This window comes from Pipistrellus hanaki (assembly GCF_964339955.1).
Source record: "Pipistrellus hanaki genome assembly, chromosome: 2".
Taxonomy (NCBI): domain Eukaryota; kingdom Metazoa; phylum Chordata; class Mammalia; order Chiroptera; family Vespertilionidae; genus Pipistrellus; species Pipistrellus hanaki.
In genome coordinates this window covers 94,020,113-94,157,219 of record NC_140504.1, presented here as the reverse complement: position 1 = coordinate 94,157,219, position 137,107 = coordinate 94,020,113, and the positions used below count along the sequence as shown (strand labels likewise).

At 40.9% G+C, this 137,107-nt stretch overlaps 2 protein-coding genes and 2 pseudogenes across 4 annotated transcripts; 2 read left to right on the top strand and 2 right to left on the bottom strand.

Annotated features, from left to right (window-relative positions):
- The first annotated feature begins 2,277 nt into the window (after positions 1-2,277).
- LOC311618291 (ADP/ATP translocase 2-like) lies at positions 2,278-3,315 on the top strand (annotated as a pseudogene). The gene has a single exon. The product of its transcript is annotated as an ADP/ATP translocase 2-like (transcript).
- Positions 3,316-18,075: 14,760 nt separating this feature from the next.
- Positions 18,076-38,897, top strand: SELENOT (selenoprotein T). The gene is made up of 6 exons (XM_084876009.1): positions 18,076-18,366; positions 27,122-27,232; positions 27,780-27,906; positions 33,364-33,451; positions 36,158-36,311; positions 37,156-38,897. The coding sequence occupies exons 1-5, from the start codon at positions 18,230-18,232 to the stop codon at positions 36,280-36,282; spliced, it is 588 nt and encodes a 195-aa protein (XP_084732135.1). The 5' UTR covers positions 18,076-18,229; the 3' UTR covers positions 36,283-36,311; positions 37,156-38,897.
- Positions 38,898-42,805: 3,908 nt separating this feature from the next.
- On the bottom strand, positions 42,806-50,507 carry LOC311617406 (transmembrane protein 192-like; annotated as a pseudogene). The gene is made up of 2 exons: positions 50,480-50,507; positions 42,806-44,907 (listed from the first exon to the last, which is right to left on the bottom strand). The product of its transcript is annotated as a transmembrane protein 192-like (transcript).
- On the bottom strand, positions 49,288-115,042 carry ERICH6 (glutamate rich 6). The gene is made up of 12 exons (XM_084875951.1): positions 114,955-115,042; positions 98,322-98,384; positions 97,920-97,975; positions 97,708-97,824; positions 95,024-95,137; positions 89,197-89,354; positions 88,681-88,754; positions 84,007-84,152; positions 77,091-77,176; positions 75,975-76,130; positions 73,173-73,401; positions 49,288-51,341 (listed from the first exon to the last, which is right to left on the bottom strand). The coding sequence occupies exons 1-12, from the start codon at positions 114,974-114,976 to the stop codon at positions 51,303-51,305; spliced, it is 1,260 nt and encodes a 419-aa protein (XP_084732077.1). The 5' UTR covers positions 114,977-115,042; the 3' UTR covers positions 49,288-51,302.
- Positions 115,043-137,107: the final 22,065 nt, after the last annotated feature.

Sequence of the window (137,107 nt, the reverse complement as noted above, 5' to 3'; positions counted from 1 at the left end):
CACAAAGTGTGCGCCACCGAGACCTCCTTTCTCCGCTCCCCTGGGGTTCCGCCTCAAGGCCCAGCTCCCTCTGGATGAGCCTGGGTCCCTGGGGTCTGGCCTAGAACTGGGGTTCAGAGCAGTCGGAACTGAGGTTCAGCACAGTCAGAGCTTTTATGTCCTTCCTGCTAGGGAATGCCAGCCAGGCATACAGCCGCCCCTCCTCTCCAGCTTCGTCCTCTCCATGTGTGCTGCGTGTCTCCGTACCTTAGGCTTTTACAGCTCCTCCGCTCCTCCTTCTGGTTTTCTCCTTGCTTCTCGTTGTAGAATTTCCAGTCGGTCGACTTTCCTGTAGTTCTGGGGAATGTCCATTTTATATTTCAGTTGTATTTTATTGAAATTGTTGTGTGCGGCTGCAGCTAGGTGTTTACCTGTCCAGCCATCTTGGATTCTCCCCCCATACTCTCTCTTTGTCTTTTGCTCTTGGAATTTTAATTATGATGTGTCTTGGTGTGGTCCTCTTTGGATTTCTTCTGTTTGGGGTTCTGTGCGCTTCCTGGACTTGTAAGTCTAATTCTTTCACCAGGTGGGGGAAGTTTTCTGTCACTATTTCTTCCAGTATGTTTTCGGTATCTTGCTCTCTCTCTTCTTCTGGGACCCCCCATAATTCTGATGTTGGTTCGCTTGAAGTTGTCCCAGAGGTTTCTTACATTATCTTCAACTTTCTGGATTCTCTTGTCTTCTTGCTTCTGCGGAGGAGTATCCTCTGGCTCTTTGTGTTCCAAATCTTTGACTAGATTCTTGTGATCTTCCATTCTGTTTTTAGGACTCTGTATAATATTTTTTATTTCATACAATGTATTCTTTATTTCTTATTAATCCCTTATTATTTCTTGTTGATCCCTTATTATTTCTAGTTGATCCCTTTTCATAACCTCATAGGTCTCATTTATTTTATTGGCCTTTTCTAGGAAATTCTTGAAAAACCTTATAAGCGTGGTTTTGAACTCTATATCCAGTTGCTTTTTGTCCTGATCTGTTTCCTTGTTTCGGCATTTTCACAGCTTCCCTAAGTTGGTAGCCTTAAAAGTCTCTGTGTTCAGCTTGGATGGGGCGGAGTTTCAGGGTGGAGCCTACAGCCTTGGCTTCCATCAGCCACGCCCTATGAGGCTCCTGAGTTTCAATATTCCTCAGGGCCCTTCAGTACTCGTTGCAAGCACCTCTGAGAGAAAGGTGACCTCGAGTTTCACCTGCTACCAAACAGTCTAGGCTCTCCCCCAATGAGCCCAGAACTGGGGTTCAGTTCAGTTGGAAGTGGGGTTGGAAGTGGGGTTCAGTGCAGTCTGGATCTTTTGTCTCCTTCCTGCTAGGGCAATCCAGTGGCACAGTCAACTGCCTGTCCTCTGTGCATAATGTGCGTGCCTCTGGGGGCTCTTCCTTTCGCCGCTCCCCTGAGATTCCGCCTAACAGCCCAGGCTCCCACTGTATGAGCCTGGGTCCCCAGGGTCTGGACTAGAACTGAGGTTCAGCACCATCGGATCTGGCGTTCAGCACAGTTCGGAGCTTTTATCTCCTTCCCGCTAGGGAACGCCAGCCAGGCACTCAGCCTCCCCCTCCTCTCCAGCTCTGTCCTCTCCACGCGCGCAGCGTGTCTCTATACCTTAGGCTTTTACAGCTCCTCTGATTTTCCTTCTGGTTTTCTCTTTCCTTCTCGTTGTAGAATTTCCTGTCAGTCGACTTTCCTGTAGTTCTGGGTAATGTCCATTTTGTATTTTAGTTGTATTTTATTGAAATTCTTGTGTGAGGCTGCAGTTAGTTGTTACCTATGCCGCCATCTTGGATTCTCCTCCCTGTGGCTTCTTCTTTAATTCCCTAGTTGTAAGACTTCCCGTGAGGCAGATTTCAGGCAGTTCTGAATGATGGTTGTTCTTAGTTTAGTTGTAGTTTTGATGTGGTTGTGGGGGGAGGTGAGTACTGCATTTACCTGTACCTTTAACTATGCTCAAAATGGTGGCTTGGTTCTTCCCATTCCCTTGCCATCATCTCAGTACATTTAAGTTGAAATGAAATGAAACAACTTATGAGCTGATTTATTAAAAGGAGACGTCTTACAGTATTGACAAGGTTTGATAAAGTCACTTAAAGAAAATACCAAATAGGTAACTGCTTCCTTTCAGATTGATCTCCCAGGAGACAAAGACTTTAAAGATCATTTACTGATATCAGTCATTTGTTTCATTTTGCCCTAGAGCCCCCCCGGAGTTCAGCCAGTTAAGTTCCCGGGCCTGTAGTCGCCCGCTTCTTATTTTCAACATGATAGATGCCACCGTGTCCTTTGCCAAGGACTTCCTAGCAGGTGGAGTGGCTGCAGGCATCTCCAAGACCGCAATAGCACCCATCGAGCGGGTCAAGCTGCTGCTGCAGGTGCAGCATGCCAGCAAGCAAATCACTGCAGATAAGCAATACATGGGCATTATAGACTGTGTGGTCCATATCCCCAAGGAGCAAGGAGCCCTGTCCTAATGGCGTGGTAACCTGGCCAATGTCATCAGATACTTTCCCACCCAGGCTCTCAACTTGGCCTTCAAAGATAAACACAAGCAAATCTTCCTGGGTGGTGTGGATAAGAGAGCCCAGTTTGGCGATACTTTGCAGGGAATCTGGCATTGGGTGGTGCTGCTGGGGCTACCTCCTTGTGTTTTGTGTATTCTCTTGATTTTGCCCATTCCCGACTAGCAGCTGATGTGGGCAAAGCCGGAGCTGAAAGGGAATTCAAAGGCCTCGGTGACTGCTTGGTTAAGATCAACAAATCTGATGGGCTTAGCGGCCTATACCAAGGCTTTAATGTGTCCTTACAGGGTATTATCATCTATCGAGCTACCTACTTCAGTGTCTATGATACTGCAAAGGGAATGCTTCCAGATTCCAAGAATACTCACATCTTCATCAGCTGGATGATGGCACAGTTCGTCACAGCTGTGGTTGGGTTGACTTCCTATCCATTTGACACTGGTTGTCACCACATGATGATGCAATCAGGGCACAAAGGAACTGATATCATGTACACAGGCACACTTGACTGCTGGAGAAAGATTGCTCATGATGAAGGAGGCAAAGCTTTTTTTCAAGTGTGCATGGTGCATTGTTCTCAGAGGCATGGGTGGTGCTTTTGTGCTTGTCTTGTATGATGAAATCAAAAAGTTCACATAAATTATTTCCTAGTCTTCCCTCCCCCAGACCCTGTGAACAGGCATGTTATATTATGCAACATATCTTGAGCATTCTTGACAGGCTTTTGGTTGTCTGTTTATCAGCGGCAACTATTTTACTGGTTGAAAATGGGAAACAGAAGCTGGGAGACAGCGAACACCAGAAGAAACTGCTGGGGGGCTGCTGACGGAGGTGCCCCTCACAGGGAAGCACCCACGCGGGCTGTCTCCCTGCCCGGAGCTACCTACCGGCTTGCACGGGGAAACCTCACCATCTTGAGAGGAAGATAGGATCGGGTCAGAGGCCTGAATATCCACAGCCGCAGCGACCACCAAGCAGCTGTGCCCCTCAGAACGCGGATCTCAGGCGGTGCGAACACCTGACTGCATTGGAATACCCCACTGCTCGATTTCGCGGGGAGAGGGTGGAGAGTGCTCGCGGCGAAGATAAAAAGCCTGCGCGCCCGCGATCGCAGAAGCTGGAGGACAAAGGCAGTGATTACAAGTAGAAGCCCCAGCTGTTGGGCGGGTGTCACCCGTGAGAGTGGACGGGGCTCCTAACAGGGGAGATATCTAAAGAGCAACACATTTGGATCTGGCTCGGAGGGATATCGGAGAGTTGCGGAGATTGCAGTTGCTCGGGCCTGCCCCCTCCCCCCTCCATAGTTCCTGCTGCAGAGAGGGCAGAGAAAAAAAAAAAAAAAGCTGGAGAGGCTCTAGACTAGAGTCTGGAAACTCAACCTAGAAACACTGCCCCCAGAGGCTAATTCACAAATTGACTCTAGTGTAATAAAAACAGCAAAACCTGCCTAAAAATCAGGACTGGATCATAACAATAGAGGAAGCGAATGACCTTCATTACTGCAAACTTTACTTAAATTTTTTAAATTTTATTATTTTTTTAAATTTTTAAATTTTTGTTTTTTATTTTTGTTTTCATTATTTGCAACGTTTACTCAAGAAACTATTTTTTTTCTTTTTCCTCACTTGATTTTATCTTTATAATTATTACATTGTATATGTAATCAACATTATTACTACTATTAATTTACCTTTCTCATCTTATTTTCTTTTGTTTCTTATTATTTTTATTTCATTTGATTATATAGATATTTTTTTTTATCTCAGGATTACTGTTCTACAGTCTTTATCTATCTTTCCTTCTCCAACGCTTTATTCTATCTCAACCCTACCTTTATGCCTTCACCCTCTTTCCGATCTTTTCCTTTGGTACCCCGTTTATCTTAACCCTTTCCTGCTCTAGATTTTCTCCATTCCTTCTGTCTACCCCCTCCTAAAATTTCACCCTACTTGTATATATCTAATTTCCAACTACCTGCTCCAAGCCCATTCACACCTCCCTCACAGTTGTCCTAACAACAAAACAAAACAAAGCAAAACAAAAAAACAGTCTATCTCTCTAACTCTTTGAGGTTGTATGTTGAATGTTAACTATACTGAAGTTGTATGCTTTTTTTTTTATAAGATTGATTTGCCTATGCTTTTTGTTTGATTGTATGTTTTTGTTAGCTGGGTTCTAGTCACCATTATTGGTGGTTATTAATATTGCAAACACATTTCTATTCAGTGCCTGTGTGTTGTACCTGGTTGTGTTGTATTTTGTGCCCTTAAATCAAAGCAGGAGAGAGAGAGAACTACACAACCAGACATCCTAGATAATGGGAAGACCAAAAAACAGTCCGCAAATGAAAGAAAAGCAGGCTTCACCAGAAAAGGAAGTAAACGAGATAGACTCAAGCAACCTACCAGAGCAAGAATTCAGAGTAATGATCATAAGATGGCTAAAAAGAATGGAAGACAAATTTGACAATATGAGTAAGACCCAAGAGGAAATGAAGAAGAACCAAGAAGAAATGAAAAATGACATTGCTACTGTAAAGAACTCAATAGAAAGCATCAAGAGTAGATTAGAAGAAGCAGAGGACCGCATCAGTGAGCTAGAAGACAAGATGGAAAAAAATACCCAATTAGAACAGCATCTGGAAAAAAAAAATTAAAAAACAGGAGGAAAGTCTAAGGGAACTTTGGGACAATACAAAACAAAACAATATTAGAATAATAGGGGTTCCAGAAGGAAAGGGAATTGAGGAAGACATGGAAAACGTATTTCAAGAAATAATGACAGAAAACTTTCCTGAGATAGAGAAGAAAAAACCCACACAAATCCAAGATGCTCGCAGAGTCCCAAGCAAAATGAACCCCAGAAAACCCACCCCTAGGCACATTATAATTAAGCTGGCAAATACCAATGACAAAAAAAGAATTTTAAAAGCAGCCAGAGAGAGACAGAAAGTTACATATAAAGGAGCCCCCATCAGACTAGCAACTGATTTCTCCACAAAAACTTATCAGGCCAGAAGGGAATGGGATGAAATATACAACATCATGCAAAGGAAGGGTCTGAATCCAAGAATACTGTACCCAGCAAGGCTATCAATCAAAAGTGAAGGTGAAATCAGGAGCTTCACAGACAAAAACAGACTAAGGGAATTTATCTCCACCAAACCAGCAATGCAAGAAATGCTAAAGGGTCTACTGTAAAATTAAAGAAATTGAAAGCAAAGAAGGAACACAGGGGTATAGAATAAAAATGGCGTCAAATCAGTATCTATCAATAATAACTTTAAATGTAAATGGACTAAATGCTCCAATCAAAAGACATAGGGTAATGGATTGGATAAGAAAACAAGACCCATATATCTGTTGTCTACAAGAAACCCACCCCTTCAAAAAGGATGCACACAGACTGAGGGTGAAGGGATGGAAAAAGGTTTTCCAGGCGAATGGAAATGAAAAAAAAGCTGGGGTACCAATACTTATATCTGACAAATTAGATCTCAGAGTGAAGGACATAACAAGAGATAATGAAGGCCACTTCATAATGCTAAAGGGAACAATCCAACAAGAAGAAATAACCCTGGTAAATATATATGCACCCAATACGGGAGCACCCCAATATATAAAAAAACTGCTGGAGGACATTAAGGGAGAGATTAATAGCAATACAATCATAGTAGGAGATTTTAATACCCCACTGTCACCCTTTGACAAATCATCTAAACAAAAAATCAGCAAAGAAATATCAATCCTAAATGACTCGCTAGACCAGATGGAATTAATCGACATTTTCAGAACATTCCACCCCAAAGCCACAGAATATACATTCTTCTCAAGCGCACATGGGACATTCTCAAAGATAGACCACATTTTGGGACATAAGCAAAGTCTCTTCAAATTCAAAAAGATAGAAATCATATCAAGCATCTTCTCAGATCATAGTGCCATAAAACTGGAAATTAACTACAATGAAAAAAATCCAAAGAAATCAAACACATGGAGACTAAACAGCATGCTATTAAACAAGGACTGGGTTACCAAAGAAATCAAGGAAGAAATTAAAAACATCCTAGAAACAAATGACAATGAAAACACAACTATCCAAAATCTATGGGACACAGCAAAGGCAGTTTTGAGAGGGAAGTTCATATCCCTACAAGCCTATTGCAAAAAACTGGAAAAAAGGGTAACAAATGCTCTAACTCTACAACTCAAAGAGTTAGAAAAAGAGCAACAAGAAAAGCCCAGTGTAAGCAGAAGAAAGGAAATAACAAAAATCAGAGAGGAGATAAACGACATAGAGACCAAAGAAACAATACATAAGATCAACAAAACCAAGAGCTGGTTCTTTGAAAGAATAAACAAGATAGATGGACCTCTAGCCAGACTAACCAAGAAACAAAGAGAGAGGACTCAAATAAACAAAATCAGAAACGAAAGAGGTGAAATAACAACAGACACCACCGAAATACAAAGGATTGTTACAAAATACAGTGGTGCCTCACACAACGAGCTTAATTCGTTCCAGGAGCAAGCTTGTTATGCGAAAAGTTCGTTATGTGAAACGCGTTTTCTCATAACAATACATGTTAAAAAAAATAATTCGTTCTGTAGCATAAAATATGCTAAGATGACATAAAAAAAATATGCTAAGATGACATATTTTTATTTAGATACATCTAAAAACATAATTTTTTAAAAAAAACACACACATTTTTTTAATTTTAAGACAGACCAAGTAGAGTCTACCGAATCTTGCACATCTTCATCCATTTTCTGCTTTTTGGCCGATGGTTTCATGAAAAACCTGTCCAAAGTTCGCTGTGCGAGGCGTTTGTTATGCGAGGCACCACTGTACTACGAACAACTCTATTCCAACAAACTGAACAACCTGGAGGAAATGGACATATTCCTAGAAAAATACAACCTTCCAAAACTCAATCAGGAAGAATCTAAAAATCTCAATAGAGCAGTGACTTGGGAAGAAATTGAAACAGTCATCAAAAAGCTTCCAGCAAACAAAAGCCCAGGGCCAGATGGCTTCACAGGAGAGTTTTACCAAACATTCAAGGAAGAACTAAAACCTATTCTCCTCAGACTATTCCAAAAAATTCAAGAGGAAGGAACACTTCCAAACTCCTTCTATGAAGCCAGCATCACCCTAATACCAAAACCAGATAAAGACAACTCAATGAAAGAGAATTACAGGCCAATATCCCTCATGAACATAGATGCCAAAATCCTCAACAAAATTCTAGCAAATCGGCTCCAGCAGAGCATCACAAAGATCATACACCATGACCAAGTAGGATTTATTCCAGGAATGCAAGGTTGGTACAATATCCGCAAATCAATAAACGTGATTCATCACATAAACAAGTTGAAAGATAAAAATCATATAGTCATATCAATTGATGCAGAAAAAGCATTTGATAAAATCCAACACCCTTTCCTGATAAAAACTCTCAACAAGGTGGGAGTACAAGGATCATACCTCAACATAATAAAAGCTATATATGATAAACCCACAGCCAACATCATACTCAATGGGCAAAAACTAAAACCATTCACTCTAAGATCAGGAACAAGACAGGGATGCCCACTATCGCCACTCCTCTTTGACATAGTACTGGAAGTACTAGCCATTGCAATTAGACAAGAAGAAGAAATAGAAGGCATCCAAATTGGAAAAGAAGAAGTAAAGTTATCCTTATTTGCAGACGACATGATATTGTATATAAAAAACCCAAAAGACTCCATTAAAAAACTAATTGGCTTAATAAATGAATTTGGCAATGTAGCAGGATACAAAATTAACACCAAGAAATCTATGGCATTTCTATACACCAACAGCGAATTTATAGAAACAGAGACTAAAAAAGCAATTCCATTTACCATCGCACCAAAAAAATTAAGATACCTAGGAATAAATTTAACTAAGGAAGTAAAGGACCTATATGCGGAAAACTACACGACACTGAAAAAAGAGATAGAGGAAGATGTAAACAGATGGAAGAACATACCATGTTCATGGATTGGTAGAATCAACATCATCAAAATGTCCATACTTCCTAAAGCAATCTATAGGTTCAATGCACTCCCCATTAAAATACCAACGGCATATTTCACTGACCTAGAAAGAACTCTCCAAAAGTTCATTTGGAACAATAAAAGACCCCAAATAGCCACAGCAATCCTGAGAAAGAAGAGTAAAGTAGGAGGGATCTCAATACCAGACTTCAAACTGTATTACAAAGCCACTGTTCTCAAAACAGCCTGGTACTGGCACAAGAACAGACGTATAGATCAATGGAATCGAATCGAGAACCCAGATATCAACCCAAATCACTATGCTCAATTAATATTTGACAAAGGAGGCACAAATATACAATGGAGTCAAGACAGTCTCTTCAATAAATGGTGTTGGGAAAATTGGACAGATACATGCAAAAGAATGAAACTAGATCACCAACTTACACAATACACAAAAATAAACTCAAAATGGATACAACTTACACCATACACAAAAATAAACTCAAAATGGATACAGGACTTAAACATCAGACGGGAAACCATAAAAATACTAGAAGCATCCACAGGCAACAAAATCTCAGACATATGCCTAAAGAACTTCTTCACTGATACTGCCCCTAGGGCAATGGAAGCTAAAGAGAAAATAAACAAATGGGACTACATCAAAATAAAAAGCTTTTTTACAGCAAAAGAAACCATCAAGAAAACAACAAGAAAGCCCACTGTGTGGGAGAACATATTTGCAAATGTTACCACTGATAAAGGTTTAATCTCCAACATCTACAAACAGCTTATACAACTAAATAAAAGGAAGATGAATGATCCAATTAAAAAATGGGCAATGGACCTAAATAGAATATTTTCAAAAGAAGACAGAAGGAAGGCCAAAAGGCACATGAAAACATGCTCAAAGTCACTAATTATCCGAGAGATGCAAATCAAAACAACAATCTCGCCGAAACCGGTTTGGCTCAATGGATAGAGCGTCGGCTTGGGGACTGAAAGGTCCCGGGTTCGATTCCGGTCAAGGGCATGTACCTTGGTTGCGGGCACATCCCCGGTAGGGGGTGTGCAAGAGGCAGCTGGTCGATGATTCTCTCTCATCGATGTTTCTGACTCTCTATCTCTCTCCCTTCCTCTCTGTAAAAAATCAATAAAATATATTTAAAAAAAAAAAAAAAAAAAAAAAAAACAACAACAATCTCACACCTGTCAGAATGGCCAACATCAACAAATCAACAAACGACAAGTGTTGGCGAGGTTGTGGAGAAAAAGGAACTCTCGTGCACTGCTGGTGGGAATGTAGCCTGGTGCACCCACTGTGGAGAACAGTATGGAGTTTTCTCAAAAAACTGAAAATGGAAGTCCCATTTGACCCAGTAATCCCACTCCTAGGAATATATCCCAAGAAACTAGAAACACCAATCAGAAAGGATATATGCACCCCTATGTTCATAGCAGCACAGTCTACAATAGCTAGAATCTGGAAACAGCCTAGGTGCCCGTCAGCAGATGATTGGATCAAAAAACTTTGGTACATCTACACAATGGAATACTATGCTGCCATAAAAAAGAAGGAATTCTCATCATTTGCAGCAACCTGGATAGAACTAGAGAACATCATGCTGAGTGAAATAAGCCTGTCAATGAAAGAGAAATACCACATGGCCTCACTCATTTATGGATATTAAAAAACATTATAAACTGACAAACCAAAAGATAGATATAGAGACAGTAAAGCAACAAGTAGACTGTAAAATTACAGCAGGGAGAGTAGGGAGATCTGGGGGAGATAAGAGATCAACCAAAGGACTTGTATACATGCATATAAGTACAACCAATGGACACAAAACTCTGGGGAGGGAGGGTATGTATGGGGGGGCAATGTTAAAATATGTACCCAGATAATAATTTAATAAAAAAAAATTTAAAATCAAAAAAAAAAAAAGAAAAAAGAAAAAAAAGAAAATGGGAAACAGTAATATTCACCTGACCAGTTTTCTCTTAAAGCTATTTCCTTAATGATGATGGGACTTAATTATATTTTTTATTTAAGTCACTCCTGATAACAAATTTGAAGAAATAAAAAATATGTGAAATATAAAGATAAGAAAGAAAGGTCATTGACTGACACCTGGAGATTTGGGACATTTTGAAAGACATCAAATAAAAGACACTCTCCAACCTTGTGGAAAAGACCATGTCAAGAACCTAACCATGAATAGACATATACCCCTGTCTCTGATATACCTTCAAGCTTGCAATGGCCATCAAAGTCTTGTAGCATAAGAAGCTGTTGACATTAGATACACAGCTATCCAAGACATCAACAATGCCTGTTTACCTATGGGTTGATATTGAACTCAGAATCCATTTTGCTTAATGGTCTGCTAATGATACTGTTGCAGAATTTACCAGGCAACCAGAAAACACACAACAGGTACTCAGAAGATTCAGGAAAAAAAGAAACCTTTATTTAAAGCAGCGCTGCTGGCTCAGGAGATTTGAAGATCCAAAGCCTGAACACCTTATACAATGTGATTATTCCTTATATATATTCATAAAATTCTTTGTTTCATAACTTCCAGACTTCTGCGGCAGGCTTTTGCAAGCCCTTCCTAAATTAGTTAGAATGAGGAAGTAAGATCACAAGTAAAGGCCTGGCCTGGGTAAATGCCAGTGACCTCCCCTCTGGCTAAATTATTGGATTGTGGCCTTTGCAAACTGGGACTATTTAGGAAAAGAGATTATTACCTAAGGAAGGGGCAGTGACTTAATTATAGGCTAACAAGAATATGCAATAGGATACTGGTTAACTAGGTACAGATTCAGATTGCTAGAGCCTCCCAGCCCGCCCACTGATGTTGCCTGCCGTTTCACCCCTCATCATTAGTCATAGCCATAATTATATGTGTCCTTTGGGTTTTTCTGTATAGTTCAACTATTTATAATTACTGAACATCTATTAAAGAACTGCTAATATTCTCAGTTTTTTTAAATTAAGGTATTATATGTGTACATATCTTACCATTGCTCCCCCCCCCCCAACTCCCATAAATGTCCTCTCCCCCCGCTCTCCCCTCCCCTAGAGTTTTTTGTCTATTGATTTTGCTTATATGCATGTATGCAAGTCCTTCGGTTGATCTCTTATCTCCCCCATATCTCACTATCCTCCCGCTGTAATTTGACAGTCTGCTTGTTGCTTTACTGCCTCTATATCTATCTTTTTGTTCATCAGTTTATAATGTTCTTTATTATCCATAAATGAGTGAGGTCATGTGGTGTTTCTCTTTCATTGACTGGCTTATTTCACTCAGCATGATGTTCTCCAATTCCATCCAGGTTGCTGCAAATGATAAGAATTCCTTCTTTTTTATGGCAGCATAGTATTCCATTGTGTATATGTACCATTGTTTTTTGATCCACTCATCTGCTGATGGGCATTTATGCTGTTTCCAAATCATATCTATTGTAAATTGTGCTGCTATGAACATAGGGGTGCATATTTCCTTTCTGATCAGTGTTTCTGGTTTCTTAGGATATATTCCTAGGAGTGGGATTACTGAGTTCCATTTTCAGTTTTTTGAGGAAACTCCATACTGTTCTCCAAAATGGTTGCACCAGTCTGCATTCCCACCAGCAGTGCACATGGGTTCCTTTTTCTCTGCAATCTCACCAACACTTGTCGTTTGTTGATTTGTTGATAATAGCCATTCTGACAGGTGAGAGATGGTACCTCATTGTTGTTTTGATTTGCATCTCTGCTAATATTCTCTTAATGGTGTATGCAAAATGAGACTGATGACAAAACTTGGATTGTAATAGTTCCAAGGATAAAAATAATCTTGTTAGGATTACTGAAGGAGGGACACACAGGCTAAAATGGTAAGAGATTATAAATTTACTAGAGGCCTGGTGCACAAAATTCATGCATGGGGGTGGGGGTCCCTCGGCCCCACCTGCACCTTCTCCAATCTGAGACATCCCTCTTGCAATCTGAGACTGCTGGCTCTGAACCGCTCACCTGCCTACCTGCTTGATTAACCCTAACCCCTCTGTCTGCCAGCCTGATTGCCACTAACTACATCTGCCTGCCAGCCTGATCACCCCTAACTGCACTCCCTTGCCAGCCTGATCTCCCTGCCACTGTGGCTTTGTCTGGAAGGAGGACTGGATGACCCGAAGATGTTCAGTTGACCCAACCTAATTTGCATACCTTTTTATTAGTATAGATTAGGTCATTTGGATATCAGATGAGCCCCAAAATGTCACCAGCACCCAAAGATGTGCTTAAAACAAACTGCAAAACTGTTATTCTCCAGAGCATTTGAGATTTTGCTCCCTAGTATGTCCTGAGTTTAGCGAAAATAAACTCATAAAAATTTCCTACCAGTTTGAACATTTCTTACATTGATACCTTCGATATATAATTTTGTTCAGGAAGGGAGAGAGAAACAAATATTCAACCCATATCATTCACTTTCCAGATCATTCATCAGCAACCACCAAATTAGCCAATATTTCTTCCAGAAAAGTCTCTTAGCTGTGTCTCTTCCTTTTTTTACATTTATCAACTCTCTTTCTTATATTAATTGTATTAATTGTTTCTCCTGGGAAACTGCTTCAGGCCAGTTTTGCTGATCCTTTTATGGACATGGGCTACTTTACTGTAATCTGAATTTGGACCAAGTTACCTGCCTCTGAGTAGTAACATTAATAATGCAACCTCATTATCACTGACTCATTGGTCCCACATGCAATCCATTTAATGCCCCCCACCCGAAGTATGTCTGATAGACTCTTGGGGATGTCTCATTTATATTCAGTAAATCAATTAATTCTGTTGCCAGTGCCCCCTCTGGGGCAGGAAGAAACTTTCCTCTACCCTTCTAAGTTCTTCCCACTAAGCTAATAATTAAATCTACATGAGACAGATTTAACAAAACAACCAAATTTAATTAAGTTTATATGTGTGAAAACCCTACATATCTGAGAGAGTCAGAGGCCCCACATACTTAAGAGGTTCAGAAGCAGAAATGAAAAAAGAGGTAGACATGACATTGGGGCTTCAGAGGGGAGGGAGGTCATTCACAGGACGATAAGAAGAGCAGATATTCAATAATTAGAAGCTGTCCTTGGCATGTAGGTAGAACATAAGAAAAGTTATCTCTTGTTATGTGCAAATACTTTAAGGGAGAGATAAGAATTTCGTTTGAACCTGCACAGTCTGAACTGCCTTTAACTCAAAATAATCCACATGCCAAAACCTTGGGAGGCCTTCTCTGAATCCTTTCAGCCTATGGGTCCCATAGATCTTCCATGAATGCTACCTCTGCTCTGCTGGACACCCCACCTGCTACTGGCACTGAGGACTGCTCCACTGAGCACTGGGGTCTCTTTCACTATCTTGGCACAGTTTGTGTATCACAACCCTGAACTGCTAGAGCCTTCTTTGTGCCACAGTTTGTATCTCTGAATAAAATGGAGAATCTCTCCCCTTTGCATTATATTCTTTTGTTGGGGGGAGAGTTGTTGAAAATTGTGCTTTTGGGTTCCAATCTTGTGCCACATTTTTAGACTTTTAGACTTGTCACTTTTTTGAATTTAGTTAGGTTGGGATGGGGATGCAGTCTAAATGCCAGTTGCTGTGCTGGGATTTTGAAATCATCTTTCCACCAGAGACCTGTGCTTTGTTGCTGCCTAGGTTCTTGATGTTTGGTCCATTTTTCTATTAACATACATTATTTCCCAGAAGCATTCATTCACCCCATCCCCAGATAAACATATCTAACTGCCATCCATACCCCATATGTCTGAGCCCTAGCAGTAGAAACCTTCTAGGCTTACTAAGATTCTCCATTTGCTTACTTTTGCACATTTCATTGGCCCCACATAGCATATTTTCTTATTTTATATTCATTTTTCAGAAGTCTTTCTTCAATAATGCACCAAATCTAATTATTCCTTGTGTCTTGGTTTTGCACTATGCCAGGTGGTTTACAATGTCTGTTCTTTGGTAATTTCTCCCTGTTATGTATGACGCCCTACTTGTAGATGCTTTCTACTTCAATTTTTATGAACATAGTTTCTGCCTCAGTGTTACTAAGACAGTCATTTGATAATGTGAACAATCTTAATTTGCTCCCATTTTTTATAGAAAAAAAATTACAACTGCTTAGCCTGGAGTTCAAGGCCTTCCACAATCTGTCCCACCTACATTTCCAATCTGATTTCCCATTCTCCTGCTAGAGGGACCACACCTCCAGGACAGCAGTTATGGACTTTGCTTATGTTCTCTCCTTTCTTCTTCACTGTTTAAAATCTTAATCATCATGACACGATTACATTCAAACATTTGCTGTGTCACTTTTACTTAGTAAATTAATAAAAACAATATATGTAAAGGACTTACCAGCACATTGTATAGAGTTGGCATTTGATAAATAGTAGCCGATATTGTTATTTTATTAGTAGAGTCCTGATGCATGAAATTCGTGCAAGAGTAGGCCTTCCTTCCCCTGGCTGCTGGCTCTGGCTTCCCGCTGGCACCTGAGACCTGGGCTTCTCTCGGGCCACCAGTAGACTGTGGACCCAGGCTTCCCTTGCAGCCCGCATTCGTCCAGAACGTTGTCTGGAAGGACGTCCAGTATAATAATTAGCATATTATGCTTTTATTTTTATAGATTATTGTATTATCACTGTTATTATTGCAAGAACTCCATGGTCACTTGGGCTACAAGGATGAATGACAGTTTCTGTCCTTACAAGGTCAGCTAAGAGCAGAAGAGGCTAAGGTAGTTGAACTATAAGTGATTTCAATGAAATATGATGACTAAATAGGGTGTTCAGTGCAAAGTGCTGCAAGGGCACAGTGCAGGGAGGACAGAGTTCACCAAAGAAACTGTATTTGCCTTGAAGAGAATAGAAATGCACACATGTATAAAGGTTTTGCATGTTTCAGTTTTTTTTAATTTTTTTTCATTTTTTATTAAGGTATTATATGTATACATATCTTATCATTGCCCCCTACCCTCTCCCCCAGCATGCTTCAGTTTAGATTTATTCTAGGAAATATAGTTAAAGGATATTTTTAAATTATATTTTCTAATGATTCATGAGAGATAACTACTGACTTTTATAAATTGAGTTTGTATCTAGCAACCTTGCTGTACTTAAGGTGTATAGGTTTTTTTGGTTTTCTCTATGTATTGCAGAGAAACAATGGCAATATTTTTCTTTGCAGTCCCCATATGTTTTCCTTCCTTTTCTTGTTATAAGTATAGGTAAAGTTTCTAGGTATAGTTCACAATTACAATTACAATGTTGAATAGGAACAGTGAGAGTGGGTATACTTAACCTGTTTCCAACTGAAATGAAATTTCCTGGTATTCAAATGTTTCAAATTAAGCATGATGTTTGCACTTTAAAAAAAAAATTATTGATTTTTCCACAGAGAGGAAGGGGGAGGGATAGAGAGCTAGAAACGTCGATGGAAGAGAAACATCGACCAGCTGCCTCCTGCACACCCCCTATAGGGGATGTACCCACAACCAATGTACATGCCCTTGACCAGAATCGAACCTGGGACTTTTCAGTCCGCAGACCGATGCTCTATCCACTGAGCCAAACCGGTTTCGGCAATGTTTGCACTTTTGTTACATACCTTTTAGTAGATTAAAAACATTTCCTTCAAGGTACTGAGCAATTTTGTAATTAATGAGTTGAATTTTATCAAATTCCATTGAAATATATTTTTTTCTCTAATTCATTATTACAAATAATTTCTAAGAAGTTTTTTTAAATTAAAAAGTTATTGTACCATTGCCTACTTGGTGTGGCTCAGTGGATAGTGTCTTCCCATACACCAAGATGTCTCTGGTTCAATTCCTAGTCAGGGCACATGCCCAGGTTTTGGGCTCAAGCCCCACTGAAAGCCAATAGATCTTTCTCTCTCATTGATGTTTCTATCTCTCTTTCCCTTCCTCTCTTCCTCAAGTCAATAAGAAAACATATTAATAATTAAAAAAATACTGTACCCTTAAATTATCTGAACTTTCTCATGATGTTTTTTTTTTCTTTTTTTTTTTTTTTACTACATTAACTTAAATCTATTTCTTATTCCAAAAGTTCAATTCCCATTGATACTGATGAAGATACGGTTTTATAGTTCCTATTATCCTAAGACATCTAAGGTCTGTATTAGTCACTTAATGTTTAAGTGAGCTCAAATTAACTGCTGTGCAATGTTGTTCAGACTTGCATTGCATCCTTAAATTAGGAAAAACATTTCGATCATGTACTACATTTAGGCTATTGAATATAAGGAACGATGTACATACATTTATTGAGAACTTCTTATTCAACTGTTCCCCCAACTCATATCTGATGTATTTCATGATTGCAATACCGGGGCTAAATGAACCAGAACTACCAATGCTTATTAATACTGAGACTTCTTTTTAAAGGTATGACCAAATTTTCCATTGCTATGCCCTGACACTGTTCCCAAATCATCCAATCAAAGCCCAAATAGGACCATCTTTCTAACACCCTGTTACTGAGACTGCCCTTGGGTCCCAGGGGTGTGTGTTCCCCTTTGCTGCAATGAATAATATAGGAAACTTTTTCAATTTCTGGTGTATTCTTGGACTTCAAGGTTTTGACAGGACCAAAAGACTTATTAACTAATGACAATAGATTAATTTTGTTTTGGTCCTGATCTGAGTAAATGAACAACAGAAAAGTAAATATTTACTAAAACAGGAGATATCTGAATAGTGACTGGATATTTGATATTAACAATAACTTTTTAAAGGTGGGATAATAGTATTGTGGTCAGGTTATTTTTAAAGAATAGTCTTCTTCTTCTTCTTCTTCTTCCTCTTCTTCTTCTTCTTCCTCTTCTTCTTCTTCTTCTTCTTCTTCTTCTTCTTCTTCTTCTTCTTCCTCTTCCTCTTCCTCTTCCTCTTCCTCTTCCTCTTCCTCTTCCTCTTCTTCTTCTTCTTCTTCTTCTTCTTCTTCTTCTCTTTAAATAAGTAAATGCTTAAATATCTATGCTTGAAATGATATGATGATATTTGCTTCCCTTGGGGGAGAAGTTAGAGCTATAGACAATCAAATAGTACAAATACCAGTAAGTCTTAAAAGTCATTACGGTCATTTTGTTCTTGTATACAATTGAAAATTTCCAAAGTTCTTTAAAAAAATTATTTTACGAGAGAGCAATATTATAAGATCAAATAAAACTCCATAGCAAGGCACTGAACTGTTATGCATTCCGGTTATGAGGGCCTGGGCTTTCTTTTTTCTCTCCCACACTTGAATCAAGTCTGTCCAGTAAGAAACTGTGTGCCAGGAGCTACAATTAATAGGCTACTCGAACATCCCACCAGCTGATACTATCCCTCTCTGCTTCTCTCCTTTCACCCCTGCGTCTACGCACACAACCAAGATGGTGGCGCCGCACAGTGAAACAAGTCATTCTCCCTCCCGGCGCATGCGCAGGCATCGAGCCGCGCAGGCGCATTCCTGCCTTCCTTCCGGAATTTGGCGGACCGCGCCTGCGCCGTGGGAGCTGCTCCCGGCTTCTGCTGGGTCTTGGCTGGCTGCAGTCTCAGGCTGAGTGTGGCAGAAGTGGCTGCTCGAGTAAGATGAGGCTTTTGCTATTATTCCTGGTGGCGGCGTCCGCGCTGGTCCGGAGCGATGCTTCGGCCAACCTGGGCGCCGTGCCCAGCAAGAGATTAAAGATGCAGTACGCCACTGGCCCGCTGCTCAAGTTCCAGATTTGGTGAGTACGTGCGTCGCCCCGCCGCGCCTCTGCTCGGTGTCGCTCGCTACGCGAGTCCCCGGCTTCGCGGCCTAGCGGGCTGGCCCTCCCCTGGATGGAAGATCAGCGCCAGCAGCCTTCCTCAGCCTGCCTTCCCGGGGCCCTTCCCGGCCCGGCCAAGCCCCCTCCTTCCCTCCAGGCACAACTGCTCACTTCCATTTTGGTTCCTAGAATGGTGAGAATGCGGAAGGGAGGGCACGAGAAGGTTAGATCCTGAAAGGCGAGGGCGTGGGGACCCTTGTCAGTACTGAGGACCAGTCGGCGGGGTCCCGCCCGTGGCGGCCCCGGCTGCCTGCGGAGCCGGGCGGGAGTGGGCGCGGCGTTGGCCGAGGCGCTCCTAGCGCTCGCCGCCAGGTCTCTTCCTGCCTCTCTCCAGGGCTGTGCCCGGCAGCCTCATTGCCCCGCTGGGTGGAGGTTAATTCGGGTCGTTGGGGGGACCCGCGAGTGATATATGCCTTTTACCCGCCGGAGCTCGAGTGAGGGAGCAGAGCTGACAGCCGGAGGGCGTGGAGCGGGCGGTTTGCAATTTCCAAAGTGTGAGAGAGCAGCAGCACATTGCTCTTCTGACAACCGTCCTCTCCGGGACAACTGGGTCTTCACCCTTTTTCCCTACACCCGCCTCCAAAGAGTTACCTTTGTACCTTTCAGTTTTCTCTTCAGAGAAATAGAAAGAAAAAAAAAATCCCAGCAGTTTTCGACATTGTACTTAAAGTGATTTTGTTTTTACCAATGTATGTATTAGAAGCAGAGCAGTAATGCAGTATAATAAGGTAAATGGGGTCGGAGGTTTGAAAGACTCATTAAATAAACAATTGTAAAAACACAGAAATTAGAATCCTGTATTGTAAAAAGGTGACTTTTAAAAAATATATACTTTATTGATTTTTTTACAGAGAGGAAGGGAGAGGGAGAGTTAGAAATATCGATGAGATAGAAACACCGATCAGCTGCCTCCTGCACACCCCCTACTGGGAATGTGCCAGCAACCAAAGTACATGTCCTTGATCGGAATCGAACCTGGGACCCTTGAGTCCACAAGCCAACGCTCTATCCACTGAGCCAAACCGCTCTATCCACTGAGTCAAACCGGTCAGGGCTCATTTGAACTTTTGATACTTAATTTTTGTTTCTTTTTTTGCTGTAAGAACAAACTTGTCCCAAAAGTCTAATAAGAGTTTTCATTTGCAGTCACCCTAAGCATATTAAAAGTGCTTTAGGTTTGTTTTTTGTTTTTCATGGCTAACTAAGGACTTTATTTTAATAAACAAAAATTTAAAAATTGAGAGTTATTTCTCTGGGTGTGGGAAGGTATCAGGGCAAGGAATTCCCTGTGGCTAGGCCAATACCTTCATGTAGGGGAGGGGCTGTGATAATCCTTCCTGGCCCCTGTGATGGGGAATGCTAGTAAGTGAAGAACCCTATGCGAGAGCCAGTCTAGGCCTCAGGCTAGGAGTCAGTCCCTCGGAGGGGAGGGAATAGTCAGGCAGCGAGCAGCACCGCCTAAGGTGAACCACAGGATCAAGTCTTCAGTACCAAAAGAACCCACTCTTTCCCCGATTCCTGGGATCTAGAATAGATTAGAATAGATTAAGGGTCTCTCAGACCCTGGGAAGAAAGGTCCAGTGCCCTCACATTTGCCACCTTTCTTCTCTGGGGGCAGTGAGTCCTGGAGTTTGTCAGGTGGTAATACTGGACCCCTGGCAAGCTCTACAGTCAGCACATGATCGTGTGTGTGTGTGTGTGTGTGTGTGTGTGTGTTTAAATATGTAGATGAGAAATAACTTTATTAATTATCCTATCAAATATAAGTATAGCTTGGTATAGCTTGTTTGTTACTCTCTCTCCTCCCCCCCCCCAAGAGATTAATCTGTATATAATAAGGTGAATATTGGTTTTGGTGGAATGTTTTGGACATTCATTTGCAATATTGGGAAAGGAGAGGAAGCTAAGACAATTGAGGTTAAATATGTGAAAATTCTTTTAATTTTATTTGAAATCTAAGTGCTGTAAAATGCAGTTGTTCACTAATCACCACTGTTAGCAAAAGATAACTAATTTTTACCTTCCTTTCAGTTTTTTTTCCTTATTTTATATTTCTTGAGTACTCTAACTTTAGTTCAATAGATCATCTGTTAATTGTACACATTTGTAATAGCTAATAGAACAAAAGAGCAATACAACACACAAATGGAATTAAAGGGACAAAGATCATTGTGCAAAATAGCTTAAAACAAACTTTCCTATTCTACCATCAATATTATTTCAATAAATAATTGTTCAATACTGCCAAAGCCAGTTTGGCTCAGTGGATGGAGCGTCGGCCTGCAGACTGAAGGGTCCCGGGTTCGATTCCGGTCAAGGGCATGTACCTTGGTTGTGGGCACATCCCTAGTAGGGGGTGTGCAGGAGGCAGCTGATCAATGTCTATTTCTCATGGATGTTTCTAACTGTCTATCCCTCTCCCTTCCTCTCTGTACAAAATCAATAAAAATATATTTTAAAAAAATAATTGTTCAATACTTGCTTGTGCCCCGAACAAACAATTGATATAACTCACATGATGTTTACTTTAGTCTCTCCCTTCTTTCCCCTTCCTTCCCACTCTCTCTGAGTACCAATGGGAAAAATATCCTGGGGTAAGGATTAAAAACAACAACAACAAAAAGAATAAGAAGAAGAAAAGGGAAAAGTGGGTTGGTTGGCACCATGAATTAGGAGACTGAAAAACATGACAGACTTTAAAAAGCCCAGAATCTATTCGAAATAGCATGGACAAAGGATTTTTCTGTATTTCCTAAATTTCCTTGCTATTCATTATACACAAATCACCTAATTTATATGCAAATTCTTTTAAAAAAGTATTGTGAAAAATATTTTAGATTGAGCAGTTGCAAAAGTTGACTCCATAAGTAAGATATTTCATGTACTAGATTTGCAAAGTGATTAGGACTTAACTTTAAGATTTTTTCCAAAGTTTAAATTTACTTTTTAAGGGGCAGAAGGAATGGGCAGCTATTGCAACATTTTTAGCTTGTTTAGATACTTATTTGTTGGTTGTATACTGGAAGTCATAGTTTTATTCACTGACCCAGAAAGAATGGAATAACTTGAAAGTTATGGATATGATAGTTGTTATGGAATGACTTCTGCTCCTTACCAATGTGTGTTTGCCTGTAATTTAACATTTTGCCCACCTCGATAAACACTATATATGTTTTATATCCCATCAGCAGTCTTAATTGCTATTTCAAAACAGAAAAATTGTTTTGTGCCCAGCCAGCATGGCTCAGTGGTGTAATGTCGACCTAGGAACCAGGAGTTCAGGGAATATGCCTGGGTGATCTCCAGTGATGGGTGTGCAGGAGGCAGCCAATCAGTGATTCTCATTATTGATGTTCCCATCTATCCCTCTCCCTTCCTCTCTGCAATCAATAGAAAAATATTTTTTAAAAGAAATAAATTATTTTGAGGAAAACAATTATGTAGAGAAAAAGTTCCTTGGTTTTTCTTTATGAGTCTGAAGGCAAATATAGTGGGCATTCAATAAATATTTGAGTGAATTAATAAATGATACATGGATGTATAACCATGGAAAAGTCACTTGATCTCTCTGGGCTTCATGTTTTTCCATTCATCTATAAAAAAAGAAGTTTCAACTCAATTAGGTCTTAGTTCTGAAAATACTGCATTAAAAGTTAGATACTGTTATATATATATATTTATTTATTTATTTAAAATATATTTTATTGATTTTGTACAGAGAGGAAGGGAGAGAGATAGAGAGTTAGAAACATCGATGAGAGAGAGTCATCGATCAGTTGCCTCTTGCACACACCCCCTACTGGGGATATGCCCGCAACCAAGGTACATGCCCTTGACCGGAATCGAACCCGGGTCCCTTCAGTCCCCAAGCCGACGCTCTATCCATTGAGCTAAACCGGTCCCGGCTAGATACTGTTATTTTAAATAATCAACTTCATTGTAAACACCAATGCAAACTTGGGCATTGAACTCAGGTGGCATTTCTTGGTTTAAAGGTAGATAGGTTCCTGGGTAATCTAGGTTATTTGTATAATAGAAGCATTATTAAAATTTCATACAGAAAACACAGTTGTGGCAAAATAAAATATTTGGTGAATCTAAGAACAGTAATAAGAAAATATTAGGTAAGGTGAATGCATAGTTAAGAAAAGGTATCTAGAGATTTATAAGTTATTTCGAGAACTTAGCTGTGGAGATTTATCTCCCTTTGAAAAAAATTCTTACTTTTTAGTGACATATTTCATGGAATTTTTATTCTAAATATAGAGGAAGTATTAATTGTTAAGAAAGACTGAACTTCTCACTTTTTTTAAAAGTGAGTTTTTTTAAGTTGAGATCTATTGATAGTTGGACTGTCTCACCCTGTCAGATATAAACTTGATGCCCTTTTCTGGGGTTGATGATGATAGTTGGCATTTTTCATTGATGACAGTGTAATTAAAAACTGTCATCTGAGGTTTTATTCTACTATAACTTAATTGCTAATCCTGTTTCCTCTGTACCAAGTGGTATCTTCATTGCCTTATATTTATGTGTTCTTTAACTTAGACCTTAATATATTTAACTACTTAATCTTACCTGGATTTGTAAGCTCTCCTGTTGATATGATGGTACCATCTATCTTCCCCTTCCCAGTTTTACTGAAGTGTAATTGACAGATAGAAATTTTGTATACTGAAGGCGATAATTTGATATACATATACAAGATATGTTGTGAAACACTACGAAAGGTTAGTTAACACTTCATCTCATATAATTATCTTCATTGTGGTGAGAACATTTAACATCTATTCTTAGCAACTTTCAAGTGTACAGTACAGTATTGCTCATAATAGTCATCACGCTATACATTTGATTCCCAGAATTTATTCATTTTAAAACTGGAAATTTTCGTCCTTTCACCAGCATCTCCCCATTTTCCCAATCCCCACTACCTTGCCACCACCAATCTACTCTCTGTCTATGAGTTCAACTTTTTATCTTTTTTATTTTTAGAAATATTTTTATTGATTTCAGGAAGGAAGAGGGAGAGAGAGAGAAACATCAGGGATGAGAAGGAATTCATGGATTGGCTGCCTCTTGCACACACACGACTGGGGACCAAGCTGGCTATCCAGGTGTGTGCCCTGACAAGGACTCAAACTGTGAACTGGTTCATAGGTTGATGCTCAACCACTGAGCCACACTGATTGGGCGGGTTCCATTTTTTTAGATCTTATATGTGGAATCTATAATAATCGTATTTCTCTAACTTATTTCACTTAGCATAATGTGGTCAAGGTCCATCTGTGTTATTCCAAATGGCAGTGTTTCCTTTTTCTTTGGCTGAATAATATTTCATTGTATCATATGTACCATGTTTTTTAAAAAATATTTTTTTTATTTCATAGAGGAAGGGAGAGGGAGAGAGAGATAGAAACATCAGAGATGAGAGAGAACCATCAACTGGCTGTCTTCTTTGTGCCCCCTCCTGGGGATCAAGCTCACAATCGGACGTGTACCCTGCCCAGGAATCAAACAGTGACCGGTTCCTAGATTGACGTTCAACCACTGAGCCAATGGACTGGGCCTGTGCCATGTTTTCATTCATTCATTCATTGGGCATAGTTGTTTCCATGTCTTGGCTATTGTAAATAATGGTGCAGTGAACATGGGGGTGCAAATATTTCTTAGAGATAGTGATTTATTTCAAATATATACCCAGAAGTGAGGTGACTTGATCAAATGGTAGTTCTATTTTTAATATTTTAAGGAACCTATGTACTGTTTTGTAGTGGCTGCACCAGTTTACATTTCCACTAATAGTGTACAGGGTTTCCTTTTCTCCATGTCCTTTCCAAAATTATCTTCTTGTTATTGATGCTAGACATCCTTGCAGGTGTGATGTGCTATCTCATTGTGGTTTTGATTTGCATTTCCCTCGTATTTAGTAATATTAAGCACCTTTTCATGTATGTTGGCCGTTTATTCAAGTCCTTTGTCCATTAACAAAAAAATCCTTAGTTTGAGGTTATGTTTTATTTTTTTTTTTATTTTTTTTTAAAAATATATTTTATTGATTTTTTACAGAGAAGAGGAGAGAGGGATAGAGAGCTAGAAACGTCAATGAGAGAGAAACATTGACCAGCTGCCTCTTGCACACCCCCCACTGGGGATGTGCCCGCAACCAATGTACATGCCCTTGACCGGAATCAAACCCGGGACCTTTCAGTCCACAGACCGACGCTCTACCACTGAGCCAAACCGGTTTCGGCGAGGTTATGTTTTATTGATTTGAGAGATAGAGAGAGAAAGAGAACGAGAAAGAGAACCTTAGATGTAAGAGAGAAACATTGATCAGTTGCTGCCTCTTGTATGAACCTGATCAGTATTGAACCTGAAACTTAGGTATGTGCCCTGATTGGGAATCAAACCCACAACCTTTTGGTGTACAGGACGACACTCCAACCAACTGAGCCACCCGACCAGGGCCTTTTTCTTAACTTTTTGGTTATTGAGTTGTATGATCCTTATATATTTTAGATATTTACCTCTTACCAGTTAATTTGAAAATATTTTCTCCTGTAGGTTGCCGTTTTATTTTGTTGATGGATTCCTTTGCTGTGCAGAAGCTTTTTATGATAGTTTGAAGTAGTCCCACTTGTTTATTTTTGCTTTTGATGCCTTTGCTTTGGTGTAAAATCCAAATAATTGCCAGGAGTGTTGTTGTCAAGGAGCTTTCCCTCCTATGTTTTCTTTTTAGAATTTTATGATTTCAGGTCTTTAGTTCATTTTGAGTTGATTTTTGTGTATGTTGTAAGGTAGTGATCCAGTTTCATTCTTTGCATGTGGCTGTCTAGTTTTCTCAACACCATTATTTAAAGACACTGTCCTTTCTCCATTGAATGTTCTTAGCTTATTTGTTTTAAATTAATTGACCAAATATGGGTTTATTTGTTGGCTCTCTATTCTGTCCCCATTGATCTGTGTGTCTGTTTTTGTTTTTTTTTAAATCCTCACCCAGGAAGGGAGAAGGAGAGAGACAGAGAAACATCGGTGTGAGAGAGACACATCTATTGGTTGCCTCCCACATGCACCCTGACCAGGGCCAGAGGTCCAGCCTGAAACTGAGATATATGCCCTGGATCAGAATAGAACCTAGGACCCTTCAGTTCGTGGGCAATGCTCTATCCATCGACCCAAACTGGCTAGAATGTGTGTTTTTATGCAAATGCCACACGTGTTTGTGTGTGTGTGTGTGTGTAATTTTTTAATTTTGAGAGTACATTTATTTATTAAAGTTGGGGACAGTGAAACAAGGAAGGGGGGCTTAGTGAAACAAGGAAGGGGGGCTTAGTGAAAGAAGCAAGAGGAGACAGCCTGGATGGGGCTGCTTTGGCTCACTGAGAAATAAAAGTCATAGTGAAAAGAAGTGAGCCAAGGCAGGACTGCTGTCATCTCATTGAAAAATCAGAGAAAAGGCAGCCTTGGATCAGGTTCAGGGAGTTAGCTTGGAAGGAGCTGCTGCTTTCCATTGCTCTTGGTTGCAAGTCTCTTGGGGACCCTTAGAATTTAGGAGATGCACACCTGTGAGGGAAGAAGTGGGGAAAGAGCAAGGTGCTAGGGTGCATCTGGGAGGGAGAGAAAACGTACCAATATCATACTGTTTTGATTACTCTGGCTTTGTAAAATAATTTGAAATCAGGAAGTATGATGCCTCCAGCTTTATTCTTCTTTTTGAAGATTATTTGGGCCATTTGGGGTCTTTTGTGGTTTCATAAAAATTTTAGGTTTGTTTGATTTCTGTGAAAAATGCCATTGGAATTTTGATAGGGCTCTGTAGATTGCTTTGAGTAGTGCGGACATTTTAACCATATTAATTCTTCTGACTCATGAACATGAGATATCTTTTTGTGTCTTCAGTTGCTTTGATCAGTATACTTTTTTCCTCTCTTACAAATGCATTGGTGGCATTCTTCCCCTTTTCTTGTTGGGGAAGCAGATATCATATCCATAATGTAGTAGTGCAGATTTTAATGAAGATTTTAATGAAGTTGATTGGGTGCTGTTGACTTAATTTTCTGGAGTAATGGTATGGATCACTATCATATTGTTGAAAATTATATTCCCAATCTTTGTTTTCCTTCACAAAGTGGAATTAAATTTTAAAGTCAGAAGGGATCTAAAAGTTATTTAAGCTCCTCTTATTGTGATTAAACAAGTATGTTTGCCTAGTTAGTGGCAGAAGAGGAATAAGAACCAGAGTTTCATGTCTCCTGCCTTGGTATTTTTTTAAGTTTCTTGTCCGCATTTTTGAAAGTCCCTATTTCTGATGAATAAGAGTTGTTTTTATTTTAGTGTTTATGTAGTCATTGATTTTGTTAAAAAGCCAAATTGATTAGAGAGCTCAAAGTACACTGACATGTGTGAGTATTTGCTGTTGATCAACAGTAACCCAAATCTATAAAGTCTAATATATTAATGGAAGGGTTTACTTGAGGGTGAGGTAACTTAAATATGTGAAGTTTGTGGGGGAAAACTTCTCCATACCCATTACCCAGCATCAATCATTATTTATTTGTGACTGTTCTTGAGAAAACTGTTAATCTTGGTAATTTTAGGCTTTGTCTAACTGCAAAAACAATCTACGCATATTTTAAACCACTTAACAGGAAGCACTTTTGTTTTTCTGCAGTGTTTCCTGAGGTTATAGGCGGGTGTTTGAGGAGTACATGCGGGTTATTAGCCAGCGGTACCCAGACATCCGCATTGAAGGAGAGAATTACCTCCCTCAACCAATATATAGGTAAGTAAATTTTAGTGACTTAGGAGGAAAAGAATTTGACTTCATAAACTTTTGTGAAGTGGTTCAATTAACTTTCTTGGTTATTATCATTTCTTAGTTGGTTGTAACAATACATACAGAATATGGTCATAAAAAGCAAATTTAGAAGAAATTTTCTGTGGAAAAGAGAAGAGGAGAATCACTTTCTAGATGACAATTCTTCAAAAGATGTGTTTTCTGTAATTGTTATTGTGGAGATAGACCATGAACTCCCACATTTTTATAATTAGTCAGTGGCATAAAATTCTATACTGTTAAAATAATAGTATTTTTTAAAGGCCAGTGCTATATAAGTAATCTTATAAGTGAATTTTTGATTGATTTAAAATATGTAACATTTTTATTTAAAAACTATTCAATAAACTAGTCACTATCTTTTTCACTAGTTATAATTAATAACTTTAAATTTGGTGTTTAGAAAATATCTGTACAAATACATTGGAGTTAATGAAATTTTGAAATAATGAGAATTTGCAGCTTCTGATGAATTTTTCTTTTCTCTTGATAGACACATAGCATCTTTCCTGTCAATCTTCAAACTAGTTTTAATAGGCTTAATAATTGTTGGCAAGGATCCTTTTGCTTTCTTTGGCATGCAAGCTCCGAGCATCTGGCAATGGGGCCAAGAAAATAAGGTATGTAACTTAATAACTTTGACAACTGTAAGTTTTTAGGTTGTCACTGAATATGTTTTAATGAGTTTTCCTTTTTTTTTTAAAAAGTACTTATTGCTGATTAACCTGTTTACATATATTTTTTCAATTTAAACCACTTTTTGTCTCTGGGCAAGGCACTTCTTTTGGCTTTAGTTTTTCTATTTATGTAAAAATGATTAAGTTTTTTTATTATTTGAAGGATAGGGAAGTATTACTTCAGTACAACCTGGACACAGTAATTTAAAACCTGATTTTGATTGTATAATTAGGCTAATCATATCCAGCAAAACATAATATATATATATATATATAATATATACATAATCTATATATATAACAAGCCAGCAACAGGAACACTGGAATGAGCTATCACTATGACGCCCACTGTGGCCAGTGAACTGGCCCAATTGGGGGTGGGGCCAGCCGGCCAACCTCCCGTGGCCCCTCCCTCCCTCCATCCCCCTCCCCCATTGGCCTACCCACCCCGATTGTCCAACAGCCCCTCCCCGGGCAGGCCCCACCCACATTGGGGGTGGGGCTGGCCAGCTAACTTCCTGCAGCTCCTTGCCCCAGCAAGCCCTGTCCCCAGTAGGCCCACCCACCCCGATTGTCCAACAGCCCCTCCCCAGGTAGGCCCCACCCACATTGGGGGCGGGGCTGGCTGGCCAATCTCCCACAGCCCCTCACCCAGTCGCTGACTCCCTCCTTGGTTTTCCCACCCCAATTGGGGATGGGGCATGTTGGCCAATAGCTCTCGGCCCCTTTCCCCAGACAGCCTGGCCCTGATTGGGCCTTAATTGAGGTGGCCAGCCATCCAATCTCTCACTGTCTCCTCCTCAGATAGGCCCGAATCCCACCCGTGCACAAATCTGTGCATTGGGCCTCTGGTCCTATATAATAAAAGCCTAATATGTTAAGTGTCCAGTCAACTGGTTGGCCGTTCAACCAATCAAAGCATAATATGCTAGTGATATGCTTATGCTGCTCAACCGCTTGCTATGATGTGCACTGACCACTCGGGGGCAGATGCTGCGACCAGTAGGTTAACATGGTGCTGGGGTCCAGTTGATCGGGACTGAGCGAGATTGGCCAGACACGCCCTGGAGCACTCCCATGGTCCTTTCCCAGCTGGCCAACCTCCTACGTCTCTTCCCAACCCTGATTGTGCATCAGTGGGGTCCCTTGGCCTGGCCTGCACCCTCTTGGAATCTGAGACTCCTCAGGGTATGCTGGAGAGCCAGTTTTGGCCCAATCCCACAGGCCAGGCCGAGGGACCCCACTGGTGCATGAATTTATGCACTGGGCCTCTAGTATATATATAATGCATGCCTTTTATACCTACTGATATGATTTTAATCATGTTAAAAAAGGGATTTTATTAAATTGTTCTTATCAAAACATACACACATACTCTGTTATTATTTGTCCTTTGAGTCTTCTGTTAATAGGGAATCTGTTTAGCAAATTACCTGAAACAGTCAATATATGCATAAGACTTTGTGCTATTTCTTTTTTTCTTTGTAGGGTCCTGCCACAGCATACAGAAATTCTAAGTCTCTTTCCATCTGTTTTATTTAAACTTTTATTTTCTGGAGGGTCCTCCTTTCCGCTGTAAGAAATGGGACTAAGTTTTATTTCTCTCTTGATGAGATTGCACAAGTTTCCTTCTAAGAAGCATTATCCTTTGGAGTCAGATGTGGTTTTGTTCTTTATTTCTAGACTGAGTCTATCTTTAGCTGACTCCTGCGGTACATTTTTTTCCTTAGGGAACCTCAGGTGCTACCTCTGCCTTATTACTAACAAAACATTGCTTCTCGTAGGATTAAGAATTAGAAGTTAAGTACTTATTGATAATATTTTGTTACATTTATTCTGTTGATTTTAAAATATCTTCAGTGCATTTTACTTCTATAGATATCTACTGTGGAAGATGAATGTACTTGACAGCTATGGCTTACATGACACTTCCTTGTGTGTTTGTCCCCTGGACTTCTATTTTTAAATGCTCGGGTAATGTTTATGAAATCAAAACCCACCTAGCTCAAGGGGAAGGAGGGCAAGGAAAATGCTTTCTCATCTGCTATGGACATTTTGAATTATTATTCTGAAACACCTTTCTGTGAATTGACATCCTATTCATCTTTCTTTTAATCAGGTGATTTCATTAAATTATTATTATTTTTTTAAAAAATATATTTTATTGATTTTTCACAGAGAGGAAGAGAGAGGGATAGAGAGTTAGAAACATCGATAAGAGAGAATCATCGATCAGCTGCCTCTTGCACACCCCCTACTGGGGATGCGCCCGCAACCAAGGTACATGCCCTTGACCGGAATCGAACCCGGGACCTTTCAGTCCCCAGGCCGACGCTCTATCTACTTGAGCCAAACCGGTCCCAGCTGATTTCATTAAATTAAAACCTCTCTGTCCATCAGGGAGCTTCTTGTATCTTTTAGAAGGGTAAAGATTTGCATTCCAAGGCAAATGAACGTTATTTAATATTAGAGGCCTGGTGCACGAATTTGTGCTTGGGTGGGGTCCCTGGGCCTGGCTGGGGATTGGGGAGTCTTGCCCAGTCCCAATAGGGGCCTATTGGGTGTGAGGAGGGATTGCAGGAAGTTGGCCAGCAGTGGGGAGTGGCCATGGGAGGTTGGCTATGGGAGTACACTCACCACCAGGGGGCAACTCCTGTGTTGAGCGTCTTACCCCTGGTGGTCAGTGCACATTATAGCGACCAGTCGGCCGGTCGTTCAGTTATTCAGTTGTAGCGGTCACTTAGGAATATTATATATAATATAATATATATATATATGCCTGTGCTATCTTATCTACTTTTTTCTTAGCTTGTCTCTTGGGTTCATGGACCCAATTTAAATGTGTATGTGTGTTTGTGTGTACGTATGTACGTGTGTTCTTCCATCACAATAATTATCCAACATCAGTAGGGTGTCTGAGAATTGAACTCAATTCTTACACTTAACTACCTGGAGATAACATCAGATTCCACGTTAAAAATTCAGTCCAACAAGACACATCTCCTCTGCCCTCCTCTCCCCCATACACACATACACACTATGGTATTCAGATGCTAGTTGCAAGCCCAGGTTGATACCTGTGTTTCTGATCAACTGGCTACAGAGTGGAGGTTCCCACAGCCACTTCCATGGGTTTGTTTAATTTGCTTGAGTGGCTCACAGAGCTCAAGAGACACATTTTACTTACTAGATTACTAGCTTATTGTAAAAAGATATCTCAGAAACAACCAGGGTGGAAGAAATGCATATATGGGAAGGGAGCATCCATGTACTCTCCAGACGTACCATTCTTCTTTCATCTTTTTTCTTTTTCCTTTTGCATCCTATATAATAAAAGCCTAATATGGTAAGTGTTGGGTCATCCAGTTGGCTGTTCAACCAATCAAAGCATAATATGATAATGATATGCTAGAGTCACTCAACTGCTCACTATAATGTGCACTGACCACCAGGGGGCAGATGCTCAATGCAGGAGCTGCCCCCTGGTGGTTAGTGTGCTCCCACAGGGGGAATGCTGCTCCACCAGAAGCCCTGAGCCGGGCTCAGCTGGTGAGCACAGTGGTGGTGGCAGGAGCCTCTCTTGCCTCCATGGCAGCACTAGGGATATCTGACTGATGGCTTAGGCCCGCTCCCTCCAAGGGCTCCCAAACTGCAAGAGGGCACAGGCCAGGCACTGGGCCTCTGGTATTTACATAAAGGTTCACCAACCTGGAAACTTCAATCCAGGTCCTTTTGGGTTTTTGTGGAGACTTCATTACATAAGCATGATTAATTAAATCATTGGCAATTGGCAACTAATTTGGCCTCCTGTCCCTCTTCTTTTCCCTGAAATGGAATGTCCAATGCTCTAATCACCTGGCTGGCTTTCCTCTTTCCTGGCAATCAGTTCCATCCTTAGGTACTGTTCAAAAATCACTTCATTAACATAAGAAAAGACACCTTTCCCATTCCCATCACTGTGAAAATTTCAAGGTTTTTAGATTCTCTGTGCTATAACTTGAGAGGAAGACCAAATACATATTTCACAGTTTGACTTAAAACGATTTGTTTGGAACATGGGCAGGTTGTATTGAAAACATGGAGTTGCCGAAACCGGTTTGGTTCAGTGGTAGAGTGTTGGTCTGCGGACTGAAAGGTCCCAGGTTCGATTCCAGTGAAGGGCATGTACATTGGTTGCGGGCACATCCCCAGAAGGGGGTGTGCAAGAGGCAGCTGGTCGATGTTTCTCTCTCATCGACGTTTCTAGCTCTCTATCTCTCTCCCTTCCTCTCTGTAAAAAATCAATAAAATATATATTAAAAAAAAAGAAAAGAAAACATGGAGTTGCTGATTGTTGCATCAGTTGTCTCTTGTGAATTCACTCATTATATTATAAAAATGGTCAAATGAACCCTTCTTACACTGGTATTCTTTTGTTAAACTTTACTATTAAGGGACCTCTAGAAATTCTGCCTCTACATTATGAACATCCTATATAATAAAGAGCTAATATACTAATAGTAATGATACCCTCACGCCTTAACAACCCATCAGCAAGAGGCTGTGTGTGCAGCAAGTATGAGTGGGCAGGGCTGTATGCGCGGTGAAGTGCACACAGGTGGGCAGGAACATGACACTGTGTCCCCCGCTGGTGGGGCTTGACGGGGGTGGGGCTAGCTGGGTCTAGGTCTCTCCCCCCTCCCCTTTTTTTAAAATATATTTTTACTGATTTTCCACAAAGAGGAAGGAAGGGATAGAGAGCTAGAAATGTTGATTAAATAAATGTCGATTAGGAATTAGATAATTGTGGCTCAGACTAGAATGGTGCCAATGAAGATAAAAAGATGGAAGACCTAAGGATGGGGACTGATTTTTGAGAAATATAAAAAATGGAATTGAGAAGATTTGGTAATCCTTGGTAATCCATTAGGGTATGGAGAGTAAGGGCAAAAGTGATTTTACCCTAGGTTTCTGACATGGGCAATTGGGCAGAATGATAATTGTGCCATTAAATAAATAAGAAATGCCGGGGATATGCCTGCAACCAATGTACATGCCCCTGACCGGAATCGAACCCTGGACCCTTCAGTCCGCAGACCAACGCTGTATCCACTGAGCCAAACCGGTTTCGGCTCTTCCCTTTTAATGTTCATGAATTTCATGCACCAGGCCACTTGTCATATATAAGTTCTTTAGCATGTGTGGAGCTGTGAATTAATATTGAATTTTTCTTTTTCTGTGTATGTTATTGAACATATATATGGGATAGCAGTAATAGTTTGTATAGAAACTTTAAAAATAGAATTAAAAATAGCAAGTACCAAAAAAAAAAAAAAATGAGACTACTTAAAGTTACTGTGTCTTAAGTTGCTATGCTGTTTTAATTTCATGCCTATTGTACTTAATTATATTTTCTTTTAGGTCTATGCATGTATGATGGTTTTTTTCTTGAGCAACATGATTGAGAACCAGTGTATGTCAACAGGTGCATTTGAAATAACCTTGAATGGTGAGTTCTGAATAGTTTGCATTCTGTGATAAATTTTAGGTGATTTATAGTGAGCATCAGGCTTTTCTGGTTTTCATAATATGCTAAATCATCTCTTTATATGGGCCTCATCTACTTTAATGGCATTAAAATTATATCTGGCCTGGCCAGCATGACTCAGTGGATTGATTGTCGTCTCATGCAGCAAGAGTCTCTGGTCCAATTCCCAGTCAAGGCACATGCTCGGGTTGTGGGCTTGATCCCCAGAAGGGGGTGTGCAGGAGGCAGCCAATTGATGTGTCTCTATCATCGATATTTCTGTCTTCTCTACCTCTCCCTTCCTCTCTCTCTAAAAAACCAATAAAAAACATATGTAAAAAAAATAACATCTGCATAATGACACCTGAATGTATAGCTCTTCTAGATCTCTCTTGTAGATGCTACCCCCAGAATCTTAAACTTCTAATCACAAACTTTTGATTACTTCTGCTTCCTGTAATTCCTGTATATTCCAGTTTGTTCTTTCCTTGGCATTTCTTATTTATTTAATGGCACAATTATCATTCTGCCCAACTGCCCATGTCAGAAACCCAGGGTAAAATCACTTTTGCCCTTACTCTCCATACCCTAATCAGCACATGTGTCAAACACAAGGCCCGAGGGCCAAATCCAGCCCGCCAGGCCTTGCAATGTGGCCCGCACCGCGCTATCATCACTGCACTCCGCTGTCAGTTTATGACATTGTCAGTTTATGACTGTTCAGTAAACCATTCGGCCCACGATTTAGGCTGGATTTTAGATTTTGGCCCCTTCTCTGATTGAGTTCGACACCCCTACGGCCTAATGGATTACCAAGGATTACCAAATCTTCTCAATTCCACTTTTTATATTTCTCAAAAATCAGTCCCCATCCTTAGGTCTTCCATCTTTTTATCTTCATTGGCACCACTCTAGTCTGAGCCACAATTATCTAATTCCCCTCTAATACATTCTCTAACCAGAGGTTAGCAAATATGGCTTATATTTCAAGATAATAGTTTTTATACATTCTAATTGTTTAAAAATATCACAGGAATATTTGAAATTATATGAAATTCAAATTAGTGTTTATTCCTAAAGTTTTGAGCTTCATCAAAGAAAAACATTTAGAAATTTAATTTTATCTCTCCAGTTATAAAAGTACATATAATATCCTTGATTTTGCATCTTGATCCATAAAGCTGGAAATATTTATTTTCTGGCTTCTTATAGAAAAATTGGCTGATACCTGCTCCAAATAGAGTGATTTTTAAAAAATGCTTATTTCATCTTCTTGCTTCACTGCCTCAATTCATTATCTGTCTTGTCTTTGTTCTCAAGATAAAGACCAGAATATGGATGGCAAAAAGGCCCTGTATGATGTAGCCTAGGGATCAGCAAACCAAGACTTTGTGGACCATATCTTATGCTGCATGTTTTGTAAACAAAGTCTTATTGGAACACAGCCATGACTATTCATATCTGTATGCCTTCAGGCCACCAGAGTAGCTGTGACAGACTGTACACCTTTTTGAGCTGAAAATGCTTACTATCTGTCCTTTTGCAGTTTGTTAATCTCTGACTTAGTTCCTGCCTACCTCTCCAGCCTCCCTTATACCACACCACTTCTATATTTCACCTGTCACTTCTTTTTTTATTTTTCATCCTCACCTGAGGATATTTTTTTTTTGTATTGATTTCCAGGGAGAATGGAAGGGAGGGAGGAGTGGGAGAGAGAGAAACATTGATGTGAGAGACACACATCAATTGGCTGCCTCCCATATGTTCTCCCATGGGGCCAGACAACCTTCAACTGAGATACACATTCTTGACCTGAATTGAATCCATGACACTTTGTTCCTCAGGCTGATGCTCTAGCCACTGGATACAACTGGCCAGGGCTCAGCTCTCATTTTTAATTATAATCTCTCCTTTTAATAATAGTAGGTGCTGCCGAAACCGATTTGGCTCAGTGGATAGAGCGTCGGTCTGTGGACTGAAAGGTCCCGGGTTTGATTCCGGTCAAGGGCATGTACATTGGTTGTGGGCAATCCCTAGTGAGGGGTGTGCAGGAGGCAGCTGGTCGATGTTTCTCTCTCATTGATGTTTCTAGCTCTCTATTCCTCTCCCTTCCTCTCTGTGGAAAATCAATAAAATACATTTAAAATAATAATAATAATAATAGTAGGTGCTCCGTAGCCAGATTGGCTCAGTGGATAGAACGTCAGCCTATCCAAACTAAAGGGTCTTGGGTTTGATTCCAGTCAAGGGCATGTATCTTGGTGCAGGTTCCTCCCTGGCCCAGGCCCAGGTTGTAGCTCATGCAGGAGGCAACCAATCGATGTGTTTTTTTCATATCATTGTTTCTCTCTTCCTCTCTCTTCCACTCTCCCTAAAAATCAATGAAAAAATATCCTCAGGTGAGGATTAATCAAAGTAAGTGCAATGGCTCCTTTCCAGCTTCTCAGGTCTCCCTCTCATAGCATCTTCTAGTTTTAATTCTTAGTACACAATTGTGATTTTGTAGCTCTTTGTATATTTTTTTTCAATTCTCCTACTAGAATATAAATTCTTTAAGAGCAAGAAGCCTAATTCTTTTGCTCACATTTTTATTCTTAGTTGTGTACATAGACAGTAAATATTTGTAGAATGAATGTTTATTACAGAATCATGTTTAATTTTGAAGGCTGGTACAATTTATTTTTATAGATGTACCTGTATGGTCTAAGCTGGAATCTGGTCACCTTCCATCCATGCAACAGCTTGTTCAAATTCTTGACAATGAAATGAAGCTCAATGTCCATATGGATTCAATCCCACATCATCGATCATAGCCCCACCTATCAGCACTGAAAACTCTTTTGTAAGTACTTCAAAATATAAGAACTGTGTATATGTATTAATTTTTTTGCATCAGGAATCAGCAAGCTACTAGATATTACATATATTATCACTTAGGTTTCCATCTTGGGATTTAACAGATGGATGTTTTCTTCATTAAAATTTAGAAGAGATCAAATAAGATTGTATTAAGTTATCTTCAAGGCTTAATAATTGGGCTTATGATATTATTATTTTTGACTATTACCTTCTAATGGCCAGAATTGATATATTATACTATTTGTTTATATTTATACTAGAGGTCTGGTATACGAAATGCATGCACAGATGGGGTCTGTAGGCCTGGCTGGCAATTAGGGTCTTTCAGGGCTGTCTTGCCTGGTCCTTATTGGGGACAGGCCTGCTGGGGCTTGCTGGCTGCTGGTCTGGGGGGAGGGAGGAACCACAGGATGTTTGCTGACCCAGGGGGAGGGACCAGGGGAGGTTGGCTGGCTGTGGGAGGTTGGCTGTGGGAATGCACTGACCACCAGGGGGCAACTCTTGCATTGAACACTGCCCTCTGGTGGTCAATGCACATCATAGCAAATGGTCCACTGGTTGTTCTGGTTGTTTAGTCGTAATGGTCGCAATGGTCGCTTAGGCTTTTATATATATAGATTCTCTCCTTACCTTCAAGTAATTAGTTCCTAAGAATATAAAAATTCTTTTACCATGCTCAAGATAGAGAATTTATAAGCAAATATGTGTGAACGTGGAAAGGTATAACTTTTGCTTAGCAGAGATGTTCTCAGTTCTTTTCTGATCAAGAAGTTAATTTTACAAGTGATGTTTGAAATAAAATATTCTTTTTCTTATATGTCTTTCAGACATTTCAGGATTTTTGCAAGAGCAGCGTGACTGACATTATGAAGGCCTGTACTGAAGACAGAAAACTGTTAGTACAGACCGGATGTTTCTTAGCAGGCTCGTTGTACCTCTTGGAAAACCTCAATGCAAGACAGTTTTTAGTGCTGGCGCATTTTGGAATTCTGCACATTCGTGGAGTGCAATAATACTGTATAGTAATTTTTCTCCCCAATCCACTGAGTTAATAGTTTTCTAAAAATGTCAGCATTACTACTTGTACCATTCTTCCTTAGTCATATTTGAAAAAATTGCAAAATGAGTTAGAATTTAATTTTTTCTCTCAAGGATGTCTGTTCAATCTGTTGTGATTTTATATGTATTTTCCTTTTATATTGTTTAGAATTGATCTTTTTGCAAATAAGCTGAAGTTCTCACTTTATAAGACTATATCAGACATCTCTAATTTGGTCATATCCTACTTATATAGGTTTCAAAATACTGCAGATTTTGAACAGTACATTATACAGAATTATGGGGGGGAGATTGTATATGCAAAGTTCTCTAATAGTTTGTGTGTGTGTATGTGCGCACATGCGTGTGAATACCAGATAAATGACTAAAAGACAACTGCTTTTAAAATCCTGTTATAGTTCAAGTGTCTTGCCTTGACCAATCTAATGAATTGATTAACTGGGCCTTTATAGTAAACTCAATAAAAAGTAAGCAGATATAAGTTAAATAAAAACTTTGAATTTATTGCCCAGCGTATCTGTTAACATTATATTTAACCGTCGTCTGTTTAAATTTTTGTTTTTGAGTTACAAATAATTTTATTAGGGATTTAGATTTACAACAAATAATAGATCACTTACCATTTTTTAGGGTAATTGAAACTCATCTAAAGAAAGTTTAGTTGAACTTCTTTACAACATTAATATTAGATGAATGGAGGTCACTTGTCTAATTTAACTTGCCTAATATACCAGAATTTTATTTGAGGGACAAAACTGAAAATTTTTTATTAAGTGAGTTTAATATCTTTTCAGAGTTTAAAGAGATTCTAAGAGTAATTTAGCAAAAGTAGGATCATGATGTAGAAAAAAAGTCATTCAGCAACAGTCATAACATACTGCAACCTCCATATAGGAATAAAAGTGCTAGTGGAAGTAAAGGGATTTATGGAAAAGTTTGGAGATGATTCAACAGTGGGTCCCCCAAACAAACACTTAGCACAACTGTATATTTTGTCGTTGAATATTTGCTGAATGTATGTCTGGTAATGATCATGATGTGACAGCCTCCAGGTGGAACATGGTGACAGGAAGTTAGCCTGCAGAAAATTGATTAAAATGGCTTATCCTTTTCATTAAGACTGCAGACTGTTAACCTAATTTCGTACAATTTAACCTGGGGATTTACAGATTTTTATTTTTCGGGTGTAATAACATGTTGCTATCTTCAACTAGGGCTAAAACCTTGTTAACTTGATTTGTACCAGCTCAAACTTCCTATCTTTTGCAAGTTGAACACGCTGCTGAGTGTGTCCAGGGTCTTTCTTCAGCTGATGGACATTCCACTAATGACAGTTAATCTTTTGGTATTTAGACCTTTCAACTTGGAGCCTTGGAAGGTCAAGTCAATCGTGAAGAAACTGAAGATTTGATTAAATTTTTCCATGTTTGCCCTTGGTGAATAAATTGTCTTTTAGAGAATAACTTTAGGTCGCTTACACTCTGATAAAACTCAGCTATTTTGTTGATAATTCATCTCAATATTGTTTTTCTTTGACCATATTTAAATATAGGACTTAATGGAGTTTTAGTGAAAATGGAAAGAATGACTATGAAAAGACTAATTTAAGGGAAAAAGGAAAGTTTAAATGAAGCTATTTCTAATATAGTTTTATTCCTAACATTTCAGAATTTTAATTGCAAATTTGTGTGGCTCTATAGTTTATAAATGTCTATGTACTTATTAATTAGAAGACCATAGAACATGACAGCAGGTTTGCTAATGTTATTGGGGTTTTTACCACAGCTACTATTGTCAGAGAAATTATTTGTTAGATTAATTTAAAAAAAAAGTTGGCAAAACATGGCTTTATACCTCAATATCAAGATGTGCAAGACAAATATGTTTTCAAAACATATATGTGGTATTTACTTATGGCACTAACATCAACATCAGCAGTTGATGAGCCTTTATAAATATTAAAACAAAACAGGATCCTAATGGTAATTCTTATTTTGAATGTTTTTAGTTGGGACTTTGTTGGCATTTTATCATTGTCATAATTTTAAATTTAGATTTAAAAATAGCCTACAGAATTTTAAAGCATGATTTGATACTTAATTTTAAAGCTTTTAAAAAATCTTATGAGAGAAATCTGAGGGATTGTAAAGTTTGGGGCTTCTCAAACATTGTGAAAATAAACTTTTATTAAGCTCATGTGAAAGGAACCCCTCCGTTTTATAATTAAATCTATGCTAGAGCACTTTATATGTTAACGTATGTGGAAAACTTTATGTTGTAAAAATTTGTGTCCTCAAATAATGTTTACTTTATAATGACTTCTTTTTTTGTTTGTTTTGTTTTTGTTAATCCTCACCTGAGGGTATTTTTTCCATTGATTTTTTTTAGGAAGAGTGGAAGAGAGGGGGGAAGAGAGAGAGAAACATCAACCCTAACCCTAACCCTAACCCTAACCCTAACCCTAACCCTAACCCTAACTGATGTGAGAGAAATGCCTTGATTGGTTGCCTCCTGCATGAGCCCAATCAGGGCTCAGGCTGGGGAGGGGCCTGCAACCAAGGTACGAGCCCTTGATCTGAATCAAACCCAGGACCCATTGGTCCGCAGGCTGACTATCCACTGTGCAAAACTGGCTAGGGCAGTGGTCGGCAAACTGTGGCTCGCCAGCCACATGTGGCTCATGAGCCGTGGTTTGCGGCTCTTTTGACTAATGAGTTTGCCGACCACTGGACTAGACTAAATGTTACCGTGTAGAGCCACGGTTTGCTGACCACTGGAGCTAGGACTGTAATGTCTTCTTAAACCAACCCATGCTAACCCAAAGTCTGGCACTCAACTCCTACTACTCTTGGATCTTAAAACTACTTCCTCTGCAGTCCACTGTGCTTCAGTGTTGCTGAGCTGTCATCAGCTCTGTTGGCTTCTGTGCTGGCGGTGGAACAAAATTGAGCCATTTCTCATCTTTACCTCCAACATCCACAATTCCTGAGAAAGTCATACTATCATCTCTAAATCTGGAGAGAAATAAAATAAGGGTGTTTTCCTCTTAACTGGTATAGACAATTTAATAGTTCTAGAAGAGAGAACAATGTTCAGATATTTTTAAAAATTTCAGCCAAGGTTTTTTTTTCTTTACAGTCCCTGGGTCCTTTTCTCTTGGCTGCAGAGAAGCAAATAGAAATAGATCTAGCTCTGAACAGGACCCCGAAGAAAAATATTAACTGGTCTCACCTACTGTGGGATGAATCTTATGTCATCCACTCTCAATCAAGACTCAATAGAATCTCTTCTGTTGCCTAAGTTAAGCAGGAACAAGATAAAAGAAAACAATGTGGTAACTGTAAGCATACTCCAGCAAGCAGTGGTTTTAAAAATTGAGTGTGCCTAAAAATCATTGGTACAAATCCCTGGATCCCATCCTTAGAGATGTTGATTCAGTTGGTTTGAACTGGGACCTGATAATTTGCATTTCAGCCAAGCTTCCTGATAGTGTGGATGCTCTCAGTCTGTGGTCCACACCGAGGAGCACTATGCCACAGAGAACACCAGACTTAGGACTCACTTGAAAGAAAATGTAGTTAGTTCATGGGACAGAAGGAAATTTTTTTCTTTTATCTCTATAGAAAAACAAGAATTCAATAAAATTGGAACTCAAAAGAAAAAGTGAGATGAGAGGAAGAGTGTTTCTTTTTTAATGTATTTTAAAATTTTTCAATTACAATTGACATTTTATATTATTTGATTTCAGGTAAGATGTTTTTATTTTTTATTGAATTTATTGGAGTGATACTGGTTAATACAACCACATAGGTTTCAGGTGTATAATTCTATAATACATCATCTCTATATTGAATTGTGTGTGCACCACCCCAAGCCAAGTCTTCTTTCATCACAGATTATGTTTCTAAGGAAACAAGTTGAGGACTTCATTGTTCCAATTAATTTATGTGATATGTTTTTTTACCTTTGGTTAGTATTTGGTATATATTTTTGGATGGATGTTTTAATTGAAATATATTTTATTGATTTTTTACAGAGAGGAAGGGAGAGAGATAGAGAGCCAGAAACATCAATGAGAGAGAAACATCGACCAGCTGCCTCCTGTGCCTGCAACCAATGTACATGTCCCCGACCGGAATCGAACCTGGGACCCTTCAGTCCGCAGGCCGACGTTCTATCCACTGAGCCAAACACGTTTCGGCTGGATGGATGTTTTAAAAGGAAATGTTAAATTTTTGAGTAAAATAACTGGTGTGAATTGCTAGATTTTCTAGAGCCGTGGTAAGCAAACTGCAGCTAGAGAGCCATATGCGGCTCTTTGGCCTCTTAAGTGTGGCTCTTCCACAAAATACCACTGCCTGGGTGAGTCTATTTTGAAGAACTGGCATTAGAAGTTTAAGTTTTAAAAATTTGGCTCTCAAAAGAAATTTCAATTGTTGTTCAATTTGGCTCTGTTGACTAATGAGTTTGCCAACCACTGTTCTAGAGTAAAGGAGATAACATGTTTGCATTATGCTTATATTTTATAATGATAACTGATCTTTATATTCACATAAAACAAATCTTTAAATTTTTAATAGTTTTAAATAGATAAATTACATACTTATTTTATTGTAGTAATCATGATAGAGCTCTGAATTATCAGGGAAAGCCAGTCTGAGCTTAATTACTCACCCCCTCCCACATACAAAGGATTTATTGATTCATGTCACTGAAAAATCCAATGTAGAGTTGGCATCAGGGATTAAAATGTGATTATCAGAACTCTTCATCTAAGTGGGGCTAGGAGGGATGGGGAAGAAATAAGAGCTTGGATAAACAGAAATGTACTCTCATGTAAGTTGGGTCACATTCCTTACTTTGGATTGTATTTCTCACTTGATATCAATTCAAATAATTTTATCATTAACTCTTTACTCCACTCAATCTCCTTCTTAATCATAATTGATGTAGACAAGTTTATTTATGGCTTTGTGTTTATAAGCTGCTCATACCAAGTTCTTTGCTATTTGGGAATTATTGAAATGGGTAGAGCTAGCATTGGGTTGCTTGGCTTGGTTAATAACAGTATTGGAATCTGGCCAGCAGGTTGCTACCAACACTCCCTTGAGCCACTGGCTATACTCATTTAGTTTGTGTACTAGCAACTTAAGAGGAAAAAAAAGAAACAAAGCTACTCCTTTGGTTATGGTTGCTATGGGCAGGTCTGTTTGCAGAGAAATGTGCTGATGACATTTCCCCCCTAAATATTAAATATTATGTGTGTGTGTGTGTGTGTGTATATATACAATATATATATATATATATATATATATATATATATATATATATATGAAAATGCTGCTAGATTTCATTTTTTTTTTTTTCCCGAATGGTTCACATTTTTAAAATTTTTTATTGATTTCAGAGAAGGGAAAAGGAGAAAAAAAATCATTGGTCAGTTGTCTCCTACACCCCCCACACTGGGGATCAAGCCCACAACCTGGACATGCCCTGACCCAGAATTGAACCGTGACCTCCTGGTTCATTGGTTGACGCTCAATCACTGAACCATGCCAGCCAGGCTAAAAGTATCTCAGTGTATCTGAAGAATTACATAAGTTTAATATCAATATAGAAGTTGATAGGGCATTTTATTTTTAAGTATGATCCAAGACTAAAAGAGGTGTCCTTTCTTTTTAGACAAAACCACAGAAGATCCCTTTACTATCACTGAACATTCTGATCCAGTGAAGGTACATAGTCAATACTGAAATGCATGGCAACTTCCTGAAGAGGGCAAAATAGAAAGTTTAAAGTGTTGCCAGTAGAAGATATTATAGAGTTAACAGACAATAGTGGTTAGTCTAACACTGATCCAAGTAATCTTCATATCTTATTTCTGGACAATGGAAAACTGCAGGAGTTTGCATAGTAAATCATCTTAGTGAGAATTTGATCCTACAGTGACAACCTTCTTTATAAATGTTACAAGGGCCAACCTGCCATCCAATACTATAATACACAAGCATATAAACTATATGAGAAGGCACCATTGGAGGAATCATTAACACAGGAAATGTCTTCTCTCATCAGTTTAAAAGTGGGACGAACTCATTTGATCAAATCCCTGTTTTATTTTTATTTTTTAAATATATTTTATTGATTTTTTTACAGAGAGGAAGAGAGAGGGGCAGAGAGTTAGAAACATAGATGAGAGAGAGAGAAACATCAGAAACATCTATTAGCTGCCTCCTGCACAGTCCCCACTGGGGATGTGCCGCAACCAAGGTATATGCCCTTGACTGGAATTGAACCTGGTACCCTTCAGTCCACAGGCCGATGCTCTATCCACTGAGCCAAAACGGTTTTCGGCTCAAATCCCTGTTTTAAATATATTAGCGTGCCAGCCTCTTTCTATAAGTAGCCAAATTATCAATAGGATTATGTCATATGGAAGAAGTGTTGGTGCAGATGTTTAAATTCTACCTTTGGTCCTAGGATAAGCCAGGCAGTTAAATTATTTCAAAATGTGTAAAACAGACATTCTGAGATATCAAGGCTTGACAAATTACCATCACATAATCCACAAGTTCTACATATTATACAGCCACACAGGTGAGAACCAAATTCAGGTACCCTACAAGAGTGGTAAAATGTCACTCTGCAAAAGCTGCAATTTTCTATGGCAGTTTGTCAGGTGGTCAGTCTTGTATTAGCCTGGATCCTTCTGCAGTTACTGTCTTGACCTTGAACTCACATTCAATTTGAATGAGACCCTAGATCTGAGGAAGTGAAAGCCAACTGCTTACTCAACAGTGCATTGTATCTCTTCAGGTATACTGTTATGTCTCCTTGCTTTTCAATAATTTCTTCTAAACTTGAAATAGTCCAGAATCCAGTCTCTGAAGTAATATTGCTAGGGTAAGCATGGACTTTTTCTTCAAGTATATCAGGCAGTGGTTTGTCTTTATTAAAATTTTCGAACCTTCAATGTGGAGATGACATGTCAGGGAACAGATCAGTTCCAGGGCCAGGATGGCCAGAATGAGGTAAGATACAACCTGCTGGGCTCTGGGAAGGAATGCTGTGTGCACAGTGTGAGAAGGAGAGCAGTGCTGCCATGGAGTGTATCATTAATGCAAGTCTTTTAAGATGCCTTGTCGATTGGTAGGTCATGTGATAGCCTCGGTTTCTTACTTTGCTGTGGTGATACTAAATGTAGCGCTCAAGAAGGAAATGCAGAATGCACAAAATAACTTTTCCAAGGATTTTGACTATCTGAACTTTCAGTGGGTTGGTGTAGTTTCCTGGGCACTTATCCTCATTTGGATTAGGATAAGAACAAAGCACACCTGTTAAAAATGCTAAAATAACATGTATTAGCAGGAGATGTGCTATAATGACTGTAGGAAGAGGATGGAATCTGGGTCTAAAATGAGCATGTAAGGAATAATGTGAAAGATGCTGGGTGTCCAGAAGAAAGTTGTCTTCAACACTTTGGGATGGATCCAAGGAACCATCTTCCAGCCTGCCCCCCCCTCAGCCATTTCCCGACGCTTGAGGCCGAAGCCCGGGCCAGCCCACCCCACCTGTTCACAGGTGCAGTGGGCCCTGGAAATTTAGATTTCATCTTTAAAATATATATATATATTTTATTGATTTTTTACAGAGAGGAAGGGAGAGGGATAGAGAGTTAGAAACATTGATGAGAGAGAAACATCTATCAGCTGCCTCCTGCACACCCCCTACTGGGGATGTGCCCACAACCAAGTTACATGCCCTTGACCGGAATCGAACCTGGGACCCTTCAGTCTGCATGCCGACGCTCTATCCACTGAGCCAAACCGGTTTTGGCTAGATTTCATCTTTTAATAGCCCATTGGATCTGGAGATGAGACACTATTTTGAAGGTATGAAAATACAGATTTTTAATGCACCATGTCTTCATTAGGAAAGATGGTGTTGAGAATGTTAACTACCATGTCTTTCAGTACTTTGATGAAACCTCAGATGTTTGGCCTTTGAACCAGGGTCTGTGATTTCATATTATTGGAGGGATCATTGTATCCCCTGGAGCTGGAGCTTTCTATGTTTGCTGTGACCGAATCAAGAAAGGCATATGCAGATTTCTACAGAAATGATTCTTTCATCAGACCAGAGTTGGGGGATGGCTTTGCCCTGGCATGATTCAGGACCTTTTTTTGTGTCAGGCTACCTTCAAGCTCCTGATTTGTATAAGAAAATTTTCAAGAACAAGTCAAATGAGAATGAAAGCAAGTTTTTTTTCAGGCAGAGATAGACCGGGACATGGGCCAAGTGGTCAATTCTTGGGATTTTATGTTTCCTTTTTTTTTATTTTATGGTGCCAAATTCTGACTCCACTTCCTTCTGGAAGTGTCATGGCATTTGCACCCCATCTTTCAGTGCCTTCTACTTGTAGTGTTGAGGCAGGATAGTAAGAAGCTAGGAAAATTCCTTGGTGAATGAAATGAGGGAACATGAGATAAAATAGTTAAACAAGGCCCAGCAATTAACTTGCTAATAAATTGTAAGATCTTATCTTCCCTAATCAAGGACACCTAAGAGCAGATAGTTTATACCTCTCTTGCCCAACCACAGAGTGTGTGAGTAGTTTAAGTCCCTGATCAAGGAGATAGATAATGGAGGCCCATTGATGCCATTAGTGCCAGCCAAACCCCAGAGGCAATGAAGTCGGGGGAATAAACAAAAAAAGCCCAATTAGACACAGACACAAGGTATAAGAAAGCAGTGAAACTAACCTGATAATGATACTAAATTCCCCTATCCGTACACTCATTTTGGACTGTCAGCATGGACACACCTGGAAAGCTGTTGAATATTCTGTTGAGACCCTCCCCGGAGATCTTCCCTAAAACTCACCACCTTTAGAAGAGATAAAAACCCTTAAGGCAAGGGACTTAGCTGCCCCCCCACCCCCCTTTCTCATGCTCACCCCACCCTCCTTTCTCAGGCTCATCCCACTCTCCTTTCCTTAGACGTGTGCTTCTGCTTTCTTCTAATCTCTAAGGGTCCTCACGAGACTTGGAATCAGCAGATCATTGGGCAGTGGCACCTCATCCTGGGCTAACTCCCTAAACCTGACTCTGAGGACTCTGTCTCTGTAACGTGTTTCCTTTATTTTAAAAATGATTTTAGATTTTATTATGCATTCAGTGGTTGATTCTTATATGTGACCAGACCACTTAGCATTTATTGAATTGACCATATTTTACCCCTTTATTCCATACTATTGTCTATTACATTAATTGATTTTTAGATGTTAAACCAACCTATATTCCTGAGATAAATTTCACTTGGTCATGGTGTATAATTTTTTTTATATGTTGCTGGACTTGGTTCACTGTCATTTGTTGAGAATTTTTACATCTCTCTTCATCGACAGAGATCTTTTAGTTTCTTTTCTTATGCTATCTTTGTCTGATTTGGATTAGGGTAATACTGACCTTATAAGGAAGGTTGATATGTGTCCACTACTCTTATATTTTTAGGAATAATTTGTGGAGAATTAATATTAATTCCTCTGAATGTTTGGTAAAATTCACCAGGATAGCCATCTAAGACTGAGTTTTCCTTTGTGGAAGTGTTAATATTTCTAACTTGATCTCTTATAGGCCAAATACATTTTTTATTCTTAGGTTGGTTTCAGTATTTTGTGTATTCCTGGGAATTTGTCCATTTCACTAAAATTATCCAATTTGTTAACATTCACAGTATTTCTGTAACTTTGGTAATGATGTCCCCTCTTTTCTTCCTGTTTTAAGTTATTTGAGTCTTTTCTCTTTATTCCCTTTGCCCATCTAGCTAAAGGCTTGCCAATTTTGTTGATATTTTTAAGCAATCAACTATGATTTTGTTGATTTTTTTTCTATTGTTTTTCTATCTTTTGAAAACCAAAAATGAAAAGAAAAATCTTTAGAACAGCCATGGAAAAACAAGACATTGCTTCTAAAGGTATAGAATGCCCTGCAATAAAGAAATAATGAAATGATGCTGCACTTTAAATGAATGCATTGATTCTTTTTTTTTTTTTTTAAGTGATTTGATAAAGCACTTTTTTTTTTTTTTTTTTTTTTTTTTGAGTCTAAGGCTGTCAGTAAGAACCAATCCTTCCCTGTCTTCAAATTCCCAGGCAACTGCCCTGTCCCAGAGGTTTTCATGGTACAGGTGATGGTTTTTCCTTCCAGCTCAAAGGGAGAAAAAAGGCCCTGCTGACACCACACTTGGTGATGGTGCCAGTGTAGGCAGGAATCTGTGCCAATTATACTTTTAGGGAGTTGATTTTTCTCCTTTATTTTATCCCTAATCTAGTCATTATCAATTGTTTGAAGTTTAGCATCAGCTGCATGGAACTTTAAAAAACTCCTGCTACCCATCTACATCCCAGACCAACTTAAAATTAGAATCCAGTGGTGGAATCTGGCTATCCGAGTACATATGTGTATAAATATGTGTGTGTGTGTGTGTGTGTGTGTGTGTGTGTAATATGGTTTTTTGTTTTGCTTTGTTTTACTTATTATGTGAAAATTTAAAAATACACACCAAAATGGAGAGAATAGTGATCTTCAAAAAGGGGCTATAAGGACTCCCAGGGGTGAAGGCTTCTCTAAGGGTTGAACTTTAGCTGAATATCCAGGTTAAATTGACACCCCAAATATTCTTCATTCAATTTTCCACCCATGTGAGGTACAAAATGGAGGGGGTTCTTAATCATGAATACTAAGATACAATTACACACACACACACACTATTGTGAGAAAAGCTTTCTTCTACCAACTTAAGTACTAGTGGCTGGGGGCTGTAAATTAACTGACAACTGCCAGTTTGAAGATGACTGTCAAGTGATTTGCAATTCTTTGTTTTTAACCAAATTTTAAGAGGTGAGTCATAAATTTTCATTCATGACATTTTACTTTCAACTTATAAAAATTTGTCATGTTGGTTTTGTTGTTGTTTTTACCATATGTAAGCAAATGAGCATGACAGTGTCTCATGAATACTTTATTTACAAAAAGAAGTTGTGAGTGTCATGTTGTTTTGATCAGTTATGTGCTACTAATGTGATGTTAACTCAATCAAAATAATTTTTGAACACTTAGAGCTTTGAGGTCATAGAAAGTAAAGTTTAAAATTTTACCAATAATTATGTACTTTTTCTGGTCAATAATTGTAAGCAAATAACTAATAATTCATCTTTAAGCATAAAAATATATCATAGTCCAAAAAACTTCTTTGGAAGAAGTAGAAAGTGATAAGTTCAAAAACCAAAAAAATAGAATGTTGAAGAAGAACTAGTTAATATAATTTTGAATGTATAATGTGGGTATCATTGTTATTGTATTTAAATTCCGTTGGATTTATTTATTTAAAATATATTTTATTGAATTTTTACAGAGAGGAAGAGTGAGCTAGAGAGCTAGAAATGTCGATGAGAGAGAAAAGTTGACCAGCCACCTCCTGCACACCCCCCACTGGGGATGTGCCTGCAACCAAGGCACATGCCCTTGACCGGAATCGAACCCGGGACCCTTCAGTCCACAGACCGACGCTCCACCACTGAGCCAAACCGGTTTCGGCACCATTGGATTTATTTTATAAAATAACTAGAGGCCTGGTGCATGAATTCATGCATGGCCTGGGGAGAGGGGACATAGGAGGTTGGCTGAATGGCCCTGCCCCCAATTGGGTGAGGGAGGGGGAGCAATCAGGGTTGGGGCCAGCCAGGGGGAGGTTGCCGAAGGCAGTTGGCTGGATGGTCCTGCTTCCTGGTCAAATTTCTGGTCAAGGGGACAATTTGCATATTAGCCTTTTATTATATAGGATGTTTTATTAAAAAAGTCACGATTTATAATACATTGAAAATTACATTCTTCACAACTGCTTAAATTTATGATAAATCATTATAGATGTCAACTGAAAACTATGCAGAGGAAAACATGCATTTAAAACAAATTTTTAGTGACCATGTTAGGGCAGCCAAGACTCCTTTTTCCCTGACCGCCTTGGTGCACCACAGAACACACTGCTATGAGAAGGGCAGTTTCTGGGCACTGGGAAGCTTAGGGTCAGTTCCCCCCATAACCACTGCCCAAGTGGCCTTTTTTCTTCAGAGAACTCACCTTGGGACTTCCTCCAGGCCTAAGCCAGGCGGTGACTGGACACCACACATGGGCCAGGGACTGCACTGCATGGTCTGCATACATTTATCTTTATATCATCACAAAGATAAGTATCATGGACTCCAGGATAGTGTTTAAGGGTTCACTTAAGCAGGTTGCCCTGGTCACACAGTTAATAAGACTCAAGATTAGAATTCAAATTTCATGCTTTCTTGAGACCTACAGTCAAGTCTTAAATATTTGTTAGGAATGACTTTCATGGGCTAATTGTGGGAGAAATATAAAGGAAATATAGCATGGGATTCTTTCCTATAATATCTTATAGTTTAACTAGAGGCCCAGTTCATGAAATTTGTCCATGGGGTGGGGGGTCCCCTCAGCCCAGCCTGCACCCTCCAATCTGACATCCCTCTCACAATCCAGGACTGCTGGCTACCAACTGCTCCCCTGCCTGCTTTTCTGATTGCCCCCAACTGCTTCTGTCTTCCAGCCTGATCACTCCCTAACCACTCCCATGCCAGCCTGATTGACATCTAACTGCTCCCCTACCAGCCTGTTTGCCCCCAACTTCCCTCCTCTGCCAGCCTGGTCACCCCTAACTGCCCTCCCTTGCAGGCCTGGTCCTTCCCAACTGCCCTCCCTTGCTGGCCATCTTGTGGTGGCCATCTTGTGTCCACAGGGGGCAGGATCTTTGACCAATTGAGGACAGCCATCTTGTGTGTTGGAGTGATGGTCAATCCGCATATTACTCTTTTATTAGATAGGATAGAGGCCTAGTGCATGGGTGGGAGCCAGCTGGTTTGCCCTGAAGGGTGTCCCAGATCAGGGTCATGGGGCGGCCTGGGAGAGGGGCCTGTGGTGGTTTACAGGCCAACCACACTCGTGGTGATCTAAGTGGAGGCCCTGGTTTATCTTCTACAATTGAAACTTTGTATCCTGGAGTGGAGCCAACCTCCTGCCCACTCAGTGGTGGCCGCCATTTCTGTTGGAATTTATGTATCTTTTGTAATTGAAACTTTGTAGCCTGGAGTGAAGGCCTGAGCCGGCCAGGGCTGCAGAAGCTTGGCTTCCTCCATTGCCCAGGGCAACCCTAGCCTCCTGCTCTTCCAGCTCAGTGGCTGCCGCCATTTCTGTTGGAATTTATTTACCTTCTATAATTGAAACTTTGTACCCTTGAGTGGAGGCCTGAGCCTGCCAGGGTGTGTGGAAATCTTGGCTTCCTCCATTGACAGGGAAACCTAGGCCTCCCTCCTGCTCTCTGTGGCCAAAGCCATCTTGGTTGGGGTTAATTTGCATACTTGCTCTGATTGGCTGGTGGGCGTGGCTTTTGGATATAGCCGAGTGACAGTTAATTTGCATATTGCTCTTATTATATAGCACTAGAGGCCCAGTGTATGATATTCATGCACAGGTACAGTCCCTATGCCTGTTTGGAGATTGGAGCGCAAGCGTTTGGTGTGGGAGGGCAGGTCACAGATGACCTCTGGGCCCTGGGCAGCACCTGGGCCCTTGGGCCCCTGCGCACCCTCCTCCGCCTGAGTCACAGCGCCTGAGTCCCCTTGAGAAAATGTGGTGAGCACAACCAGACAACATGGGCTGGTGCGCAGTGTGGGCCTCTGGGCCACCCAGTGGTGCCAAATGGAAGCTGGGCAGGCAGCGCACTCTCTCCTGGCCGGCTTCACAGACTGGCCCCTGTTCTCCCGGCAGCTGTGGCCTAGCTTACCTGGAAGAGGCCATGCGGGTGCTAGGTGGGCTCCTCGTGGATGCCTAGCATCTTAGCGCAAGGGCTTCTCCGGCGCATAAGCCCTGGCGTCCTGGGGGAGAATAGCAGGGGGAATGAGAGTGAGCTCGATGGGCACCCCATATTCTCACCACACCTCCAACCCCATTACCCCTGCCCCCAGATAGCCAGCGAGAGGTCACAGCATATAGCCAACACTCACCATGTTCCACACAGCCCCCTAGTGGTCAGTGCACATCATAGTGAGCAGTCAAACTCCCAGCCTCCCAGTTGAATGACTGCCTGAGGAGACCCTTTCGGCTTTTATTATATAGGACTAAAGGCCTAATGCACAAAATTTATTCATAGGGGAGGAAGGGCAGCCCTCAGCCTGGCGTATACCCTCTCGCAACCCAGGACCCAACTATCAGTCGAACATCCCTTTCACAATCTGGGACCCCTTGCTCCTTGCCACCCGCCTGCTCACTCCTTATCACTTGGTTCACTGCTCCTTAGCACTGCCAAGGAGGTGGGAGAGGCTCCAGCCACTGCTGCTGCACTCACCAGCAGTGAGCCTGGCTCCTGTGTTAAGCATCTGCCCTGAGTTGGTCAGTGCATGTCATAGTGACTGGTCATTCTGATTGTTCCAGTAATTCTGCCATAATGGTCGCTGGACTTCTATATATACAGTATATAGATAAGCTGTTTGAAATGAAACTGCTTCAGCCAGCTGCTGCTTTAGCACACGTACCACTGAACCTGTTTGAAATAAAGATTTTCTTAAAAAATATATTTTATTGATTTTTCACAGTGAGAAAGAGAGAGGGATAGAGAGTTAGAAACATCGATGAGAGAGAATCATTGATAAGCTGCCTCCTGCACACCCCCTACTGGGGATGTGCCCGCAACCAAGGTACATGCCCTTGACTGGAATCAAACCCGGGACCTTTTAGTCCGCAGGCCGATGCTCTATCCACTGAGTCAAACCAGTCCCGGCAGAAATAAAAATTTTCTTATTTTCATCATTCTTCTTTGACTAGCTATAGGATTGACATGGATTTTATACCAGTAAAAACCTGGAGACACAAATTCTTGAAGACCAGCTTCCCTTTCCTCCTATTTTACATTAACAATTTCACGCTTCATCTTCACAATTTTGAGTGAAAAAATATTGGGTCGGCAACTAAGTAATTGCGGGTTTCACACATATATGGCTTCAGTTGAATTTTTAGGTTTGCAGACGTAGTACAAATGTAAAACACATTTTGTTATTTGATAGTTGGCTATTCAGCTGTTAATCAGTAAAAAAAAGTTTTTTGATCTGTTTTGTAGTTTTCGTTTGGCGTTCGTTAAAAAATGGAAAATCAAAAGGAACATTTTCCTCATATTTTGTTTTTTTATTTCCTCAAAGGGAAAAACGCATCGCAAGCTCATAAAAAGTTATGTGCTGTTTATGGTGACGAAGCCTTAAAAGAACGGCAGTGTCAAAATTGGCTTGCCAAATTTCGTTCTGGTGATTTTTCACTCAAAGATAAAAAACGCTCTGGTCGTCCAGTTGAAGTTGATGACGCCCTAATCAAAGCAATAATCAATTCGGACTGTCACAGTACAACACGTGAGATTGCAGAGAAGCTTCATGTATCACATACATGCATTGAAAATCACTTAAAACAACTTGGCTATGTTTAAAAACTCGATACATGGGTTCCTCACGAACTGAAAGAATCACAGTTAACGCAACGCATTAGCAGCTGCGATTTGCTAAAGAAACGTAATGAAAATGATCCATTTTTAAAACGACTGATAACTGGCGATGAAAAATGGGTTGTTTACAACAATATCAAGCGGAAAAGATCGTGGAGCAGGCCAGGTGAACCAACTCAAACAACATCAAAAGCTGATATTCATCAAAAGAAGGTTTTGTTATCAGTTTGGTGGGATTACAAAGGAATTGTCTACTTTGAACTCTTACCACCCAACCGAACGATCAATTCTGATGTCTACATTGAACAACTAATGAAATTAAACAATGCAGTTGAAGAAAAGCGGCCCGAATTGACAAATCGAAAAGGTGTTGTATTCCATCATGACAATGCAAGGCCACACACAACTTTGGTCACTCGGCAAAAATTAATGGAGCTTGGTTGGGATGTTTTGCCACATCCACCATATAGTCCTGACCTTGCACCATCTGATTACTTTTTGTTTCGATCTTTACAAAACTCCTTGAATGGTAAAAATTTCAATAATGATGATGATGTCAAATCGTACCTGATTCAGTTTTTTGCTAATAAAAACCAGAAGTTTTTTGAACGTGGGATTATGATGCTGCCTGAAAGATGGCAAAAGGTGATTGATCAAAATGGGCAATACATTACAGAATAAAGTTATTTAGTTCCATGAAAAAATTGTCTTTGATTTTCTTTAAAAAATCCGCAATTACTTAGCTGCCGACCCAATATTAATTGGTTCCAATAAAATTATCCTTTAGAACACGACAAAATTTTTGTTAACACATTAAGTGCTGTCTGACACTATATTTTCCATCCTGAAGACAAAACAGGCTGGGCACTTAACATTAATTTTGAAGGGCTTGAGAAAGGAAAAATTTGAAGATCACTCGTCTAGAAGGATTGCTTCTGGAGGGCCAAGGGCTATTCATTAAAATGTAATTTATTTTATTATTATTTTTATTTTTAATCTTCACCTCTATGTTTTTTTAAATTATCATTATTGACTTGAGAGAGAGAAACAGAGAGAGAAACATAGATGTGAGAGAGAAACATGGATTGTTTGCCTCCCATACACACCCTGGCCTGGGTTGAAACTTTGGTGTATGAGTTGATGCTCCAACAAACTGAGCCACCCAGCTATGCCTAGATTGTAATTTATTTTAAATCCTATCTTTATAATTTAATGAGGCATAATTTGATCCATATATACAACTTTATCTGCTTTAGGATTGATAATAAAGCCTGCAAAAACATGTGGATGTGCTTCATACAACACTTTTTGAACGGATTCTTTGTTGATAAAGGAGAAAAAAATGTTGGTATGGTACAAAATCACCTTCACTATTTTTAATATTTATTAATATAGCTTACTTTATAGCAATAATTAAACCACTCCATTTAGACAGTAGGTTTCAGTTCCTATTGATTATTTAATCAAATTAACCCAACTCTATAATCCATTTCTGTCTTCAGAAGAAAGGTGGTTGCATTCCCTGGTTTGGTCAGTACTGTATAAATGATAGGCTAGAACCTCTGCACAAGCTGTTCCAGGCTCTGTAATAATCACGTGGTTCCCATCACTGGGCATAGCTTACAACAGGCAGGGCAGAGGGCATGCGTTCTCTGTAATGGTCACCATGTTGATTTTTTCCTTTTTAGTTTACAAAGAGAGAACTGAGCCTCATGGTGGTTAAGTAACTGTTCCAAGGGCACAAGCTAGTTGATAGAGCTGGGCCTTGCCCCAGGACAATTTCTGCTTTAACATGTAGGCCCTGGGCAAAGAGTAACAGATGAGGAAAGAGGGGAGAACATTGGAGGTGGGGTCTGAAGATCCAGATTCACTCCCTGGTTAGCTGTGAGACCTAAGAACTCCCATCTTTCAGTTTTAGTGTTGCTGGGAATTTGCAGGATTATGTAAGACTTCAACTGTAAGCAGTATATCAATATGAAGAGTCATTTTATCCTGTCTCCTAGACCTTATTTTGTTATAGAATTCATGGAAAGCTGTCATATCACCTTTTGGTCACAAGAATTCTTGAAGAATCATTTGGGCCTGGCCAATGTGGCTCAATGCTTGAGCATCGACTTATGAACCAGGAGTTTACGGTTCGATTCTGGTCAGGGCACATGCCTGGGTTGCGGGATCAATCCCTAGTAGGGTAAATATATATATATTTATTTCAGAGAGGAGGGGACAGGGAAGAGAGATAGAGAGAAACATCAATGATGAAAATCATTGATTAGCTGACTCCTGCATGGCCCCTACTGGGGATTGAGCCTGAAATCTAGGCATGTGCCCTGACCAGAAATTGAACCACTGAGCCATGCTAGTTGTGTAAAATCATTTTTAAAAAATGTATATATTTTCATTGATTTCACAGAGAAAGGGAGAGGGAGAGAGAGATGGAAACACCAATGAGGCTGCCTCATGTGTGCCCCATATTGGGGATGGGGCCTACAACCTGGACATGTACCCTGACCAGGAATTGAACCGTGACCTCCTGGTTTATAGGTTGAATCTCAACCACTGAGCCACCCTGGCCAGGTCCAAAATATATATATTTGTTACACAGGGGTCTCCACCCAGCTTCCCTTTTGTATGACACAAAATCAAAACACTGCCCCTTTTGTGCATAAAATTAGAGAGAGGTTTCTGGCTTGTGTGGACACCAACGAAAGGGTGTCACTATTATCACTACTAGCCTCTGGGAGAGGTGCAGAAAATATAAGTAAGACCTGGCCCATTGAAAAACAAATGGACAGCCAGCATGAAATGGAATTGGCATGGCCTAGAACAAAGAATATCCTTACATATTATTCTACAATGTCATTAAAATTTTCCCCCCAGATTTGTGTTACCCCAATTACTTATAATAGTACCCCGAAAACTTGGGGATCAATAAAAAATTATCTTTTTGGTGCTTGGAGACAAAGGTAACACATCTTTTGATATTCTAAAATTACAACAGCATAATATACAATTATCCCAAGCAAACTTACAATTAACTCTTTGAATGTCTGGCAGCAATTTAAAAAGGACATGAAAGGCTTTAATCCCTTCCATTGTGTAGAGGGCCTCCTGGGAAGGCACCTGAGCATTCTATATTGGCCTCTCTTGCTCTTTTGGCCAAGAGGGACCCTCTTCTCACAATCCAATTTCCCACAGCTGCTGCCTGAGCTTTCTATTCATGTTGAGGTTGAAGCCTTGTGGTGACTGGTACCATGGATCTGTCTCTCACCCAGTGGGGCGAGCTGGGCCCTCCCTGGAGAAGAAACCCGGGTTCCCCAAGATATATGATCAGTGTTGCGGCCCTGCCAGCAGGCGAGGGGATCCGAAGGCAGGAGCTGGACGTGGAGGCCACAGGGGCATAAGATACCAAGGAGACAGAACTGAATCACACATCATCCTATTTGGCCACAGAGGATGGCTGGTTAGCCAATGGTGGGTAAGATTCCTCAGGGAAGGAACAACCTAAGACAGGCACAGTCGCAGAGGGGCCATTAGGAGAGAACTTGGGGGTCAACTGAGGTGGGGCACAGACCCTCACCCCCAAAACTTTGCAGGGGCCTGAAACCTCACCCCTGCTGAGTGAGTTTCTTGCCCCCAGGGCTGCTTAACTTCCCATGTCCAGCTCAAATCGGGACCCGGGTAAAAGACAGAGACATGGCTGACAGCAGCTGCCCTCGCACTACAAGACTTGTTTGAGTTGTCTTGTAAACATGGTGTGGGGAAGTGGGTTTTTGATATCTAAATTCAGCCTACCACCAGGAATGCTCAGGGCCTACTCAAGAAGGCAAATAATCCTTTCCCCTAATATTTACATGGTAAAATAAGATTGTTTTAGAGCACATGTGTCAAACACAAGGCCCGCGGGCCAAATCCAGCCCGCCAGGCCTTGCAATGTGGCCCGCACCGTGCTGTCATCACTGCACTCCGCTGTCAGTTTATGACATTGTCAGTTTATGACTGTTCAGTAAACCATTCGGCCCGCAATTTAGGCTGGATTTTAGATTTTGGCCCCTTCTCTGATTGAGTTCGACACCCCTATTTTAGAGTAATAAAATTGACAGTAAAATAGTAGACAAGTTTTCAGGCTAATTTAAATTGGCTAATTGAAATAAGCAAATATTCTAGAAAAACTAATTGCACTAGACAAAAAACTGTTCCTAAAGTGTTAACTAAAACTATGGTACATCTACAAAATGGAATACTATGCTGCCATAAAAAAGAAGGAATTCTCATCATTTGCAGCAACCTGGATGGAATTGGAGAGCATCATGCTGAGTGAAATAAGCCAATCAATGAAAGAGAAACACCACATGACCTCACACATTGGTGGATGATAAAGATCATTATAAACTGATGAACCAAGAGACAGATATAGAGAAAGTAAAGCAACAGGCAGACTGTCAAATTGCAGTGGGGAGGGTAGGGAGATCAGGGGGAGATAATAGACCAACCGAAGGTCTTGTATAAATGCATATAAGTACAACCAATGGACATAAAACTATGGGGAGGGAGGGGATGTGGGGGAGGAAGGGAGGGGGGCAATAAAAAAAATCAATAAAATATGTTAAAAAAAATAAATAATAAATAAATAAAAAAATAATTTTTATTGGTAGTTCATCTCAGGATAAAATCTCACAACAGGAAATAAACCTAAAGCATTCATATTAAAGTGCAAAAATTAAAATTTAAAAGCTATCAAGACGACATTACAAAATTTTCAAAAGCTTCCTAATATTTAAATCAAAAAGGCGGAAAGTAGAAGAATATCATGTAAGGAAAAATATCCTGTAAGTAAATTACATCTAGAAAATTTGTACTTTAGAAAATTAATTGTAATGCTATCAGCAAGACACCCACGAAAAACACACATGGTGTCAAAACAAGACAGAGGAAAATCATTTGGGCAAAAATAAAAAAAGATCCCAAGTAAAATTTATAGAAAATATTTCTTTATTAACTTTTGGTCGAGAATATGTTTCTATATTTTCAGAAAAAACTCTGAGACCATGTGGCAACAGAGAGGAACTGACAGGACTACTCCAACCATGAAGCCAGAAGAGAAGCAGTCCAGAGATGGAAGACACTGAGGATGCCTTGCCATAATAGCAGTCAGTAACTGTGTGTCACTGCAGGCTGCCCAGGATCAAACCAGAGAGGGTTGGACCTGCATTACCACCATTTGCCCACCATCCAGAAATGAAATATCATTGCTGACATGTACACATAAAGAACTGTTTGACATTGAAATTGGGTCTCAAAAGAACTATTGTCCCAGAAAGAAACTCACTACAGCTGAAACCAGTTTGGCTCAGTGGATAGAGTGTCAGCCTGTGGACTGAAAGGTCCCAAGTTCAATCCTGGTCAAGAGCATGTACCTTGGTTGTGGGCACACCCCCAGAAGGGGGTGTGCAAGAGGCAGTTGATCGATGTTTCTCTCTCATCAATGTTTCTAGCTTTCTATCCCTCTCTGTTCCGGTTAGGGGCAATCAGGAAGGCAGGCAGGCGAGCAGTTGGGAGCCAGAAATCCTGGATTGTGAGAGGGGTGTCTGACTGCCCGTTTAGGCCTGATCCACTAAATAAATATTAAATATTAATTGAATATTTCTATCTTATTTGAAACTAAAATTCCATCATAAATGAAAAGGAAGAGGCAAAAGTCAAAAACAGAAAAGAGAGATTTAGTGTTGATCCAGACATAAGTCTGGTAACCTCTTTTTTCACAAAGACAGCAGGGGAGATTAGCAAGTATAGAAATAAAAAAAAATAATAAAATTAAACCTTCAATGTTAACAGAGTTCTTATAAAGCAAGCTAACTAAAGGCAACAACAACATAAAAGATGGCAAATGGCTTAATACCAAGAATTAGGCCCCATCCTGCAGCGGCTCAACTCCTTCCTTGTTGGTTCCTACTTCCTACTGCACAGCACTCAGGCTTCCCAGAAATACCCCATTATTCTATTTACTCCTTTACCGTCCATTCCCAACTTAGTACTTCACACTAAGTGGTGAGTGGTTGATAGGCTTAATCCCTCTTGTGCATTTAGCATCAAATTTGGAATTCACTATAAGGAATGGCACCTCAAACTACATTTCTCCCTCTTCCAGAGAACAAGGTGTTGGTCAAAAAAGGAGAAGGGGATTAAGAAGTACAAACTTCCAGTTATAATGTAAGTTATGGGGATATACTGTAAAGCATAGGGAATAAAGTTAATAATAATCACTATCTATAGTGACAAATGGTTACTAGGCTTATTGTGGTGATCATGTTGTAAGGTAAGTTAATGTTGAATTACTATATTGTACACTTGAAACTAATATAATATTGTATGTCAACTATAATAAAAAATAAAGTTGAATAATAGCTTTGGGCCATTTCACTCTAATAAAACTATTATAACATATAAAAGAAAAGAACAGGGAACTGAGAAGCCCGGGAAGTTCAGGTGTGCAGGTGCTCCAAGGACATCCCCGCTCTCAACTCTTCGTTGTTCTCTAACAACTTTGCCATTGAGCAGAAGAAACTGTGCTGGGCTGTACTTGCAGACTCAGCAGCACCCCCCACCCTTCCCTTGGAAGGGGAAATACACAATGCTCTAAAATCCTTTGCCAGCAGTTCCAGTTGATTCCCCAGCAAGAGGCACCTGCCTGAGGTTTGCCAAGGTGAGAGAGAAGCAGGAGGGCGGAGGGTCAGGTAGTGGCCTAGCCTGTTAATTTATTGTTAGTCTCACGCTCCAATGGGAGAGGCAGCTCTTCCATTGGAAGAGCTCCTGCCACCCTCACTTCCTTGCTGTTAGCTTCCTGAGATCCTCTCACTTCAGATTTGCTGAAAGTGAGGCTTTTCTTGGCCTTCACTTCCTCAGCCTTCAGGATGGTTTTGGAAATGTCTGACCCCTCCCTGTTTTCTGTTTCCCCGGATAGAACTCTAGTTGACACGGACACTTGCTGATTTGCTCATTCTCTGCTATCCCGAAAGTGAGGCTGTTTTCCCTGCCCAACAATGTAAACCAGTGATGACTCAGGATGTGTTCTAAATTTATAATAAAGCCTGTTTCTTGGTCTTTCCTACTCATCTTATGTACTCTTCTTGAAATCTCTTGCACCCCCTCCTTAAAAAAAAAAGTCAAGGAAACAAATGAAACACCATCATACTTAGTTAAATTTTTTCATTTATTAGAGCTTCTATTGTTGTTTTGGTGTCTGTCTTTACACTGGAATTGTGACAAAGGGCCATTAGTTTTACAGAAAGTGAAGAAAGGTAGGAAGGTTGCTTTAATTTCTCCCAAACCTGGCCAGAGGGAAAATTCACACATCCTTCAAGTTTATGAAACAGGCGTCGGATCTTTATTAAAATGGCCAGCAGAAGAAGGTCATCCCCGCTCACGTACTGGAGAACTGGAATCTCCTCAGGTTTTAACAACTGTTCAGCAAAGGGAAAGAGAAGGGAAGCTGAGGAGCCAGAGTGGGAAGGTGCCCGTGAACCCAAGGAGATGGGGAGGCTGGTGGCGGCACTAATTTGGGGTTGGATTCCCTTGAATCTAATTATCTATATACAGGGGTAGGGAGTTACTCTGACCTGGACGAGAAATGGGCTGCAATGCTGTGGAGTCTTGAGAGACTCAAGTAGGCCAAAGCAAACAGAATTTGGACACTTTCAAGTGCTTACAATTTATTCAAATAATTTGACCAGCATATACTGTGGGAGCACAAAGATGCTGAACCTAGTTCCTCCCTGGGAAACACCAAGTTGGGGAGAACATTGTGAGCGCTGGCCTGGGGGCTTGGAGGACACTGATGGCAGCCCTCCTCAGAGGAGGGCACACCCCAGCAGGGTTTTGAAGAAGGACTGGGATGACTACAACTCCTTCCCTTCTCCTAAAGGTGACCTCCCTCCAGGAGGCCTTTCCACATTAACCTTCCTTGGCCTCTGCTCTCTCCACTTTCTCACAGCTTTTGGTGATTCAGGCTGGTGTTCCTGTGCAGCTGCAGGGAAGGCGAAGGGGTCTGCTCCACAGCCTTGCACGAGGAGCATCCAGGCTGCAGCTCCCGGGGGTGACGGTTCAGTGGGCAGGCTAACCAGAAGCTAAACCACTACCCTCTGCAAGCTGAGTGACCACTTACCTGTAAAAGACACCAGAACTCACAGTACTGTTCTGCATTTTCACCCCTCCCCCGATGAAATGAAAGGAAGGAGGAGAGGAAGGGAGGGACAGAGAGAGGAATATGAGATTGGTGAGCAGCAAGAATTGATCAGCATTTTAAACTTCCTTTCAATTTAAAGTCTCATAAAATGATAAAACTTTTTAAAAGAACAAATCAATAATGGTTCTAGAAAATAGGAAAAACTTTCATCATCAGAAATAACCTTGAGGAATTCCTAAATATAAAAAAGCAGATGGGACCATATCCAGAGAGATAAATGACCAACTGAAACCACTAACCCAAAACACACCCTTTTTGAGCTCCAAGTCAACAGAAATGAGAAGTGGGAGGGACTCTGAGGTAAATGTGAGGATGTCAGTAGGGAGGTAGCCCTCGTCCTCTCCTCTGTGTTGAGCCCCACTTGGGGCTGAGAGCCTGGCATGGGACTAGCCTTCGACCCCTCAGTGGCACATGCCTCTTCTCCACAATTATCAGAAGCAAACTTCAGTGAGCAGAACATGCAGGAAAGCAGAGATTCTCAAACACAAAAAGAAATGCACACCAACAATCACCAAACACCTGAGGAAATTTGAGGCCATGACAGAGAGGCACCAGGTTTACCTGTCAGAGATGCTTGTATTCAAGGACACAATTAGGAGCCAGAGGGAGATTATATAAGAAAATATTGGCTATTGAGAGTATTGTTAAGGAAAAGAAATAACTAGAGAACCTGGAAATTAATTCTATTCATATAAAAAAGATAGTTAACAGTTTTAGAGTAACCATTAAAATAGAATGTATTAAAAGATTGTTTCTGCCCTGACCAGTTTGGCTCAGTGGATAGAGCATTGGCCTATGGACTGAAAGGTCCCAGGTTTGATTCTGGTCAAGGACAGGTACCTTGGGCATGTTTCTCTCTTATCAATGTTTCTAGTTCTCTGTCCCTCTTTCTTCCTCTCTGTAAAAAAAAAAAAAAAAAAAAAAAAAAAAAAAAAAAAAAAATCAATAAAATATATTTTTTAAAAAGATTGGTTCTGTTAGGTTAAGGAAAGCAACAAAATCCTTCTTGATGTTGTTTACAAAAGACACATCCACCTCAAAATTAGATAAAAAGGTTTGAAAGTCCAAGGATGGAAACAATGCACCTAGCAGATGCTAACTAAAGAAAGCAGGTGTAGCAATTTAACATCACCTAGCAGATGCTAACTAAAGAAAGCAGGTGTAGCAATTTAACATCAGATGGAATAGTGTTTAAGCCAAAGACCACTAAGAGAGAAATTGCATATAATACACCTTGATATTAAAATATGTAAAATCAAAAAACAAAAAACAACAACCCTCCAACACCCCTCACTGATATGCTGAGTCAGATAATGATCATAGCTGAAGAGCAAATAAGTGAGGTGGAAGCTGGCACAGGGGTAAGGGGCACAACTCACCAGGAAGATTGTCAACATCTTTAATTTCATAATATAGAGTTTCAAGATATATAAAGAAAAATTTGGTAGAAATAGTAGGAAAAATATGCTCTGTGTGGCTCAGCTGGTTGGGCATTGTCCCATGCAAAAAGAGTTTTCTGGTTCAATTCCAGGTCAGGGCACATGGTTTCAGGCTCAATCCCTGGTAACATCATTGATGGAACCATTAATGATGAGAGAATCATTGATTGGCTGCCTCCTGCATGCCCCCTACTGGGGATGGTGCCTGCAACCTGGGCATGTGCCCTTGACTGGGACTGAATCTGGAACTTTTCAGGCCAAAGTAGAGCACTACATATTAGAACTTGTGGCAGAGGGGCCAAAGAGGCATTCAGAGTGCCAGGGTGGAGATGGGGATGTGGTGCTGTTGATTAGATGGGATGGGTCAGAAATCTGAAGGAAGTGAGGCAGCAGCTATGTGCTAAATGTGGGAGCAACATTTTAGGCTGAAGGAATAGTAAGTGCAAAAGCTCTGTGGCAGGTACATGCCTGAGATTATCTAGGAACAGCAAAAAGGAGCAGGTGATGATAAGAGGGCATATTGAAATAAAAAATCCAGGTCAGGTACAGTATTTTATAGGACCTTGGCTTACTCTGAATAAGATTAGAAGCCACTGGATAGTTTTGGCCAGACTTATGTTTTCAAAGTATCACTCCAATTATTATGTTGGAATAGACTTATGAAGACCTGAAGCAGGGAGATTTATTAGAAGGCTACTATAATAATCGATGCAAGAGACAGATTAGATATGAGAGGCAGACATGAGAGATAGATTGGAGGATGTGAGAAGTCTTAGAGTCTGGACATAGGATTTATAGGACTAGCAGACAATAGAAGTGGGGCTATGAAACAGAAAGGAGGGTAACTAGTTCAAAGTCTTCAAAGTCTTTGGCCTGAATGAATTGGCCTTTTTTTTTTTTTTTTTTAAATGGGGAAGATGAAGGGTGGAGTGAGCTTTCAAGTCTAATTTTTGTAAGTAAAGTAATGTTCTCTTAGGTACCAAATAGAGGTGCAGGTTTGGAATCAGAGATTTGTAAATGTCAAGTTCATGGCAATCTCCCCTGTAGACAAAACAAAAGGGCTATCAGCATGTAGAGATATGTAAGGATAGAAGACTTAAAGACATCAAGAGAAGCCCAAGGAAAATCCTGGAAGCTCTCAATATTTGGGGGGAAAAGAAGTGAAGAAAGCCAACAAAGAAAATGAGAAGGAAGCAAAATCAAGGGAGAGTAGTGACCTGGAAGCAGTGGAGGACAAAGTGAGCAACAGTGTGTGAATTGCTAAGAGGTCATTAGATTTAGCATAGGAAATCTCATAGAGTACATAGGAAATATTATAAATAATATTTAAAAATAAAATTGACAAATATGCTGGGAAATGCAGACATGAAAAAACCTTTAGTATTTATTAATTGGAAGACAAAAATAAATAGCCCTAACAATATAATCTGTATAGTTTAATTCAATTTTTATTTTAAAAAGATGTATGTATATATCGAGCCAAGATGGCAGATGATGGGATGGCAGGCTGCAAGATACTGTGTGAGTCAGAGAGTAAAAGGAAAGTGCATAGACATGCAGGGAGTGTCTGTATTTTGAGTGAGGGACAGTTATATTCCACAGGACTGTTGGGGACTGACAAACCAGGCTTCCCTGGCTGGGCAACCTCTACTACTGCTAAAATCTCTCCCAGAGCATCGAGCTCTGCCACAGAGACTGTACCATCTTAAAGGAGAGAGCAACTGAGATCAGAAGACCAGCCTTAGCTTCAACAGGGGAGACCTCAGACATCTCCCAGGATCCTATAACCACAATACCCAGGGACCAATTGCCTCAGATGTGAACCCACAACACTGAGATTTCAGCCTCCCTGGCCATGGGCACCTAAAAAGTTTGTCCAGGGGGAGACAAGGTGGTGCCCAAATATGCAGATGGGTCCTGCAGAGTAGATAGAAGGAACAGCTGAATGGAATAATAACTAGCCAGAATTGGTGAATTAAACACAGCTGGTGAGACAATCAGTGGACAGAAAGGTCAGAGATTGCCTAGAGAGATTCAATGCAGAATAGAGAGAGCTACATAACCAGACACCCTGAGAGGAGTGAACACGGGGAGACAAAGAAACAGCCCCCATATAAAAGAAAAGAGGAATCACTGAAAAAGGAAGTAAACAAAATGGAGGCAAGCAATATGTCAGAGGAAAAATTCAGAGCAATGGTAATAAGGATGGAAAACAAATTCAACAATATGTGTAAGAACCAAGAGGAAATGAAGAACCAAGAAGAAATGAAGAATGATATCATCACAATAAAGAATCCAATAGAAAGCATCAACAGTAGACAAAAAGAAGTAGAGGACCGCATCAGTGAGCTAGAAGACAAGGTAGAAAAAAATACCCTAGCAGAGCAGCAACTGGGAAAAAAAAAATACATAAAAGACAGGAGAGTCTAAGGGAACTTTGGGAAGACATAAATGAAACATCTGAATGATAGGGATACCAGAGGGAGAGAAAACTGAGCAATGATTAGAACACCTGTTTGAAGAAATAATGACAGAAACTTCCCTGATATTGGAAAGAAAAAACTTACACAAGTCCAAGAAGCTAACAGAGTCCCAAACAAGATGAACTCAAAAAAGCTGATACCAACTCACATTATAATTAAATTGACAAACACCAACAACAAAGCAAGAATCTTAAAGGCTGCCAGGGAGATATAAAAGTACCTACAAGGGATCTCCCATCTGACTATTGACTGATTTCTATACAAAAACACATAAGGCCAGAAGGGAATGAAATGAAATATATGAAGTCATGCAATGCAAGGGTCTGAATCCAAGAAAACTGTACCCAGCAAGGCTATCAAGTTGTGGGTGAAAGCAGTAGTTTCACAAACAAAAAAGGACAAAAAGAGTTTATGACCACCAAACCAGCAATGCAAGAAATCCCAGAGTCAGCTGTAAAAAGAAGAAATAGGAAGGGAAGAAGGAACACAGACATAAAGAATAAAAATGGCAACAAACAAGTATCTATCAATAATAACTTTAAATGTAAATGGATTAAATGCTCCAATCAATAGACATAGGGTAGCTGAATGGATAAGAAAACATGACCCATATATCTGCTGTCTCCAGAAAACCCACTTCAGAACAAAGGACTCACACAGACTGATGGTGAAGGGATGAAAAAAGGTTTTTTAGTTAAATGGAAATGAAAAAAAAAATGGGGTAGCAATACTTATATCTGACAAATTATATCTCAAAATGAAAGCTATAATAAGTGATAAGGAAGGTCACTTCATAATACTAAAGGGAGCAATTCAACAAAAGATATAATTCTAGTTTTGTTTATATATGTTTATATATGCACCCAAAGCAGGAGCACCCAAATACATTAAAAAACAACTTCTGGAGGATATCAAGGGAGAGATTGACAGGGGAGAGAGCGATATAGTCATAGTAGGGGATTCTAATACCCCACGAACACCTCTGGATAAATCCTCAAAACTAAAAGTCAGCAAAGAAATAGCAATCCTAAATGACTCACTAGATCAGATCTAATTAATTGACATCTTCAGAAAATTCCACCTCAAAGCCACAGAATATACATTCCTCTCAAGTGTACATGAGACATTTTCAAAGGTAGACCACATATTGGGACGCAGACAAAGTCTCTTCAAATTTAAGAAGATATAAATCATATCAAGCATCTTCTCAGATCACAATGGCATAAAATTGGAAATCAACTACAATAAAAACAATGGAAAAATTAAACACCTGGGGACTAAACAGCATGCTATTAAACAACGACTGGGTTACCAATGAGATCAAAGAAGAAATAAAAAGCATCAAGGCAACACATGACAATGAAAACACAATAATCCAAAATCTATGGGACACAATAAAAGAGGGAAGTTCATAGCTCTTCAGGCCTACCTCAAAAAAACAAGGAAAAATGATAATAAATTATCTAACCATACAACTCAAAGTGTTAGAAAGAGAGTAACAAGAAAAACCCAGTGTAAGCGGAAGGAAGGAAATAATAAAGAATAGAGCAAAAATAAGTGAGTCCAAAGAACAATACAAAAGATCAACAAAACCAAAAGCTGGTTCTTTCAAAGGAAAAACAAGATTGATGAACCTCTATCCATGCTCACCAAGAAGCAAAGAGAGAGGACCCAAATAAAATCAGAAATGAAAGAGGTGAAGTAAAAACTGATCCCACAGAAATACAAATGATTATAAAAAAAAATACTATGAACAACTCTACTCCAACAAAATGTACAACCTAGATGAAATGGACTTATTCTTAGAAAAATACAAGCTCCCAAAACTCAATCAGGAAGAATAAAAAAACCTGAATAGACCAGTAACTACTAATAAATAAATTGAAGCAGTTATCAAAAATCTTCCAGTAAACAAAAGCCCTGATCTGGATGGCTTTACAGGGGAGTTCTACCAAGCATTCAGAGAACTAAAACCTATTCTCCTCAGAACATTCAAAAAAATTCAAGAGGAAGGCATACTTCCAAGCTCTTTCTATGAAACCAGCATTACCCTAATCCCAGATAAAGACATCACATACAAAAAAAGGGAACTACAGGTCAATATCCTTGATGAACATAGATGCTAAAATCCTCAAATAAATTCTAGCAAATCAGATTCAGTATTAAACTAGAAAGATCATACATCATGATGAAGTGGAATTTATTCCAGAGATGCAAGGATAGTAGAATATCAGCAAATCAATAAATGTGATATAATACATCACAGAAAACAAATTGAGAGACAAAAATCACATAATCGGCCGAAACCGGTTTGGCTCAGTGGATAGAGCATCGGACTGCGGACTGAAAGGTCCCGGGTTCGATTCCGGTCAAGGGCATGTACCTTGGTTGCGGGCACATCCCCAGTAGGGGGTGTGCAAGAGGCAGCTGATCGATGATTCTCTCTCATCGATGTTTCTAACTCTCTATCCCTCTCTCTTCCTCTCTGTAAAAAATCAATAAAATATATCTTAAAAAAAAAAATAATCACATAATCGCCGAAACTGGTTTGGCTCAGTGGATAGAGCGTTGGCATGCGACTGAAAGGTCCTGGTTTCGATTCCGGTTAGGGGAATGTTCCTCGGTTGTGGGCACATCTCCAGTGGGGGGTGTGCAGAAGGCAGTTGATGGATGTTTCTCTCTCATTGATGTTTCTAACTCTCTCTTCCTCTCTGTGAAAAATCAATAAAATATATATTTAAAAAAATCACATAATCATATCAATTCATACAGACAAAGCATTTGACAAAATCTAACACGCTTTCTTGATAAAAATTCTCAGGAAAGTGAGAATAGAGGGATCATACCTCAACATAATAAAAGCCTTATATGACAGACTTACAGCCAATATCATATTCAATGGGCAGAAAATAAACTCTCATTTCCCCTAAGAACGGGAACAAGACAGGGATGCCCACCTTCACGACTCCTGTTCGATATAGTACTCTAAGTGCTAGCCATAGTGATCAAACAAGAAAAAAAAATAAAAGGCACCCTCATTGGAAAAGAAGAAGTAAAACTCTCCTTATTTGCAGATGACATGATACTATACATAGAAAAAAAGACTCTATAAAAAAAAAACTACTAGATCTAATAAATGAATTTGGCAATGTACCAGGATACAAAATTTACACCCAGAAATCTGTGGCCTTTTATACACCAATAATGAACTCACAGAAAGCGAAACTAAAAAAACAATCCCATTTATCTTTGCAACAAAAAAATTAAGATACCTAGGAATAAACTTAAGTAATGAGGTAAAAGAGCTGTTCTTGGAAAACTACAGGACATCAAAAAAAGAGATAGATGAAGACATAGACAAATAGAAGAACATACCATGTTTATGGATTGGTAGAATCAGCATCATTAAAATGTCCATACTTCCCCAAAACAATCTATAGATTCAATGCAATCCCCATTAAAATACTAAGGGCATATTTCAAAGAGCTAGAACAAACTCTCCAAAAATTCATCTGGAATAAAAAAAAGACCCCAAATACCCACAGCAATCCTGAGAAAGAAGAATAAAGTTGGCAGGATTACAATACCAGATATCAAGCTATATTACAAAGCCATGGTTTTCAAAACTGCCTGGTACTGAAACAAGAACAGATATATGGACCAATGGAATTGAACATAGAACCCAGAAATTGACCCAAGCCATTATGCTCAATTAATATTCGACAAAAAAAGACAAGAGCATACAATGGAGTCAAGACATTCTTTTCAATAAATGGTACTAGGGAATTCAGTCAGATACATGCAAAAAAAAATGAAACTAGATTATCAACTTATACCATACACAAAACACACTCAAAATGGCTAAAGGACTAAACTGTAATAAGGGAAATCATAATAATCCTACAAGACTCCATAGGCAGCAAAATAGCAGACATATGTAGTAACAATATCTTTACCGACAGAGCTCCTAGGGCAATGGAGACTAAGGAGAAAATAAACAAATGGGACTACATCTAAATAAAAAAGCTTCTGCACAGCAAAAGAAACTATCAACACAACAACAAGAAAGCCCACTGTATGGGAGAACATATTTGCCAATGCTATTTCAGATAAGGGTTTAATCTCTAAAATTAACAGAGAACTCATATAACTTAACCAAAGGAAGAGAAACGATCCAATAAAAAAGAATGGGCAAATGACCTAACTAGACACTTTTTGAAAGAGGTTGTACAGAAGGCTGAGAGACATATGAAAACATGCTCAAAAATCACTAATCATCTGAGAGATTCAAGTCAAAATAACAACGAGATACCATATCAAACCTATCAAAATGTATGTTATCAACAAACGACAAGTGCTGGTGAGAATGTGGAGAATAAGGAACCCTCGTGCACTGCTGGTGGGAATGCCGAATGGTGCAGCCACTGTGGAGATCAGTATGGAGTTTCCTCCAAAAGTTAACGATGGAACTCCCATTTGACCCAGTAATCCCACTTCTAGGAATATATCCCAATAAATCAGAAACACCAATCAGAGAGGATATATGGGCCCCTATGTTTATAGCAGCACAATTTATAATAGCTAAGATACAATTAAAGATATAACCTATAATTGGCATATAGGTTGTTTGGAAACAACCTATATGCCAATCATCAGATGAGTGGATTAAAAAACTGGTACATCTACACAAAAAAATACTATGCTGTGGTAAAAAGAAAAAAAGAAAAGAAAAAGGAGTTCTTATCATTTGCAACAGCATGGGTGGAACTGGAGAGCATTAGGCCAAGCGAAATAAGCTAGTCAGAGAAAGATAAATATCACATGATCTCACTTTTATGTGGGATATAATGATCCACATAATATGATGAACAAAACAGATCCAGGGACAAATGGCAGAGGAGGTGGGGAGGGGCGTTTAGAGCAACCAAAGGGCTTGTATGCATGCATATTAGCATAGCCAATAGACACAGACACTGGAGCAGCGTGGACTTGCCTGGGGTGGGAATGGCTGGGTAGTGGGGGGGTCAATCAGGGAAAAAGGAGACATATGTAACACTTATCATCATAATAAAGAGCTAATATGCCAATGGTCGGGATGCGGTAACGTGTAACAACCTATCACTGGAGGCTGCCTGTGCCTGCGCAGGGGGTGTTGCTCCGGAGATGGGGTGGAGGTGGGGAGGTGCCCGGAGGAGGCGGGACCATCCCACGCTGGGGAGGGCAAGGTTGAGATCCCTTAGCGCCCCGCTCAACAGCCCTTCTCACCCTCCACTCGCACTCAGAGCGACCCACCACCCACCTGCAGGGGAAGGAGCAGCAGGCATGAGGCGTCCACACTCTCCTCTGGTGCCATGACTTGCTCTGGACATGGGGCAGAAGTGGGATGTGCCGGAGAAGGTGGGACCAGCCCAAGGCAACCAGAGGGAGTGAGGGCGGGGCTTGAAGTGGCCAGAGAAGGCCGGAGGGTTCGGGGCTGGGCCAGGCATGCTGGAGCCCTGCTTGGAGAGGTTCAGGTGTCCAGGCAGGGCGGCCAGTGTATGGGCAGGACTACACAATTTCATGCGCTGGGCTCCTAGTACATGTATCAAAGATGTATGTAAGTTATTTGTAAATGCATAGAGAAGAGAAATACACACCAAATTTTTGGGTTATGATTACCTTTGGGGAAGGGATTAGAATGGAAGAAAAAATAAAAAGAAAATCTAATTTTTAAACTTTGTATATTTCTATATTATTTGAATCTTCAAATATGAGAATGTATTCACATGTTCCATTTGTATTTTTAAAAAATCCAAAGAAGGGCTGATCATGAGGACAAGAAAAGTAAAAACTTTAACACCAAATTTTTTCTTTTGCATCAGTGACTGTTTTTCTGATTAAAATTCATTTCTACAGAGGGAGAGGAGAGTGAGCACATTTTGCACATATTTTATAAATATACTAGAGGCCCAGTGCACGGAAGGGGGGGTATCCCTCATCCTGGCCTGTGCCCTCTCACAGTCAGGGACCCGTCGCTCCTTACTGCCTGCCTGCTTGCTGCTCCTTAGTGCTGCTGCAAAGGCTCCTGCCACCGCCACTGCACTTGCCAGCCTTGAGCCGGCTTCTGGCTGAGCGGCGCTTCCTGACCACCAGGGGGCAGCTCCTATATTGAGTGTCTGCCCTTGGTGGTCAGTTCATAGCGACCAGTCATTCCACCATTCTGTTGATTTGCATAGTAGCGTTTTATTATGTAGGATTGTATCAAATGTACAAGGCTATATTGTAAATTTCTATGTCTGGAACCTGAATAGCTGCTTGCAGTAGCCAGACTGGTTATATGCAGTTAGGATAATTGAGAGCAATTGTAGATGCTTTCTTTATGTTGTCTGAATCTGAAGTCCCCCTTCTGTTTGTGTTTATGAGATATTCCTGCTTGGGCTGAATTTTGAGGTCATACTCCACTTAACTAAAAGTATAACCTTTAGAGGTTGAAGACACCTTAGAAGTTGGAGCAGTCTCTTCCTTTAATAATTGATGAAACAAAGGTCAGAGTTGAAGCAGTCTCTTCCTTTAATAATTGATGAAACAAAGCCATACAGTATATATGCTACATAAGTACATAGACACACAGATCTGTATCTATTTCTACACCTGTGTATATATTTCAGCTTTATTGAAGTATAAATATTAAATTCTACATCTATCTTGAGCTGTCAGTGGCTGTTGCCAAGCACCTTGCATAGTACTTTACATTCTTATTGAATCTTCACCACAATTGATATGGTAGGAATTTATTCCCATTTTATAGATGAGGTGTGAAGGGCAGATCCATGAACTAGATGTTGGCTAGACAGAAACTGCTTCCCCTAAACCCTCTGGCAGTGACTGTAACAGACACTTTCCTTCTGACATAAACAGTATCTCTGCCATAAGCCCCATGGTGTGCAGGTTCTGGCATGACCCTTGTCTTTGACCTGGGCACACATGTAAGGCATTTTCCTTTACCTGGGATGGGTATAGGACCAGTGCCCCATCCCTCCTGCCTTGTTCTGTTAGTTCTTTGGTGCCTGTCAAGCAGTGTGGAGGACACCCGCTTCATCTGCCCAATATGTAAGTTTCCTTTAATAAATCATTAATTGCCTCTTTCTTCAGCCCCTCCCTGCCCATCATTCAAGAAGGTAGATTTCTAGTCTTGGGGCTTTCCCCTAGGTCTGGGGAACGGAAGCTCAAGTTTACCCACTTAGCTAAATGGCAGAGTTGAGGTTTGAAACTACATCAAATGTAATCTGAAGTCCATGTTCTTAGCCATTGAACTGCATTGCCAGTTTCTGAGAGTGCCTCTGGGCCATGCCCTGGGTGGGTAGAGGAATCAGTATAACAGAGACTCTGTAATTCAGGATCTCCCATCCCATTGGAAGGGCAGCCATGAGGGCAATTAAAGGGGCATGGTTCAGCAAGCACAGAGACAGAGGTGAGTACAGCCCGGAGAAGAACATGACAGCCTCACTCAGCAGAGGGCTAGGCAGTATGAAAGTATCTCCAAGGAAAAAGGGCTGATGCTTGGTCTTGAACATTGTTAGAATCCAGGTCTCCTGACTTAGCTCAGGGCTTTCTACTAGAGCACAGAGAGAAGCAAATGCAATCCTAAAACCAAACCCCAAACCAGCACTATGCACTCACAGAGGAAACAGTCAGTAAATGTTGCCTGGATCCAAGTCTGAACTAGAAGCAATTTCTGAAGATGAAGAAACAATTAATAAGACTCCCCCAACTCCATCTGAAACTTTCACTCCTTATTTTTTCATTGAATTTCAAAATTCTTAGTGAACAATAGATTACACACAAGTATAACCCTCCTATATAATAAAAAGCTAATATGCAAATTGCCCTTTGACCAGGAGTTCAACCAGGGGGTAGGGCTGGCCTACCAACTGCCCGAAGTCCCTCCCTCTCAATTGGGGCAGGCTGGCCAGACTCCACCCATGCACGAATTCATGCACTGGGCCTCTAGTTTATCAATAATAACACTAACAAGAGTTATTTCACTCTTACTATTTAACTATTTTAAAAAATGTACTTACCTGCACTTTAGTTCCAACACTGATTCTTGCCTGCTGTCCCATTGCTAGGAAAGTGATTGAAATCTTGTCTTGTTCTAAGATGCGAATTCCAACATAATGGTTCAAAGCCAGAAAGACAGGTTTAAAAGAAACAATGGGCAAGGAAGTGACAGTGCTTGACCAATTCCAAGCTCTTATTCTATTGCCAGCTTCATCTGAATATTGACCTCCAAGGATATTGATGTAAACCCTGGGCAGAAAGGAAATTAATAATCACAAACAGAAACATTATAATTCAACTCTGAAATTTGACCTGACATTTGCAAACTGAGGGAAGTAGTAGTTTATGCTAGCAAATATCATACAAATGGTGGAAAAATCCCAGGTGATCCTAGGAGTGATAAGACGTGACTGAATGCTATACTAATATGAAGTACTGGGTTTAATTCAAAACCTACTAATATACCAAAAATGGGTCTAATGATGGGACCAGGATGGTAAGGGGATCTGGAAAATCATGTGCTGGAGGAAAGATGAAGTGGACGGTTTAATCTGGACAAGAAGAAATACAGGAGAGCAGGGTATACCTGAAAGCTAGGAGAAGACCAGTGCTTAGATTTTCCTCAAGGCAAAATGAAGATTGGGGGTGCAAATTTTGAGGAAGGCCAAACTGACCTGAGTACAAGAGAGCTGTTTTCTAACAGCACCTGGCACCTGGGAGCCAAGAGTCTGAGGAGGCCTCTCACCAGGGTGGGGTGGGCAGGAGAGCTCAGGGGGCATCGCCGAGGCACTGCGGTGGAGAGGAGCTCTGTGACAGAGCAGCCAGGCTCCCCAGTGTCTTAGCACCATTACGAATGCACATTTTATTACATAGTCTGAGAGCTAGTGGCACTAATGACGTCCGTTCTACTCAGTTACCTCCTTATGCTCTCTTACCTCCTTCCAAATTGGATCTCATCCCTTTCTTGAGGAGACAGAATATATAGAGTTCTGAGTGTTTAGAAAATTGACTTAATTTGATAATGAATTATTTCTTTAAAAACTAGAGAAATTGGCCATAAAGACCCCCTAAGTAAAATCTCTAACATCTTATTTTTCAAATATTGATTATTGGCAGTAATAGCAAAAGTACAAATGAGAAATTGAGATGATTATCTTATTGTATCTGGGAAGTAGGATAAAAAATTATCCATATCAATTATTTATTTAATAAACATTCTTGAATCTAGTCCATGTATAGATACATACGCTGTAATGGAAAAGATTCAGGGTGTGCCTTCAAGCATCTTCAGTCCAGTAGGGGAGATGGGCTTGTTTCACAAGAAGCAGTGAGAAGGGGTTAGGAATGAATCAAGGAATCATGTCAGAGGGCCCAGGAGTTGAGCTGGTGGGTCGGAGGGCTTCACTGGCAAGGGGAAAAGTGCTAGAAACTAATGAATACCTAGTGACAATTAATATAATGCCCCACCAAACACAATATAGAGTGGCTGTTGAACCCTGAAGGATAAGTAGAAGTTCTCCAATATACTTGGGGACAATATATTGATTACTGCCTTGGATTAAAAACACACATAGTCTTCTGTGTCCTAACTCTCTCAAGTTCTGACAGTGTCCAAGCTTTGTCAACTATTGGCAAAATTTCTTGAGATGAGACTATTATTCCTTTAAATCATTTAAAGGGAGAGAATATTTCTTTCTGAAAACCTCAAAAAGTTTAAATTGTATTTGAAGTTAGAACCTGAATTTTACTTGTTCAGTCTAAATGAAATAAGATAAAGTCAGAGTACAGAGTACATGAGTTAGTAGATCAAGATCTTAATTTCTCTAGAGATTTTGTTTGTATGCTATTGTTGTTACTTGTGGCTATAGGATGCTTACTAGTTAGAAACATATGGTGTCCCAAAAATGTATATACACACACTTTGAATAATTATAAAGGCAGTGTTTATTAAAATATATTTAATTTTCAAAATCGATCTATCAGCTGTTAAAGTCTATATATCTCAAACAATAACAGTGCATTGTATCGATATCACTCGTTCATCATATATTATTTTCATAGATGAAGCAGTATAATATTATTAGGGCAAAGGCTCTAGAGAGACTGTCTGAGTTCATATTCCATACCCCTAATGTAATTTACATAGATATTTTTATAACATTGAAATTGTATACTTAATATTTTATTTTCATTTATAAAAAGGATAGGATGGAAAAAAAACCCAAAATAAAAATAATATCAAAAAAAAAAAGAAAAAGAAGAAAAAAGAAAGAAGCAAAGAATATGATGAGCTTTGTTTTACAAAGTTGCCTAGGATTTTTCCAGAGAAGCATTTGAAAAGGCATAAATCAAATAGTTCTATGAGTTAAACATAACTATCCAAAGACCATTAACTTAAATAAAATTTCTTAAAGCAATTTTTACCATTTTAAAGAAAAAAAATAACACTTCTATTTATTAGATGAATAAGCTCTGGGATCGAATGTATATCAAAGTAATTATACTTAATAATACTATGTTACATATGTGAAAGTTGGTAACAAAGTATGTCTTGCGTGTTCTCAATACACACGAAAGAGGTAATTAAGTGGCATGATGCATGTGTTAACTAATGCTATGGTGGTAATCATTTTGAAATTGTTAAGTATATCAAACCAATGATGTTGTACACCTTTTTTTTTCTTTTTCTCCCCTCCCCCCCGATGTTGTACACCTTTAACTTACACAATGTTGTATGTCAATTATATCTCAATAAAGTTGGAAAAATAAAATTTCACAAGCCCAGGAAGCACAATGGTAGCAGGAGGAAACTAGAAGCCTACCAGACATTTCCATTGGGATGATAGCAGGAACTTTGGCCAGAAGAGTCCAGCACTGCCAGGATCGCAGGGTTAGTGGGTATGTCTTCTTGGACTATACAAGTGAAACCACGGATCTTGTTGGGCACTCGGATGATGGCTAGGTTTCCAGATGGGTAGCTGAGATCAGATAAGGTCATTGTTTTAATTGTCCCTGGTGAATAAATTCAATTTATGAGAAAGACCTTTAAAATGGAAAGCATTCCCAAAACAGGAGATACTGTTTTTTGTTTTAAAATGTTATGCCTTTTATGTGAATCAAATCTCTGTATATAAAAGCCTAGGTAGCTGTTATGACAGATTGACTAGAATGACTAGAATGACCAGAATGACCGGTCACTATGATCGCACAGACCACCAGGGGGCAGATGCTGAAGGCAGGACCTTTCCCCAGCCCCAAGGCCTGATGGCTGATGGGCCTGCCAGCCAACCTCCTGGTTCCTCCCTCCACTAGCAGGCCGCTGGGCTGGGCTGGGGAACCAGGGGTGGGTGGTGGTGGGCATGGCCCCTTTCCCAGTAGGGCTGAGGGTTGGCTTCCTTCTTGGGGCCAGTGGCCAACCTTCTAGGTTCCTCCCCCTAATTCTCCCCCTGGCTGGCAGGCCCATGGGAGCGGTGGTGGTGGGAGCAGGGCTGCCGGCAGAGAGGGGACTGGGGGCCAAGGTGGGAGAGGACAGGCAGGGCCATGGAGGATGGGTCAAAACCCACCTCTGTGCCCACCACAGCCTCACAGCCCACAGTTCCTTTCAAGGTGCACAAATTTGTACACTGGGCCTTTAGTATGGTTATAAAATGGTGTTATAGTTCTATATTTATTGCACTTTATATACTCATAACATTATCTATTGTAAAATATATGCGAAGGGCGGCAAGTTGTAAAATATGAATAGTGGAAGAACTGATTTTTAAAAAAGTGTATGTCCATAAGGAAAGTAAGAAATGATATATGGAAAGATGTTAACAGCTTTTCTTTGGTTGGTAGAATTTGGGGGTAATATCTGTTTTAAAAATATTTTTCTATATACTTTATCTTTTTGTGAAGAAATAAAGCTAATAAAAGTAACTTGTTGCTAGAAAGGATACAATATTTGCGTTGTCCCATCTGGAAATGAAGTCAGAAACTTGCTCCCATGTTTATAGTGCTTCTCCACGAGCTCATCACTCATGATCTATAAGCCACAGGAGAGAAAAGAACACTGAACTGTCAATCATTTCACATAGAACACATTTACGTAAGACACCCTTTGCTTGCTAGACAATGATACAAATCATTTCTTAATTTAAATTTATGGCCCTGCTTCAGTGACAAGGAATAACCCTTAGACATCATTAAAGATTGACCCTAATCCCTGAAGATAACTTGACAAAACTTTCTGGCAAAAATCTGACATTACATATCTCTTTGAAGGGTTTTTGTTTTACTTTACACACATATTAAATACTATAAAAACAAAACAGAAGATAAACAACCCACTACAATGAAAATATTCTATATCTTGATTATAATGGTGATTAAAATTCATAGAACCATACATCCAGAAAAGATATATTTTACTCTACGTAAATTATACTTCAGTAAACTGACTTTAAATCCCAGTGACAGCTGCAGTATCTGGTGTCACTTCAAGGGTGATCTTGAGGTTTATCTGAGCAAAACACTAGTAGAATGTGGGAAGATGAAGAAAGAAATATAGGGGCGGGGGCAGGGGGAGGAAAGAATAAAAAAGAAATACAGAAAATTCCTAATTTATATCTAAGTTTAATTATTTTATATGTAATGTTTGGTAAGGATATGAATTTGCCCCCAAGAATATTTTATAATAAAATAAAAGATTCAATTTGATTTTACTTATTCCTAATCTTGAATTGTGGTCAAATGGATACAGGAATTCTTAGGGGTGCCCAGCCAGCGTGGCTCAGTGGTTGAGTTTTGTCCAGGAACCAAGAGATGACTGGTTGGATTCCGTCAGAACGCATGCCCAGGTTGTGGGCTCAATCCCAAGTAGGGAGTGTGCAGGAGACAGCTGATCGACGTTTCTCTATCATCAATGTTTCTATCTTCCTATCTCTCCCCCTTCCTTCCTCTCTAAAAGTCAATAAAAAGTTTTAAAAACAAAGAATTTCTAGGGTTAAACAACCTAATTTTTTAATCTAAATGTTGCCATTTGTTTTAGAAGATAATACATTTTTCACTTAAAAAAATATCAAATACATTCATATAGTTGTTAAACATGCTATTTTGTTAATGGGTAATTATAAATGCCCCTGTTTTCACCTCCTGAGTCAAGAAAGCACAGTACTGATACTTAGAAGCCCTCAGAGTATCTATCCCAAAGCTAATATCCTTCCTAGACATAACCACTAGTCTTAATTTCTAAACAATGTAGTTTAACTTTCCCATTTTAAATTTTACAGAAATGGAATCATATATTATATATTTTCAATATTTTATTTTTCTGTCAACATTCATACATGTCCCAGTATGTAGCTATAGTCCAACAGCTTTCATTTGTATATTATGAACAATGACACTGAGTATTCTTATGGATGTATACTGGTATCCAGTTCCTTTTGGATATTATACCCACAGGAGGAAGTGCTAAATCCCAAGATATGTCTGTCTTTTAGTTTACTAGATAATGCCAAAATGATTTTCAAGTTGTAGCAATCTAAATTCTCACCAGAGGCAAATAATAGCAATTGTTGCTCTATGTCCTTTCCAATACAGTATTATCAGACTTAAATTTTTAAAATATATTTTTCCAATATGATAGGTATGTAGATATGTATGGATCCCTAATTGTAGTTTTAATTTTCCTTTTCCATATTACTAATGAGGTTGAACTCCTTTATATATATTTATAGATCATTTGAATTTTCTCCTTTGAGAAGTATGCAATTTTTTTTTTGCCCATTTTTTATTAGATGGACTTTTTTTTTTCATGTCTTTTTACATTTAGGATATAAACCCATATGTATGTCACATGTGCTGCAAATATCTACCCCTTCTTGGCTTATATTTCATAACTTTAATTTTTAATAAGATTTTTAATTGGTTTTTAGAGAAAGAGGAAGGTAGAGGGAGGGAGGATGGGAGGGAAGGAGAGAGAGACAGAGAGAGAGAGAGAAAGAGAGAGAGAGAGAGAGAGAGAGAGAGAGAGAGAGAGAGAGAGAGAGAGAGAGAAACTCATGTGAGAGCAAAAAAATTGGTCAGCTGCCTCCTACATGTCCCTTACTGGGGGTGGAACCCACAACCCAGGCCTGTGCCAAGAATCAAACCAACAGTTTTTCAGTGCAAGGGACAATGCCCAACAGCTACACTGGCCAGGGCCACACCTTTAATTTTAACTTATCAAATCTTTTATGGATACTGCTTTTTTCATAAATTAGTAAATCTTTCCCTAACATAAGGTAATATCGCTATTCTCCTATAAAAAGGAAATCTTTGCATTTTTGCATTTCACATTAAGGTCTTTAATCCAGTTGATTTTTACATATGATGTGAGATAGTGGTTCCAATTTCACTAAAAAACTATGGATACCTGACTGTCCCAGAGCTATGTTTTGAAAAGACTTTTCTTTCTGCATTATTATGTAGTGCCACTGCTGTTATAAATCAGATGTTTATGTATGTATGAGTCTGTTCTGGATTTTTTATTCTTTGTTTATCTTGCCCTAATATTACACTTTAATCTTAATCACATATTTTATAACTAGAGGACTGATGCACGAAATTCGTGCATGGAGGGGGGCGTCCCTCAGCCTGGCCTGCTCCCTCTCGCAATCTGGGACCCCTCACTCCTGACCGCCAGCCTGCTCGCTCCTTAGCTTCTTACTGCTTGGTTTGCTGCGCTTAGCACTGCTGTGCTCATCATCTGTGAGCCTGGCTCAGGGCTGCTGGCTGAGCAGAGCTCCTGCTATGGGAGCCTCTGCACTGACCATCAAGGGGCAGCTCCTTCACCGAGTGTCTGTCCCCTGGTGGTCACTGCACATCATAGCAACTGGTTGTTCCACTGTTTGGTTGATTTGCATATTAGCCTTTTATTATATAGGATAGGTCTTAATTTTCTGATAGACTATGTTTCCATCCTTCCCAGCATTCTTCTCAAGAATGTCTTGGCAATTCTAGATTTTTTTTATATTTCCATGTAAATATTAGAATAAACTTACCAATACCTCTTTTTCCCCCATACACACAAATATACCATCCTGTTAGAATTTGAAATTTGGGAAGAATGTCATATTTAAACTATTTAATCTTCTCCTCCATGAACAAATTTGTTAAATGAGTTGTTCAAGTATTCTACTGTATTACAGCTCTCTTTTAGTCTAATAGTCCTCTCAATTATGTGAGAGGTAAGTTAAAGTATCCCATTAGATTATGAATTGAAATATTTTTATTTCTATGAATTTTCTTTTATATATTTATAACTATATTAATATGGGAAATATTTTGTAATGTTATATCTTCATGGTAGATTAAATTTATTATGATTATTAAGTGATCCTCTTTCTCATTAGTAATGCTCATTATTATTTTCACAATATATTATTTTTACTTATTTATATTTAATCTTTTTGTATCCTTATATTTTATTTTATTTTAAAATATATTTTATTGAGTTTTTTTTTTATAGAAAGGGAGAGAGAGGGATAGAGAGTTAGAAACATTGATGAGAGAGAAACACTGATCAGCTGCCTCCTGCACACCCCCTACTGGGGATGTGCCCACAACAAAGGTACGTGCCCTTGACCGGAATCGAACTTGGGACCTTTCAGTCCACAGGCCAACGCTCTATCTGCTGAGCCAAACCGGTTTTGGCTGTATCCTTATATATTTTATATATGTATATATAATTTCAGAGAGGAAGGGAGAGAGAGAGAAATAGAAACATCAATGATGAGAGAGAATTATTGATCAGCTGCCTCCTGCACAACCCCTACTGGGGATTGAGTCCGCAACCCGAGCATATGCTCTGACTAGAAATTGTATGGTGACCTCCTGATTCATACATTGTTGCTCAACCACTGAGCCACATCAGCCAGGCTGTATCCTTATATTTTAAATGTGCCTCTTGTAAACAATATATGGCTGACTTTTAATTTTTTAATTGGCAGTCTTTGTCTACTAACTGGAGTATTTAGTCTATTTACATATAATATAATTGCTGACATTCCTTGCTATTTTCTACCTGCTTTTCTCTTCTCTTATTCTTTTTTGTCTTTTTGCGGATGTTTCAAATAAATTGTTCTATTTTTTGTTCTTCCTCTACTAGCAGGGAGGTTATACTCTCTGCTTCTGTTATTTTTGAAATGTCTGGCTACTCTAGACATTTCATCAAGAAAACTTAAATTTATCAAAGTCTGAAGTTGTGCTATGTATTATATTTGCCACAGTGAAGAGTGTAGTATTTACAACCCCCCTCTCAACCCCCCCCCCCAAACTCCCCCCCCAAAAAAACCAACCAACCAACCAAACAAACAAACCAAAAAAACCAATCACATTGCTTGGGATTTATTGGGCTTAAATCTGTGGGTCAGTCTCTTTTATCAGTTCTGAAAAATGTCCCATTATCTTTTTGAATACTACTTCTGCCTGATTATCTTTCTTCTCTCCTTCTGGGATTTTGAATAAATATATTTTAGGCCCCTCATTTTATTTTCACATCATACGCTCTCTTCTGTTTTCCTTAACTTTTTTTGTCCCCATGATGAACTTTGTTATTGTCTTTAACTCTCTTTTAAGTTTTTAATTTCAGTTGTTTTGTTTTCACCTCTGTAAGTTTATTTTTTCTTTTCAAACCTGTTATGTGACTTTATAGTTTTCTTTTCCTTCCAAATATCTTGAAGCTAATATTTTATTTTCATAAACACAGATTAATTCAGTTTCCAAAGTCTTTGCAGGTCTTTTCTTATTGGATAGTATTTCTCTGGATTTTTTTTTTTTTTTATTGTGGTGTCGTTTCCTAGTGTCCTTGGTTCTTTTACAATACATGTGTGCTGGTAATTGAACTTGAAAGATAATTTATAGGAATAATTTGAGGGCTGGATGAGTAATCTTTCTCCAGACAGTTTTTGTATTTGATTTTGTCAGGAACTTCAATTCACTGCCACCCCTTAAATTCTATGTCACTCAAGAGAAACAAACCTTGTCTTAGTAATTTAATTTCTAGGAATCTATTCTTAGGAATTATATTTACATAAAAATAAATTTATACATAAAGATATTTAAAGCAATATTATTTTGTATAGCAAAAAACTGTTGATAATCTGTATGTCCAATAAGAGGGAATGCTTAGGTAAGTTACATGGAAAAGTACATAGATATTAAAATAATGTTAATATAAGCTACACAATATCATGGTAAACAATTTTTAATAATTGAATTTAAAAGAAGATAAAAATTACATATCTCTATATATAAAAGCCTAAGTGACTGAATGACTGAACAACCTGTTGACTGGTCACTATGATGTGTACTGACCATCAGGTCTTGCTTAATGCAAGATCTGCCCCCTGGGGTTTAGTGTGCTCCCACAGCCAACCTCCCATGGCAAGCCAACCTCCCACGGTCCTTCCTTCCAGCTGGGCAGCCCCTATTGGCCCTGATTGAGGCTGGGCAAGATGGCCCTGATTGGCCCCAATTGCTGGCCAGACCAAAGAGCTCCACCCACGCATGAAATCATGCACTGGGCCTCTAGTATAATATAATTATAAGTATGTTAACAAAAACCATTGCATAAAAATGTCCAGAATGGTTATTGTCTAATAAAACTTTTGGTGACCATAAAAATGTCCTGTATCTTCCCTGCAATTTGGTAGCCATTAGTTACACACAGCTATTTAATACTTGACATATGGCTAGTGTGACTAAAGAATTGCAGTTTAGCCAAAACCAGTTTGGCTCAATGGATAGTGCGTCGGCTTGGGGACTGAAGGGTCCCGGGTTTGATTCCGGTCAAAGGCATGTACCTTGGTTGTGGGCATATCCCCAGTAGGGGGTGTGCAAGAGGCAGCTGATCAATGACTCTCTCTCATCGATATTTCTAACTCTCTATCTCTCTCCCTTCCTCTCTGTACAAAATCAATAAAATATATTAAAAAAAAAAAGAATTGCAGTTTAGCCCTGGATGGGTAGCTCAGTGGTTAGAGCATCATCCTATGGACTGAAGAGTCCAGAGGGTGCCTATAGGAGGCAACCAATCAATGTATCTCTCTTGCATCAATATTTCTCTCTCTCTCTTCCTTTCCCTCTCTCTCTCTCTCTCTCTTTCTCTCTCTCTCTCCTACTTTCCATTCTTTCTAAAAAAAAAAAAAATCAATGGAAAAAATATCCTCAGGTGAGGATTAACAATAACAAAAAAAGAATAACAGCTTAAATTCTATTTAATTTTAATTATTTCAAATTTAGCTGTATGTAATAGTAGCTACTATAATGGCTATTGCAGGTCTAGAAATTATTGAAATATTAATAATTATCTTTTTGGGAAGTGGTTGAGAGTTTTGGTGACTTTTCCCCTTTCTTTTTAGTTTTCAAAGGGTTCCAAATGTTCCTTAATGTACAATTTACATTTTTACAGTAAAACGGCTTTACCCAAACTAGTACCCCATCAAACATATGTAAAGTATTGTTGTTAAGTCTAGTAGAATTTAAAAGGCCAACTCTATACCAATTCCTTTAAATGTATATATTATTGAGAGAGGAAGAGAGAGAGAAAGAGATAGAAATATCATTGATCAGCTGCCTCCAGCATGCATCCACTGGTGATTGAGCCCAAAACCTGGGCATGTGTCCTGACTAGGAATCAAACCACAAACTCCTATTTCATAGATTGATGCTCAACCATTGAGCCACGCTGGCCAGGCTATACCAATTCTTTTTAATACATAGTTAAATGTGCCATGTACACAAGCTGCCATATTGATCATGATAGTTTTTATACATTTAGGTAAAACTAATTTTTAAAGCATAGCAAGAAAAAAATTACAAACTAATTACCTTTCCACACGCTGTCCTAGAATCACAACTAATGATCGACATGTTTCTTTTGTCTATTTCAAAATCAAATGATTTGTCATCAACTATCTTTTTTTCTGTAATATCCACAGAAAGTTGATAAGAAATTGTTTTACAGTGCTTTGGTTCTAAAAGGAAAAGAATCACATGAAGTTCATACATGTTTTAAATCTTTGAAAACCTCTACTCTAAAATGAAACTTTGAACTATTGCAAATGCATTGCTTCATCAGGAATATTTTAATGGAATAAAAATTTAACCTCCATTAAATTAAAGTGAGGAATCTTCCTTTGTTAAACAAACAAACAAACAAACAAACAAACATGAAACCATTCATTCTTTTGTTAAAAAAAGAAAAATGAGAATTGCTTTGGGATCCAGCACCTTGATCTGGAAGCAAAATGACAGCTGAATATGCAGCAGTGTTTTGCACCTCTTCCTAGGGCCAGGCCAGAAAAGCAACTAAATTGGAGAATATCCACCATGAAGTAACAAATTGGATACAGCTGAGAAGACAATTTTCAATAAAGCAGGGGAGAGGATGCCTAGAGAATGCCACTTGCCAGCCATAACCTATGTGGAACCACCACTGTGCCTGGCCTCCAGATGTCTGCACACAGAGTGAGCTCCCACACCAGGTTTCCTCAACAGCCTAGTGTCCTAGGATCCAGCTTCAAGACTCTGCAGTGAGTGCAAGCCATGGGGAATCCTGCACTCCTCCCCTGCCCCAGCCCTTCAGACAGAGTGCATCTTAAAGGCTGCCAGAGAGAGGGAGAGAAGTTACTTATAAGGCATCCCCCATTAGAATATAAACTGATTTCTCAACAGAAACACATCAGGCCAGAAAGAAATGGAATGAAATATACAAATTGATGCAAAGCAAGGGACTGAATCCAAGAATACCATACCCAACAATTCTACCATTCAAAATTGAAGGTGAAATAAGGAACTTCACAGACAAAAAGAGGCTAAGGGAGTTTATCACCACTAAGCCAGCCAATGCAAGAAATGCTAAAGGGATTGCTGAATAAAGAAGAAATAGGAAGGAAAGAAGGCTGGTACAATATTCACAAATCAATAAATGTGATACATCACATAAATAAAATGAAAGATAAAAGTCACATGATCATATCAATAGATGCAGAAAAAGCATTAGACAAAATTCAGCACCTTTTTAAAAAAAAATATATTTTATTGATTTTTTACAGAGAGGAAGGGAGAGAGATAGAGAGCTAGAAACGTCAATGAGAGAAACATCGACCGGCTGCCTCTTGCACACCCCCTACCGGGGATGTGCCCGCAACCAATGTACATGCCCTTGGCCGGAATTGAACCTGGGACCTTTCAGTCCGCAGACCGACACTCTACTACTGAGCCAAACCAGTTTCGGTCTTTTTTTTTTTTTTTTTTTTTTTTTTTTTTTTTTATAAAACATCTCAGTAAAGTGGGAATAGAGGGATCATACCTCAACATAATAAAAGCCTTATATAACCAACCTACAGCCAACATCATACCCAATGGGCAAAAACTAAAACCATTTCCCTTATAACAGGAACAAGACACGGTTGTGCACTCTCACTACTCCTGTTTGACCTAGTATTAGAAGTGCTAGCCATAGCAATCAAACAAGAAGAAGAAATAAAAGGCACCCACATTGGAAAAGAAGAAATAAAACTGTCATTATTTGCAAATGACATAATATTATACATAAACCACCACCCCCCCAAAAAAAATAAACACCAAAAAAACTACTAGATTTAATACATGAATTTGGCTCTATAGTGGGATACAAAATTAACACCCAGAAATATATGGCCTTTTTATACACCAATAATAAACTCGCAGAAAGTGAAATTGAAAAAATAATCCCATTTACTGTTGCAACAACAAAAAATTAAGATACTTGGGAATACACTTAACTAAGGAGGTAAAAGACCTGTATTTAGAAAACTATAGGACATTGAAAAAAATATATAAAGGAAGACACAAACAAATAGAAGAATATATCATGTTCATGGATTGGTAGAATCAACATCAATAAAATGTCCATACTACTCAAAGTAATCTATAGATTTAATGCAATCCTTATTAAAATACCAATAGCATATTTCACAGACCTAGAATGAACTCTACAAAAATTCACATGGAATAAAAAAAGATCACAAATAGCAACAGCAATCCTGAGAAAGAAGAACAAAGTTGATGGTGTCACAATACCAGATATCAAGGTGTAATTACAAAGCGACTGTTCTCAAAACTGCTTGATACTGGCACAAAAACAAACATATAGACCAATGGAACCAAACACAGAATTCAGAAATTGACACAAGAGATTATGCTCAATTAATATTTGACAAAGGAGGCAAGAACAAACAATGGAGTCAAGACAGTCTATTCAATAAATGGTATTGGGAAAATTGGACAGATACATGCAAATAAATGAAGTTAGACAACTAACATCATACACAAAGATAAACTCAAAATGGATAAAGACTTAAACGTAAGATATGATACCATAAAAATATTAGAAAAATCCAAAGGGAACAAAATATCAGACATATGTCATATCTTTACCAATACATCTCTTAAGGCAATGGAAACTAAGGTGAAAATAAACAAATGGGAATACATAAAAATAAAAGACTTCTGCACAGCAAAAGAAACCATCAAGAAAACAATAAGAAAGCCCACTGCATGGCAGAACATATTTGCCAATGTTATCTCTGATAAGGGCCTAATCTCCAAAATTTGTAGCAAACTCATACATCTTAACAAAAGGAAGATAAATAATCCAATAAAAAAATAGGCAAAGGGGAGAAACCAAGATGGTGGCCTAGGTAAGCACCTAAACAGCTGCCTTGCACAATAATTTCAAAGCAACAACTAAAATACAGAAAGAACATCATCCAAAACCACAGAAAAGCTGGCTGAGTGAAAATTCTACAAATAGAAGGAAAGGAAAAAGTTCATGGGTCAGAGGAGCTGCAGAGCGTTGAAGTAAGGAGACTCGTGTGCAGAGAGGAAGAGTGGCCGAGTGCCTGGCTGGCGGGAGGGGAAAGGAAGCCCCCCACTGCACTGAACCCCAGCTTTGGCCAAAACCTCGTGGACCCAGGCTCATATGGGTGGAGTCTGGACTGCAGAGAAAGGCACATGGAGGCTCGGAGACTCAGGGGAGCCGCAATGGGCAGGGGTCTGAAGGCATGCATGCGCGTGAGTGTGCCCAGAGAGGTCTGACTTCGGAGGTTGCCGCAGGCTTTCCAAAGCAGAAGAAGTCAGAAGGTCCTGACTACACTGAATCCAGTTCTGACTGCACTGAATCCCAGTTCCGACTGCACTGAAACTCAGTTCCGGGCGAGCCCCTGGGGGACCCACGCTCTTACAAGGGGAATCTGTACTGTCAGGACGAAACTAAGGGGATCCGTGGAAGGCAGGGGTCTGGAGGCACTGGGATTCAGTCTATTTATTGAATAGACTGTCTTGACTCCATTGTTTGTTCTTGCCTCCTTTGTCAAGGGCAGGGCTGACGGGAAGGTGGGCATAAGGGGAAGAGATCAACCAAAGGACTTGTGTGCATGTATATAAGCCTAACCAATGGACACAGACACTAGGGGGTTAGAGTATGTGCTGGTGGGGTGGGAGGTGGGGGGAGAGGTCAATGAGGGAAGTTAAAACAAACAAACAAACAAACAAAAACAGAAAAATGTTCATTTTAATTAAGTGCAATTTTCTTGCCTTAAACCTAGTAGAAAACAGTTGAATATCAAGAACCTTATACTAGATATTTAGGTTAAAAAACAGAAGTATATTGTCTCTAAGTATCTTCTCCATAGAACTGAATGGTAGAGGAGAAGCTTAATGCTCAGAAAGATTAATAATTTACTCCAAAGCAGGCAGCCTCTAAGTAGAAAAGTAAGGACATAAATTCAGAGCTTGTGATTCTAACATCAGTGTTCCCTCAACAGTCCCAGCTCTTTAACTATATTTGCCAGGTGACTAATGGAACCTATGAAGAAAGAAATCTGATTTATTTTTGATAGATTTACCATACCCCCGCTTGAAAACAAAATGGAATATGTGCTTAATAAAACAAAAGACACTGAACCCAAAAGCTCTCTGCAGTTATCTGTAACATGTTCTATACTACCATAGATGTTGCTAATTTATTTCAATCAATAATAACTAGATGAAGACTAAAAACTTCAAAAGCTAGATGGTTTGAAACCAGCTTTCCTTAGCCATTTTGACTAATGCATTGACTGAAATGAAAACTTTAAATAGTGTTTTTTAAATATGCCAGTTTTTCCCTGGACAGTTCGGCTCAGTGGATAGAGCATCAGCCTGTGGACTTAAGGGCCCCAGGTTAGATTCTGGTTAATGGCACCTACCTTAGTTGTAGGCTCAATCCCTGGCCTTGGTCTGGACACCTTCAGGAGGCAAACCAATTAGTGTGTCTCACATCAATGTTTCTCTCTCTGTGTCCCTCCCCTCCCTTTCCACTATCTCTAAATAAAAAATAATAATAATAAAAAAAATCAATGGAAACATATCCTCGAGTGAAGATTAATAAAATAAAAATATGCCCATTTAAGTTCTTGGTCAAGCATATGAGATTTCTGATGTACAGTTGATCTATAACATAAGCATTGATGAACTCACCTTCTTCAGAGAAACTAGCAGTATGTTCAATTGGTTTTAGTTCCCAATGTTTGGGTATTTGTTGCTCCTGTTTTCTAAAAACAAAACAAAACAAAACAAAAAAAACACAAACCATAGATTTAATGTTTCAAGCTGTAAAAAGTATATGACAAATTATAACTGTTTCAATGTCACCCCTTGTAACTTTTATCTGTTATTACTTGTTAATCTAATTATTTAATCAAAGCACATGGATCTCCATTTTGTTTAGTGGACAAATTTCTCCAAAATAGGAATTCTGAATTGTCCTGAGAATCTGGGTAAGTTTCTATTTTAAATTAGTGAGTTCACTGAGTTTCTGGGAGCGCCCGGATCTCATAACATCCACCAGGCTTTGTAATAGGTTTGTTTGGCAAATTTTATCTCTTCACTGAGAACATATCTTCAAAATTATGTATTTTGAAAAACCAGATTCATTTTACAAAGAGCTCTCTAAGGGGACTTATCTGAGTTCCAATATCCAAAGCTCTATGTTACCTCCGCAGGGCCTTTTCCTTTGCTCTGATCCTCTCCATCTCAGTGCCATGGGCTTTATGAGGGTCGATACAGATGAATTTCTCTTTATTGCTTTGGATTTTTTGTTTTTCCTCATAGATGTAATCAACCAGATTTTGGAAAGAACTACAACAGATGGTCTAAAAACAAAGAGGTCATTTTCTTCTCTTTAGTTCTGGGTGAAGATAATTAGAGGGGGTAGAAACCAAAAATGGCTAATGGGGTTTGAATAATAATCTACAATAACAGTTTTTGGTAAAAAATTTTATTGAGATATAACTCATATACCATACAATTGACCCATTTAAAGTGTGCAATTCAATGGTTTTTAGTGTATCCAGAGTTGTGTAACCATCACCACCATCAATTGTAGATGAAACCTGTACCCATTGACACTCAATCCCTATCTTCCTCTCCGCTCAGCCCCTGGCAACCATTAATCTACTTTCTGTCTCAATTATTGCCTGTTCTGTACAATTCATATACATGGGATCATACAATATGCGTTACTTTGTATATGGCTTCTTTCACTGAGCATGTTTTCAAGGTCCATCTATGTAGTAGTATGTATTAGTACTTCGATTCTTTATTTTTATTTATTTATTTATTTATTTATTTTTATTGTTCATACTATTACAAAGGTTCCTCATTTCTTCCCCCTTCCACCAGGTTCCCACCCCACCCTCCGTCCCCTCCCCACTCCCCATTGTCCTCATCCATAGGTGCACATTTTATGTTCAGTCTCTTCCCCCCCCAGAACAGTCAGTCCACTCCCCTCCCACATCGCAGACTCTACTACAATAAACCCCTATTATTGTTCATCAGGTTTTTCAATCTCCTTTTTTGTTGTTGTTGTTGTTGTTTTTTTTAATTAATAAGCTTTTACACTTCTAAGAATAAATTTTAAAATCTAATAATTTTAAACCTTGTTTTTTTTTCTGCCCTGGGAATTGAGAGCAAACTTGTTTACATGTAAACTTGACCTTAGGCTATCAAAAGGTGTAGCCATTCAAGTGTAAATGGACACATTGTTTAAACATAGCTGCTGGTTGGAATTGGATTACCTGTTCTGGGTGGGAAGGGCTTGTCATTTCCTTTCTCCATTAAAATTAAGGTGTTAGCTTTAAAACCTCTTTTTGGCAAGAGACCTTAAACTTTCAGAACTTTAAATTTTTCAGATAGTAAATCAGTTACTTAGCATTTTCTCAAATCAATAATACCTCCACATGCCCAAGGATACACTTCACACAAAAGACATTTCCAAATAGATCAACCAACCTCATCTAGGCCCCACACAAGGCACTCACAGATCATCACCCCAGCGCTATACTAACTCAACATATCCAGATCTAAACCTTCCTCATTTGATTCAGCAGACCCTCAAGTTCCCCCAAAAGTTTCCAGCCATGTCTGAGAGGCAGCCTTGGGGCAGAGGCAGGCTAAGAGCGAGGTGTTTCGGGCCTGGCTGCTCTGGGCCTGGTCTCTGTTGCTCTGGTCCGTCCGGGTCTGGCCACTGCTGCTCCCAACCTGGCTGCTCCGGGTGTGGCTGTTGCTGCTCTGGGCCTGGCCGCTCCCAGCCTGGGTGCTGCTGCTCTGGGCCTGGCCGCACCCGACCCGGCTGCTCCGGGCCTGGCCGCACCCAGCCTGGCTGCTGCTGCTCCGGGCCTGACCCAGCTGCTCTGGGCCTGGCTGCTCCGGGCCCGGCCGCTCCAGGCCTGGCCGCTCCTGACCTGGCTGCTCCAAGCATGGTTGCTGCTGCTCTGTGCCTGGCTGCTCCCGACCCGGCTGCTCTGGGCCCGGCTGTCCCGGGCCCGGCCGCTCCAAGCCTGGAAGCTCCCGGCCTGGATGCTCTGGGCTTGGCTGCTGATGTTCTGGGTCTGGCTACTCCCGACCTGGCTGCTCTGGGCCCGGCTTCTCCAGGCCAGGCCACTCCAGGCCTGGGTGTTCCTGGACTGGCCACCCTGGGCTTGGCCACCTCTGCCTCAGGCCTGGCTGCCACTGCCCCAGGTCTGGCTGCTCCAGGCCTGGCTGTTGCTGCTCCGGGCCCGGTTGCCACTGCCTTGTGCCTGGCCACTCTAGGCCTGGCCACCGCAGTTCCAACATTCTGTCCTTTTTTTTTTTTTTTTTTTTTTAACGCATTTATGTTGCAATGTTGGCTGCTGAGTTGAGTTCTGACTTAGTCTTCGATTTTTCAAGATCTTCTTTGTATTCTTTCTTAAGTAATTTTACTATCTTTTGCTCTCACTTGATTTCTTCACATTGAAAATTTCTTCGGTTTCTTCCTCCTTGTCCTAGAAGCTCAGCAGGTTGGCCTGTGGCACCCCTTTGTTCTCTGTGGGCTCCTGTGATGGTTCAGCCTGTTGCAGGGGTCGGTGCCGCCCAGGAAGCAGCCCCCGGCCTCGGCTCCGTGGCCCGCGCTCAGCGGTCGAAGGCCCAGGGGCACACCCCCCCCCAGGGGGCCCCGTCACCCGGCTCCTTGCTGGTGCCCGGCTGGCCGGTGTCTGGCAGGGGCTCCTGCTCCTCGTCCCATTCCTCCAATCTGGAGCTTTTTTTCTACTTCCCGCTAGGGGCATCTAGCATCAGAGTCAACAGACTGTCCTCTGCGCGCAATGTGCGCAACTCCGGGGGCTCGCTTTTCACAGCTCCCCCAGGACTACACCTCACAGCCCCGTCTCCCTCTGCTTGAGCCTGGGTCTCCAGGGATTGGCCTACAACTGGGGTTCAGAGTAGTCGGGAGTAGGGCTCAGCACTGCCGGAGGTTTTGTTTCTTCCTGCCAGGGCTATCCAGCATCAGGGTCAACATTCCGTTCTCTGCGCGCAATGTGCGCGACTCCGGGGGCTCTGCTTTTCACCGCTCCCCTGGGATTCCGCCTCACAGCCCCATCTCCCCCTGCCTGTGCCTGGGTCCCCAGGGTCTGGCCTAGAATTTGGGTTCAGAGCAGTCGAAATTGGTGCCCAGCAAGGCCGGAGCTCCTGTTTCCGTCCCTCCAGGGCAATCCCGCATCAGAGTCAACATTCCTTCCCTTGTGTGCAATGTGTGCTACTCCGGGGCCTTGGCCTTTCGCTGCTTTCCCAGGACTCCACCTCACAGCCCTGTCTCCCTCTGCTTGAGCCTGGGTCCCCAGGGATTAGCCTAGAACTGGGGTTCAGAGCAGTCAGAACTGGGGCTCAGCACTGCAGGAGGTTTTGTTTCTTCCCGCCAGAGCAATCCAGCATCAGAGTCAACATTCCGTCCTCTGTGCGCAATGTGAGCGACTCGGGGGGGCTCTGCTTTTCGCCGCTCCTCTGGGATTCCGCCTCACAGCCCTGTCTCCCCCTGCCCGAGCCTGGGTCCTCAGGGTCTGGCCCATAACTGTGGCTCAGTGCTGCCAGTTCTGGGGTTCAGCCCAGGCCAGGGTTTTTATTTCCTTCCTGCTAGGGAACGCCAGGCAGGCACCCAGCCTTCTCCTCTCCAGCTGCGTCCTCTCCGCGCGCGCGCGTGCGTGTGTGCAGCATGTCTCCGTACCTTAGGATTTTTCAGCTCCTCTGATTTTCCTTCTGGTTTTCTCTTTCCATCTTGTTGTAGAATTTTCAGTCAGTCGACTACCTGTAGCTCTGGGCAATGTCCACTCTACATTTTAGTTTTATTCCATTGAAATTGTTGTGTGCTGCTGCGGTTAGGTGTCTATCTGAGCAGCCATCTTGGATCCTCCTCGTGACTTCCTTTTTTTTTTTTTTTTAATGTTTTAAATAAATCTTTATTGTTCAGCTTATTACAAATGTTCCTCTTTCCCCCCCTCCATTGCTCCTCTCCACCAGGTTCCCATTCCACACTCTGCCCTTTCCCCACTCCCCATTGTCCTCATCCATAGGTGCACAGTTTTTGTTCAGTCTCTTCCCACCCCCCCCCACTCCCCCTTTCCCCGAGAATCGTCAGTCCACTCCCCTTCCATACCTCTGATTCTATTATATTCAACAGTTAATATTGTTCGTCAGCTTTTTAATTCCCTTGGTTTTTAGATTCACTTGTTGATAGTTACGTATTTGTTGTTCATAATTTTTATCTTTATCTTCTTCCTTCTTCCTCTTCCTAAAGAACCCCCTTCAGCAATTCATATAATTCTGGTTTGGCGGTGATGAAGTCCTTCAGCTTTTTTTTTTTTTAATTTGTGAAACTCTATCTGGCCTTTGATTCAAAGTGATAGCTTTGCTGGGTAGAGTAACTTTGGCTATAGGTTCTTGCTACTCATCACTTTGAATATTTCTTGCCATTCCCGTCTGGCCTGCATGGTTTCTGTTGCGAAATCAGCTGACAATTGTATGGGTGCTCCTTTATAGGCAACTACCTGCTTTTCTCTTGCTGCTTTTAATATTCTCTCTTTGTCTTTTGCTCTTGGAATTTTAATTATGATGTGTCTTGGTGTGGTCCTCTTTGGATTCCTTTTGTTTGGGTTTCTGTGCGCTTCCTGGACTCGTAAGTCTATTTCTTTCACCAGGTGGGGGAAGTTTTCTGTCACTATTTCTTCCAGTATTCTTTCAGTATCTTGCTCTCTCTTTTCTTCTGGGACCCCCATAATTGATATTGGTTCACTTGAAGTTGTCCAGAGGCTACTTATACTATCTTTAACTTTCTGGATTCTTGTGTCTTCTTGATTCTGCAGAGGAGTGTCCTCTGGCTCTTTGTGTTCCAAATATTTGACTTGATTCTTGCAATCTTCCATTCTGTTTTTAGGACTCTGTATAATATTTTTTTATTTCAGACAATGTATTCTTTATTTCTAGTTGATCACTTTTCATATCCTTAAAGGTCTCATTTATTTTATCGGCCTTTTCTAGGAAATTCTTGAAAAACCTTATAACCATGGTTTTGAACTTTATATCCAGTCTTTTGTTCTTCATCTCTTTCGTTTGAGACCTATTTCCTTGTCTCAGCATTTTCTCTGCTTCCCAGAGTTGGTAGGATAGCTTTGTGTGTTTGGTGTCCTATATGGCTCGATGAAGTGTGTTTTATCAGCCTCCCCAGTTACCTGAGGTAGACACTCTTGGTGCTCCCCTTTGTAGACTGCATGTACAGCCTTGTTGTAGTTAAGTATTGATTGTTGTTGGTATCCCTCAGTGCTTTGCAGCTCCCAATCTGATCCGTGAGCCTCTCTCCTTCTTTCTGGTTGTAGATTTTTCACTCCACCAGCTTTCCTGTGCTTTTGGATGATGTCCGTTCTGATTTTAGTTGTTGTTTTGAAATTGTTGTGCGAGGCAGAAGCTTAGGTGCTAACCTAGGCTGCCATCTTGTCTCCCCCCCTCCCATTACTTCAATTCTTATGATTGAATAATATTTGACTTTGTGAATACACCACATTTATTTGCCCGTTCATCAGTTGAAGGGCATTGAATTATTTTCACCATTCGTCTCTTATAAATCATGCTGCTGTGAACATTTGTGTACAAGTTTTTGTGTAAACATGTATTGTCAATTTTCTTGGGTATGTACCTAGGAATGGATTTGTATATTATATGGTAATTGTATCTGTAACTTTTTGAGGAACTACCCAACTTTCCCCCAACACAGCTGCACCATTTTACACTCCTCTTCAATAGCATATGAGGGTTCCAGTTTCTCTATATCCTTGCCAACACTTGTTATTATCTGTCATTTTATTAATACCACCCTAGTGGGTATGAATGGTATCCCATTGTGTTTATGATTTGTGTTTCCCTGACTGTTATCACATAATTTTAAAGAATGGCAACTCAAGGAGAAAATACTACATGTATTTTAAAATGGTATTTAAAATAATACTACTTTCCTCAGTAAATATGCTTTAGAACTTACCTGTTTTATTGGTTCAGAGATACTGTTGTCAGAATAAATATCCATAGTAGAAAGAAATGTTCTTAGATTACGTCCACAAAATTCACAGGTCAGCAATATATCTTCCTCTTCTCCCTTGAAAGAGGGGAAAATGAAGACCTCCCCACAAGCAGCATCAGGAGCCAGGGTTCTGGGCAGGCCAGTAAGTGCCCGTTAGGACAGCAGGAATATGGAGATGTACAAACCTACTTGAGAGCTCCTGTCAGACACCCTGAAGTCTCCCAGAAATAGTTGGTGGGAAACTTCCAAGAGCCTGAGATTCTATACTAGAAGGTACCCAGCCGGCAAGACCTATATATTCCAGAATGAGACATCACTTCTGTTAATGAGTTGGTGAGGATTGAGGATGCTGAGGTGGTGTTGAGGGCCTCTCTCTGCTGCAGTTCACCAGAGTACAGCTGAGCCCATCAGGAGCTGTGCTAGTCCTTTGGATGGCTCCTTAGTGTAAGCACAATTTCAGAAATGAATGTTGACATCAGAGTCTCTTGTTGGGGAGAGGGATATACAGTGTGTAAGTAGATGCAAGTGACAGGAGATAACATATATCAAATTGTAGGCAAATGGTCTAAGATTTTGAATGCCATAAACTCCTTTAGGAAGTGCCAGGTAAAAAAAAATCTTGACATTACATATGCAGGTCACCATTCATAATGATCACCATTCTAAATTAGAGTCCTTTCTCAAGGGGAAGCCAAAATTGGGGCTCTGAATTCTCCTGTCTTGGCTATGAAGGTAATTCCGGAGGGGGAAGGAGAGATCAAGGGAAGCAAGAAGGAGATCTGGAGTTAGGAGTTCAGGTGGCTCCATGAGGGGTTGATACATTATTGGCATGTTGGTGATCTGAGGTCATGATGGCAAGCAGGCAAGCCTCAGCACAGGTCTCAGGAAAAGACATAGATTATGGCTCACAGGTCATGAAACCACAAGGGCATTTGTATTTGCCATAGAAACCATTCTCTGGGATTGGCAAGATGGCCATCATGGGGCCAAAGTGTACCTGAGGTGGCCAATACAGTCAAGGATTCACCATCCTGGAGTACAGTTCAATGCCTCTAGCCATTAAAATGACACAATAATGTAGCTGAAAGCAGAGGACTTAGTGGGTAAGTGGAGTGGTAAAGTCTTGTAATAGAGAAATGGTGGAGTAAATCCAGGATGGCTACCAGATGATGGAGCAGGGCAGGAGAGCTTGACAATGCCAGGACATCTGCAACCTGTTCCATTCAAGGGTCTTGGTAGTGAGCTCCTCAGCCTGAGATCCCTTTATCCTTTTACCTGGAGTGAAGCAAAGTGGAGATGCATCAAAAGACCATGAGTGGGATTGTAATCTGCATTTGAAGAGGAGGGAAAAGTTGGAAAGCCATTTGCTCTGCTCCTGAACTAGAGAACCTGGAAGGTCTGTCCGAAGAGCAGGAGGAGCCATCCCTGCCCAGGTGCTAGTGCAGGGACAGTTCCCTGGAAGAAGGGACCTTCCTATTGTTCAGACACATCTCTAGGTGTCAGGAAGGAAGCTTGAGAAACTTCCCTGCATACGAGCCTTTGTGATTCAGAAGAAGGAAGGTGTTATGTTTGAATAAAGAATTTCAACTTGAAGAGTCTATAGGGTGACTAAACCTGGGCTAAATATAAACAGTAAATGTTGGTGGATATTAAATAACATGATATATTCAATGTGTTGCTCCTCACCTGAATTGCACAGTTCAATGTGCTGCACAAATCAGCAATGAACACCACCTCAGAGCATCCACACAGATTACCCACCAATTCCTTAGTGCACTGGCCACAGGCCATCTCACATGATTGGTATCTTGTTTTCAGTGAATAAGCCTGAACCTTAGTGCATCCAGAAGAAGTAATCAAAGGGGTTTCCAGGTAGGGGCTGTGCAGCTCTCTCCACATGTTCATAACACCCAAGTTTGGAAATAATCATTCCACCAGGCAGTCCCTAACCACTGAGGTGAAGTGGGTGCTGGGCCATCCTGTTGGAATTACTAAGATGACCTTTTCCTTGCCCACCAAGGTAGGCATTGGTCACTTAACATGATAAAATATGGCAAATCCAAATCTTATCTATGTTTCCAGGCATTATGGCCACTCTTACAGGTTAAATGGTGTCCCCCTAAAAGACACTGAAGTTGTAACTCCTGGAACCTGTGAATGTGGCCTTAACTAGAAATGGGGTCTTTGCAGATGTCATTAAGTTTAGATGAGGCCATTAAGGTGGGCTCTAATCCAACATGGCTAGTGTCCTTGGAGAAAAGAAACACTTGGACACCGACCCCCAGACCTTCAGGGAAACTAAGACAGAAACTGAAGTGATGGCGCTGCCAGCCAAGCATAAGAACTGACAACTACAACCAGGAGCCTGGAAGAGGCAAGAAAGGCTACTCTCCTGAATGCTGCACTTACTGACTTGGACTTCTAACTGGAGACAACACGTGTTTGTCATTTTAAGTCACCTAGTCTGTGGCCCTTTTTGGCAGCAACCCTAGAAAACTACCATAGCTATCCTATCCAAATGCTATTTCAAGTAAATGGGCTCTCTGCCTATGTTTTTTAAAAGTATGTTCACTATCTTTTGTGCAAACCATCATGTGCCTTTTCACTTCACTTATTAGAGTAAACAAGGAAAAAATGAAAATCACCTTGAAGTCAGTGCCTAAAATGGAACACTCCTGTTTGAATGCCAGAAAGGTTGGTGGCCCGACACTGGGTAATGTTCTCAGAGAAGGCTCAAACAATGTTATAAAGTCTTCCTCAAACTAAATTTCAAAGGGAGACACAGAAAGAGAAAATGAAGATGAATGATTGATTTACCATGAGCATGATTTACTAGTTGGATTGAAATATTTCTTACCTCCAACTCACATAAAATATTTAGTTTTAGCTCTTCTGGATTAATTACCCATTTTTCTGAAGAGAAAAGGATAGATTTAGAAGGAAAGTTTAAAGTCTTTGTGCACTGTATCCCATTTTCTCTAGTTTGGAAATCCTAGCCCATTAAACCCCCCTTTCCCCACCCCTCCCACAAACACACATTTACTCATACACACACATGCAAATGCACACCCCCTACACACACGCACACACACACACACACCATTAAAATACCCTGAAACCATCCCTTTTCACCACCTTATTGCATATATTATTAAGGGGAGGGCTTTTCTAAAAGTCATGAGGACCATTAAAGTTAAGTAGGTTCCCTAATAGAAGTTTGCTTTTGCCACACAGGGGATGATGCCAAATATCCATTCACCTCTTAACATAGCAGCCATATTTTCAGGTTCAGTGTCCTTCTTTATAGTGCGTTTTTTCTTCCCTGTCAAAAGAATATATATGTCATTAATCCTGAAAAAATAGGAAAGAAGTTTAATATAAAAGAAAACATGAGCCCAGCTAGTGTGGGTCAGTGGTTGATCATTGACCTATGAACCAGGAGGTCATGATTCAATTCCCATTCAAGTCATATGCCCAGGTTGTGGGCTCAGTACCCAATGTGGGGCATGCAGGAAGCAGCAGATCGATGATTCTCTCTCATCATTGATGTTTCTATCTCTCTCTCTCTTCCTCCCTGAAGTCAATGTATATATATAAAAGCCTAAGCGACTGTTACAACCAGACAATAGTTGTGATGCGCCCTGATCACCTGGGGGCAGACACTCAATGCAGGAGTGCACTCCCACAGCCAACCTCGTATGGTCAGCCAACCTCCCGTAGTCCCTCCTCCCAGCCGACTGGCCTCCATCGGCCCCAATAGGGATTGGGCAAGATGGCCCCAATAACCCTGATTGCCAGCCAGGCTGAGAAACCCCACCTGTGCACGAATTTGTGTACTGGGCCTCTAGTAATATATAACCCTATATTATAAAAGAGTAATATGCAAATTGACCACACCTCTTCTACACCCACAAGCCACACTCACCAGCTAATCAGGAGCAAATATGCAAATAAACCCAACCAAGATGGCTGCCAGCCACTGAGAGAAGGAGGGAGGCTTAGGTTTCCCCTACAATGGAGGAAGCCAAGCTTTCTGCCTGCCCTTGCTAGCCTTGGCCATGGTCAGAGTTGGGCCATCGGAGCAGGGTGATCTGAGCCAGCTGGGGTCCCCTGCAGGTGATTGGAGCGAGCTGAGGGTCCCTGCCCAGAGCCCAAACTTCGGTCAGAGGTTTGCGGTCTTGGCTATGTGTGGAGCCAGGTAATTGAGCCAGATGGGAGTCCCTTCAGGTTATTGGAGCCAGCAGGGGATCCCTGCCCAGGGTCTGGGCCTCAAACAGAGGCTTTCATCCTTGGCTTGGGGCGGAGCCTGGTGATCAAGCCAGCTGGGCATCCCTGCGGGTGATTGGAGCCAGCTGGCGTCCATGCTCAGGGCCCGAGCCTCAGCCAAAGGCTTTCAGCCTTGGCCGGGGGTTGAGCCAGGTGATTGAGCCAGTTGGGGGGCCCTGCCAAGACTGGAGGCTTTAGGACTTGCCAGGGACAGAGCTGGAGATTGAAGGAGATGGGTATGAACTACAGATGAAACACATTTTCTGACCGCTCATTGGCTAAGCTCCCTGTATGCCACTGATAATATTCTTAGTAACTTGGGTATAAGAATCTAAAAATGTGATCTAGGGTTTTTCCACCACACTCCTGGGGTAAAAAACAAAGGTCTGCTGCTGGAGGGCTAAAAAATGTCATAACCTGCCATAGGCGGTTTGGCTCAGTGGATAATGCCTAGGTTTGCCAACCGCAGGGTCCAGGTTAGATTCTGATCAAGGGCATGTACCTAAGTAGCTCTTCCCTGGCTGGAGCCCAGGTCAGGGCTCATGCAGGAGGCAATAAATCAAAGTATTCATCTCACTTTGATGTTTCTCTCTGTCTTTCCCTTTCTCTTCCACATTCTCTAAAAATCAATAGAAACATATCCTTAGGTGAGGATAAAAAAAAAAAAAAAGGTGAAGGGACTAGAGTCCATGTTGATGAAAACACCTTGGTGGCTGCGGTGACTGACAGTGGCTCTAGCGGTGGGGTGATGGGGCTGGTGCCTTTCCCTGATCAGCCCGGTTGCCTCCCACAAAGGGAAGCCGACCTAAGCCATCAGTAGACATCCCCTGAGAGCTCCCAGTATGTGAGAGGGGGCAGGCTGGGCTGAGGAGACCCCCCTCAGTGCACAAATTTTTGTGCACCAGCCCCTAATATATATATAATTTTTAATATATATAATTTTTAATATATATAATTTTTAATATATATTTATTTATAATATGCAAATTGACCAAATAACTGAATAAAAGAACAACCATCTGGACGACCTTCCAGAAGACCAGGCTATGACAAACACTGGTGCCAGGCCAGCCAAGGCACGTGTGCTGTGATTGGTCCAGGGGCCATGCCATCATCCCACAATTGCCCTGCAGAGGGGACTCTCCTTCTGTGAGGTGATTGATGGGGGGCTCCGTGATCGATCATCCTAAAGAAGGAGGCCCAAGCCACTGGTGGGTGAGGAGATCAATGGGGGTGGGGGCTCTGTGATCACCCCAAAGTAGGAGGCCCAAGCCACCTTTGGTGTGGCAATCAATCGTGGAGCCCTGGCCAGGTAGGCAGGACCTTCCTCTTTAAAAGCTGTTGATTTTGGAGCTCCATGATTGAATACCCTGCAGAGGGAGGCTCAGGCCACCTGGCCAGCACCCACAGAGGGAGGCACAGGCCACCTGGCTGGTAATGCTGCAGCAGTTGGGCAGACCTCCCTCTGCAGGGTGATCGATCTGGGGGCCTCATGATTGATCACCCCAAGGAGGGAGGCCCAAGCCAGCCAAGTGATTGCATCCCACACCTGTCACCTGCAGAGGGAGGTGACAGGTGGCAGGGAGAGTGTGTAGTGCCACACAGATGGCAAGCAGTGGCAGCAGCAGGAGCAGGGCCAGCTGCCAGTAACTGGGGGAAGGAAAGCCCTGATAGATCCTGATCGCTGGCCAGGCCTAGGGACCCTATCCAAGGGGTCCCAATTTATGAGAGGGCGCAGGCTGGGCTAAGGGACAACCCCACCCCTTTGTGCATGAGTTTCTTTTTCTTTTCTTTTTTTTTTAAAAAAAGAATATATATTTTATTGATTTTTAAAAATATATTTTATTGATTTTTTCATAGAGAGGAAGGGAGAGGGATAGAGAGCTAGAAACATCGATGAGAGAGATACATCGACCAGCTGCCTCCTGCAAACCCCCCACCGAGGATGTGCCCGCAACCAATGTACATGCCCTTGACCGGAATCGAACCTGGGACCATTCAGCCCGCAGATCGACGCTCTATCCACTGAGCCAAACCAGTTTTGGCATGTGCATGAGTTTCATGCACTGGGTATATATATATAAATATATATATACACACGCACATATGCCTAAGCGACCACACAACCAATCAAACCACCAGTTGAGTGGTTGCTATGACACACACTGACCACCAGGGGGCAGATGCTCAATACAGGAGCTGCCCCCTGGTGGTCAATGTATTCCCACAGCCAACCTCCCATGCCCCCTCCTCCCAGCCAGCCAACCTCCAGCACCATGATCAGCCCTAAGAACTAGCTAGGCTGAGGGACCCCACCCATGCATGAATTTGTGCATGGGCCTCTAGTATACATTATATATATATATATATATATATATATATATATATATATATATATATATATATATATATATGTGTGTGTGTGTGTGTGTGTGTGTGTGTACCCTGTTTTCCCGAAAAGAAGACAGTGTCTTATATCAATTTTCCCCCCCAAAGATGCACTGGATCTTATTTTCAGAGGATGTCTTATTTTCGGGGAAACACGGTATATACATGTATGTAATATGCTAATGAGACTGGACAGCTGAACAACCTTTTTGACATTCTTCTGGACAAAGCTGTGGTGGTGGGGGCTGAAGCAGAGGCAGTTAGGGGCAATCAGGCAGGCAGGCAGAATGGTTAGGGGTTATCAGGCAGGCAGGCAGGCAGGAGAGTAGTTAGGAGCCAGTGGTCCCAGATTATGAGAGGGATGTTCCTGGGATTGGGCCTAAACTAGACATCCCCTGAGGTGCCCTGGATTACAAGAGGTTTCAGGCTGGGCTGAGGGGACCCCCTCCCCCCCCCGCCACAATGCACAAATTTTGTACACCAGGCCTCTAATATATTTCTTTGAAAAATATATACTCTTATTGTGTTTGTCTCTCTTTTTTTTTTCCTAAATAACATTTTTTAAAATTGATTTTTTTAGAGAGAGAGAAAGGGAGAGGGAGAGATAGAAAACATCAATGATGAGAAAGAAGCATCATCAATTGTCTGCTTCCTGCACACCCCCTACTGGGAATCAAGCCCATGACCCAGTTATATGTCTTGACCAAAATAGATCCAGTGGCCTTTTGGTTCCCCATGGATGCTAAACCACTGAGCCATACCCAATCAGGCTAAATAACATTTTATCAGCAATAAGGAACAAAGAAAGAAAATGCACCACTCCAATTCCTCACTTTTATAAATATGTCTGCCCCAGATTTTCCAAAATGGCAGTGAAGTAAATGGAAGCTACACTGACACTCTCGCAGGGCCAAACTGGAAATACAACTAAAATATGGAAGAACCACCCAGAAAAATCAACTGAGGTGACTAACTGGAGAGAACCATGATAACCAAGGATGGAAAGTAGAGAGTGGATAGAGACTGGTAGGAAATGAAGGGGCTGGCTGGGCTCCCACAGACTGCAGCTAAAGTCCCAGAGGGATACCTTAGCTAAGGGAGGGGGGAGGTTCTAACTGAGAACTCTGGGTTCTAAATCCCAAGTTGGCTTCCCTACCCACAGAGCACCAAAACTGAGAAAGAAGCTCACATAACTTCTGGCTGTGAAAAGCAGCAGGGTTGCTGTCTGCCAGGGCGAGATGGCAGACACCCTATTAAAGGGCCAATGCAAAATTTTTTTGTGCATCCACTCACTTTGGGCTCCAACAGAGGAAGGCATAACTTCAAGTGTACCAACATCAGAATTATGGGGGTGCCAGAAGAAGAGAGAGAGCAAGATACTGAAAATCTATTTAAAGAAATAATTTCAGAAAACTTCTCCAACTGGTGAAAGAAATAGACTTACAAGTCCAGGAAGTGCACAGAACCCCAAACAGAAGGAATCCAAAGAGGACCACACCAAGACACATCATAATCAAAATGCCAAGGGCAAAAGACAAAGAGAGAATCTTACAAGCAGCAAGAGCACCCATAGAATTATCAGCTGATTTCTCAACAGAAACTATGCAGGCCAGATGGGAGTGGCAAGAAATATTCAAAGTGATGAATAGCAACAACCTACAACCAAAATTACTCTACCCAGAAAAGTTATCATTCAGAATTGAAGGGCAGATAAAGAGCTTCACAGATAAGAAAAAGCTAAAGGACTTCATCGCCACCAAACCAGTATTATGTGAAATGTTGAAAGATATTCTTTAAGAAGAGGAAGAAGAAGAAAAAAGTAAAGATAAAAATTTTGATCAACAAATACATATATATCAACAAGTGAATCTAAAAATCAAGTGAATTAAAAATCTTAGAAACAGAATAAACTGGTGAGTATAATAGAATCAGGGGCAAAGAAAGGGAATGGGTTGGTAATTATCAGGGGGGAAAGGGTGTGGGGGTGCAGAAAGAGACTGGACTAAAATCGTACTCCTATGGATGAGGACAATGGGGGTGGGGAGGTAAGGGCAGAGGGTGAGGTGGGAACTGGGTAGAAGGGAGCTATGGGGGGAAAAAGGAGAAACAATTGTAATAATATGAACAATAGGGGGGATGGTAAGATATCTACACAGATAATAATTAAATAAAAAATAAGCAATAAGATTTATAAAATTAAAAAATAAAATAAATTTAAAAAGAAATTATATGAGACATAGAGTAATGACATAATGATGGTAAAGATGCTCAATGGCATGAGAAAAGATGTAGTAACTATGAAGAATGACAGCACTAATGAAGAACATAGTGGAAGGAATACATAGCAGATTAGGAGAAGCCAAGGATCAGTGAATTAGAAGACAGAGTAGAAATAAAAAATCACTCAATCAGAGAACCAAAAAGGAAAAAAAAAATAGGAGGACAGTTTAAGGGAGCTGAGACAAGAAACATAACAATATTTGCATAACAGGTGTGTCAGAAGGGAAGGAAATAGAGCAATGGATAGAGAACATGTTTGTAGAAATAATGGTAGAAAACTTCGCTAACCTGGTGAAGATTACACAAGTTCAGGAGGCACAGAGAATCCCAAACAAGAACCCAAACAGTCCCATGCCAAGATACATCTTAATTAAAATGCCCAAAATTAAAGACAAAGAGAGAACCTTATAAACAGCAAGAGAAACACAATTTGTTAACTACAAGGGAGCTCCCATAAGGCTGTAGGCTGATTTCTCATCAGAAACTCTACAGGCCAGAAGGGAATGGCATGAAGTACTCAAGGTAATGAAAAGCAAGAATCTGAAGCTAAGATTACTATATCCAGCAAGGCTATAATTCAAAATAGATGCTGAAATAAAGAGCTTCCCAGACCCCCTTTCCGCTGCAAAAAAGGCTAAAGGAATTTATCGCTACGAAACCAACACTGCAAAAAATGCTAAAGGGATTGCTGTAAGGAGAAGAAGACTATATATAGAGAGAAACCTAGGAATAAAAATTAAAATGAAAAATAAGTTCCTATCAATAATAACATTAAATGTAAATAGTTTAAATGTTCTAATCAAAAGACATAGGATAGCTGAATGGATAAAAAACATGACACAATTATATGCTGTCTACAAGAGATCTACCTCATCAAAAGACTCAGAAAGAATGAGAGTGAAGAAATAGAAAATATTTTCCATGCAAATTTAAACAAAAAGAAAAACTGTGATAGCAGAACTCATATCTGACAAAATAGATTTTACAGTGAAGGGTATTACAATAGAAAATAATGGTCACTACATAATACTAAAGGGATTGATTATATAAAGAAGATATAACCTTGGTAAACATAGTAGTTGATGTAGCCAATATAGGAGCATCTAAATATATAGAAAAAAATTTTTTAGAGGATTTTAAAGGAGAAATTGACAACAATGCAGTCATAGAAGGGAACTTTAACACCCTTCTGACTTCACTGGATAGATCTTCCAGACAAAAAGTTAAGGAAACAGTAACTCTAAAGGACACACTGGATCAGATGGATTTAATTGAGTTGAACATTATAGAACATTTCACCTCAAAGCTGCAGAGTATATATTCTTCTTAAGTGCACATGGATCATTTTAGGCCATATGTTAGGTCACAAAACAAGTCTCTACAAGTTCAAGAAGGCTAAAATCATATCAAGCATCTTCTCATATCACAAAGGCATGAGATTATAAATCAACTACAGTAAAAACATCCAAAAACATTCAAACACATGGAGGCTAAGTAGCATGTTATTAAACAATGAATGGGTTACAAATAAGATCAAGCAAGAAATAAAAAACTTTCTGGAAACAAATGACAATGAATACACAACACCAAATCTATGGGACACAGGAAAAGCAGTCATGAGAAGGAAGTTCATAGCACTACTGGTCTACCTAAAAAAACCCAAAAAACAAAAAACAAAAATTATCAATAAGCTATTTATCCCTATAACTTAAAGAGAATAACAATAAAAGTACAAGTAAATAAACAATAAAGGTTAGAGCAGATATAAATGAGATATAGGCTAAAAAATACAGTCCAAAAATCAATGGAACCAAGAGCTAGTTCTTTGAAAAGATAAACAAGATTGATGAACCTTTAGCCAGACTCATCAAGAAACAATTAGAGAAGACCCAAATAAATAAAATCAGAAATGAAAACAGTAAAGTAATTACTGATAGCACAAAAATACAAAGAATTGTAAGAAAATACTATGAATAACAATATGCCTAAAAGTAGGACAATGTGGATAAAATAGACAAATTCCTTTAAAAAAAAAAATACAATGTTCCAAAAATGGAATCAGGAAGAGTTAGAAAACCTGAATAGGTCAATAACAACTGATGAAATTGAAGCAGTTATAAGAAACAAAAACAAAAAACTTCCAGCAAACAAAAGCCCTGGTCCACGTGGCTTCACAGAAGAGTTTTACCAAACATTCAAAGAACAACTAACATCTATCATCCTCAAGCTTTTACAAAAAATACAAGAGGAAGGAACATTTCCAAGCTGGTTTTATGAGGCTAGCATTATCCTAATTCAAAAACCAGATAAAGAGGCCAATATCCCTGATGAGCATAGATGCTAAAATCCTCAAGAAAATATTAGCAAATTGGAACCAGCAATATAATAAAAAAGATAATACACCATGACCAATTGGGATTTATTCCAGGGATGCAAGTATGGTACAATATTCACAAATCAATAAACATGATATATCACATAAACAAATTAAAATACAAAAATTACATGATCATATCAATAAATGTAGAAAAAGCATTCAACAAAATCCAACACTAATTTTTTATACAAAACGCTCAGCAAAGTGGGAATAGAGGGACCATACTTCCCTAAAATAAGGCCATATATGACAAATATGTAGCCAACATCATACTCAAAAAGCAAAAACTAAATCCATTTCCTCTAAGAACATAAATAAGACACGATGTTGCTTTCAATGACTCTTATTCAACACTAGAGTCCCAGTATATGAAATTAGTGTCCCTCAGCCCATCCTGTACCTTCTCTAATCTGGGACCACCTCAAGAGATATCCCTCTCACAATCTGGGACTGATGGTTCCTAACCACTCACCTGTCTGGCTGCCTGATTGCCCCTAATCACTCTGCCTGCCAGACTGATAGCCCTCTAACCATTCCCCTGCTGGCCTGATTGACACGTAATGTTCCACTGCCGGCATTATTGACACCTAACTGCTCCCCTACTGCCCAGTCATCCCAACTGCCCTCCCCTGCTCGCCATCTTGTGACAATGTGGGGGTGGCCATCTTGTGACATGAGGGCGTGAGGGTCAATGTGCATATTACCTCTTTATTATATAGGGTAGTACTGGAAGTCCTAACCAAGGAGGTAAAAGAGTTATACTCAGGAAACTACAGGACAGTGAAAAAAAAAAAAGGAAGAGGAAGATATAAACAAGTGGAAGAATATACTGTGTTCATGGATTGATGGAATTAACATAATTAAAATGCCGATAGTACCCAAAACAAAATGTAGATTCTATGAAATCCCTATTAAATTACCAATAGCATATTTCACAGATCTAAAACAAATACTCCAAAAATTTATATGGAACCAAAAAGACCCTTAATAGCAATAGCAATCTTGAGAAAGAACAACAAAGTTGGAGGAATCACAATATCAGATATCAAGTTATATCCACGTAATCAAAACAGCTTGGTTCTGGCACAAGAACAAGCATATAGATAGAACAGAAGAAAGATTATAGATATCAACCCAAGCCAGTATGCCCAATTAATATTTGACAAAGGAGGCAAGAACATACAATGGTGTCAAGACAGTCTCTTCTATAAATGGTGTTGGGAGAATTGGACAGATAAATGCAAATAAATAAATAAATAAATAAATAAATAAATAAATAAAATTAAAAAACCATAAAAATCCTATAAGAAAACATAGGCAGCAAAATTCTAGACACCTGTCATAGCAATATGTTTGGGTATCCATCTCCTAGGGCAAAGGAAACGAAGGAGAAAATAAACAAATGGGACTATATCAAAATAAAAAGCTACTGCACAGCAAAACAAACAATCAACAAAATGAAAAGGGAGCCCACTACATGAGAATATATTTGGCAATGATACGTTTGCTAAAGAATTAATATCCAAAATATATAAGAAACTCCATACAACTTAACAAAAGGAAGACAAACAACCGAATTAAAAAATGGGCAAAGGACTAAATAGACACTTCTCCAAAGTGGACATATAGATGGCTAAAAACTATATGAAAAAATGCTCAAAATGATCATCAGAGATATACAAACTCACCTCACACCTGTCAGAATGGCTACCTCAATAAGATTCATTTACTGGGGGGTGGGGGTGGGGGAAAAGCAAGTCCTTCAGCCCAGCCTACACCCTCTTGCAGTCTGGGAACCCTTGGGGGATGTCTGACTGATGGCTTAGGCCTGCTCCCCAGGGCTATCGGACATCCTTAACACTGCTGCACAGGCTAGAGAGGCTCTGGCCACTGCCACTGCGCTTGCCAGTGGTGAGCTCAGCTTCTGGCTGAGCAGCACTACCCCTGTGTGAGTGCACTCACCTCTAGGGGGCTGCTCCTGCCTTGAATAGGACAGGGCTGAAATTGGCTTTCTGACATTCCCCAAGGGGTCCCGGATTGTGAGAGGACACAGGCTAGGCCAAGGGATCCCACCAGTGCACAATTAGGGCCAGGAGGGACACAGGAGGGCTCCAGGGCATGTCGGGCCCATCTTGCTCAGTCCTGATCAGCTGGACTCTAGCAGCAAGATAATCTACTGGTTGGAGCATTTGCCCCCTGGTGGTCAGTGCATGTCATAGTGAATGGTTGAGCGGTCTTAGCATATCATTAGCATAATTCAAGTTGATTGGTTGAATGGATAACTAGATATTTAGCATATTAGGCTTTTATTATATAGGATTTTGCAGACGCTGTTATTTTCTGCATCTCTTAAGTACTATTCTGTCTACTTAATGTCTGCTATTCTATAAAAGATTTTTCAGGTAGACATGTGCTGAGGGAGGGGTGTTCAAGTTCAACGCAATGAACAAATCCACCAGTATCATTTCCTCCACTTACTCCAGGGCAGTACTGGAAATTGGGAAAGCAGCCACCAACACAACAATAACATGGAGTAAATCTAGAAGTTTAAGCACACAGTATTACACTGATGAGAAACCAATCAGAACAATCTACAATTACTCAGTAGTAATGGGAGGAGGCTGATAAGTCTCCCTGCAGAGCTAGAGGTGGCAAGGACTGCTGCTGGAGAAAAAATAGGCTTCAGAGGTAACACACTTTTTATGTGGAGCATCTGAAATAATTTTAAATATATTTTAGGCATTTTGTCCAATAGAAATACAAACACTGGTGCAATATAAATCTCAATTTAACTCATCAACGGGTTCTGTGACTTTAAGTGAAATGATCTATAACAAAATTGATTTTACCATTGGCTATTGATATACAAGCAATAAGTTTATACATATGCAATACTTTCAACAATAAAGATTTAATATAATCAACATTACAATGAAATGACATTATTCAAGGATCTACATCAATGCACAAAGATTTTCATTAAGGCATTATTTGCTGTTGGGAAGAACTCAAGGAACCAAACCAAACCTAACCAACCGTGAAATACCTAGCAATCAGATTGTTACATAAGTCACAATAACTGTACATATATGAATACTGTGCAGTCATCAGAAGATTAGAGCAATCTTCCCTAACATGGGAAGATGTGCACGACATACTGGTCAGTAAAAAAAAAAATTAAAGAAGAAATAAAATTGCTGTTATTCACAGGAAATATAATTGTCTAACAGGCTTTCAAGAGACAAACTGATAGAATTAATAAGAAGGTCAGAGATAGAAGATTAACACATAGAAATAAACAGTTTTCCAATGCAGTGACATAAACAATTAGAAAATATAATTGAAAAAAATGCCAATTGTTACATTGATAAAATGACTAAAAAGTACCTAGGAATAAACTTATAAGAGCTGCATGTAAGTCCTCTTGAAAAAAAACAATAACAACAACAACAACAAAAAACCTACAAAGGAAGATTCATTTAAAAAATGGACAAGTACACTAATCAAATACTGTTAATTAAACAAGGAGAAATTAGAAATGGCTGCAGTGTCTTGTCTGATGTAAGCAAGCTGAAACCTAAACCAGAGTCAATTCCTGAAAATATCTCAAGGTTAAAACAGCCAATCACAAACAGCCAACTAGGCTCCCCAAATAGTGTAAGCACTGCCTCTGTAGCCAATAAAATAATTTCCTTGCTTTGCTCCTGTGTCTCCTCTATAAACACCTTTCCATAGCTCTTGTCAATGGAGGGTTCCTAAACTCCTGGTCTATGCTGCACAATCTGGATGAACATTTGTTCAATAAACACTTAAACATTTGAAAATGCTTCAATTTATCTTTTAAAACTGCCAACCCAGATCATAGGATCAACTTGCCAAATTCCAATGAAAAAATCCAATCAAAATTACATTGACCACAGAGATTAATTTGGCAATAATTAACATTTAAAAAATATTTTTACGACAGGTTGTGTCACTCTTTTGTGCAAACCCTCCGGTGATTTCCCACTTCATTCCCACTGAAAAAGATTTGCACGACATACTGTTCAGTAAAAAAAATTAAAGAAGAGGCTTTATCTCTTTGACCTTGTTCCCAAAGATTCTCCTCCTTACTTTTCCCACTGCAGCCACACAGGATGCCTCTCTGCTCTAGGAGGCACTTCCTGTTTTCTGTGCCTAGAACACTCTTCCCACAGAAATTGTGATGTCTCATGCTCTCACCTATTTTAGTGTGTGTGTGTGTGTGTTTGTGTGTGTGTGTGTGTGTTTAGGCCTTTGAGCAAATATTTCAGCTTCTCAGTGAAGATTTCTCTGAACACATTGTATAAGCTTGCATCCTTCCTGCCCAACATTTTCCATCCTTTACCTGCTTGATTTTTTCTCCTTAGCACTTACCTAATGTATTATATATTCAATTATTTTATTATTTATCTCACCATTACCTCCACATCCCACACTCTATAGAAGATCACTGAGACAGGAATTTTGCTTGTTTTGTTCACTATTGTTTCCCAGGAACAGGGTTGGGCCTATGATAGGTGCTTTGGCATATGGTAGGTGCTCAAAAAGCACCTAATGAATAAGTGATATAACACAAAGCAAATGTAAACCCTGAAAGGAAAGACTGTTCATAAAGATTATGTCTTTTTTTTAAAAAAAATGTATTTTTATTGATTTTAGAGAGGAAGGAAGAGAGAGAGAGAAATGTCAATGATGAGAGAGATTCATTGATAGGCTGCCTTCTGCACACCCCTACTGGGAATCAAGCCTATAACCTAGGCATGTGCTCTGACTGGGACTGGAACTGGGATTTCTTGGTTCCTAGGTCAATGCTCAACCACTGAGCCACTGGGCAAAAAGATTAATTCTGAGGAGTATATTGTAATAACTTAAAATTTTAATTTTTACATTATATATTTAATGGTCTGACATTTAAAAAACAGTATTTATATGTTCTATAATAAAAATAAATATATGTATCAAAACATAATGGCACATTATTACTTGCTGGGAACATAAACATTACTGATAGGGGAACTTATATCTGGTAGATAGAACACCTGAATTAATCTGAAAAATAATAATATCACTTTAAATCTTAGAACATATATACTTATGTGAATAGAAAGTTAAATTTCTCAAGAGAGGATCCAAGATGGCTGCACAGGTAAACACCTAACCACAGCCGCACACAACAATTTCAATAAAATACAACTAAAATATAAAATGGACATTACCCAGAACTACAGGAAAGTTGACTGACTGGAAATTCTACAATGAGAAGCAAGGAGAAAACCAGGAGGAAGAGCGGAGGAGCTGTAAAAGCCTAAGATATGGAGACACGCGGCACGTGCAGAGAGAACGGAGCTGGAGAGGAGGGGGAGGCTGAGTGCCTGGCTGGCGTTCCCTAGTGGGAAGGAGATAAAAGCTCCGGACTGTGCTGAACCCCAGACCCAACAGCGCTGAACCCCAGTTCTAGGCCAGACCCTGGGGACCCAGGCTCATCCAGAGGGAGCTGGGCTGGAAGGCAGAACCCTGTGGGAGCAGCGAAAGGCAGAGCCCCCGGAGGCACGCACATTGTGCGCAGAGAAAGGACGGTTGGCTGTGCTGCGGGATTGCCCTGGCGGGAAGGAGACAGGGGCTCCAGACTGCTCTGAATGCCACCTCCAATCCCACTTCCAACTGAACTGAACCCCAGTTCCAGGCCCATTGGGGGAAAGACTAGACTGTTTGGTAGCAGGCGAAACTCGAGGGCACCTCACTCTCAGAGGTGCTTGTAGCGAGTACTGAAGGACCCTGAGGAATACTGAGACTCAGGAGCCGCATAGGGCGTAGCTGATGGAAGCCAAGGCTGTAGGCTCCAGCCTGAAACTCCGCCCCATCAGGGAAGCTGTGAAAATGCAGAGACAAGGAAATAGATCACAAATGAAAGAAATGGAGGACAAAAAGCGACTGGATATAGAGTTCAAAACCACGCTTATAAGGTTGTTCAAGAATCTCCTAGAAAAGGCCGATAAAATTATTACTATAAATGAGACCTATGAGGATATGAAAAAGGATCAACTAGAAATAATAAGGGATCAATAAGAAATAATAAGGGATCAACAAGAAATAATAAGGGATCAACAAGAAATAAAGAATACATTGTCTGAAATAAAAAAAAATATATATTATAGAGTCCTAAAAACAGAATAGAAGATTGCAAGAATCAAGTCAAAGATTTGGAACATAAAGAGCCAGAAGACACTCCTCCGCAGAAGCAAGAAGGCAAGAGAATCCAGAAAGTTGAAGATAATGTAAGAAAACTCTGGGACAACTTTAAGTGAACCAACATCAGAATTATGGGGGTCCCAGAAGATGAGAGAGAGCAAGATATCGAAAACATACTGAAAGAAATAGTGACAGAAAACTTCCCCACCTGGTGAAAGAATTAGACTTACAAGTCCAGGAAGCACACAGAACTCCAAACAAAAGGAACCCAAAGAAGACCACACCAAGACACATCATAATTAAAATTCCAAGAGCAAAAGACAAAGAGAGAATATTAAAAACAGCAAGAGAAAAGCACGTAGTTACCTATAAAGGAGCACCCATACAATTGTCAGCTGATTTCTCAACAGAAACCATGCAAGCCAGACGGGAATGGCAAGAAATATTCAAGGTGATGAATAGTAAGAACCTACAGCCAAAAATAACCTACCCAGCAAAGCTATCACTCAGAATCACAGGCCAGATTAAGAGCTTCACCAATAAAAAAAAAGCTAAAGGAGTTCATCACCACCAAACCAGAATTATATGAATTGCTGAAGGGGGTTCTTTTGGAAGAAAAAGTAAATAAAGATAAAAACTATGAACAACAAATACGTAACTATCAACAAGTGAATCTAAAAACTAAAAAAAATTTTAAAAATCTGATGAACAATATTAACTGTTGAATATAATAGAATCAGAGGCATGGAAGGGGAGTGAACTGATGATTCTTGGGGAAAAGGGAAGATGGGGATGTGGGAAGAGACTGAAGATAAACTGTGCACCTATGGATGAGGACAATGATGGGTGGGGAAAGGGCAGAGGGTGGGATGGAAGGGAGCAATGGAGGGGGGAAAAATGAGAAACTTTTGTAATAATATGAACGATGAAGATTGATTAAAAAAAAAACACCAAAAAAACCAGATATGCTCCATCTATCTCTAAAATCCTGATCTCCCCCACCCCTTTTTTACTAGGGCCTGGTGCACAAAATTCAAGCACAGGTGCAGTCCCTAGGCTTGGCCGGCAATTGAAGTGCGAGCGTCTGGCATGAACGGGCAAATCCCAACTGATCTCTGGGCCCTGGGCAACGCCTGGGCCTCGGGGCCCCCGTGTGCCCCCCTCTGCCTGAGTCACGGTGCCTGAGTCTCCATGTGGGGATGCGGTGAGTGCAGCGGATACTGTGGGCCAGAGTGCAACACGGCCTCTGGACCACTCAGTGGCACTGCAAGGAAGCCAGGTGTGAACCCACAGGGAGTTGACCAGCCCCTATGGTCCATGCTGCTGTGGCCCAGCTCACCCAGGAGGCTGTGCAAGTGTGGGGCAGGCTCCTGGAAGGCACCTGGCATCTGAATGCCTGCTGCCAGTGCTGCATCACCAATGCCCGCCATGTTCCATGCCGCCCCCTGGTGGTCAGCACACATCATAGTGAGCAATCGAATCAGGTCTCCTGGTCAAAGGACCACCCGAGGAGACAATTTGCATATTAGGCTCTTATATAGGATTATTTTAAAAAGTGAGCTCTTATTCATGTGGAGGAAGCTTAAAAGGCCATTAATTTGGTCTAAACAAGCTTCCAAAGAACATGGCATCCAAGAAAGAGAAAAATAAAAGAATGAAAGAACAGTTGAAGTACTGAGGAAGAAATCATTAAGAAACTGTTTAAAAATATAATATGAAATGATGAAAAAATAGCAAGTAAAGTTCAAAACATGAGAACTGAAATGCATAAATATGTGACAATATATATTTATATACTGTATATGGGGCTCCTAGAGCCATAAGAAATGCAAAAATAAGTTATTAAAAATAAGTTATAGATAAGAATTGCCCCCCTTAAAAATCAAATGCCCCCCTGAGCAATTTGGGTGTGTGTCTCATGTTGGGAATCACTGCTCTAGCCCTTCCCCTTTATAATCCTGTTCCCTACACCTTGTGTATGACAGGATGTGAATGCTTGTAAGCACCCTGTTTTCTTCGTTGGCTGGCCTTCTCAATAAATGCCTTATATGACTCAACCCTGCCTTGGTTATTGGACATAGTGACAGGCAGCCTGAGACCAACAGGGGGTTTACCAATAACACCACTATTTCTTAAAGACTAAGTGCCAAGGAATTTAAACATTTAACCTCATTTTGATCTACATAACAGTAGCAGTATTATTGCCAGCATGTGAGGAAACTGAGATTGAATGAGGTGAAGCAGCTTGCCCGGTCCTCATAATGTTAGTGCTGGGGCTGGAGTTCAAACCTGGACTTACCAATTACCTACATTGCTCTTCCCAATGTGCTATCCCATCACCCAGCAAAAGCTAACAAATCAAACTACTCACTAGGCTTCCTTTTTCTGGACATCTCTTGAAGCCAGCTTTCTTCTGTTTGGACTGATATTGGGATTCCTGGATATAAATCATAATTACTCGACCTGAAATTTAGACAAAACATTATTTTTGAATATGCCTAGATAGTGGTTATCAGTTCTAAATAGAGTACATTTAATAGTCAAATAACAAGTGTACACAGAAGATCCTGAATTCTATTTTCTTTGAAGTATTTTCTTCCATCTTTATCTCTCCAGTAAAGTTAGGCACAGTGTGTTTGCACAGCATCTGTTCTTTAGCAAGTACTCCTTTCTAAATCCTGGAGGCTCCCAATGCCATTACCTCCTCAGGGACTAAATTACTACCATTCTCTGTGTGTGTACTGCTAGTGGTGGTGGCAGTGATGGTTAAGTGCTTGAATTTAAATGAGAATTCTTTATAGAAGGCTGAAGCTAAATGCAGTGTAATTAAAAAATCTTCATTCTTTCTATAAGTATTTTAATCAGTTACTACTTGAATTATCATTGACATAATAGAAAGGCAGGAATTTATTGACTTTTACTAGTTAAAGTGACTGTTACTGGTAACAAGTACATGATAACTTGTTTTTCAAGTTCCTTTGAATTTCATTTTCTTGTAATAATTTTGGGCATCTTCCAAAATTATCAAACAAATTTTTTCCAAAAATTTAGACAAATTTCAGAACTGTCCCTTTTTAAAAAGAATAAATCTTTATTGTTCAGATTATTACAAATGTTCCTTTCCCCCCCCCCCCCTCTATAGCTCCCCTCCACCAGGTTTCCATTCCACCCTCTGCCCTTTCCCCATCCCCTATTGTTCTCATCCATAGGTGTACAGTTTTTGTTCAGTCTCTTCCCACGCCCCCCACTCCTCTTTTCCCCGAGAATTGTCAGTCCATTCCCCTTCCATACCTCTGATTCTGTTATATTCAACAGTTAATATTGTTCATCAGATTTTTAATTCCCTTGGTATTTAGATTCACTTGTTGATAGTTATGTATTTATTGTTCATAATTTTTATCTTTATCTTCTTCCTTCTTCCTCTTCCTAAAGAACCCCCTTCAGCAATTCATATAATTCTGGTTTGGTGGTGATGAACTCCTTTAGCTTTTTTTTATTTGTGAAGCTCCTTATCTGGCCTTTGATTCTGAGTGATAGCTTTGCTGGGTAGAGTAACTTTTGCTGTAGGTTCTTGCTATTCATCACTTTGAATATTTCTTGTCATTCCCGTCTGGTTTGCATGGTTTCTGTTGAGAAATCAGCTGACAATTACATGGGTGCTCCTTTATAGGCAACTACCTGCTTTTCTCTTGCTGTTTTTAATATTCTCTCTTTGTCTTTTGCTCTTGGAATTTTAATTATGATTTGTCTTGGTGTGGTCCTCTTTGGATTCCTTTTGTTTGGAGTTCTGTGCACTTCTTGGACTTGTAAGTCTAATTCTTTCACCAGGTGGGGAAATTTTCTGTCACTATTTCTTCCAGTATGTTTTTGGTATCTTGCTGTCTCTCTTCTTCAGGGACCCCCATAATTCTGATGTTGGTTCACTTGAAGTTGTCCCAGAGATTTCTTACACTATCTTCAACTTTCTGGATTCTCTTCTTGCTTCTGCGGAGGAGTGTCCTCTGGCTCTTTGGATTCCAAATCTTTGACTTGATTCTTGCAATCTTCCATTCTGTTTTTAGGACTCTGTATAATATATATATATATATTTATTTAAGACAATGTATTCTTTATTTCTAGTTGATCACTTTTCATATCCTCAAAGGTCTCATTTATTTTATCGGCCTTTTCTAGGAAATTCTTGTAAAACCTTATAACCATGGTTTTGAACTCTATATCCAGTCTTTTGTTCTCCATCTCTTTCGTTTGAGATCTATTTCCTTGTCTAGGCATTTTCTCTGCTTCCCAGAGTTGGTAGGATGGCTTTGTGTGTTTGGTGTCCTATATGGCTTGGTGGGTCACCTCCACAGTTACCTGAGGTAGAACACTCTTGGTGCTCCCCTTTGTGGACTGCGTGTACAGCCTTGTTGTAGTTAAGTCTTGATTGTTGTTGGTATCCCTGGGAGGAATTGTCCTTCAGGCTAATTGGATGTGGGTATCAGCTATGTCTACACCGGGATGCCTTCTGTATTGGAGACAGTCTTATAGGATCAGACTTGTAAAATTGCAAAAGTCTCTGTGCTCAGTTTAGATGGGGCGGAGTTTCAGGGCTGAGCTGATAGTCTTGGTTTCCCTTCAGCCCTGCCCTTGTGCAATCGCCTGAGTTTCCACCTGAACTCTGCCTTCCAAGGCTCCCCTGAGTTTCCACCTGACTGTCCTGATTCCCTGTGCAAGAATGTGGGTGCCTCAGGGGCTCGCCCGTAATTGAGTTGGGTCTCTATAGTCTGGAGCTTCTGACTTTTTCTGCTATGGAGAGGCCGAGGCAACCTTTGCGGTCAGTCCTCTCTGTGCTCACTCACTTGTGCTGAATGTAGACCCTGCCCAGCTTCCCTAGTCTCCCAGTCTTTGAGTCTCCAGGTGCCTTTCTCTATAGTCCAGACTCCACCAATATGAGCCTGGGTCCATGGGATTTTGGCCGGGGTTGTGGTTCAGTGCAGTTGGAAAGGGTTCAATGCAATCGGGGACTTCCTTTCCCCTCCAGCCAGCCAGGCATTCAGCCGCACTTCCTCTCTGCATGCGCATCACCCTACTTCAGCGCCTTGCGGCTGCCAGTCTGATCTGTGAGCCTCTCTCCTTCTTTCTGGTTGTAGATTTACCACCCCGCCAGCTTTCCTGTGTTTTTGGATGATGTCTGTTCTGATTTTAGTTGTTTTGAAATTGTTGTATGAGGCAGCAGCTTAGGTGCTTACCTAGGCCACCATCTTGCTTCTCTCTTTTTCCATGTTTCTCTGCTTTCCTGTGTCTCCACCTTCCTGGTTTTTTTGCTTGTTTGTTTGTTTTTGTTTGTTTTTTTAAATATATTTTATTGATCTTTTACAGAGAGGGAGAGAGATAGAGAGCTAGAAACGTCGATGAGAGAGAAACATCGACCAGCTGCCTCCTGCACACCCCCCACTGGGGATGAGCCCGCAACAATGTACATGCCCTTGACCGGATTTGAACCTGGGACCCTTCAGTCCACAGACCAATGCTCTACCACTGAGCCAAACCGGTTTCGGCGAGGTGTTTTGTTTTAATTCTGAAATGACTACACCTCGCAATGGCTGAAGCTACCTGTGCAAGTCTGTTTATCTAACCTCCTAGAGAAAAAAGGTATAGGGACCAAGAGTTCAGGCACATTGAAGAGCAATCCCTAGACAACATTTAAAGTTTCTTCCCCCACCCACCCACCCCAATGCAATGGTTAACAAAAGCAGTGTATTATTTATTTAGGTCTCTTTGTTTTCATTAAACCAACACCAAAGATTGTTTCTGAAATCCTGTGTCAAGATGGCAGATGATCAAGGATAATAACAAAATCAACATTTTCTAAGAACTTACTATGTAGCAGTACATACATAGTATTTGCTTTATCACATTATTTATCTTTACAAAAAAAAACCAAAACAATCAAGGCAGGTGCTAGTATCCCTTTCTACAGGCAAAGCAATTGAGGCTATAGAAAACCTCTCAGAAATTATGTATGGCAGAGGCAGGTGGGGGCCCAGACCTGTCTGGCTCCCAAACCTGTGTTACTCTACATTTACCTGCTCCCAAAAATTTTGCCTCATTTTCAACCTGAATAGTAGTAAGACCACTGAACATAGAACTTGAGCCAATATTGGTGACATTTTAATGGCTTTTTAGGCCACATTTCCTTAAAAACACACTTCACCAAATTCACCAGAGAATGCTTTGAAAATATGAAAGAAGCATTTTCTCAGCAAGATTTATGAGAGAAAATTAAGACTTAATCTGGGAAAGAGCTTCCCGTGTAGAGAGTCCAGGTCAAGAGGGCATCTGAGCACACATTTTTGCCCTTCCTTTCTGAGATACTAAACAGTTAAGAACAAACAAGAAATAGCCCTGGAAAACAAGAAAGCTGTCATCAATAGACAGTATTGAAGAAGTTCTTATACAAAAGAAAGTAAGTGGACTCAGGTTGATGGAAAAGCAGAACAGGAAACACCACAGCTCAAGACAAGAGAATTTTGTTCTAGCCGAAACCGGTTTGGCTCAGTGGTAGACTGAAAGGTCCCAGGTTAGATTCCGGTCAAGGGCATGTACGTTGGTTGCGGGCACATCCCCGGTAGGGGGTGTGCAAGAGGCAGCTGGTCGATGTTTCTCTCTCATCGACGTTTCTATCTCTCTATCTGTCTCCCTTCCTCTCTGTAAAAAATCAATAAAATATATAGTTTAAAGAGAATTTTGTTTTAAAGGCAATTTCCAAGAAACTCCTAGCTCAGACTCAACAAAATGCAGACATGGGGCTGGGGCCTGTCATTCAAGTTCAAGGAGTGAACTTAGAAGAGCTTACAGGCAGATTCCTTCTCTCCCCTTGTACAGAGCATTTGGTAGGAGTTGCTTTTATTCCAGATGAAGCCCAAAGAACTGCTTTCTAGAAAGTGTGAGCAGCCAGCCTGAGGGATTTAGGTCTGAAAGAGAAGCAGAGCACAGTAAGAGGTTCTTGAAAGGGAAGGCACATTCATTGGTAAGGGAAGGCGCATTCTATCTAGAGAGAACTGCAGCTACACAGTCCAGCATCCTCATCCTAACTCTAACCTAGCAATAGTAGGATTGCCCACCTTGCCTCCTCCCTGATGACACTCCCCAGAAGCTAGCTCTGACATATGTCACCCACCTACATAGGACTCACAGTCAAACTCCCCTCTGCATGCCCTGTCAGAAAAGAGAGCTACTCAGGCCCTGTCTGGGTAACTTAGTTGGTTGGAGCATTGACCAGATGTGCCAGGCTTATAGGTTTGATTCCCGGCCAGAGCATGTACAAGAATCAGCCAATTAATGCATAAATAGGTGGAACTGCAAATCGATGATTCTCTTTCTTTTTCTAAAAATCTCCTTACATAAAAGCATAATATGCAAACAGACCAGACCACAGAAATGACCAGTTGCTATGACATGCACTGACCACCAGGAGGTAGACACTCAATGTAGGAGCTGTCCCCAGCCAACAGGCCCCAATCAGGGCCTGTCAGCCAACCTCTCGCTCCCTCCCCCTGGCCAGCAGGCTCTGACCACCAGATGGGGAATGAGGAACCAAGGGTGGGTGGCATCAGGCTGAGGTGGGTGCCAGCAAGTGGGGTCCTTATCTCCTTGCTCATTTCCCACACATAGAGGGCCACCAGTGGTGGGGGCAGGGCCAGTGAGCAGGTGGGAACGGCCAACCTCTTGGTCCTTTCCCCTTGGCCAGCAGGCTCCAATGGCCCGATGGGGAATGGAAACCTTGGATGGGTGGCAGTGGGCAGCACCATGCGAAGGCGGGTGCGAGTAAGTGGGGCCCCAATCTCCCCGCCAGTTGCCCCACACACAGAAGGCGACCAGCTTTGGCAGCAGGGTGTGGTGGCAGAAGGGCAGGGTCAACTGCCAGCAGCTGGGGAAGATCTGCCCTGATCGCAGGCCAGGCCTAGGGACCCTACCCATGCATCAATTTCATGTGCTGTGCCTCTAGTCAATGAATAAAAAATTAAAATATACACACACAACGGAACTACTCAGCTGTAGGACTCCATTTTAGCTACCAGTCATTAGGTAACCAAGGATTATCAGCCACTTAAGGACAATCAGTAGCATGGAAGAAGAAGGAACAAAATAAATAAACCAGAACAACTGATTCTGAAAGAAAAAAGAAGCAATACAAAGAACTTTAGTATGTTGTAAGCATACCCACAAAGACATTAAAAAAGACCCCACAGCCGTAGAGAACAAGAACTGGTTCTTAGAAGCTACAAACATGAATCCTGAAATAAAATCTGTACAAATGCCGAAACTGGTTTGTCTCAGTGGATAGAGTGTGGGTCTGGGGACTGAATGGTCCCGGGTTTGATTCCGGTCAAGGGCATGTACCTTGGTTGCGGGCACATAGACAGCTGATCGATGATTCTCTCTCATTGATGTTTCTAACTCTCTATTCCTCTCTCTTCCTCTCTGTAAAAAAACAAAAAACAAACAAACAAAAATATTAAAAATAAATAAATAAATAAATAAATAAATAAATAAATAAATAAGTAAAATCTGTAAAAGGGTTGCACAGGAGCATGTAAACACCTAAAATCTTAGATACCAGAGGCCTAATAGCCATCCTTCAGATACCTGCAGTATGGAAAGAACAGAGGTAGTGAAGGGAGGAAATAAGCAAGTATCAGAAGGGTTTAAGAGTCATGATCAGCAATACCAGATACTACAATGCAATAAAGCAATCAATATATTCAGAGCACAAGGGAAAGTGGTTTTAAATCTATTGTTTTATGCCAGGTTATATGATTAATAAAGTATGAGATAAAATGAAGACGTTTCAAAACAGGCAAGGACTCAGAAATTCCCCCGAGATCTATATGAAATAATTACCTGAGGAATTTCTTCAGCAAAAAAGAAAAAGAATAAAAGCAAGCAAGCAATATGGGAATCAAGAAAGTGTGGCCATTGAGCACAACTCAGAAAAATTTAAAACAACTAAAAACAACTGAGAGTTGAAAAGTTCATATTTTAGGAGTTAAGCTTTGTGAACATAGGATTTTACTTTCTTGTGCATAAACCAAGTAACATTATTGGATGTCAGCATGAAATTTTGAGTATCGTTGATTGGTTTTTAATTTTTAGAATAAACTTGTACCCAATGTACTAGAGTTAATTATAATTACAAAATATAAATCAAACATAATAAAGCTTGGCAAAGCAATATGACTACATATATATATATATATATATATATATATATACATACATACATACATACATATATATATGTATATGTACATCATATATGTATTTTTAAATATAATTTGCTATATAATTTGTTGTTAACTGGGAAAGTAAGGATGAGAGAAGAGACAGAAGGGAGTAGAAGTATATTAATGTAATTTTTCATAAGTTAATAGCTGCTAAAGTTGACAAGTCAGGAAGTACAGGTTTAGCCCTGGCTGGTGTTGCTAAATGGTTAAAGCACTGGCCCTAGCACAGAAAGGTCTCAGGTTTGATTCCTGGTCAAGGGAAGGCAGCTTGGTTGCAGGTTTGATCCCCAGCTCTATAGACCAAGTTATGTCCTCTCCACAGGTAGGTGAATGCAGAAGGCAACCAATCTGTGTCTCTCTCACATCGATGTTTCTCTCTCACTCCCTTCCTCTCTCCCTTCCATTCTCTTTCTCTCTAAAAAAAAAGTAGTGATTTAAATATATTAATGTCCTAAAAAGAGAAAAACTAAAAATAATGTCACAACCAAAAATGGAGAGGAGGGAAGTGGTTTAAACTACATTTGTTTATCTTTCATGATGATAAGTCATTAGTTATGTCACAAATTGATAAGTCAAGAAATGAAAATATGCTATTTAAAATTGTACTGGAAGCAAAACAAACTGTTTACTGCCAGGACTCAATCAGCAGACCCTGATCAATAGAGAATGGATTACTCTGATACACGTTTCTGTGAAAGAGAGGGCTAAGAGGCTGCTTGGCTATTGGAACCAAACAGCCCCATTCCCTTGCCTCCTCAGGCTTTTATTGTAACAATAGCTTGAATTAAAATTAAGAATTAGATACTATCAGTAGGGAAAGCATCCTTGAAAAGACCTATGTCTGTAGTGTCCTTTAAGCAAGGCTATCTAAAGACTAAACAAAAAGATTACAGTAAAACACCTGGACTTGTTTGGAAAAGTCAAGGCAGGGTCTACCACCTTCAGCAAGGTCCCCCTAGAGGTACCCCCCAAACTTTCAGAGAATCCTCCTTACTGATTTTCTGACCAAGTCCTGTGCTTCCCCACAGTTAACAGTATGTTAATTATGATGAGTGGGGGTGGGTTGGTGATGAAGAAGAGTATGAAGATTTAAAATTTGTTCAGCTGGTGTGGTTCAGTGGTTAAGTGCCAACCTATGAACCATGAAGTCATGGTTTGATTCCAGGTTAGGGCACATGCTGGGGTTGTGGGCTTGGTCTCCAGTGAGGGGTGTGCAGGAGGTAGCTGATCAATGATTCTCTCTCTCTCCCCCTTCCTCTCTGAAATCAATAAAAGTCTATTAAAAAATAAAATTTTATACCATGTATACTTTAATATTTTAACCACGTACATATATTATCTTTTAATAAAATGTTGAAATAAGAGGATACATAGAAACATATAATAGAACAGAACTATTCTCCTTATGCTTAATAATTTAGAAGTTGCTTGTAAAAGCAAAACTTAGGTGAATAGTAATTCAAGATTGTAATCTCAGGTTTGGCATAGATTTCAGGGAAGATTTATAAAGATATTTCAAAAAGGATTTCTCTGGTGTCTTCTTATCACAAAGTACTCGTAGGCTAATAGCAACAAAAGGAAAAAGAAAAAGAAAAGGATCATAATTTCCATTCTCCTCCACAAGTGTCCTTGATCACTCTTGAATTTAGCCAATAGACTTATGTCCTAAATGTTCATAGTGCTTACACATGCATACAGTTGTTATTGAGTTACATTAAGTGCACATGTCCTCTCTACAGGTAGGTGATGAGTTGGAAATGGGCAGGGACCTTGTCTTTATCTCTTCCAAATTGTTTAACAGTGTAGATCTGTAAAAAACAAAAACAACAACAACAAAAAAAAACAAACACCCAAAAAAACAAAAAACACAAAACTTTAAAAAATTAATTAGTTGCAAATGTCCTGGGTTATTTTACTCCTCTTCCTGACATGTTTATCCAAAAAGTAAATGCAACCAGCTTCAAAAATAACATAAAAACATTATCTTACCTATCTAAATTTACTTCAGACATGCTTTTCCTAAATGTCTGAAATATCGTAGGCAAACCTGTTGAATGAAACATTAAAATTTTTAGCCATTGCCTCTAAATCAGTGGTTCTCAAGAAGACAATTTTGTCATCCAGGAAAAATTTGGCAACATCGGAAGACATTTTTGATTGTCATAAAGTGGGGTAGGAGCTAATGGCATAGCAGGGCCAGAGGCTAGGGATGCTGCTAAACATCCAATAGTGCAGAGGACAGCCTTTCCCTCTTCCCGCCCCAACAAAGAATTATCCTGACAAAACATTTCTAAGAAAGTGACTGGAGTGGTTTCAGCAGAGGAAAAGAGGAAATTTGACAGAAAGGGGAGGACTGTTTTTAGTTACACAGCACCCTTAAGGCACTACTCCTCCAAGAGGGGAGAGAGACAGGAGAGAGACTGGAGAGAGAAGGTGGGGGCGGGGGCGGGGGCGGGGGAGAGGGTTGAGAGCGGAGAGAGGGGTGAGAAGCGAGAGAGGGGAGAGATCCTTGCGTGCTGTGTGTTCACCTATATCCTAAATTGTGAGCCATCACACCCGCTCAGCCAGGATTTAAATGTCTTTTACAGAAGGGACTGAGATAGGGTGGTGGTGGTAGTGCCCATATTTAGAAATCAGACACCCAGGGGGACGAAGGCTCTGGCGCCTTTGGGTCAGCTGCCCCCGAGGGCCCGAGGGCCCGAAGCTTCCAGGGAAGGGTGGGCGGGGCAGTACTTGTCTGGGTGGAGACGCTGGAGGGCGAGCTGGTGCTGGAGCCCTTGAAGCTCATGAGCGGGCTGATCGTCAGAGCCTCGCTGGACGGCGAGCTCAGGCTAGGGCTCACGACGCTGGCTAAGCGCGGGCGTGCCTCTGGCAGGTCTTCCTCGCCACCGACTTCCATAATCTTCCACAAGTACTCATCGTCCAGCGCCCTGTGGACCTCCACCCTCTTCTCCTGCACTCCTGCCTCCGCCTTCTCCTCCACGTCTGCCATCTCCTCCACTTCTATCTCCTCTTCCTCCTCTCCTCTCATCGCCAGCAGGTCTTCCTCCTCTTCCTCATCCTCCTCTTCCAGGCCCTCCTCCTCGGACTTCCTGAAGCTGCCCTGCCACTGCATGCTAGCCATGGCGGGAGCAGGTGCGGTTGGTCCCCTGGCCCGGGGCGCGCCCTGTTGTTTGTCCGTCTCCCTGGGCAACCGCCAGCGCGTGTGCGACCTGGGGCATTTAAAGCCTCAGAGCCCCCCCCTGGGGGGGGGGGTGGCTCAGTAGGTTTGGATTCCCAGTTAGGGCACATACAGAAGGAAACGATGAATGTTTCTATCTCAAATCAATAAACATATTCTCAGGTGAGGATTTTAAAAAAAATATTACAAATAAATAAATAAAGCCCCCGGACCCCCTTAGCTGGGTGGAATGGTGGACAGAGATAGAGAGGTGCTGAGGCCAGGGCTGCTGCGGGAGCTGGGCCACTGCAAACTTCTTTTGCACAAGCTCTCCGTGGTCTCAGAGATACTCTGGCAACCTGCGGCCAGATGATCTCCCGTTCTTCTATCAGCTTCTTTGGGCAAGTCTTTTTTTTGAGTGGGGTAGGGGTAGGGGCTACTAGCAATGGAGAGCCATAAGGCCACTTGTTATTGCAGATGCTGGAGTGTGTTTATGTGTGTATACTCAGATGCTTGTTGGAAATTAGATCAAACTTTATGAAACTATAAAAACTTGTGTTCTAGTTTGCTGGTTTGACTTTCTTGTGTATAAGGTACCCCATTTATGTTACTTTGTTCTAGCAGCCCAAGTAGAATAAGAAAAAAGGTAACTCTGAAACCATGATTAAAAGAAACAAAGCAAGGCCAGGTCATTATTTTGTCTTCCTGTTGCAGAAGACCAAAGAAATACCAAGCACACTTCCTAGAAAAAGGGAGGGACCCTATTTATTAACACTAGTGAACTCCGGGAATAATTTCTAAATCAGAGTGAAGAAACACGCAGAGGGCTTCACTTTTTATACCCTTCTAAGGTCTTTGTCTTGCAGATATGGTTCCAGCCCCTTTTCTTAGGCTTACAGGAAGGCCCCCAGGTGTTGGGGGTCCCAAGGCCATATTTGATGATCTGTCCTAGGGCCAGCGATAAGGACAGGCCCCCCCCCCCCCCCCCAAGAGCAGTACATTGTTCACAGTTTTTATGGCCTGACACACCTTGCAAGACCAGGTTCATCCTCATTCCACACACACACACACACACACACACACACACGCACACACACACACACACACACACACACACACACACCCGTACCACAAGCTTCTTTTAGCCTTGTGGAGCAATGACATGACGTGATGTTATGGTGAACAGGGGTGATGACCATCCTGCTGGAAAGGAACAATGACCAAAGAATTAGCATCTGGCTTCTTCCCCTCAGAGGGGTTTGAAGGGAGTTCTGGTTTGTAGGGCCATCTGAAGTTTAAAGGTATTCCTGTCCAGTTTGGAGATAAGCAGTGGTCCCACACACGTAGAATGTTCCAGAAAAAGGCACCAGGGGCAGGTGGTGTTTTCAGCCTTGGGGGTAGAGTTGCATAGTTCATCTGGGAGGTGACCTGTTGGATGTTGGCCCTGCTTACTGCTCAAATAGGAGCAACATTAGTTAGCTGCACATTGGTGCCATGTCCTATTATTTTTTTTTTCCATCCCCACCCCCCCACCCCCACGTGCATTTGGTAGTAGAGTTGTAACATGCCATAGGCTGATAAGTATAGCTAACAAAAATCTGGCTTCATTGGATTTTCTCATGAACTACCTGGTCTAGCATATTTGGGTAGTGAGTTTCTAAGCAAGGAGCAAAGGATGGCATCACAAGGTGTAATACAACAATTTACAATATGATAAGGCTTTTGTTTCCTTGCTGTGTAGGGAGCAGTAATTTTATGGTGCTTCTGTGTCTTAGCAAGAACAGATGAGTTCTCCTCTTGGTACTAGTCTTGGATTCCCCTGGCACTCATAAAAAGACAAAATAAGAATTATTAGATAAAACCAGTGATTATTCAGAAATACTAGAGCATGTTATGTTAGGAAGAGATAAGAAAGAAAGATTAGTGTTAGGGAGAATTCCTGAATTCCTTGGAGCAGGCTGCTCGGCCAGGTCTGCTGTCTTCTTGAGGGTGATCCGCAGGGGGTGTTTATTGTCAGAGGTCACTTTCCACTCAGATTGGATGTCACTCGGCTGGTGGGCTGCCTTCACCCGGGAGTGGTGGATCCAGGTGTTCAGTCCTGCAACCTTGAGAGCTGTGGGGGTGGTTGATATGACTGGATAGGGTTCCTTCCAGGTAGGCTTGAGGGGCTCCTTTTTCCAGTCCTTTACCCAAACCTGGTCTCCAGGTTTATAAGGATGTACAGCTGTTCCTAGAGAGATAGGTAGTCGAACAGTGACCCATCTGTGGATCTCAAAGACAGTTTTTCCAAGTTCTTGTAGTTGTTTCTGGATTTCTAAGTTCCCTATTTCCCCTAAATCTCACTTTGGTAGAATTAAGGGAGGGGGTCTACCAAATAGAATTTCAACGGGAGAGAAACCTACCCTGGCCCTTGGGGCACAGCATATCCACAGAAGTACAAGAGGCAAGATATCTGCCCAGAGTAAGGTTGCCTCTTGGCATAGCTAAGCCATAGTCTGCTTTAGAATCCAGTTCATGCACTCCACTTTCCCTGGACTCTGAGACCTGTAAGTTGTATGAAGATTCCATTAAATTCCTAAAGCCTTAGCTACCCGTTGTACTATTTCTGCTACAAAGGCTGGGCCATTATTGGACCCTATGGTCAGAGGCATTCCATACCGTGGAACTATATCCTTCAGCAATGCCTTAGTGACTTATCTCACCTTTTCAGTGCGAGTGGGATATGCCTCAACCCAACCTGAAAAGGTGCAAACAAAGACTAGCATGTATTTATTCCTTCTGCTAGGCCCTGTAAAATCTACTTCTGAGTTCTCAAAAGGAGCTTGCCTGCAGGGCTGAACTCCTATCAGTCCCACAGGACCCTGTTTTCATTGTTCTGAGCACAGAGGAGGCAGTGCTGAGAGACTGAGGCACACAAGGAGGGAGATGGGCAATTAGGTAGTATCTGCCTAACAAAGCTTCTAGGGCAGCCTTTCCTGAATGATTGAGTTCATCCTGCTGGCGGACTACCTATGGGATAACTGTTCTGGGACATAGTGAGAGGGCAGGGCGGAGTTATCCTCCATTCTGTAATTGAACCCTAGTCCTTACCCAACTAATCAGGGTTAGCCGAGGCAGTGACATCACCACAGACCGAAGTAAAACTCCAGGGCTTGGCGAAGTTCACTCTCTTCTGCCATGTTGCCGGCGTGAGTGGGACAGAGCCCATGTTAGCATGGAAAAGGCTCTTTAGTTTATTGCATCGGACTTGGCTCCCTGGTGGTCCTTGGAGATCACGAAGTCTGGGTGTAACATATGGGGGCTCATACGGGATCCCCAGCCAGGACCATGAGGGACCCGATCCGGAGAGCCTGACTGGCCTTGGTAGGTGTGTGCACGCTCTGGAGGGGCGTAAAACCCCTCATGGAATTGGTTCTTGAATACGCCTGGTGGACGCACCATGAAGGCCACAGGCAGGAGGTCAGAAGACATTCTGACCTCCCGGGAGGGCCCTAGAGGTACTCTCATGTGGGGAGAGGAATGGAAGCCTCTCCCAGGATGAGGTGAGCAGCGTGAGCCATTGCCTCACCTGCGGAAACCTTTTCCAGGTCTGAGTTTGGTATCTGCGGGCGACATGGTACCCCAGGATGGAGCCGGCGAAGTGTGGCCAGCGTGGTGGTGCGGGGCCCCCTGGCGGCGTTGGGTTGGGGGGGGGGCTCCCGCCCGCGGGGTTCAGTCTGCACCGTGGAGCGTGGCTGGGCAGTGGTGGCCTCGCTCAGGGAGCAGGCACCTGGGTTAATTTGCTGACTGCCTAGAGAAGGGGAGGCGGAGCCGGGAAGAAGCTGGGGCGACCCGCACTTCCTCCTCGTGGGGCCGCCTGAGTAGCGTGGCTGGGGCGGTAGTGGCAGCAGCCTCGCTCCGGGGGCCTGGGCCGGCGTGGAGGCCTCGGGTACGGGAGAAGAGCTCAAGGGCGAATCTCTGTGCTCAGTACGAGTGTGCATAGTTTTGGGCTGTGCTTAAAACTCTTTTCTGTGTACAGAGTAAGTTTTAAAAATGGTGGAGATTAACTGGGAGATAAATTAAAACTGGTTTCCCAAGTCATTGTAAGCAGCTTTTGAAATTCCCCGCCATGAGGCGGAAACTAGATGGTAATGGCTGGGAGTCTTCAGCTAAAGTAGGGGTGTCGAACTCAATCAGAGAAGGGGCCAAAATCTAAAATCGAGCCTAAATCGCGGGCCGAATGGTTTACTGAACAGTCATAAACTGACAATGTCATAAACTGACAGCGGAGTGCAGTGATGACAGCGCAGTGCAGGCCACATTGCAAGGCCTGGCGGGCTGGATTTGGCCCGTGGGCCTTATGTTTGACACATGTGAGCTAAAGAATGTGTTCATTTGCATTTGAATGCTACTCCAGTGATCTGCAGGGAGTGGCAGGTGATTCCATGGTGAAGCTGCCCAGATGGCCTTGCTTACAATGTTTAGTCTTCCTTGTCATTGGTATCAGCTAAGCAGAGTCATATAGCTACTTAAGTATAAATTGTGATTGACCTATGAACAAAATTCATTCTTTTTTTTCTGACATTGTCTTGAATCTTAGTAAACTGCCTCTGGTGCGGAGAGGTCTAGGGGAGGCCAGAGAGGGCAAGACTATTAGCTCTTCTGCAGAGATTATTCAGTGCTTTGTTTGAACTTCAGAAAAAATTTTGAGATCTGAAAAAATGTGTGACCAGATCTGTTGCTGAAACTTTACCCTAAGTAAGCAGGATGTATTAGAAATGTAATGTTATTTATCTAAAAAATGCCAAATATATTTGACTTGCCAGCTTTAAAAGTTCAAAGTATAAATTGAATTAGGAAAAGTTAACTAAATGCCTAGAATATGGCAGGATAAACTGTATAACATGTGTTAAGAATAAGCAGTAATGATCAAAGATCTCAAGGATTGATTTATTCTCATTTGTCAGATGAGGAATCTATATGATGCTTGAGCCCTATCCAGGTTGTTTCATACAGACCTAAGTAAATTTGTTGGGAATTTATAGTGTGCCTCTTGTGAAGAAGTAGGCCAAGTCATATATTTTTCTCTTAATGTAGAAAAAGTGATAGCCATATTAATTTGTTTTGTTTTGCTTTTCTCATATGCCATTGTTGTTGAATTTGGGCTTGTACCTGCATCTTGTATTTGTACATTCGGTTGTTTAAACTTTGGGAATCATTTTTGGTTTCAGTAATATGTGTCTACTTTATAGATTTAAGTAGACTTCATCACAAAGGTTTATAATTTATTTAGAATTGTGTTAAAACAATTATTTGTATGATTTAACCCCCCGCGACTGCTTGGACAATTTTCACCGATGTTCGGGTTGGGGGGGAGAGGGGGAGTAGAGGAGGCTTAGAAATGCAGATAAATCTGTATCTGTAGGGAAAATGTGGCATTTTAAATTTCAAGCGGCTGGAGGCCTGGGAACAGGTACTGGACCTGCTCCCTCCTCCCTTGCCTTTTCTTTAAAATTTGAGGCATGGCTATGTATTTTTGGAAGATAAGATTTTTATAAAAGTTATAAAGAGAATGTCCTGACAGGTTAGCTAGGAGAGGCAAGCCTGTTAGTTTCCTGATGGGCATTGGGGCACCCTATTTAGTCTTGAGAGAGCCAATAGGACCCGTACATCAGCCCAGGAAGCCACCGGACAAACTGCCTGTTTTCCTTGGACATCAAGAAGGACTGTGGTCCTCGGAAGGAACACATACTGGGGGAATGCAGCTGTTGAACTGATCCAAAGTGGAACAACGGGCCTTTGAGGAGCTAAAGAAGGCTCTCATCTCAGCAGCTGCCCTAGCCCTGCCAGATGTCGCAAAGCCCTTCCACCTCTACATGAATGAAGTAAGAGGCATTGCCAAAGGGGTTCTCACTCAGACTCTAGGTCCCTGGAAGAGACCTGTTGCCTATCTAAGAGACTGGACCCTGTGGCAGCAGGGTGGCCAGCGTGCTTCCAGGCAGTGGCCACCACAGCATTGCTGGTGAAGGAGGCAGATAAGCAGACTCTGGGCCATGAGCTACCCTGGATGGGCCAAGCTTTTCTCCTGGACCAGCCCTGTGTCCGGTTTCACAAGACTGTGACCATCAACCCTGCCAGCCTGCTTCCAGTTGATGATGGAGGAACCCATTCATGACTGCACAGAGGTAACAGACGACAAGGTACTGTTCACGGATGGGAGCAGTTATGTTCAGGATGGGACCTGATATGCAGGGGCAGTGGTAGTCACCCCGGACCACACCATTTGGGCACAGCTCCAGAACTTTTGGCCTTAATCCAGGCCCTTTGATGGAGACACTGTGCCATCCACAGAGAAAAGAGGGTTACCAACTGCAGCCAGAAGAAATCGGCTGAACAGAAGTAAGCCCCTGACAGATCAGATGATTGGTGGACCTTCCAGATGACAAGACTGTTGGTCCCAGAGGCTCTAGGTCAGAGTGCCCAGTGACACCAGGTTACCCACTTAAGTGTCACCAAGACTTCTGAACTTCTGTGAGGCAGAGTTGCTAGAAGTACTGTCTGTGTACAGGTAAATGCTAAGCAAGGTAAGGGGGTCCCCCTGGGAATTCGGGTCCCAGGGAACTTCCCCAGGAGAGCATTGGTAGGTGGATTTCAGAGATTAAACCACAAGCATTAAGGTCTAGTTTCTGTAGACACTTCAGATTAGTTTGAAGTATAGTGGTGCCTCGCATAAAGAACGCCTCGCACAGCGAACGCTGCACACAACGAACTTCATTTCATGATTCATACAACGAACTTCGTTTCACACAACGAAGTCACCCGAGCTTCCACGACCGCTTTGCCCGAGCTTCCACGACTGCTTCGCCCGAGCTTCCACGATCGCTGCCGATGTATTGCATCCTTCCGCGCAGGCACTGCAGGCAGTCATTAGTCACTGCGCTTAACTTAAGCACGTATCGCGGCAATCGTTCTTCATTATGAATTAAATTAAATTAAATTATGTTTTTAGATGTATCTAAATAAAAATAATAACAAAAAATTTATCTTTTTTTTATGTCATCTTAGCATATTTTATGCTACAGAATGAATTATTTTTTTTAACATGTATTGTTATGGGAAAACACGTTTCACATAACGAACTTTTCGCATAACAAACTTGCTCCTGGAACGAATTAAGTTCGTTGTGTGAGGCACCACTGTATACCCCACTAAGACAGAAACTGCCTCTATAGTAATCAAGAGATTACTCCAGGAGATTATACCTAGATTCAGGCTGCCAGTATCAGATAACAGCCCCACCTTGGTAGCTAAGGTATCTCAGAATATAGCTCTAGCCTTAGGACAGGTAAGCGAGACTCTGGAAAAGGGGTTTAACTAAATGTATCCTATAATCAGTGAAAATTGGACCAACCCCCTGTCCTTTGCCCTCTTGAGGGCCAGGTGTACCCCTTACTGGGACAAGTTTTCCCTTTTTTGGGAGGGGATCATGTATGGTAACCATTCCCTTGCTCAAGTCCTTACAGGCTCTGCAGTTTGCTTGTTCCAGATGCACTGCCAGTGCCCACCGAAGACCTTGTAGCCCAGGAACTCAATGTGGATAAAGAAATTCACTGCCCAAGGACTCAAAGGGACACTGCACTGTTATCCTGAGCACGCCCACTGCTGTTGAAGTATATGGCACCCAGACCTGACTACATGACTCCCAGCTCCTGCATGGCCTGGATCCTGGCAACTACAGGCCAGGAGGAGTACTGATGCCTGCAGGAGGGGAACTGAACTTCAGTGAGGACAATACTGATGGGAACTGTGGTACTAAGGGTCTTGGTAACTATATTTGTTGTTTATGCTGAAAGGAAGTAGGCTGAGTCAATGATTTGACTAGGCACATTAGACAAGGGGGGAATGAGAGGGCAGGGCGGAGTTATCCTCCATTCTGTAATTGAACCCTAGCCCTTACCCAACCTATCAGGGTCACCCAAGGCAGTGACATCACCACCGACCGGAGTAAAACCCGTGGACTGGGCGAAATTTGCTTTCTTCCGCCATGCTGCCGACGTGAGTGGGACGGAGCTCATGCTAGCGTGGAAAAGGCTCTTTTGTTTATTGCATCGGACTCGGCTCCCTGGTGGTCCTTGGGGATCACGAAGTCTGGGCATAACAATAGACCCTGTGATCTGGGAGTATCCACCAGCCTTCCTTTGTTCTCTTGCCCCCTTCTTTCTGGGCCCATTTCTCTTCCTGAGGAGTGTATTTCAGGGGTTAGGTAAATCAGGGGCCAACATGATCCGTGCTGGTGCTGCTTGTTCTTTAGCAGCCAGTTTGGCTGCAGCATCAGCACTCTGGTTTCCTTCTGACACCGAGTCTTTCCCTTTCTGATGACCTTTGCACTGGATGATGGCTATTTCCTTAGGTTTCCAGACTGCTTGTAGTAACTTTAAAATCTCACTTTTTATTCCTTTTCCTCCTGCTGTCAAGAGCCCCCTTTCCTTATATATGGCCCCATGGACATGCAGGGTAGCAAAGGCATAGTGCGAGTCAGTGTAGATGTTGGCACACTTATCCTTACTGAGTTCTAGGGCTCTTACTAGGGCCCAAAGTCCTGCCCTTTGCACTGACCATACTTCAGGCAGGGCCTATGCTTCAATTGTCTCAAAGTTTGATACCACTGCATATCCAGCACATCTTTTTCCTTCATCTAAGAAGCTGCTGCTGTCTGAGTGAACAATACCAAGTCTGAGTTTTGCAGGGGTCTCCTCTAGGACTTCCAGGCAATCATGCTCAGGGGCCCTCTCAGCGATGGGTAGAAAAGTGGCAGGATTAAGTGTTCTCACTGCTTCTAATCATACCCGCAGATTCTCATATAACAGCCCTTGATACTGAGTCATTGGAGCATGAGTCAGCCAGTGCTGCCCCCTTGCTTCCACCAGGGTGACAACAGCATGAGGTATTTTTACATTTAAGTTTTGTCCTAAAGTAAGCTTATCCACTTCCTTGATTAATAATACTGTGGCTGCAAGGGCCCTGAGGCAAGGTGGCCACCCGGAGGCAACTGGGTCAGTCCCCTTGAAGAGATAGGCTACTGGTCTTTGCCAGGTTCCAAACTCCTGGGTTAGAACTCCTAGGGCTGCCCAACTGTTCTCATGAACAAAAAGATTGAAGTCTTGCATCACATCTGGTAGCCCTAGTGCTGGGCCTCAGTAAGCTTTGTCTTTATGGTGACGAAGGCTTTCTCCTGTTCGGGACCCTAGTCACTAGGTGCCTTCTCTTCTCCCTTTAAAGCTTCATAGAGGGGCTTGGCCAGGTCGGAAAACCCTGGGATCCAAATTCGACAGAATCCTGCCTATCCCAGAAATTCCCGAATCTGCTGCTGGGTGCTAGGGACTGGGATGGCACATACTGCCTGCTTTCTTTCAGTCCCTAGCCTTCATTTCCCTTGGGTTATCCAGAAGCCTAGATACTTGACTTCTTTCTGACAAATCTGTGCCTTTTTCTTAGACACCTGATAACCTGTTTCAGTTAATAGTCTCAGAAGGGCTCATGTTCCCTCCCAGCACTGAGCTCCTGTGGAGCTGGCCAGTAGGAGGTCATCTACATACTGGAGTAGAACACATCCCTAGTCCTGTTCTGGGAACTTAGATAGATCAGATTATTTAGACAGATCTAGTGCTCCACTAAAAAGAGTAGGGGAGTACTTGAACCCTTTTTGCAGTCTGGTCCAGGTGAACTGCTCCTTGGCCCCTGTAGTTGGGTTTTCCCATTTGAAAGTGAAGAGAGGCTGACTGGAAGGCACTAATCGAAGAGAGAAAAAGGCATCTTTCAGATCTAGACATGTAAACCATTCCACCTCTGATGGGACGAGTCCCAGAAGAGTGTAGGGATTTGGCAGCGCTGAATGCAGACTTATAATAGCCTCATTAACAGCCTGTAGATCCTGGACAGGGCAGTAGTCATTAGTCCCAGGCTTTTTGACAGGCAAGAGTGGCGAGTTGCATTGTTTAACAAGTCCCCACTAAAGCAGCCGGTCTAAGTGGACCTGGATTCCTAGGCATGCTTCTCTCGGAATTGGATATTGGCAGATTTTAACAGGCTGTGGCCCAGGCTGTAAGTCAATCAGCATGGAGGTGTGGTCCTTAGCCAGGCCTGGAGGATTTCCTTTAGCCCAGTGGGAATTCTTTTTCTAAATCAGGTTCCAATGGTGAGCCTTTGACTGGGGGGGTATAAAGTTTTCATTCTTCTTCCCTTCGCACTGCTTTGGACAGGATCATTAGGGAGGTCTCCTCACCTAGGTGAAGCTGTGCTGAGCCATTTGGAGCAAAAGTGATTTCTGCTCCCATTTTGGCTAAAAGGTTTCTACCCATTAGAGGCACTGGGCAGTCTGGCAAGTACAGGAATTCATGAATTACTTGGTGACCACCAAGTTGGCATCGGTGAGGGCGGCAGAATGGTCTACGAGTCTGATCCCCAGTAGCTCCATTAATGGTGACCTCCTTTCCAGAGAGAGGCGCTATTTTCTGTGTGACTACTGAGTGCTCAGCTCTAGTATCAACCATACAGTCCACACTCTGGCCCCCAATTTTCATTCTGACCATGGGCTTGTGGGGCCCAGCTGAAAAGAACCCTGTCTGTCCTAGTTGGAATCAGCCATTGCTAGCCCAATGAGATCTGCTTCGAGTGGCTCGGTTGATAGCGACTGGGTGGAAAAGGGGGTCCAGTTCTCTTACGTTGTCATTTGGGACATTCATTCTTCCAGTGTCCTGTTTCCTTACAATAGGCACACTGGTCTTGTCTCAGGCTCGCTCTTCCTTTCCCCTCTGGTCTGTATTATTGCTTCCCTTTCTGATCTGTCTGGGAGCCTGAGCCTCTAAAAGCTGCTGCTATTATATTGGCCCTTTTAAAAAAAAAATAAATAAAAATATATATATTATTGATTTTTTTACAGAGAGGAAGGGAGAGAGATAGAAAGCTAGAAACGTCGATGAGAAACATCGACCAGCTGCCTCTTGCACACCCCCTACCAGGGATGTGCCCGCAACCAATGTACATGCCCTTGACCGGAATCGAACCTGGGACCCTTCAGTCCGCAGACCGACGCTCTACCACTGAGCCAAACCGGTTTCGGCTATTGGCCCTTTTTTGTATTCTCTTTTCTTCCTCCCTCCTTGCCACACTGTCTCGGTTAATGAAAACCTTGTTGGCTATCTCCAGCAGTTCAGTGGCATTATTTCCTGGAAACCCTTCTAGTTTCTGTAATTTTCTCCTGACATCAGACTGGGCTTGGCCTACAAAAGCAGAATTTACCATGGTGTGATTTTCCAGGGCCTCAGGGTGAAAGAGAGTATAGATCCGTATGCCTCACATAGTCTCTCATAGAAAGATTCTGTACTTTCATCAGGCTTCTGGAAAACCTCAGAGATTTTATTTTATTATTTTTTATTTATTTTTTAAAAATAAATATTTATTGCTTAGATTATTACAATTGTTTCTCCTTCCCCCCCACCCATAGCTCCCTTCCACCCAGTTCCCACCTCACCCTCTGCCCTTACACCCCTCCCCCACATTGTCTTCATTCATAGGTGCACGATTTTAGTCCAGTCTCTTCCTGCACCCCCACACCTTTTCCCCCTGATAATTACCAACCCACTCCCTTTCTTTGCCCTTGATTCTATTATATTCACCAGTTTATTCTTTTTCTAAGATTTTTAATTCACTTGATTTTTAGATTCACTTGTTGATATATATGCATTTGTTTATAAAATTTTTATCTTTACTTTTTTCTTCTTCTTCCTCTTCTTAAAGAATACTTTTCAGCATTTCATATAATACTGGTTTGGTGGTGATGAAGTCCTTTAGCTTTTTCTTATCTGTGAATCTCTTTATCTGCCCTTCAATTCTGAATGATAACTTTGCTGGGTAGAGTAATCTTGGTTGTAGGTTGTTGCTATTCATCACTTTGAATATTTCTTGCCACTCCCATCTGGCCTGCATAGTTTCTATTGAGAAATCAGCTGATAATCCTATGGGTGCTCCCTTATAGGTAACTAATTGTTTTTCTCTTGCTGCTTGTAAGATTCTCTCTTTGCCTTTTGCTCTTGGAATTTTAATTATGATGTGTCTTGGTG

Bases quoted from the DNA above. Each gene is read 5' to 3' on its own strand.
- ERICH6 (XM_084875951.1), bottom strand. From the start codon at position 114,976: ATGTCCAGAAAAAGGAAGCCTA. The intron at 98,385-114,954 runs GTGAGTAGTTTG...TTCTTTTGACAG, and splicing joins GTCCAGAAAAAGGAAGCCTA to GGAAGAAAAAACGCACTATA. The intron at 84,153-88,680 runs GTGAGTTCATCA...TTTTCCTTTTAG, and splicing joins TGCTAGTTTCTCTGAAGAAG to AACCAAAGCACTGTAAAACA.